Source organism: Apteryx mantelli, chromosome 3 (genome assembly GCF_036417845.1).
Source record: "Apteryx mantelli isolate bAptMan1 chromosome 3, bAptMan1.hap1, whole genome shotgun sequence".
Taxonomy (NCBI): domain Eukaryota; kingdom Metazoa; phylum Chordata; class Aves; order Apterygiformes; family Apterygidae; genus Apteryx; species Apteryx mantelli.
This window is the reverse complement of record NC_089980.1, coordinates 86,418,658-86,540,553: the sequence shown is the minus strand read 5'-3', so window position 1 is coordinate 86,540,553 and position 121,896 is coordinate 86,418,658. Positions and strand designations below refer to the sequence as shown.

Genomic DNA, 121,896 nt, shown 5'->3' with positions numbered 1-121,896 from the left:
AATTGTTGGCTTTCTGGGGAATAACCATCAGACCTTTAACTCTTTATCTTTCCTTTTCCTTTTCAGGCTATTGTTCATACTCTTGGTCTCTTATGAAGAAGAAGGATTCATCAGAACCTTCAACTATGAGAGATCTCTACAGGTCTTTAGAAATAAGAGGTACCTGAGCCAGAGATTCTAATTAAATGTATTCTGTTTTGAAGCAATATGGGTATTTCAACTTGAAGGTGGATTCTTTCTTGTGTAGTCTTGCAAGATGACAAATTCCAGTATATTCCATGATGTAATAACAGTGTAGTTGCAGCCCTAATTTAGATCATGGCTACAGTAACACTATTATCAAAACCCTGAAGGTGTCAGAGAAGAAGTATACTCTCCTTAAGGTCAGTGCTCATTTTGTCTTTTGTCTTTCTGCAGAATTGAGATAGTTATGAAAACTGAAAATATTAAAACTGCAAATGAACAATCTAACAATAAACCTTAGAATTTGGAGTTTTTTCCCAGATCTTTGTAAGGGGTTTTCTACTCTAGAGCTATGACTTTCAAGGTAGTTACAGAAGCCAAGTTGAATTCTGGGAAGATTTCTGCATAGGCAGTTGCCTTCTCTTAAACACCAGTAGCTTAGAAATGAATGCAGAGATGTAATGCTATGTATATAGACTGTCTTTGGTGCATATGGAATGGTAATTTCAAGGTCCATGTGGATACTGGGGGCAAGGAAACTTGCATTATTCTGTACTCTCTCCTGACTCTGCAAGTATCCTCTGGATCAGTAACGTTTTTCTTTGGAATCCCTTTCCTGCAGAGGCAAAACCTGCATCTCTGAGGCCTAGAAAGGAAACTTGAGGAAGATAATCCTCCACAAGCACTGCTATGTTTGATTAGCTTTAGGTATATATTAAAGAGAAGTAAACTGAATGGTATCATTTTATGAATTTTAATGCACGTTTTTATTCAGTACTGTTCAGTTTTCCATGTATAAAGTATAAGGACTGATTAATCAGGAAAGTCATTCTTACATATAAAGCCCACCAAAAAGAAATCTCACTTAAGTAAATATGTCTAAGAAAAATATTGTTTATTCCCAGAGCTTGGATATGGATATGAGAAGATATGTTTTAGCTTGAAGTAGATGTAAGATGGAAGAGCATCCTGAGTATGTATATACTAGTTAATGTACAATACTCCATTTAATACCAACATTCACTAAACTGTGCTCTTAGGGGGCACAAGCATATGCTATTCTTGGCTATCTCTGCTTAGCAGCTGCAGTCAACCTTGAGAGGAATTGCAGTAGTCCCTGTAACGAACCTACATAAGCAGGAAATCTGCTGTCTTTTCTCTCCAGCAATAGGGTACTGGAGACCGGGGCCTGAGGAAGGTTAGCTGAGACTGTGGTGACATGAGATGGAATGAGCCAATCTGACAGCTCACTGCCACTGAAAGGGGAGAAGCTTCTGCTCACTTCACCCCAGATCTCAGCTGCGCAGCCCTGACACCATGCATGAGCTCTGGTACCCACTGGGGGCCCACCTCACTGATCTGGGGAAAACCCCTCCCCGAAACCAAAAGCCCAAAGAGTTTTCTGCTGGGATAACGGGATAATGACTATGTGCTCCAGAGTCAGTATGCTGAAGGGGGCAAGACTGAACAGCCAGGAGCACGTCGGGAAGCAAGAAAAGGCAGGAGCTAAACCTCCTTCTGATGGCAGCAAGCTGTTACACGACTCAGCTGTTGGTGAAACCAGAGCCTCCCAGTCTGAGTAGTGATTGGGAGCAGGAAAGAATTGAAGAGGCATGTTTTCTTGGGTGTTTGAGGAAAACATGGCATTTGAAGGCAATTAGATTTGGGGATCCATGGTGTGCTTGATTCAGAGAAACTGCAGACGAGTACTTTTACTGCTTGCTTCTGAACAGTGGTCTGTGGAGTGCTGTATTGGAAAAGAGAGGGCTGTATACCACTCCCAGAAGTAGGGGGCCTCCCTACTGGGGTGGGAAAGGAATATCTTCTGGAGGCATGTTGCCTGAGAGTTGCTGGGAACAAAATGGGAGACGTATCCAGGAGAAGGCTGTTAAAACATGCATGGGGCTGAAAGATGGAACAGAACTGACAAGGCTGGTGGAAAGAGAGGCAATGACTGCTGGAATCCACACTATCTCCTCTCATCCATTCACCACTGTGATTTTCCCCCAACGCTGGGCTCTAGAGAAAAGTGGAGAGGCAGTGACAGGCTCCCACCTGCCAGAGTCCCTCTGCACCTATTCTCTGCTGTGCTGTGGCACTCAAAGAGCCTGTTGTCATCCCTGGGCTGGGTGGCGGTCTGTCCGGACCCTATGATTCTTTCACAGAGTGAGCCAAGACCACTTCAGTCTGTCAAAACACTTCTATTGAGAGAGTAGTAAGCAAGCTACTGATGATTGCTGACACATATATCTTATTCTGGTGGTCCCTCCAGCTGTCAATAGATTCAAGACTTCTGGATTCTAGTTGTCTCAGATTCTGTGCTTTACATGAGCTCCCATTAAGTTTTAGTTTGGGGGTTGTCCTTTATCCTCCCTTTCACCCTTTCCTGCTTTGCAGCCGGTCATATTTTGAATTGGTTCCAACAATAATTTGCCCAGCAATTATATACTTTCTGGCAACAACAGTTTATTCTTAAAAGAAAAGAATGGCTTTGATGCTTTGTAGCTTATCATTCAAGAGATCAAGTTTTGCAAGTGAGCTGTGCCTGTTTGATGTTCAGGCCTACTGTCAACTGAGGCTTGGTATTAACTTCCATCCATCATCTTCTGCTGTTTTAACACAGCTCAGATTTGCAGTCCTTTGCCTTTTGGTTGCATCTTCCTATTTCACTGCCAGCTTCTCCTCAGCCACACATCTTCCAGGATACGATCAACAGGAGTTTGTTCCCAATTTGAGGATTATTGCTGTAAACTGAAGCCCTACAGCACTCTTACAAGAAAATGATAGTTTATGTGATACATATTTGGCTGAAACTGTGACTTTAATTCGCCTTTCTACACTTGGTACTTACTTTGCTATATTAGTGCAAATGAGATCACAATCAGCTCCTGGATTTGGTGCTTTGATTTGTTTATATGATAAATATATTGATAAATTTAGAGAAAAAATATAATCAGTAACTTGAAATTTTGAAATTTAAAATTTTCTCTCTCCTACTCCTTCCTAAATTAGGCTGTTATTCTAAAATTGTCTAGTTTAGGTAAGTGGCCAGTTATATAATTAAAGTGTCTGTTTTAAAAATATACATCCTTTCTTCACATTGTGCTAGAATGCTAGAATGAAGTCTAGAAGTGCTAGAAGTGGAATTAAATGTGTTCTAATTTTTCATTGTTTATAAGCTTACATAATCAGTATCCTCTCTGCTCCCCATTTTAATTGAAGAATATATACATGAGTTGAATGGAAGATTGAAAAAGCCTTTTAACACAGTTAGTTGCAATGAAAATCTATTATCTAGCTTTATTCTTTAATGTGCATTAGCAAATCTTTTCATGGTAAACAAAGGATAGCCTACAGTATCAAATGAAATGATGTACAGGATCTATCTTGAAAGCAACATATTTAATACAATTTTCATTTCTTTTATAATCCAACATTTTCATGTAACAGTGTTGTAGGCCTGGCTGTGCGTATACTGTAAGAAATGGTAAAGCTCACTCTTGTGGTATAATAAGAGAACTGCAGAAACAACAGCTCTATTTGTCAGTGATTTTTGGTTGCATCTAAACATTAGAAGTGACCCTAAATGTATTGCTTTCTCTAGATGGATCCTTGATGAGATCTCTCTCTTTTTTTTTTTTTCCATATTGGTAAAGAAAAGAACATGTTTTTTTTGGTTTATTTTTCCTTCTGTGCTCTAGGGAATGTTGCAGTGTTGATGCAATGCAGTATCAAGCTGCTGGACATGTGTTGATGCTTACAGCACCACTAACCAAAGCTGCTTTACTAAAACTCACTGGTTTTTCATCAATCATGAAGTTACGAATGCAGCCAATGAAGGAATTGCGTGTAGTCAGGCTGGATGTTAGCAGAGACTCTGGAAGAAACAAATTAGAAAAAAAAAATTAGAGCTGATGATGACCAAAATAATCAGTTCAGTGGCAGAATTGGTAATGGCACCTGAGTCTCCTCTATTGCAGTTCAGTATTCTATTCAGGAGCCCATGCCATAATACATCCTACATGTGATTGGTTCATCAATAACATTGAAATAAGTTCAAATTGTATAAAAAAGTTTAGTCACTTTAGACACTGGAATAGTCAGCTTTTGGAAGAGGCAAAATATATGAAAGGCATTTTTGTTCCACCGAACAGCTTGCATGTATGAAAGGAAAGTTGGTGCCTGCATTCTAATATATATGTATGATAAGGATCTTCCATGGCTTTTTCTTTTTTTTCTATGAGCTACTGGGTGCAGCTCTGTTGCATCTTCTGTGAGTCTTTTTAAATGTCTGGACTACTGCTGGTGTCCTAGAGGCAATTAGAGTAAGCAGGGGAAGTCATCTACCTTTAAGTAAAATTCTTGATAACACACAGTCAGTAGAGGCTCAATCTTGCATTTTTGGACAGTACATTCTCTTTTAAATAATGGAGTAGATTAATCCGAGGCTGCGTATTTGTAATTTCTTTAAACATTAGATATATTGTCAGTTGTATCTGCTTTGTTAGGTTTTGTTTAGTCTACTGTATTTACGTGGTATTAGTTAGTATAATATCATTGTTGTTGTGAAGTTCGTTACAGGATTCTTCTGTGCCAGGGTGATAACAGTATTATGGAGCCAATGTATGGCATTGCTTTAGTATTCTATAATTAATGCAGAACCAGGAAGTTCTATTTCGAAGCAGAACAGCATTTGCAATTACCACTTTATATTACCTCTCTGGGAAGAGTTCTGTCCTAATAAAATTCCAATTTGGAATTAAAGAGTATACAGGCATGTGCACATAGTTTTTATGATTCCCTTTAGGCTCGTTTTTCCTCCTGGTAGTGTGGGATGGATGAGAACATCATGCACTCAAGCCACTAATCCAAGATAAGCAATATAATAAATTGGATTGTTAGAGCTATTCATGATTGGCATGCAAGGCACAGAGAAATAATGCTGCATGTTTTCAATGAGAAATGTGCAGGAGATGACTTAAAAAATGAATCACGTAGTGTTGATTACAGTTTGCATATGAACCCCCAACAGAGTAGCTCTGTCTGTTGAATAAGGGAAGTAAATGTAGTAATCTTGGCCCACGCTACACAGATGGTCTGTGAGTCACAAATTCACATTAGCAGACATCTGTGCGATAGAAATCACTAGTCAGAATAAGAATCTTCATGTTTTATATGGTGTTCAAAGAAACCATTGCTTGGAGCAGAGGAAAGCAGCCTGCCAGCAACAAAACCTTGAGACTTCAATTACAACTAACAGTGATTTTTCCAAACCCATTGAAAAAAAAAATGTTTCTTAAAAAAACAGTAAGCCTTTACTGGAAAGAAAAGTGGGGGAAAAAAAGTGAATTTTTCTAGCAAGCTGACTTCTCTACTAACTCCATGCCTGACCCTCCAGCAAATGTGAATGTTTTAATTTCAATGAAGCAGCACTTTTTTCTTGGAGAACTTGGGGTAGAACATTTCTGATCAGCTATTCCTGAGCCTTTGAATTATACCAGGTTGTACACATGAATAGTGTGCACGTTTCATTCTTTTTTGAAGTGAAAACAAAGCTTCTATGTTTCCTGTGAAAGCAGTGTTGAAATTTGGGAGCAATACCATAAAGCTGCCAAAACTTACCTGGCACACCTCCAATAAATACCGGCTCCCTGTGGTCAATTGCCTTTGGATTTAGTGGCCCTACCACATGGTTGACTTCAGAGTCCACATCCAGCTGCACCACATTAGCATCTCTTATAACTGTAACAAGAAGGACCAGGGATCAAAAAGATCTATAGTCATAAAAAGTAGCTTTTGAGGGTTTTATGACAGATGGGAGTGTCTGTTTGATCTGAGTGCCGGTATGTGGGCAGTCTGTCACAGAGCAAGGCCAATGCAAGATGAGGGTGTGGGAGCAAGGTCACTTCTGAGTGAGGCTCTTGATTGTTTGTGGCTGTGTCTAGGCTGTAGGGCAGGTGTGCTGCATAATCCTGTTCTCCAGGTCATTCCCAATAGGGGACCTACTAGAATGCAGTGAGGTTTCCTCCTTGCTTGTGTGCCTGGGTTTCCTTCAGAAAGAAACTAGAATGTATGAGGGAGTAATACACCTTGATGTCTCTTGTGGACATGGTGCTGGGAGGCATCCCAAGTGAGCTTCTAGAAAGGAAGTTAGAGGAGTTTCAAGTACCTGTGGTTTAGATATACTTTTTGACTTTGAAACCTAGGAATGAAGGATGGCTGTTGGGACAGGGACAAAATTCTGACTGTAGCTCAGTGTGAGGCAGGGACTCTCCAGACTTGGCCTGTTAGTTGACCTTTAAAGGCAGCATCTCCCTGCAGCTACTGTGTTCTATCAATATATTTAACCTCAAATTTGGGAAAGAAAAATATCATCTGGCTTATCAGTTAGGAAAGGTTGCCATCATTCCACCTAGGCTGTCCATGTTCTGTGAACAAGGAGCTTCCATCTTCATTTATGCTTGGCAGGAACTTGTGCTTGTCCTCCCAGGAAGCTCTACAGTCTCTATGTTTGGAGGAGGACAAGGACTGCCTCTTTCAAGGCACTACAAGACACAAACTTGCATCTTGACGGGTGAAAGGGAATAACTAAAAATATGACTCTATTCCCAGTCTCCCAGCCCATGGAGATGGATAGCTGAGGATGGAGAATTTGGCTCTGTTATCTTTCTTAAGGAAATGATTAAGTTTTACTGACCTGCAATTCGGTGCCATCTGCCGTCGCAGAGACTCTGTTTCAGTGTCACTGAAGTTGAAAAATCCCTGATTCCGTTATTCAGTTTCACAGTAACCTGGAGGAAAATAATGTAGTTGTCATTGTAAAACCCCTCCTGTTCTCTTTTTATCTACTGTTGTACTAATGTGATGTTCCCCACTCAGAACATGTCTAGTATGAAAATGACAGGAGAACATTGCTTCATGCAAATTCTCAAAAAAAGCATTAAAATAAAGCACCTTTCTAATTTGAAATTTTTTTAGATTCAACATTTCTGTAACATTTCTGATTGGAACTCAGGGAAGAGTGTTCAAGAAAAGATTCATTCAAAAAATAACAGCTAATTTCACTCAAATTTTCCAGAAGAGCAACTCTATAATTTCCTGTGTGTTAAATTAGTGTTTAGAGGCCTCAGATGATGTTTTGGCATCTTGCTAGCCTCTTAATAAGAAACAGCCATGAAAAACCTAAATCTAAACAAACAGGCAAGATGAGAGAAAGGAATAGATAGGGGATTTAGCAATGACTATTAAGTTACTTGTTCAAGCTTATGAGGAAATCTATGGCAGAGCTAGAAAATGAACCTAATTCTGAATTTTGCACCTCTGCATTAATTACATGGGCGAGTATCTTTCCAGATGGAAACTGCCACAGCACTGGCAGAGCAGCACTGTGCCCTGTTGCAGGGCACAGGATTCCTAGTGACAATTGTCAGAGGATTCCAAATCACTTTGTCCCTTACAGTGTTGACAGCTTGTTGACTGACAATGATGCAAGGAAACAGCTTATATTTGATTTTAGAAGATCTCTGTTTCAACATAGTAGTAGCTAAGGAATATTTTAACTTTTTGCACAAGGGCACCAAAAAACAAAAATGAAATGATCCTCATCTTCCTTTTCATCTACCCTTGGACAAGATCTATTGGAACAGTTAAAACAAATACAGAATCATGAGGGAAGGTGGCTCCTTAATAAATCCCTCAGACAAGCTGTATTGATAGAGATATAGGCATTTAAAAATGAATTGAAGATGCTGATCATTCTTATTTGTTCAGCAAAAGCTCTTTCACACAATAGGTCCTTGGTAATGCATTTGAAGAGAGCAGACAGTTAATGGTAAAAACATGGATGCTTACTAAGAGGCTAACTGGCAGGCCTGTTTTGGTGACAAGCAGGGAGATGTGCTTTTCCACGGTGAATTTTGTTTGTGACTCCCATATGCATTATGCTGGAAGTGATGTTTGAGAGAAAAAGGGTTATCTTTTATTAGACCAACTGATACAGTTGGAAAAAAATGACAAGCTTCTGGATATGCAAAGCTTTCTTCAGATCTTTATGTAAGAAGTACTATGCTGAATCAGTTGTATATAGATCACACAGAATCACAGAATGGTTGAGGTTGGAAGGGACCTCGGGAGATCATCTAGTCCAGCCCCCCTGCTCAAGCAGGGTCACCTAGAGCACGTTGCACAGGATCACGTCCAGGTGGGTTTTGAATATCTCCAGAGAAGGAGACTCCACAACCTCTCTGGGCAACCTGTTCCAGGGCTCTGTCACCCTCACAATGAAAGAAGTTTTTCCTCACATTCAGATGGAACTGTCTGTGTTTCAGTTTGTGTCTGTTGCCCCTTGTCCTGCCGCTGGGCACCACTGAAAATAGATGGAAGCTTTAAGTGTGCCATGACACAGAGATGCACTGTGGTTATAAGAAGTTCTCTGTTAATTTACCAAGGACTAGCTACAGCTGTAAGAATGGGATTTACAGAGCAATAGATTCTCCGAATGATAGTTCATCCCACCTATATCAGATGCTTGCTTTAGGATGGAATGAATCACTACTGTTAAAATGTCCATTCAGTGCTTCTACTGTAGGTTCTTGTTCCAATAGCAGAGGTGACAGGGTATCTCCAGGTTCTTTATTTCTAGCCCGGAACAGACAAGCTCACTGACAATTAGATGCTGGGTAGCGCACTGCAGTGGTTAAGAACACCCACACTGTCCATTCACTTGATTATGCCCTGAATTTTTTTTTCTGCAAAAAGGAGAAAAAGATTTTTTTTCCTACTCCAAACCTTTGCTTGTTCTGTCTTTTAAGACTACAGCTTCTTACTGTGTGTATATAATGCCTGCCGTGAAGAGACGCAGATTTTAGCAGTGAACATAAGATAGCAGCAGCAACAACAACAATCTGAAAAGTTCATTTCAAACCTCTCTCATTCAATTCACAGCCTTACAGAAATCCAGAGGCTTTAGTAATCATATGAACAGACAATCAGAACTTTCCTTCTCCTTCACTTTCTCCATCACACACGTGTGTTAAAACAAGAAGACAATGAGCGCAACTGAGATTTTGCTTTTAACATGCAAGAAATAAAAATTCATCAGGCAGAAATGAAATCACCTTATTTGTAACTGTTATACATTTTTAATGTGTGGATGAAACAGCAGCACCAAAGTGTTAGTGCTCGTGCTTCTTTTCACCTACACATTAAATATTTATTGTTAGTACCAGTCAAGTGATTTGGTTTTATGCTAGATCTTATTTTATGTATATTAAAAGAAGTATCTGGGTTGCCTAATCTAAGCATTTAATATATTTAGGAGAGAAATAAGAATCAAGTAATATCAAATTTGTAAGACAAAAGATGCATGTAGCACAGAGTCCAAGTAGATAGAGGAACCAGTCAAATCAGTGGAAGGAATGTGGCCTTTATTATACCTGTCCATTTTTCATGTGCATATTCAAGTACTCCCCATTCACGCTGTGACCATGCATTAGAATTCCTGAGCTGCTTCGGGGACGTATTTCAAAAATGACTTCAAATTTCATGCCTAAACTGAAGGATTCATCTGTGAGGGAAAAAGAATAATATTCTTTTTTTATACTGAGTTAATGATGAAATTGGACTTCTATTCAAAGTCAAAATGGAAATTCCAAGTCCCTGGGTGGAACCTATTTGTCCTGTTGTAACTATTGGAACATGTGCCAGTAGACATACTTGAAGAGATAGTATGGTGTATCATCATACATGACCCACTTCCACTTTTGTTTATTCTGCTTCCTTGAAGTATTAATAATAGCTTCTTTATTTTTCTCATTATTTAAAAAGTATGTATTTTGTTTAAAAATACTTCTTAGCAATGTGATGGAAAGCAGAAAATAATTTCTGTGTATTTTTTAGGCAGTTTCATATTGTGCAGTTTGCTTGATGTTCAGCAGTCTTTACACAATGAGTGGGAGTTCACTTGAGATTTGATGATTCAGTAGTAGAAACCCCCTTTTTCTGTCTGGTGGCAGGCCAGGGAGCAAATTAGAAACAGCGTGTAGTTCCTCTTGGTGTTGCCAATGGATAGGGTTGCTCTGTTTCCTTTCCTATTCAGATCAGAGCCTATGTGACCAAAAAAAACCTCATAAAAAAATTCCTGGAACACAGCAGGCTTAAATGACAGAAAAGATGTGTTCTGACATGTTGTTCATTGTCAATACATACAGAAAGTATTTCATTAGAATTTTTGAATCACATACTGTTTTCTTAATTAAAGACTAAGGGGTGACCATTTGTTGGTGTACATGGTCTTAGCCCCATTAACTTACATTTTCTATGATAATTTTTATCATATTATAATCTGTTTCTCTGTGAAATTATTCTAATTATTTTAAATATATACATCTGTAACCATTTATCTAGTTTCATGGTGACATTCTCACCTCTCAGCATCAGCTGCTTAGCACGATAATGATCTGTTTCTAATAGTCCTTACAGCTCACAGGCTCTGAAATTACCACATCCATCAGATACATGTGCCATTCTGAGGTACAGTAAATAAGACTAAGGTGTTATTATTGGATACATTTATTCAGTAGTATATTACCAAGGACGACATATCCTCCTTCTGATGAAAAGTATGTTCCTGTTTCTGATGGGCCTTCAAAGCAAGGTGTTACACTAAATGTCTGTGAAGCAGAAGTAATTGATCTTCCATTGAGCTGTAAATTGCTGAGACAACCACTAAAACTGTAGACTGAGTTAATCTGGGGAAACAAAAAGCATGATTAGTAGATAAATTGCTTATGGAAGGCAAGAAACTCTTTTCTCCCCAGTTTCTGCTTGTGTGTGATTTCTAATGCCATGATTCTCTGGTGTGTCGGTTTTGAATTAAATCCAAGAAAGAGAAGCAGGACAGGTGCTTTTCTTATGCTCTAATGTCTCTCAGATGACCTCGAGGTAAGTCTAGCTTGTACTGTTTCTCAAAGGATCCATACAGAACCATGAGAAACAAAGTGCAACTAGAGCAAGGCAGTACTACAGCAGTCATACCTCATACCCTCAAAGCAAGAAAGGACTCTGCTTTCTCTGAGTAGTGTGGCTATCTTGTTAGGCACATATCGCCAAAGATTACTTTGGAGGCATGTATAGTTGAACATCCAAAATGTGGAGCAGAATCCTGACCTCTAGGTATTGTCTCAAGAGAGAGATACTGAGACAGCACTAAAACCTCAACTAAATCCTGATACTCATCTATATCTCAGACCCGAGAGTGAAATTGATCTCACCTAATTTTACCTGTCTCATCTCAGCTTGAATGTTACCAGGATTTCTCTATTGCTCAGAGACCACTGGCTTTCCTGATTGCTGCTGCAAGTCTGCTGAAGTCTAGCCCAATACACTTCCACTATCCACTTGAACTGAGGTGGGTGCTCCTCAGCATGCTGAGGGTTGATATTATTACAGCTTTTGCTTCAGTTCACCCCTAGAGTCAACTTTTGTGTTAGCTATACATAGAGATATGTAGTGATGTAATGGGTGTCTACTTTACCTGGATATTTTTCACAGCTTTTCCTGGAGATACGCCTCCAATATACAGTGGTTCAGTGACTTGCCAAGTATTAGCACTAGCACTGAAAGATTCTTCCAATACTCGGAGACCATCAATTATCAAGCGGCCCATATTTTTTCCTCTTATAAATATCACCTAGAAAGGGAGGGAAAAAAATGCAGAAGATTACTTTCATGTGTCGTGGGAACACTACTGTGTAGTGGAAGAAGATAAGAAATCTGAGAAGAAAAGCTTATGAGTTATATGCTACAAACCTATTTTATTAGCTGCCGGTATTCTTTGCTGAACAACTCTTACTCTTCACATTCATAAAAAATATCTGGTAGTAGAACTTCTGTCTTACCATTTTGGCATATGAGACAGGTAGTTAAGATCTCCCACGGTCTACTGAGATCTTCCCATCTTATATTCACATGTATGATTCATTGCTACACTTTTACAATTCTCACAGTCTTCTCCAGTTATATGGTCTGGATTCATCCAACCTGCTTTAAAGCGTGTTTAAGTGCTTAAACACTTAAATGCCCAAGTTAGGAGCTTATAACTGGATTTCCTCTATAGTCAGTGAGGAGAGATAGGTATCTGCAGAGGGAAAATCACCTTGCCCCCTAAATTTGTCTTTTAATTTTCATGGACAACAGAGGGAACCTAAGACTGCTATGCCTCTTGCTTAGGCACTTCAAATGTGCCAAAAAAAAATTTTAGCCCTTCATTCCTAGCTGATTTGACTTTTTATTGCCTTATTGTTCTGCTTGCTTCTGCTATTTCTGATCGGCTGTTAGTGTGGGGAATTGCTAGATTTTTATAACTAATTTACAAAGTAAACTCTTCTATCCCCAGTTAATGACTTGGTAAAATTCTTCATGGAAGATTTAAAAATATTAGCAGAAGTTTCTCAACACAGGTGTGGTTATGAACACAGGAATGAAAACTCCCTGAGCTGTCAAATCAGCATCTTTACCACACCTTTTAAAGCATGTGTCTTCCCACTGATTGCTTTCTTCTACTTACATTGTGCCAAAGACCATCATTGTATTTCTCTTGGCTTTTAATTCTTATCTTCTGATGACCAGCATTAAACATAAAAATGAGCCGGCCATGAGCTACGAATAGGGCCATGAAGTTGGTCTCTTTTTGGTCGGAGACATAGAAAATCATGCCATGAGATGAGTGAGTTTTCAGACTGATAGAGAACTGAGCTCTGGCAAATAAAAACACAATAATAATATTAGAGCAGATATAATTGACAGAAATCAACCTGCAGAGAGGAAGATTGAGATTTTCCTCTCATCCCAAGGAAGATACATGTCCTTTATGGAAATGATGTTTCTGAGAAGCATTCCGTACTGATTTTCAAAGTAGAAGTCAAAGCTAGCGAAAAAGCCACCCTGCAAGGAACCAGTTTTCAAAAAACCAAAATCTCTGGAGTGAATAAAGTCAGTGCAGATAACCAGTAACTGACAGCAGGGACACTATGTATCCATTCCTATCAAATAGCGATGTTGGTGGACTTTTTAACATTTCCTTTGATGTAGTGGAAACCTGACAGTTCACAAATCTTTAGTGTTACTCTAGACTTGTTGTTAAGCCTCTGCTTTCTAGTTGTTTCTCATGAAGTTCAAGATGACATTGCCATTTACTTTGACTCCATTTGACATTGTGAACAGTGAAGAGTTGGTACTATTGCTTTGGGTCAAAAAAATGGCAAAGCTGTATTTGTGTGAGGCAGTGCCAGAAATGATTAGTCTTGCTTCTCAGGTTACCTAATTAGCTTAGCTTCTGTTCCTGGTATTATATGAACGATCTAGACATGCCCCATTGCAGTGTGTACCTTCCACATTCACATTTAGGCCCCTGCCAATAGAATTTGTTTTAAAACATCACAAGCCATTGTTTTTTAAAATAAACATTACAACAACAAAGCTGTAATAGCAGTTATAGCAAAAATATATCTTGTAGGGATGAACAGACATGTTAGAGTTTGAGTTTTCCTTCTTCTGTCTCAGATGGACACCGTTAGGACTGCCCCAAGTAAAACACTATTGAATTAAAACAAATGTAATGATTCTGTTGTTTAAGTCAGGAAATGGCACTTTTCTGAGTTAGTAGTCTGGTATGCTTCCAGAAAGTGCTATGTTGTTGAATTTGTAGTCTTTCATGGAAAGTATTAAACTAAGATCCATTGGTGGTCATAAGATACCATACAGCCTATTCTGTGGGAGCCTGAGGATTAAATATCCAATATAGCTGGACTCATAATTAATTGCTTGTATTTCCACTATGGCTTGAACTGGACATGGTTTTCATAGCTTTATGTCCTGCTGCACTAAGTAGATTCCCAAGCAGTTTTAAACAGCTGCCATGGTCCACTTAACACACAACTGTGCTTCATTTCTTGGTGAACTATCATGTTCATTTCCAGCTCTGCTCGAATGCCAGTACTTCTTGCATAAAGAGACCAATGGTGCACTACTTATATAGAACTAACATCCTTTAAACTTTCATACGAATGGGCAAAAAGACTCATTTTCTTAATATATAGTACAGATGAAGAGTCTACAAAAGGGAGGTAACTGGAAACATATTCAATTTATTACTCTGACTCAGCTGAAACACCTTCTAATATATCCTAAAAACATTCTGTATGTAAAAATTTGCCTTAGATATAACACATAAACAAAAAAAGCACCAGGCTAAGAGCAGAAATATGTCATTTTTTTCCTTTCAAATACTACTTTGTCCTCCCCAGTGTATTTCATTTTTATTTCTAAAGTTCCTTTACCTTTCACTGAAATCTTTTGGTATGTGATCAAACTCTTGCCGGCTGTTTGCTGTTCCCCCAAACTGATATGCGTGTTCGGTTGCCTTGGGATTCATAGGCAAGTGGCACTGAGGGTCTCTGTGCATATTCATTTCTTGATACAGTTTTCTGAGGCCAGTTGAAGCCTGCGAGATCTTGTCTTTATCTCTTCCCACCTTCATACAAAGAGAACCATGAACCAGAAATGTTGACTAAGATGGAACATACTAAAAATAGCAATATCATTTATATATAAACTAGCAATATATGCTTTCCTTAAAAAAAAAAGAATGGTTCCAAGAATTCCTACCTGTGTAGCTAACATAATTACAATTCAAATATGTTGCAGTTTTCCTATTTGAATATTTTCCCCTCTGCTTTCAGTGATGTAGGATATAGTACAGTCATAATAGGACATGCTTGGACCATAAGTTCTGCATGCTGGAAGAGGTTTTTTTTTCTCATTTATATTAATGCATGCTAATTGTACCCAATAGAGCCACATGGAAGTAGCTGAGAACAGAAGCAAGCTTATTGCCTTTAGGCTATAGAAGAAATCAAAGAAGGCTCTTTCTGCAGTGCTTTCTCGAAGATGTCAGAAAATGTATTTTACAGTTCTAGTAAGACAGAATGATGCAAGTGCAGATCAGGTCAGGGCAGATATTTGTAGTGATGAAATATTCAAAGGGATGAAGACCTTTGCTTATCTTAAAGCTGAAGTATTCTTCAAGTGGTATGTTTTGGAACCATGATTTGGAGAATTTACAATCATGACACAGTATGTATCAGTTTGGAAAATTCTAAGGTGGTACTGAAGCAATTTGTAGCAAACCTTTTTATTACGATTTCCTTTGGCTTTTGATGAGTTTTTTCCTTTCTTATGGAGAAGAGCAATTGGAGGGGATTCAACAGGGCATCCATAAAAAGAAGTCTGAACTTTCTCAGAGTACCTCTGGAAATCTTCCACCTCAACCTCTCGATCCAACCTGTGTTTCAAAGAGGGAATATGACTGACTGACTGAAAGGTGTCAAGAACAGCTTTTTGCAAGTATTGCAATAGTTTTCATAGAAATCACAGAATTTTACATTTGTATTTTAAATGATGTTTTGATGGGCTTTTTTCATCTTGGATCCTTGATTAAAAATATAGATTAATCAGGTGATGTTTGGATGATATGGGCAGCCTGGACTACTTCTGTCTGTTATATTAATGCTTGCATAAACACAGAGTCAGAATCTGCAGCATCAAATTTACTTTAAAATTTTCTATATAAGAGTATTTCGTAAAGTGATTAAGATCAACAAATTCTGACCACTTCCACATGACCAAACTCCTAACTTCAACAGCTTCTGTGAGACGCTGTAGTATCATTTTGTTTCAAAGGCAGAGCTGCAAGCTACATAATATAAATGTAAATTACAGCTATGCAAATTATACATTGCACCAAAGGCATTAGCAGGTGCAGTACTGAAAGCTGATTTACGTCAACAGTTATTCCCACTTCAACAATTTCTTAACCTAGGAAGTCTGCACCAACAGATTTCATGGCAAATAAGGTAAGAAAGGTATTCACATATACTGACTAGCCTCACAAAATGAGATAAATGTTTTTATTGTGCAAATAAATTCTCCTGAGTAGTTACTGTCTGAGCTGTCAGACACTGATTGCCTGATAATGTGTTTGGAAGGATGCTACATACCTAGTGAAGTAGGCATTGCTTATGCAGCCAGTGAAGTTGGCTTGCTGCATACTGAGGGGAGAGCCACCAAAATAGAACTTCTTGACACTGTCAGGGCTTTTCCCTGCTTTGTCCTTAGCTGGCTTCTTTTTGCTTTCTTTCTTGTCATCAACAGTCAGCTCATATCTGCAAGGACAAAGCATCCATTTTGTAAACTGGTTTTGTAAAAGTCCATGCTGGTTATTAGACAACATGTTATGTACACCCCAAATGCTGTGTTTAGTGTATAAATCACTGAATGGTAATGCTCACAGTCATGAGAACATCTTCTCATTTCCAGCTGTGCAATGAGCAATAGTGCAGTTAGCCCACTAGCAACCTAGAGTCCACAGGGCAACAGATGTCATGATGTGATATTCTGGGGTTAATCCTGAAGTCCAGAAAACTAAAGTCCACTCAGTGAAGATACATAAACAAAGAGATCATTAATAAATGGATGGAGCCACCATTTGGGAAAATGAGATACAAGCATGTGCTAATCCTTCTCCTTTATGTCCCCATCCCTTTTTCCTTCTCTTTTATCACAACACATTCCTGTTTTAGCTTATACAATGATCTTTACTTAATCTCATTTTGCAACAAACAAATCAATTGCTGCAGAAATCAGGAAGGATTCTACTGCCTTAATATGAAACTGACTATTGTCTGAAGCATCAGGCACTGATTTTTGGCAAATTCAGAATTCAAAACACTCAGGGAAATATGACAGTTCTCAACACTGTTCCAAGGCACTGTATCTCACTTGCAGCTTTTCAAACCATGCTTCTTGGATGTCAGAAGTCATATGTACAAGCTTCTGTTTCAGTCTGCAAACAGAATGACCTGTTTTATCTGCATAGTCAAGATTCTAAAAGAAAGATTTTTTGATTCTTTGACCTTTTAAGAAAATGTTTAACATAGAAAGCAATAGTAAAATGATTCAATGGTTAATTTGGGATTGTTTAAAAAAATCAAAAAAAAACCTGATGAAGAATGACCCTTATGCTAGTTTTTGGTTATATTAAACTGCTTTCATATATGAGGGCAAACAGGAGCTAAGCTTTGAAAAACACTGTTCTTTTCTTTTAGTTTTACTAAAAATTCCTGGCATCTTATCCTCAGGCCAAGCAGGCCAAATTTCAATCACGTTGATTTTGGCTTTGTATTTTTTTTAAACTGAATTAATCAGTTTAAAAAAAATCAGTGAAAAAAATGCCTAAACATCCCTTTGACAGAGAATATTAAATGATAACGAGTTCTTTACAAGAAATATTTATATTCTGAAGGTAGGGTATAAAAGATGCTGGACAGCTTTACCTTTCTGGTGTGACAGAAGTAATGATAAAATGGTTTTTTCCATCATTGTAATTTCGGTCTGATGATTGAACTTTAATTCCACTTGCATTTAAAACAACAGCACCTCTGTCCATAGAGATGGATAACACATCTGACTGAAATACAGAGAAAAGCATCTTCAGAAGCATGTGTAACACTGGAAAAGTTAACAGTCCAGTGCATTTTATTGTTGTATTTATTTTCCCTAACCAAACATATTTCCTCTTGCTGTTTTCCCCAGTTTTACTCTCTTTGCAGAGAGGTAGACTGAGAAGCAAAGGAGGAGATAATCACATTATAATTGATATTCTTGCTGTTCTTTAAGCATGAATTCTGCTGCAGACTGTCTCATGTATCTGTCACATGAGCTCCTTCCATCTAGCAGTTTATGATGTTTATATTTGATTTGTGTGTCTGGTACCCCTGTTATGGTACTGTATAGAGCAGCTGTTACTGTAAGATCCCTGCTCTCATAAGAACAATACTTTTTTTTTCTTTTCCTAATTCCCTCTGATCAGACTCATTTAGTCACTCAAAATGGTCTTAGAGACAGGATTTTCTATCTGGGTCAGGCATTTGGGATCACAGCCCCACATAACAGGAATATTATCTGTTCCATTAGAACAAGCGTTGTCACTGCACAGTCACAGGAATCATGCTCTCTGATTCTGTAAAGTGCTAAATAGCTGAATCTCCATTTGTTAAATAGGGCACTTGGCATTTCATAGGCTTAGAGCTTTTGAGTTGAAACCAGAAATGATGTGTAAGGTGATACAAGAAAACACTATTATACTTCAGGCTCTGCCTCATTTATGCAAGTAGCTTGGATAACTGACATGGTGACTTATTTCAATATATAGTAATACTCCAGGCTGTAAAATGTAAAAATTCAGGGGTGGATATAGGTCTCATGCAGCCTTTGTTGCTGCATTGCTGGTAATCTTCTGCAAGGATGGCAGAATAGACATTTGTGGGTGGTAACAGATGTTCCTGTCATCGGAGCTTACGCTTGCTGCAGATGTAAGTCTGAGCCTTTAGGTTCTTAGAATTCCTCATGCTCACTCACCATTTTGGGAGTGTGACTCCACATTCTGCCCATCTCTCCTCTGACAGGAGCAGTTAGGGCAGCCTGCTGCCTGTAACTGCAAGGAGCCATTCTAAAACACAGTTTTTCCCAGTCATCCATGGAGGTTTAAGTACCATCTGGGAATAGCTTTCTGACTGATTTCTGTCAACTCATCACTGCTGAGAATACCATCCCACTAATCCAAACAAGCTTTCTCTGGTTCATCTTTGCTTCCAGGGATTGTCTCTGGGAGGAAAATAACAGTCCCTTAATATTATTTATGCTCTAGTAGCACCTACAGGTCCAAATCGGGATTGCAGTGCTGCTGAGCACACTGCAAGATCCACTTTGCATTTCTACCCTGTGGATTGAGCACAAAGGGATACATGTTAATTCTAGGCATGTGATCAAATCCTCTTCTTGGCATCCAAACCATGTCTAGGCATAGCTGGATTTAATCTGTAGATCAAATGCAAACTGTAAAAATGTGGCCATCGCCAAATGCTTCTATATTCGAGACTGCTTTTTCCATTGTTAAAACATCAGGTGAAAAATTCCATTATTCCCCTAGTATTCTGGGAAACAATTCAAAGGTAAAATAAAACAATACAAACTCTAAAGAAAAGTATACTCACTCCTTCAGAATAATAGAATAGCAACCCATTGGGCTGCAATGTCCGGAAATTAAAGCCTCCTTCAAATTCACCAAAGAATGACACTTTTTGGCTTGATGCAATGAAGCTTTCTCCATTGAAATATGCTTTGCGGGACATCTGCAAATTAAATAAAATAAAGTTGCAAGTATGCTGTCGAAAACATTTTTAATAATAAAAAAGGAGACTTTCTTTTAAAGATGTAGTCAGTTCAGTTCTTTTATAAAACTTCAATATTTTCTTCTTGGCTTAACCTAATTTATATAGACTGCCCCTTGCATGCCATGAAAGTGTTAACAAAGTGTAGCCATTTAGACTGTGCAAGCCAAATGGTTCTCAATTTCCTTAGGGACTCCAGCGCTCATCCTACATCTGCTGATGTTAAGTGTGAAGACTAGAAACAGAGGGGGCTAAAGCCCCTCTCCAAACAGTGTGGCACAGTCACCATCACAACGTGAGATGTATTAGTTTGCATGCTACACTGAGTGCTTGTATCGGAGGATGGGGGGGAGGGGTGTCTATAGTTCTCAGCCTCAGAAGGAAAACCAGGCCTGAGGCAGGACAAATTGCAGCTAGCTTCCTCCTTTACAGAGGATGAAGTTGTGTGATGAATTCTACAAGTGGTGGGGCTCTTCATCTTCACAGGCAGCATGGCTTTGGATAGGCATGCCTGCAGGATAAAAACTGTGAACACAGTTTAGAATTACCGGCCTTGTATTGTAATGAGTAAATGATGAATGATGGAGGGGATCTGAAAAGAAAAGGCAGTTCCCTCAGTGTTGGTGCAGTTGTACTGTGTTTCACAGAGGTAGAACTGGACTGACTTAAGGAGAGAACTCATTTGGAAGGTCAATATCTTGCTGTCCTTTTCGTGTCATACATCTGTGTTAGGAAGTGTTTGAGGACAATTCTCTTTGTTGCATAAAGAAAAATTGAATTACTATGGAATATTTGCTTTCAGAATACAGCATACAGCCTATGTCAGATCCAGCCTTCACATTGCAATCTCAGATATAATAAGGATATCAAGTAAAACATCTAGTGCTGCAATTCAGGATGAAAACCGGATAGTATGTCAGCAGACTAAATAAAAAATCACAATCAATGCATTGTAGTTTCCTTGGTTGAAGACTTTTCCTTTCCATTATTTGGAGTAAATATTGAGCTTGTGGTCATATCCATTGCCAAAATTTTGTTGTTAGCTCACGCATGGTGTTCTGCTTACCAGTGAGTCCTCTGGGCACCCATAGCTGATTCCAAGGGTTCCTGGTTCTTCTAACAAGTTGAAATCCTTCTTTTGGAACTGGAAACCCTTCATGCAGCCTTTAAAGCCAACACTTCCTGCCAGATGTGAGCTGATGCTGTTGGAAAACAGTGTCAAACAGTCTGCAGTTAAATAGCTCTTGCCCTCCTGCATATACTTTTATGGCCAAAGTGTTCTAAAAAACTTGGAAGATCCTTAGTCATTTGCCTCACTAGAGCCCAGTTCCTACATCTTTATGTAAAGCAACTATTTAACCACATTATGTGTTATGAGGAGTCAAGATACTGAGAATATGAGAAATCAGAAAGGAGACCCATATAAAATAACTTTAACAAGGTAAAAATAGATATTGAAATTAAAGGGCATATTTTTAAGTGGATTTCTACCCACTTACGATGAAAATCTGTGGATTTTTGTCTCTAGTTTTTACTATTCTAGAAAAGTTATGTTTTAGTTTTCTTCTCTTGCTTCTATTGGCAATCTCCATTCTTGTCTCAGGAAGCGGATCTCTATTTTATAACAAATAATAGTAACAGAGGTCAAGGAAGTAAGAGTAAATTCTGACTGCTGATGAATGGGTTTATATAGTTGTAAATGAGAGCAGTAGATGGGCTTCCAGAATCCTTTTAATGTCAAGTTTGAGGTAGACAGCACAGCAGTGTATCCCAACTGCTCCTGCTCACTGCGTTTTTCTACTCAACAGCTCACCAAGATAGCACAACATTACAGCAGAGGGCAAACATCATGAAATTTATCCTCAGAATATTTATGCTGCACAATGAAAAAGAAGAAACTTGCCTATCCACAGAGGCTCTGTGGTAGAGTCAGAAAATGTCATGAGATCTGCTGGGTCCCAGTCCAGGAGATAACCAGGAAACAAATACACTGAAGGAGTGAATATGAAATAATCCTGAGTTTTGACCTGGCTAATGTGTAGACAGTCTTTGCACTTTCTGTAGCATGAACTGTAGCAGTGGGATTCTTCTCACCTCAATTGGGATGGTACTGACAGTGTTGACACCTACTTCTGTACTAGTGTTCTATGATATATCTCATTGTAAGGTAAACATTTGAAACATGTCAGATGAATCAGGCTCTGTAAGTGCCTTTTTTTCTACGTTGGCTAAAACTGACCGTCAGGTGGAATAGCACAGATGTACATATCTGAAATTAGGTGAGAGGAGGAGCACTGTAGGGGCCTAATCTGCTCCTCAGTGAAATCAGCAGGAAGGCTAAGTCAACAGGAAGGCTCCTCTCCAGTGGAATTTGGCTCAAGATGTGGGGTATCAGTCAATCAGTTTAAACTGTACTCTAACTGGCCATGTGTCTGGCTGGATACCACAAATACGCCTTTTTGTTAAATACCACCAGCTTAAGCAACAACATTTTCTAGGAGCAATGGAAACTAAAGAAGATATAGGTTTAAAAATAAAGAAAGGTTTCTTATGAATTTGTTCCCTACAGTTCCCAGCCCCCAGTGCTCCTAGCTCCCTTTAGCACTTTGCTTTATGCACTGAATGAGGTGGGAGAAAAATAATGTATAACAGTGGTTCCAGATTTGATTATTTGGGAAAAAGACAATTGACGAAGGCATGTACTGTTGAGGTGAGTGAAAATATATTGCTTTGAAAGAAAATTAAAGTCCTTCTCTATCACTACAGCTAATTCTTCCTTCTGCCCCCGCCCTCCAGTGTCAGTCAAATGTAAATCTCTCTAGAAAAAAGGAGTATAAATATGAGCAGAAGATGATTTAATTCTAATACAGACTTATTTTCCTGATGCAAATAGAATGTTGTCACCAGGTTTGGACCATTTTGTACCATTTGGACTTTTTGTTGTCTACGCTGAGACCATGAGAACCAAAGCTGAGTACAATATCTAAGGTAAGGGTGTAGCTATGCATAAGTAATTTCATTATACACTTTTAAGTACTATAATTGATCACCTTTTTAGAATGTCTGCAGATTTTTTCTGATATCACTTGTGCCTTGAGCGGCTATTTTTCCTGCTTTGAAAGTATCTTCCAGGTATTTTGCAGAATGACCACAATTCACTTAGAAAACTCCAGGCATAATTCACATGATTCATTGTGTATCTAATTTGTGAACAAGTTTAACCTGCCATTGATTGAGGCATGTACTGCACAGTTGCCTAATATTCTAGGTCCTTCTGGACTTTTTCAGTTTTCTCTAGGTTTGATTAACCAAGGCAGTTTTTACCATCCTTTGTTGTTTATAGATCATTACTGTATACATTCAGTACCAGCCTTAGCAGAGATCCTTTGGGCATGTGCTCTACATCCTTTATACTGAAAAACTGAAATGTGAAAACTGAAGAGTTATACTATGTTGTATTTTCTCTTTCCTAGCTGCTTTCTAATACACTTGAGCCTTTCCCTGCTCCATCCCAGTAGATTATTTAATAGCTCCTTGTGACAGACCTTTATAAAGAACTATTTGAAAGAGGTTAAATAAATTATATCACGCTTGCCACCATTTTGTTGGCGTGTTCAAAGAAGGCATCACTTTTCTTTATGGGAAGTTTGTCCTTATGATAAAAGCTTAATCCATGTTTTATATCTGTGACATTATGTATTTATAGATTCAGCCAGTTAACCTGACAACAAAATAAGTTTTCAGAAGATTTACCAGTAATACCTAGAAACTACCGTGCAGCATTTGCTGTCTTCCATTTTCTAACATAGAGGGTATTTCAAAGAGAGACTGTATTTTTGTTAAGAGTTGTGACACTTAAATTGGCATCTGGAGCCCTTCTGAAAATGATGGCTTAGCTGTCTGGCCCAGGGAATGCATATGGCATGTCAGAACAGCATACCCTTCCTTTAAGCATCTGGCCTGCTCTCCCAGGGTGTGACCCTAGTCCAGCGGGTTCCCATTTCAGGAAATGGGAGTTATACAGTCTACTGAGACTAAGCTTGGCTTCTGTCAAATGGTATGATGGAAAAATGAGAATTTTTCTATTCTTCCCACCCCCACACAAAGCCAGCTCACTTGAGTCTGGAGAGAAACTGACACTGATTAGAACTGAAGTGCATAGTAGGAAAAATACCATCTTTGGATTTGAAAATGCAATTGGTAAAGGGCTTTGATCCTTCAGCTAAGGCATTTCTCTTTTACAAAGATCACTTTTTGCAGAGTAAGGAGGAATAGGGCTTCTCTATAGTCATGTGTTCTTTGAAAGTGTCTATTTTAAGATAACAGCAGTTTCTGTTACCCTTACTGAAGCTAGACCGGCTTCATCAGAACTTAGCCATACTGCATCATGTCTAATCCTTGGTCCTTCAGAGCTCTGAGAAAATTAGAATGGTGTCTTAGGGGTTGTTTTTAAATAAGGTGTTGAGGCTGGGAAAATGTTTTATTGTGAGCCACTGGGCACAAGTCATAAAACATTACTTAAATGTGGTGATTACTTGACAACAGTGATTGAACACTAGTTGTAAACCAACCTGGACTGTAAGATCTCAGTAGGCGCTCCTCCGATGTAGATGTCTGTGAATGGCATTGCTGTTCTTTCGTTGTCCATGCTTTTTATATGTCGCCTGTCTACTACCAAGATCATCTTCTTAGAATTGTGATATATAATAGAAATCTGAAAAGAAAAACACGTATTTAAATTTTAAGTGTCCAAAATGTCATCTTTTGTAAATTGTCATGGTGATTTTACACGATTGTATCTTTATGTCTTTTAGCTTTAACAGTGATACCCATTTATCAAAAAGGTTGCTTGTAAATCAGAGGAGCTGACAAGAATTATTAGCAGGGAGCTTATTTTGACGTCCCAATTTCTCTAATGGCTGAAAAATTGGATATTTCACTTATGTCCAGACCTGCACAAAACTACTTACATCAAATTCTACACTGAGGCAAGCAGATCAACTCCATTAACTTCAGAGTGTTTTGTTGATTCATCCAATAGGAAGTTATGGGCATACTTTTATAAATACTTCTTTTATGGTCAAAGCATAAAAGGATTAATTCTGCTCTTCTTAAGCAGGTTTAACAGAACTGTAGCTTTGTAGATCAGACTTTGAATTTACACCAAGTCAATGGCAGGAGAGGCAAGCCACTATGGGGAGTTTTTTACTGCTGCTGCCACAGTTACACTGGCTTAAAGCAAATTCTCTTAAAACAAGGTGCAACTTGATTTTTTTGATCTGCAAAGTCCCCAAATTACTGTGCATATATTAAAGATTGATAGCTGAATAATCTCCCTTTGACTGAAATGTGAAATGCAGTACAGGCATACCTTGGAGATATTGTGGGTTCGGTTCCAGACCACCTCCTTAAAGTGAATATTGCAATAAAGCGAGTCACACAAATTTTTTGGTTTCCCAGTGCGTATAAAAGTTATGTTTACACTATATTATAGTCTATTAAACATGCAATAGAATTATATCTAAAAAAACAATGTACAAAATGTGGCACAGAGACATGAAGCGAGCACGTGCTGTTGGAAAAATGGCGCCCACAGACTTGCTCAACGCAGGGTTGCCACAAACCTTCAATTTGTAAAAAAAGCAATATCTGCAAAGCACAATAAAGTGAAGCACAATAAAACGAGGTGTGCCTGTGCTTCTTGTAACATGATGCATAACAGCTAAGGTGATCAAGTTAACAATGACATGTTTTTAATTGTGGAGAACGGAATGTTTGAAGGATACAGTTTTTCTGGGTGTAGTTTCATTTTTAACTGTAACACTTCTCCCACACTGAAGTGTCCTCTCCCTGTGCAGTCAATAACCTGGCTAGTAAAAAAAAAATCTGCCCACAAGTGCTGATTTACCAGGAAGTAGGGAGAGCTTTCCCCCTCCACCCAGCTGTGTTGGTGAGAGTGGCATGTGCTCTTTCACATGCAAGGCAGTTATGCAGTCTGCTGTTCTGCCCAGCGTACTGCACCTGCCACAGCCTGGCCTCTCATCTTTTTGTTCTTTTAATTGGCTTTGGAGCAAACTATTGCTTCCTTGGAGCTGTTGGAGTTAGTCAAATGACAGTGACTGTAATCCCATCTCTACCTCGTGAAATTTGGCATCGTTAATCTGAGCCTTTTTCATGGAATCCTCTAGCAGAACAGGGCCGGTACTGAAGCCGAAGTCATAGCGAAGGTACAAGAACCCATTGTGCATCTCTAGACTGAAGAACATACTCTGTATAAAACAAAACAGCAGTCAGGAAAGCACTATGAGTGTTGTAGTGATAGTGAAAAAAAAATAAACAGTGCAATCAGAGTGGCTGATACTCATTGTGAACAGTGTGCTACTTGGAAGAGGCCTTTTTATTTGCAAAACTAGAACACTGTTTTTTGGATTTATATATATGGTTATATATGTATTTGTAATATATGTATATATATGTATATACATACCCACACATAATTGTTTGACAAACAATGCTTATTTGGTGGCTTGGCGAACTGTCTATAGGAATAGTATTTGGTAGCACAGGTGTGTCAATATTCTTTACCAGCAAAGTATTCCTAATGTGAATACCTCTAGGTATGGGCAAAGTAAAACCACATGGCCTGAATGAAAGAAGTTATACTGGTAAAAACAGTATTTTGCTAGAATGACTATATCTGCAGTAAAAGCTTCTGCCAGCACTGCTATGATAGCTAGGGAGTGTATCTCCTCACAGCCCTGATCAGCACTGATATATTTGCCGAAGGCTGGGCAGTAGCTATGGTTTATTTGGTATCCTGAATTTGGTTTCAGCATTTCTAGACTGTTCTTGTCTCTTGGTTTGGCTTCTGTTCTGTGGCTAGGTGACCTAAACTTTAGAAACAGGAGCTCTATTTTAGGAGATCTTCATGGAGCTGAATCATCCTTGAGAAAGGAAGAGGAGAACTAGGCAATCAAATTATACTTAAAATCAAGATCTGTAGCATAGAGTTAGTCTCATTCCAAATCTGAACTTAAAGAAGCAGAAAGTACAGTTTACAGCAGCTGTGCATCTGGGTTAATGCTCTTAATGCTAATGTTTGCATTTTTTTCTGGTGTTCATACTGTAAATGTCTACTGGAGACATGGGAACAATAATTCTCAAAAAAATCTGCAAGCCAAGAATTGCTGTCTCTGACACTAATTACCCCACCCTCAGAAGTCATTACTTAAAGTAGTAAAAGTAGGTTTTAATGTAGTCCTTTTTAATGAAACTGCAGCTTGCATTTTTCTTGAACAGCTTAAACTTGAAAACAAAACAAGGGATACATTCAGAGTATTTATGAGCTGTCCTTGCAGAACTGAGTAATGGGGGGCTGCTTACACAGTCCATCTGAAGGCATCTGTCAACAGACATGGCCTTCCATGGCTGACATCCTCTTGATCACAGTTTCCAACCATAACATCCAAAGTGCATATATCACAGAAAAATTTCTGTGATCTTCTGCTTGGAAAAAAAAAGAATGATCTGCAATAGCACTGATATACTTAGCAGCAACTGTTTAGTGCAGAACTTCCTAAGAGCGAAAGTTAGTGGTGACATAGTATGCTGCAAAGCAAATTGCTCTCCAGAAATTTCTTTTGGAAGTTACCTTATGGCAAATGCTAGGGAGTAACTCTTCTAATGAGAGTAGAATTCATTCCCTTCTAAATGTCCAATGCAGTGGTATGTGTTGGTGTGTAGACGTGTGTGTCTGCAGACTGCATCTACACAGTAAATTGTTTTCTGTGGCTTTACTAGTTGTAATCCACACAGGACTCAGGAGTTTGATGTGGAGACATCCAAAGACAAAATATCTGAGTTTGTCTTCAAGCTGAGTTTACTCAAGCTCAAGGATGTTTGTATGTAGATTCTACTTTTTTCAGACCCTTACAGAGTCTGAGCCACCCTCAGATTTCAGAAAAGCTGGTGATATTTGGATCTCACCTTTTTATTTGGGCTACTGTCTATTTTCAGTAACTAAAATAAATGTCAAACTTTAATACTCCTCCAAGACACAGTTATAAGATGGTATCTACCACAAAGTGGCTGCTTTATGGGAACTACTTCACGAAATTTTTCTATAGCTTTGACTGTACATTCAAATTTAAATAAAGGTGCAAATATTGGGCTTCACTAGATTCTCTCTCAAAGTGTCATCAGAGTGGTATGACCGCTCTGAAGTTCTGACTGTCTCTGTATGGGAGCAGAGTCCAGCTCAGGGTCCCAGCTTCCCACAGCCATTGCAAGGTGTGTTCCATTACTCTCCCAACATATATATGCACCAGCTGAACACAAAATGTTTCCTCTTCCTTCAAGTGAAATCTGAGGACATAAACATTTTAGGTTTTCCATGACACTGCAAATATGGGAGAACATGTGGTGCTTATGAATAAAGGTTATCAGCGGAATTTGGTACTCACCCCATTAAACATCAGCAAGATCAGTCCATTGTCTGTAGGTGTTTGAACTTCTATGTCAAACCGAGTCACCTGGCTGAATCTTCCCCGTCTCTCAATGTTTCTTGCCACGGCATAGCCAGAACCATCAAAGAAATAGCTCACTGCCCGACTCTGAGTGAAAGCCAATTTATTTCTAGGAAAAACAAACAGAGAAGCAAAATTTGGCATAGCTTCAACACCAAGACTCCCCATTTTAATATGAGGAAATTTAAAAGGCTTTACAATTAAAATGCTTTCTTGAAATGTTCTGAACTGGTGGTTGCTCCTGGCAGCAGTGAGACTGTTGGCTTTTTCCTCTACTTCTTTTTTGGATTTTTTTTCTAAAAAATTATGTATAGCTTTGAGGGTGTATCTAACTCTGTCATTAGATCACACTTTTATCCTGTGGTGTATGTAGAGGACCACAGGGAAGTTCTTCTGTATATTCCCATGAAGTGGCAAGGCCACAACCCATCCTCAAGGAGAGGTTTTCATATTAAGAGCTTCTCTGGCTTCTGCAGAAATCCGTTTGAATCCTCTGTGGCCTTTAACTGAGGATGGGCTCTGCTGGGGAGCCCAGGAGAGGTGGCCCACAGGCACTCTTCTGGAGAGCAGCAGCTTGTGCTCTCAGGACTGCTCCTGTGAGAATGACATGAGAAATAATCCTTTGCTCTAATCGCTTTGCTCTGTCTCAATTCCTCCTCCCCAGTGAGAGCTGCAAGTTTCTTTCTCTCCTAGTTTATATAGATGCTTAAATGCAGTGTAATCCCACTGTAGGGGTAAATGTTCCCCTCTAAGGGCTGTATTTCCCAGTTTGCTTGTGAATGGCTTATCTGAGGAATGACTTGTGTATGGCAGAAAGGTGACATCTATACTGTCTTTGTTCACTGGGCATGGGAATGCACTCAAGTTTGCTGCACCCCCTAGAGCTAACTGACTGTGGCGATATTGCTTGCAGGGACTGGATAGAAGTCAGGAGCAGTCCCATCCTTGGGCTAGCAGTGTGGGTAATGAAGTCCAGGCTGTGCCCCAGCTAACATGCAGGGCAGACATGCTCCACATTTCTGTTTCGAAGGCATGAACAAGGTTGGGAGAGGTTTAATGTAGATAGGCAATAGCAAATAAGTAAGTTCAACTTGTTGATGGGACTAGGAGTTTAAAGTGGCAAAGTTCTTTCTGGACAAGTCAATATCATCTTCAGATTTGTATTCTGAAAAAAAGTGTGCAATATCAGGACTCGCACTTTCTAGAAACTCAAAAGGCTAACCGGAGCAGAGTAACTCTGAGACTGTCTCCTACCTGGCACAAGGTGGCGATGTGGTGGTGTTCATGTTATAGATGTGCTTGAAATTGTACAGGCTGATCACATCATCATTCAGGGTAGCCAGTTCCAAGCAGCCGATGAAGCCAGGTAGGTTTAAGCTAGGAGGGAGCTGTGCAGAGAACAAAGACAGGTAAAAGGAGAAAGGTTACATTCGTTATTTGGGTGTCACAAAAACATTTGTGCCTGGGGTCAGTTTTATCTCTGAGCTCTTCATATTTTAAAATGAATGGGATGATGCTACCTTCAAATAGTCTTTGCAGTCCTCATTAGCATATGGCCATTTTGTTGTACGTTAAAATGGGGCACAGTGAGAACAACAGTTTAGGTAAGGCAACTGCAAACAAGAACTTTTGTTGTAGTTTTAAAGGGAGCACGCTTGGTGGAGAAGGGGAAAATAATTAAGATCTTGCTGTTATATGACTAATCACAGATCTTATTTGATGTACATGACTCTCTCAAAAGATATTTCATGTTTAATGTACAGATATCCTCTTCTGCCTGAAAAATAATTTCACACCATGATGAAAGAGAGAGAAATGAGAGACCACTTAAAATACAGGGCACCTGGATTCAAAATCTGTACCAGTGGCTAATACTCAGTAGATATTATTTGAAACAGTTAGCAGGATATAGAAACTCATTCTTTTAACAAAGGTCACTGCAAATGGAATTTAAATAGCTGCATTAGTGAAGGGAAAATGTAAAAAAATAAAGCTGACAGAGCTAGTGTATCATTCTTTTATCATTAAAATACTCTGCCCTGTGGTACAGGTGTGATATTAAGACCTCTTGTACTTCAGACTCTGATCACTGCCAGTAACTTTTCCTTGGCTTCTTATTATTTCCATTTTGATTATAATATAATAATAATAGTAATACAGAAATACAGAATATATATATGCAGCTGTAAGAGAAAATACATCTGCAGCATATTGCCTGTGCTTTGGAAACTGATCATGTTTGCTTTTTTCTTTTGTTTCCTTTACTATTCTGTTAAATTTTTTTAAGTATGAAACTTCTAATGGTTGAGTGGTACATTTCATATTTACAAAATATATAATGGCAAAGCAAAAACATTTAGCTTTTAGGAAAAAAAAAGTATGTTAATAAATGAAAATGAGGTATCTATTCCTACAGGAGAAGAGACCTCTATGCTTAAAGTCATGAAGCCTTCTGCTTCCGCCTTCTCCCTTCCCTTTCCCCTTCTCCTTCTCCTTCTTCTTCTCCTTTCTCCTTTTCCTTCTCCTTCTCCTTCCTCCTTCCTCCTTCTCCTTCTCTTTTCCTACTTTTTTCTCTGCTCTGGACCAGACCTGGATGGCTCATTTGCTGGATTATTTGCTTTTTTTGTGCAACTATTGTTCAGTCCTCTGTCCCATCCCCAGGCAACCTGCACTGTATTCCCAGGGCTCAGTAATCTAAAATTTGAACCATGGTGTATATCTGGTGGGCATGGCAATGCAAAAGCTCAGGTATACATAAGCACATGGAGTTAATCTTTGTTCTTATATTGTTAGGAGGGCTGCTTGCGGAACAGTTGTTCAGCTTTTTAGCACAGTTTGAAGAAGGTAGCATTCTCTAAAGTCTTACGCAACCATGTCAATCTTTGGAGCAGAGATCATTCATAACAATTTCTAAATCCTGAAAGAGGACCTGATATGTTTACAGAAGCAGGTAACTGAGGTGCTAATTCATGCTGACTGAATTGATATGGATGTTCACTAGGAACTAGACTGAAGCAACTGTCTCACACAGGTCTTCAGACATATTTTGCATGGGCAAGTCTTCATGCCATCATAAGGCTGAATTTTAACCAATGATAATTCAAATTCAAATGGATCACTGTATTACTATTTTGCCACACTGTCCTAATATTAGCAGTACATTATTTTTGCTTTTTTGTGACAATTGTAGAAGAAAAATTGTAAAGATATAGGACTTATTAGCACTGCAAAAAACTGGTAGCCTGCAAACTTTGTTAAGCTGGGCTAATAATAAGGTTAATAAGGCCTTAGTTTCTGGCTATTACTTAATAGCCAACAAGCTTTTTCCCTTTTACTACCTTTCAGAAAACCTTAATGGCAGCTAATGTGAATCTGATCATCTTACTGTATGACATGATGTGCTAGAGAAAGCAGTAGTTTTGGCCATGGCTAGGAGATGGAGTCCTAGGATGATAAATGGCCAAATAGGGACATCTTATTTATTAGCCATTTTTCCATGTTGTAAGGGAAGTCCCAGCAAGATAGGTTTATGTTATTTAAGTCTGAATATAGGGTATTTGTCTGACCAACCTTGAAGTCTGGAGGCACTCCACCAACATAGAACACAGTATTTTCAGGTTCCAAATTCAGGAGAGAGCCAGGACCGAGAACCTCTCCCTTTTTGATGAATTTTTCTTCAGCTGTGCTGCTAAGACTGGGCACAGTTAGAAACATTTTGCCATGTCTTCCAATCCTGTAGAGAGGAATTGGAGGAGAAGAAATTTTCATGTTGTTCATGTTTTCATTTTCATGTTAGACTTCAAAAAAAACAAAAAACCATCAAACCAGGAAAAAAGTTCCCAATTCCAAGAAAGGTTTTTATTTCCACAATTAGAAGACTGGTAGTCTGGGAGGAAAGAAAGAGAAACTATAGACACTTTCTCTTCCTCCTTATGGCCTCTTGTGTCTTGGCTCTTTATAATCACTGGGAATTTCCATTTACTTCAACAAAAGTAGGACCAGACACTTAGACTACTGATGGACAGTTCTTTCTGTTTGATTTTTTCTATTAACTATATGATTTTGGTGAAATGTACATTAGCACTTTACCTCTCAGTTTTGATGATGCTGAAGTAAGAAGGCCAGGTGCTGACTGGCTTGGAGTCCAGAGGTATCTCCACGTCTTGGCCTCCCAAATTATACGCGTACACAAGATTATCATTCTTAATTGCAAGACCAATATAATTTTTTGCCTAAAACACCAATGGAGAAGGATGTCAGAGCTATAATATTGAAAGAGATTTAATGCAGAATGTTAGTAAAGGACAGGCTATGTTAGACAAAATGACACCTTAATATATAACTAACAAGCAAAAGCTTCATTCTCTAATTACTTTGCTTCACCAGACAGAACTGCACAGAACAAATCTGTCCTCTGAAATTTTATCTCATATCCATTTTGACTGAGGTAAATACAAGATCATAAGGTGTTTTCTAACTGAAATTTGTCATGTTTAATTGGAAGCTGTTCATCAGTATTTAGTGTGCAGTGCCATATGTAGGGTATAGTAAGAAACATTTGTCTAAAGCCTAGGTATTATGCACTCTAATTAAATTTTCTGCCAAGAGGGGTTTCTTTTTAGAAAAGCTTAAAAAGAAAAGCCTGCCTCTTTACCCTTCTTGATTAATGGCTTGCCAGGGTTATACCTGGCTTGTGAGAGATGTGATTTTTCTTCTTTCAGGAACCAAAGTTTAAAGAATAGTTGTCTCACAGCACTTACAGGTGGTGAGAGCATATGCTCTTTCTACATGTTTCAAAGCAGTGATGTACAGAGAATACAACAGCAGCACAAGCCACAGGCAAAGAAACCTTCTTATCTTGTGGACCTCTGAACTTAGAGATTTGGAATCTACATTGTCAACAGCATAAATCTGATTAAAATGTGACCCACAAAAGCCAGACAGGCACCAGGAACTGCTTCAGAGCAGCTCAGTACTGACAGTGCGGATGACAAGTATAGATTGCACCAGTGACAGTCTCAGCAGCACACTGCACAGGCAAGCTAATTTTGCTTCTTAGAGAGAATCCTTCATTGTTTGGGGTGAGAAGTCTCAAGGATGGGAGTCTGAGAAACTCTTGCTCTTAGCATGTCACTAAATCAATGACCAGCATGAGTAAGACATATAGTAGGCACCTCTTATTTTGAGACACGGAGAAAAGGTGAGAGGAAAAACCAAGAACAAATAATCTTCACACTGATTTCCACTTTTTTTTTTTTTTTTTGGTATAAAAATTAACTGGATTCTTCTCTTACATTTTTGTTTCCAAGGTACAAAACAAATCTGTCTGGAGATGCTGCCAGTTGTGGGTTGTCTTTCTGAAGCTTTATGTACAAGCTCATGGAAGTGAAAGATTTCAGTTCTTCCAGGTTGATCTTCGGATTGACTTCAACAGCTGACTGGCCTCCAAATGTCATAGAGACTTGGACCTGCAGTTGCAAGTGTGCTAAGTGAGACACATTATTGCTGACTGGAGACATTACTTAACATAAATGTGCAAGAATATGTAGCCAGCAACCTCCCTTATCACAAGAGTGAAATTGGCAACTACTACTGGCACTACCAGTCTTGTTCAACTTATTCATCAATGACCTGGATGAAGGGACAGAGTGCACCCTCAGCAAGTTTGCCGACGATACAAAACTGGGAGGAGTGGCCGATACACCAGAGGGCTGTGCTGCCATTCAGAGAGACCTGGAGAGGCTGGAGAGGTGGGCGGAGAGGAACCTCATGAAGTTCAACAAAGGCAAGTGCAGGGTCCTGCACCTGGGGAGGAATAACCCCCTGCACCAGTACAGGTTGGGGGCTGACCTGCTGGAAAGCAGCTCTGCGGAGAAGGACCTGGGAGTGCTGGTGGACACCAAGTTAAGTATGAGGCAGCAATGTGCCCTTGTGGCCAAGAAGGCCAATGGTATCCTGGGGTGCATCAGGAAGAGTGTTGCCAGCAGGTGGAGGGAGGTGATTCTCCCCCTCTACTCAGCCCTGGTGAGGCCACATCTGGAGTACTGCGTCCAGTTCTGGGCTCCCCAGTACAAGAGGGATGTGGCACTACTGGAGCAAGTCCAGCGAAGGGCTACACAGATGATTAGGGGACTGGAGCATCTCTCTTATGAGGAAAGACTGAGAGAGCTTGGCCTGTTTAGCCTAGAGAAGAGAAGGCTAAGAGGAGATAACGTGTACAGGTATCTGAAGGGAGGGTGTAAAGAGGATGGGGTCAGACTCTTTTCAGTGGTGCCCAGCGACAGGATGCGAGGCAACGGGCACAAACTGAAACACAGACACTTCCATCTTAACATGAGGAAAAACTTCTTCACTGTGAGGGTGACAGAGCACTGGAACAGGTTGCCCAGAGAGGTTGTGGAGTCTCCTTCTCCGGAGATATTCAAAACCCGCTTGGACGCAATCCTGTGCAACGTGCTCTAGGTGACCCTGCTTGAGCAGGGGGGTTGGACTAGATGATCTCCAGAGGTCCCTTCCAACCTCAACCATTCTGTGATTCTATATGTTTATTACAATCACTTATGGAAGACATGCTAAAGAAGATGAAGGGAATTCATTTTAAAATTAATTAAAGCTCCTAATTAACTGTACTTAAGCATATTCTTAATGTAAATTAAATTTCAATGTTTATAGACACGTGCTTAGTTGAATCAGAGATACATCATTATGTATGGCACATAAAAATCTTACATAGCTATAAAACATCTACTCATAATTTATTTCTTTGCTTTGGAAGTAGCATGGCCAATTTTCTGTTCACGATTAATCCTGTTTTATTACTGAAGTTACAGTGAAATATGTGAGACACCAATCAAATTTTTAAAAATGTTCATTTTAATTCAAAATGCTTGAACATAACTAAAGCAATGTTTTCAAATTTTAAGCACTATACGCTTGAATGCTGAAGTATGTTTAAAGAAAAATCAAGCACTGTGCGTGTACTGACTGAACTTTGCTTTTTTTGAAGTGATGTATGTGGGCAGCATATTCCAGCACTGGGAACATGTAATAGTAAACTGAATTTTTGGTTTCTCTGAATGATCTCAAATACATTGTTTTCATTTTCAACATCAATGTTATTGTTATGAAAATAGCCTTCATAATTTGTCAGTATGGTAATGAAAGTATTTTTCTCTATTAAATGTGTATGAGCCAAAGATTCTCCTATCCTTCAGAAAATTAAAAGAAAAAAAAAGGAAATACTGTCAACTAACAAAGGCTTGTATTAAATTGCCATAATTACTACTGCTTGTAAGTGATGTTGCCAGTTGAATAGTGCATTAGTTTTAGCTTTAAATGATTCTGTTACTGTGGCCATCATTAATATGGTGCCAATTACTTAATTAAAGTTGCTACCACAGTAGCAATAGTCTACCATGAATACCATGGCAATGTCAATTGCTTGCAAATAGCAACTGTAAAGTTTTTATTAACTTTCATAGTACTATGTTTATCCAGTTGTTGGGAGGAGATAATGTCAAGATTTGGGTTTCTAACATAGCCCAAGAAAATGCAGCTCCTAATAAGATGCATTATATTATTACTTCTAGCAACTGAACGTCCCATCCAAAAGTTTTACCTTGCTTGCTACGCTCCTGGTTTGAGCAATTAACTCTCTAATCCGCTGAATGCTGGCAGAAATGTTGTTTGCTGGTGCCTTCTGTTCTACTCTGCGCAGTTTGTCCAGGAGTTGAGGGAAGACTTCTGTAAGTTTCTTCACTGCAATTAGGAAATAAGTGACAGTATGTAGGAGGCAATGATTTCAGACAGGGTGGTGATTTGTCAAGATCTAGTATTAGGGAAGTTTTTTGAAAGAAGTTATTTTCGCGCAAAAGGAACTCCACATGCAACTTCTAAGTGCTACTGTGTTGTCGCATCTCTAATACTTTCCTCAAGGAGCTTTGCAAATATTAATCAATTTAACCTTTTCATCTTTCTTCAAGGTAGATAAATGTTAAACCCCATTTTACAGATATGGTAACTGGAGCAGAAAGATTATTTGTTCAGCATCTCACTAGATACCTGTGGCTGACCTGGGGATTGCATCTAGGAGCTTTGGTTCATGAGCTCTTCAGATTCATTTTAGGGGTGTTGAAGAGGTTACTTCCCTCAGCTCTCAACTGGGCTTCTCTCCCAGACAGCAGCAAAGGCTGAACAGGTGATATGTCTGTGCATGGTTCACAGCCCAATGTATTAACAAAAAAACTGCTGTTTTCAGATTGTGGTAATAGGCAGGCCTGTGCTCTACAGTGGTAGGGCACCTTAGCTGATGATGCCTTTGAGCTTAAAATGTACTTACTGCCTGCCCCAACACTTGTGAGCAGTAAACTCAGCTACCATACCTGCATCTGCCAGAGGTCATAAATCAGAGTCCTAGACCTCCAGTCTTTCACTGCTGTGTCTTTTGGCACATATGTGAGAGGGATTGTTGTCAAAAGGAAGTGAGGGTGCTTTGTTGTGTTCCAAAGGAGAGAAGTCCACTCCCAGAAAGATACGCGGACAGAAAAATTACAGAGAAAGAGAAATAGCCACCCCTAATTATAATCTGATATCATCACATCAGATTCCACTGACATGCTGCCCTTTGAAGGATACTTACAGATCACTTCATTTTTCATCTTTAATTAAATGGAGGTACAACTAGTTGAGTATAATTAGATGTGATTTTAGCCAAAAGCTGCATGTATATAAGAAAGAACTAATATTAATAGCTAATTTTTAATAACATGGCTCCCTATAAATGCTAAGACCAGATTTGTAGGGTTTTCATTTCTGTTTTAGGGATTGTAAACTTGTGTTCACCTGCTCTTATGTTCCTCCCCTCATATTTTTACTATTGTCTGAAAAAACAGAAGAGAAACAGGTAGAGGAGCTAATCCTGAGTAGTACTGAGGTTATAAAGAAGGGAAAGAAGAAAGGAAGAGTCATCTCCGATCACCTTTCCGTGCTTCAAGTTCTGTGTTGACTAGAGACTGAAGCAGCCTCATTTAGAGCAACACAGAGTGAGAAAATCCCATGAAGTCCTTCCTACAAGGCCTGCTTCTTTTTGAATAGTGTGAAATGCTGTATTGCCAAAGTCCTGCCCTCTGCTTCGCTCTCTTCTTTTGTGTTTTACTCTCCAAGTCCAGTGGAGGAGTGGGCCACGCAGAACTTTGCACTATCCAGTTATTCCCTTAAGTCCTGAAAGATCTTACATGTTGGGGGTCAGTAATCAGATATTCCATGTAAAGCTTACTATATATACATTTGCTTGGCTGTACATTAAAGTGATATTGATTTAGCAAATTCTGAAAGAGATGCAATGAGTTCTTTGTAATATATTAATTCCAGAAGGCATTAAAAATTCTACATTTTAAAACTAACAGTATAATAGTCACCTTGCAGAAAGTCTTCTCTGCCTTTTGAAATGAATGTTCCATGTCACCATGATCAATTGGAAAAAAACCCACATTATTCTTAAAGTAAAAAATCGCAAAATCTGAAAGTAACTTAGCAAATTTCAACAGTCTTTTTTTAATAATTGGCAGCAGAGTAGGAAATGTATATGCTCTGATATCTTAAAAAACTGTTTTTTCATCTATTTGAAATTTGGGTTATTAAACGTAAAATACAGCTGTATCATAAAAATACCAAACTAGCATGTATTAGAACTAGTACTATGATAAAAACCTCCCCATAAATCTCTTCCTCTTCTCCTTTATAATGACATTCTTCAACATAGAAAAATATTGATTTTTTATTTTAGTCTTTGGGATAAAGGTGAGGATGAGAGAAGATAAGGAGTCTTATCCAGTAATACGAAAAAGAATACATGGGGAGCTGTCAAGAAGGAAATTCCTTGACTGTAACCTTCCATACACTTTTTTCCTTTTCTTGTTTTCCTCCCTAAACTGTCCTTCATATTCTTTGTCCTGAAGCCCATCAGCTCTCTATGCAGTGGCAACAGAGGGAGTGTTCTCAGACAAACTGTGCAGCCAAGGCATCTTACCCTTACAAGGGATCTTACCCTTAAAAAAGTCAGGTGCAAGTTTTATTCAAAGGCAGTTCAGAGGCTTTTGCTGCCATGATAGCATCATTAGCAGGATGGTAAGGTACTTCATGCACCTAGCTTAACATTTTTTATGGCTTTCTCTTGGACTTTGATGGACATTTCTCCTGCCAGATCAACCATCTCCTGACAACATACACAGCTGATGTGAGAGCACCCCACTGTCCCCAGGCATGTCTACATCTGTCTTCCCAGGCTGTGAATCACAGTCACATCAAATTGGAGCATTTCCCATGCCAGCCCCCTCTGTAGCACTGATGACTGCCTTCTCAGCTATTCCCCATCTGACTTTATTGGCAAAAAACACTGTGCCTTAAAGCAAAAAACAGAAACATTCAAACAAAAAATGCATTGGAAATTCTGGCTCCACAAATGTAGTAGGCCGTGCATTGCTATAATTTGCACATTACCACCTTTTAAACAGTTACTTTGCTGTCAGCAGACACTGCAGTGCACTCTGATATGATCAGAATACTTTCAAGGTGACCCCCTACCTGCAAACCCAATTATCACAGGTAAGACATATGTGCCAGACACATCACATAAAATCTGAACTGTAATTTACAGCAGGTGTTGCACATACCCTTTTGTGAACAAAACCATCTAGGAAAACTGGGCCAGCTTAGGTCTGTCTGCTCTTCTGAGTCCTCCGAAATGATACTGGAAATATTTCTTCCAGTATAACAGCTAGTATGAGCAAACTGTTGGAATTCTGAGTGTCTGCTGACAATTTGGATGTGGAGAGCCAAATGCAGGAAAGGTGTAAATTGTAGCTGTATCTACTACACTGGCACTGGCAAATATTAAATGTAAATTTAAGCATAAAGTTGAATAAAACCAATAACATTCATGTGTAATATATAGCAGAATGTTCCTCTTAGATACTTTTCCTCATACCATTCCTCCTTGGATGCCAATCATAACCTCATTTACATCACCTTAAATGGGACTTAGAGTCCATAGCCCACAGCCTAAACTGTGCTCGATGGTGATCAAAAAGAGTTATATGGCAATCAGTACAACTACTGCTGTATTAACTGCACCCTGGGAGCTCCTCTTATGGAGGAGCTCTGTGCAGTGACTGGCAGTGAGATTATCATTCCCAAGGGAGAAGCTCAGTGTTTTCCACTGAAGGAAAGCTCAAAGAAACATTGAGTAACATCCAGTTCTGGGAAGTTCCTACAGGAGAAAAGCCAGTAGTCTGGATGTTGAATAGTACTGAATTTCTTTTAGTGGAGGGAGCCACTTTTATACCAGTGCTTGGGAGGACTCACATAACCAAAATCAACTGGATCGGTTCAGTGGGGTCTTATTGTTACAGAATTCTGGAAGTAACATGACCTTTGGGTTTCCCTAGTCTGGAGGGAAGAGTCTTGCTCTGGGGCACTGGAAGCAACATCAGGTGTGGTACTAATAAGACCATTTGCTTTAAAAGGCACTCAAGCTGCAAAGCTCCTGACAGAAAGAGAAGGGATTTGGAGCAGTACAATTGAGATTCAGACTTTCTAGAAATAGAACGAAAGGAGTTATGGACCTTCTCTGAGGCACTTTCAGGAGGCAAAACATCACAGGGCTGCAGATGATGATACACAGCTATACCATCAAACCTATGCAGGAAATTTCTTGTTCTGGAATTCCAGCTCCCATAGCACTGAATAACTTGGGAGCAGCGAGACTCTTGAAGCAGTACATTGAACAATAAATGTTGGTAGCTGTAAGCAATTTTTATTCTGGATATTTTCTCTTCTAGGTTGATTCTTTTCTCTCCTAATTATTCTTTTCCTTCTTTCATCACAGTCACTTCACTTCTGTTTAACTCTCCCTGTTTCTTTTTCCATTCTTTCCTATCCTCTTCATTTAAGTTCTGTAGTCTTCTTTAGTTTCTTTTTTGTCTTTTTATTTACCTTAAATTTTCCATAACAACCCCTCCCATTTTTCATCTACCCTTCCTCCTTCCCCCCAGTAATAAAAGTGGAATTAATGTGATACTTACAAGCCTTTCCAGTAATCACCCTGCTTGAATGTTATACTTCCTCCCTAATCCTTTTTGCCCCCTTTGTTTAGACTACAAGCTCATCAAGTCAGGGACGATTTCTTCTCTGTGTTTGTGTTACTGAGGACAAAAGGGCCCTGTTTTCAAATGCCTCCCCATATTACAAAAAGAATGATATTAACTGAAGAGTCAATCATAACAGCAAGATGTATTTAAACAAGCTATCTACCCTTCAGTGTGGTTTGGTACCCTGATAAAAATGACTTAGAAGCCAATAAGACTTCAGCCCCTAAGTGTTTAAATCGCTTTTGGAAATGCCCAAGTATCCAGAAGTTTTAGAGTAAAGTCAAGTCTCTGTTTAGGCAGCTGCTACTTTTTGAGATGTTTTCCAGTACTTAAAATGCTATAAGATAATATGCAATGTATGTGTTATATAAATGATACCTACAACATGATGTTGTGATGATTTCCTGCCCTGATGGTACTAAGGAATAGTAAAACTCAGGTCACAATACCTGCATCCCCAGCTGAGTGCACAGCTCTGTCATATGCAGATGAACTGTGTTTAAAGTCTTGCAGGTTCTCAGACCACATCCTCACGTTCTCATCCATGGGCGTTGTAGCCTGTGTTATTGTCATGGTAGCACTTACTGCCTCTGCAGTCTTCAGCTTAGCTTGCTCCAAACGTTGTCTGGCATCCACTGCAAAATACATAGGGAATGAGAAGAGGTGAACTCTGCCAAAGAAGCAGGCAAGCTATAGCCAGTACTTAGAAAGTGAGAAAACTAAAGGGATTTTACCTTCTGCAGGATGGGAACCCACCCAACCCTGGAAGTTTGGTTTTCTTTTTAATTCCACAGGGAATGCTCCTATGGTCTACTGTTAAATTAATTCTTAAAATTTACCAAAACCTCATTTTCTCATCATTCGAGATTGTTACAATTTAGTCTTTTCAATACTCTTGGATTCTGATGTATGTTGTAGATCCAATGCCTTTGGAACAGAGATGAAGAAATCCATTGTTTTCCATGAATTTTTTAAAAGAAAATGAACATTTTTGTTGATATTTTCTAATGAAAGGCTTTTTTTTCAAGGAGAGAAGCCCAAGAAACTGAAAAGGTTTTGTTTTTTCATAAAAACATTTTGTTTTTATTTTTTGAAATTACCAATTGCAGTATTTGTAAAACTGTGGCATTTTGTACATGATAATGTATTGGAAGTAAACCCCAGCCATTCTTAGTTGAAGTTAATAAAAATTCTTGACTGTGTCTACTATGGACATCCATATACCTTAGGGCATACTTGTTGCATGCCCTGCTATGTCTGTTTTTGAAAAATTATGGTGAAATCTTGTAAATCAAGATTGACATTAATTAACTCCCAAATACTCTACTTGCCAGGTGTGATGTATATGATGTATATGTGAATTAGATTTTGTCTGTCAATGCAATAAATCCACAGACCTGTGGATTCTCCAAGTCTGTAAAAAGACTGAGAATAACATGAAAGAGGACAACTATAGTAAGGAGGGGTCAAGAATGCAAATAATTTCAGATGGCGAAGTATACAATTTCATCATGAATGTGTTAAAGCTGAAAGTTTTCTGACTAGGTCTCATAGTTTCAGTCAAATTCCTTAAGGCCTCCCCAGGGTTGAAATCGTAATACTGACTTCATAGGCCATTTGCAAAGACAAAAAATGCTCTTAAGCATATTAAGCTAAAGCATCATAAAGATAAAGTTCTTCTTACAACCTGGCTCTGCTGATTGCATTTTTGTGATGGCTCTCATCAGTTGGCTTCGTAGAGCCTTCGTTCTGGCCAAAGTTCCGTTAATGTGCTGGCTAGCGTCTGCAATGGTTAAATCATTACCTGTGGGGGAGGAATAAGAGGTATAATTGAATGGCATCAAAGTGACATTTAAAAAAGGTAAATTTTACCTTGTAAAGTTATCTTATTATGGATTTAATACACTGTAGACAGTATACTATGGTCTCTTTTAATATAGGGCATACTAACACTGTTGACTGACTTCACATAATCTAAATTGAAAAGCAACCTTTGCAGCTTATGGCCATTATTCACCTGCCACAGAGCATCTCAGAAAAATCTGGAGATCTGTGTCTCGGTCAGCACCATTGCTCTTTGCACCAGAACTGCTGAGAATAGCTGCAACAGGTATACAGGAGAAGTTTTAAGGAACTCATAAGGTCCTGAAAAATCGAAGTGGACATTTCTAGAATTATAGATCTTTCATTCATTTTCAGTGAAAAAAATGTCAAGATCCTTTAACATTTATTATTATCCTTCACTGATAAATCCATCTTTCTGAGCACTTAGATTCTTGTGAATTGATTTTAAACTAGTTGATTGAGTTTATTTACCTGTGAACAACTGTTTACAGGATCAGGTATTTAAATAGTCATTATAACTGACCAGTCATTATATCTGAAATGGTCCTTTTGTAAATGAAATAAACTTTCAGCAGCTGGCAGGATGACAACACATGAACTACTCAAACTATGTCCTTGGCCTATTCAAATACTTTGTATGCTAACTTTGATCAGTACACTATTTTGTTACAATAGTAGTTCTGCCTTAGTGATGTGCTTTTGAAATCTCCCTTAACATGACTTATAAACTGACTGGAAAAGCAGAAAGAATGTATATTTACTGGCATCTGCTGCCTTCTGTAGCTCCATGGCTTGACTGAGAAGTTTTTCACTTTTACCTTTGTGGTAAATGACCTGAGTATCAATTCCAGCTTCAGCCTACAAGTGTGTTTCGAAAAAGAAAGTCAGAATAATGCTTATCAAAATGTTGTTCTTTGTTAGGTTTATTTGTAAACAACATATTATTTCACATAAATGTAAGTACAAAGTCACTGCAGTTTCATTTTCTTTGTCAACATGGAAGATTGGCAACTGGATTAGAAAAAAAATGTCTAAAAAGCAAATATTCTTGCAATTAAAGTTTAAGGAAACGTATGCTTTCCAGACGGCTAAACTGAATAACAAAGATGCAGAAAGCACAAAAGTCTTCTTTATTATGCAACTCCAGTGTGGCCAAACTGATATTCATGCTACACCTTAGGCACTGTGACTGTTCATTTTTACTGGCGCCTCGGAGGGGTGATGAACGTGCATTAAGTAGGGAACTGGCTGGCAGTCCCAGGAGCACACTGTAAGCAGTGGGCTGGACAGGACATCCTTAGGGCTCAGGCCCCTGTGCTTGGCTATAGGAAAGCTCTTGTATGCGCTTGGGATATCGAGACCAGAATCACCTCCTGAGGAAATGCAGTTCTGATGTGTGGGGCAGGCCTTTTTCCACTCTGCTTCTATGTCTGTGTGAAAATCAACCCTCTTTTAAGCCACTGACCATCATCTCTGAGTTAAAATAGGATAAAACACAGTATATTTGTGTCTAGACCTGACATTTTGTCATATTTTAAACCCATACCGACTGCAGGTAATAATCTAGTCCATATAATAAGATAATCCTGTAATCTAAGCAATTCTTCTTTCTGTCCCTTCCATAAACTAAACTGTAGTTTTGAAAAAAAAACTATATAGATATGAAAACAGATATGAAGTATTTTAGAACAGCAAGGCCATAGAAAAAAATTAGCGTCCATATCACCGCACTGAGCATGCAAGTGTGCTGTTTGCCTCACTTTAACTTTCTATGAGAAACAGTGATGGTTCTGTTAGGTGTCATGACCTTTCCCGCCACATCGTGCAGTGTGGAGTATGAGGACTAGAGCACTAAAATGCCAACTCAGTGTTCCTAAAGGGCCAGAGATTTGTTGGGGCATTCCCAGAAATGCCTCAATTTGAGTGACAGCACAGAGCAGCAGCATCACCCTGCTGACAGTTAATCTAGATCTTGTTTTTTCTTCACATTTAGGCATCTGAAGCCCCTAAAGCATTGCAAAGTAAAAGCTGATATGAAAATTACTTACATCATTGACCCGGTTTGTTGTGTTTAGTGCTAACAATGCAGCTTTATTTGCTTCTTCAATATAACTGGCAATGTTTTTATAGACATTTGAGGCATTTATTGCTCTTTGTACCAACCCATTTGTATCAACACCATACAAATTCCTGTTAAAAAGAGAATAAAAAGAGGACAAAACCAAACCAAATTAATCAATTTGAAACTGATTTAATTTTCTTAATTTTCTGTGACTTCTGATTACGTTATCACATGCACGCATAAATATAGTTGGCTTAAGCAGTACTCTCATAATTGTGTATGGCCATTTATGTCTATCTGAAGCAGGAGAAAACTGGATAGAAAGTACTTCCCAGTGGTTTAACTCTGGGAATTTTACAATTAACTTTTATGTGAACAGCAACAGGTGTGTACTGAGCTTTTATTCTTTTTAAATCTAGATTAGATATTCCATAAATTCAGAGAATAACACATCTATCAGTTGTCCTTCTGTAGGGATCACCCTTGGATGTGATGAAAAGGCCTGTGTGTGTCAGTAACCATGAGAATTGTATCACTGGGCTGTTTATAGTAACTAGGCAGGGGGAAGGGAAGGACCAGATGAAAAACTGCCCATTGGTCAGAAAACTTAGCAAAAAGTTAGGTTAAAAAAATGCAAGATAGCTGTGCTGGGATGGTAGAGCCTGGTTTTTACCTTAAGCAAGAGCAGGTATTCAGGAGGGATTCAAAATAGTTATTGGTTTAGAGCTCAGCCTTCAGCTATTAGTAACTTTAAGTTGGGTTTCATATTTAGTGATAAACAGAATTCAGAGTATATATTAGGTATCTAAGTATGTGTGTGTATTCACCTCAAAGTGTTTGCACTCCGAGGCCTTATTAAGTTTCCAGATTCAGTTCTCTTGCAAGAATTTTCCAAGCTTCCTGCTATATTCCTCCCAAGACAAAAAAAGAAACTGTACTAAATAAAAGCCTAACAGGCTTATAAAGCAAAGCCATAAAACAAAAATGATTTGAAGAAAGGTTAAACATTTTAAAGGATTAAAGTTTCACCGCAGGACAATCACTTCAACAAATACAGGGTCAACACATTTCCATCTGTATACTTCACAATTATTTCTGTTTGCTTTCTATTAAATTCCTAATGTGTTGGATTTAGTAGTCATTTTTAAATTATTTCAGTGAGAGATGAAGGCTAGCCATATGTTTTTTTTTCTTTCAAATGATCCCACCTCCCACATTTAGCTGATCTCAGACTGAACATACTGCCTGTTTTTAAGCTGTCTGTAGTTTGTGTAGTGTTATAGAACAGTTTCAAATGTTAACTTTATACAATTTTATATAAGAAAACCATCTGTTATTTTTTTCTCTGTTTTAATTGCCCATCTAGAGCACACTAATACTAAGAAAAAATGGTATTTAGATGAGATAATTGATGAGTAGTTAAAAATTTATCTTACAAAAACATATGCCCATGAATAACTTTAATGTAACTTATTTTAGAATTTGGTGAATGGTTTTCTTTAAGAAATCATTTACAGCAGTCTTTTCTCCATGTGTAATCACAGTTGCAAATAAAGTCATACTTCAAACCTGTCTAGAGGTGAGTTTATAGTAAATTGAGGAAAGTTCATGTATTTATTATCTTCTAGCAGAATAGGAAGACTTACAGTAGCTTTTTGGTATTACAGTGGGCTAGTTTTACTGGGTCATGATCCACTGAGTATCTGAACTACTTCTGCTGTAAAATAGTTCTTGAACAAAAATGATCACAAAGCTCATTTTTTGGCCCATACTGCTGAACATTTTTAATGTGAATGAACTTACTCATATGAGCTGTTCCTGCAAACCCCATTTACATTTGTCAGTATTATATTACTTCTCAGTAATCTACCTTTTCTACTCTTTTGTTATGGGAAGAGGAGAATGTGTCAAATTAGAAAGTAGAGAAAATCACAGAAGATATATGTTTGTTTATTCTTTGAAAAGATTCATAGATTTTTGTTTAGCTGAAGTTCAGCTATTTCCTCTGGACCATGACAGTTCCTCCCATACATCACTTCACAGTGATTTGTTTAACACCTATTTACAGACAGCATATCTAATGTCACTGTGTTTCTGCTTGTCTTTGTGTTCATCCAGCTGCTCAACCAGTAGCACTTGTATGAACAGAGTTATCTGAAGTTAAATTTTACCGGTCCAGCTCATCAGCCAGTCTTCTTAGGTTGTGGGCATGATGCATAGCCTTTTCTACCAAATCATCATCAAACAGAGACAGATTGGCTAGTTTTTCTTGCAATTCCTTTTTTGCTCCATCTATTTCTGCGTAGAACCCTGACGCATTCTGAACGAAACATGGAAGGAAGGAAAGAAGATGAAAATTGTAAGAAACAAGTCTATATTTTAATTATTATTTTTTATTTTACCTGTTATATTATTATAATGTTATTTTATGCTTTATTTTTAACACATAAAAAAGAGGAAAGGTTGAAAAGAGCCTGTCTTATGAATGTGAATGGGGCAAGACAAGTGCAGGAAGATAAATCAGTCAAAATTCCAGAAATTACATAAAGAGATATTAAAGAGATGTGAAAAAATACAAAAGACAGACAGTTGAGAGCCATATTAGCATTCTTTATGTTTGCTCCAGAATGATGGCAATGCATATGCTTTGTAGTCAAGTGCTAATAGGTAGAATAATTAAACCAGGTCTTTTCAAAATCCCCTTGCTGTGGCTCATATTAAATTAGGAGATGGAAACCATGATTTTTTTTTTGACCTGTTCTTTGTGAAGACTGTAGGCCAGAAATTAGCTTTTGAGCCTTCTAAACTATATCAATGCAAGTAAATGAATACTGCTGGGATGGGTGGGCTTACACAGTGTCCAGTGATTGACCTTGTTAGTGCATGGTCCCTGGCGCTGTTTTAGCTCTGGCCAGCCAGCACTCTCTCAAACCTGCCTCTCTGGAAAGCTTCCTGGGGCAGTGCCTGTGCCCCATGGGCAATTCGGAAGAGACCTGTTGCTGGAGAGGGGCAGAGGGTTTAGCTGTATGGCTTTGAGCTGTGCCATGCCATGAAGAACTGGCCCTGGCCCTGTTTCTGTCTCCCTGTGTAGAGAGAGCCCTGATGCTAAGACTTCTTGGATTAATCTGATTTATAAGAGTTTGCCTGAATACTACCTCAGTGTATGTATAGGCGAGAAGATGTAGTATTCCTTTGCCATAGTCATGCTTCTTTATATAAAATTCTTGTGGAGAAGACCAGATAGGCCTGCATTCATCTCCTCTCTGATACACAACCTTCCTGATAAGTCTGAGGACTATAATAGTGGCCTCAATATACGGGATAAAAGGATGAAATGGAGAAAGAGAAAAAGATGGAGTAAAGTGTGAAGATACTCATTGCTGATGAGGATGTAAGATGTTCCCAAACTACTTCCTTCCTTGCAGTGTATTGTTTGTAAACTTATCGATGGGAAGGGGGAACCCCAATCAATAAACTGTAGCAATTTGTTTTGCACAAAACACAAGAGAAAAAAAATCATATGGCTCAATCACACGGGAATGATTATGCTTGAAGACAGTTATCTTCTTTTTGTTTTCTCAAATGACTTCTTCAAAGAAAAAAGAATAGTTTTTGGTATTTGTTCTTATACTAAAAATAGGAGTGAACAACTATGGCTGAAATGAGTGCATTTGGACAATTTTCATTTGTGTTAAACTACCTCAAAATTTTAATATAAAAGAAAAAATTTGATAAAACAGCAAAAGTTTTGGTTGACAAAATCCCAGTTTTATTTGCTTCATTTTTTTTCATAGAAAGTTCAAAAAATTATGGGAATGATTAATCTTTTAAAAGTTTCCTACAAAACCTTGTCTCATTTAAAAAGCTGGATCCCTAATCTACAGTCCCAGAGGAGGATTTTTATAAGACAATGTGCTTATGTTTAAGTTTTACACTCCAACCATCACTGGTTATACAACTGAGATCTGGGCTCTTTAACCTTCTCCTATGCTCACTTGCAGGCATAAACAACAGCATATAGTAGAGTCTGTTATCAGTGCATCTTTTGGCCTTTTGGCAGCCCCTTCTAATGAAATAACTGAGAAGTCCACAGCAAAATCCTTCATTCAGCTGTGCCTACAGTAATGTGTCTTTAAAACACATTATTTTTCTGAGGCAGTAAAATGTAATTGCAAAGCTTTTCAGCCAGGAAGACTTAAACTTTTTGGGGGGAATATTTTTCAGTATTTCAGTGAAGCAGTTAAAAAAAAAAAAAAAGGAGGCTTGTGTTTAATGGTCTAAACATATGACTTTTTAAAAGTTAAAAAAATCAGGACGGATCATTTAAACAAGTCACTAAGGCACCTACCTTTATTATCTTGCTTAATTCTGAGTTGATCTTTTGTGGTCCTGCCAAAATAGCTGTGGCACTTAGCAGAATGCTGTTCACTTCATTTGCTTGCTCTTTTATTTTCTCATGTTGTTTCTGCAAAAAAAATAAACCCACATCCAAAAATGTCTGTGAATTGCTAAAATACAGTGTTACCATTTTTGTCATGTTATTAAAGTTAATTCAAAACATAAACTGATAAACTAAATACATTTTAGACAAATTGGAAGCCCAAGTTTTTTTCCAGACGTCTCTAATAGCTGCATATTATAATGGGACTCTTTGCATTTTCTTGTCATTGGGAAAGAAAATTTTTTTATTTATATGAATTAATTTCCTTTTATAATACAGATTGAGCAATTATTGGAATAAAGCATCATTCAGTGCACTGCCAATAGAGACAAATTAAACATGGACTTTTCATGGTGGCCTGCAGACTAGTTTGTTCTGGAGGTTTTTTAAATTTGCAGCGTGAAGATGTCTTTTTCTTGACGATAATAAAGCTAATGTGAACATTCTCTTTGGTACAGCATCTGCCTTCATTGTGAGGAATAATGAAAAATCCAACTGGTTAAAAACAGTGAACAATTATGACTACATCCAGCATACTTCAGGCTTCACTTCATAAATAGGAGACAAGCTGCAGCTCTGCACTGTAATTACAAAACAATGGAAAAACAGGAGACTGTACATAAGGATCTCAAGCTTCTTGTAGAGCAATTCACAAGAACAGTATGCCCAATTTCTGTATTGAATTACTAGACCTCCACATCAGCGTGAACTTCTAGTGCTGTAAATCCCCAAGAGCTCAAAATTCAGCCACTGACTCTATGAAACTGAGTGGTTAGCGTGAATTTGCAAGGTCGTTCTAGTAATCATAAGACTGTTCCCTAAATCTCTCCCCTCCAGAATCCGAATGATTTCAGCCATTGAAATGAAACAGTCAGTTTGAAATGGTCCCAAAAGTTCTTCATTTTTTCCTTACTGAAAAAATAAATGAAAAAAACAATTTTGAGTGTGACATTCTGGTTTTGCAGCGCTGAAATAAAACTGAAGAAAACAGAGTAAGGATCACAGAACTGCTGGAAAGAGAAAGAAATAATCTTTTTATATGATTGATGAATTGGGTACTTTTCCAGGATAAGAGACCTTAAAGTTCAATTTCCTCATCAGCCAGACAGGATTTGAACCTAATCCTTCCCTCAGGCAAATGTGCACCCCTTCCATGCTGTAGGGGACAGATCTCTGAGCTCTCCTCTTCCATGATTACTTTGTACAAAATACTGAAACTATTCATTTGAATAAAAGGTTAAGGGAAGATTACTCTAGTCCTATAGCTAAGCTGTTCACCCAACAAGTAGGAAACCCAGTTTCAAGATATCTGTTGTGAAGCAGCTAGAGAATGGATTTGAGCTTAATGATGGAAGGGCAATCATTTTTTCCTAAACGAATGCAGAGAGGGAGTTTGGAAGAGGCATCATGAAGACAGTCATAGCCCAGGTCTTGAATGCAGTGCAGAATCTTTATAAATAATGATTTTAATAGAATATAATTTTGTGAGCATGAAGTCCTTCCATATTATAAATGAGTACATAATATGTGAAATGATCCCACCACAATATATATAGCAGCTGTGCTACTTGGAATTTTGAGCTTCTTGGGTTTTGTTGTAATACATCCTCCTATGTTTAAGCATTCATATCCACCTCTCCCATGGCCCACTGAGTCATGCCATGCCAAAATTTGCTGTTAATTGTCACTCCATCAAGAAATAATAGCACTTTGTATTTCCACAACTTAGAACTCCAGTGTCGAACTTATCCTGCTGAGTGGTCCAAATAACTTTTTATCATACTGGTGATTCCTGTATCTAAATTGTTTGCAGTCCACTATATTAAACACCAGTAAAAATGGTTGATTCACAGACAATGCTTTTGATAAATGTACTGCATAATACCTCACGCTCTTGAAGATTGGCTGTGTTTTCCTTATTTATGTCCTCAGTTTGCATAACGTAGTCAAGTGCCTGGTCTAACGCCTCCTCCAGGTCTGACAGTTTCATATTGTGTTCACTGAGCTGCTCCAACACATCAGAAACCAGAGATCTGGTGTCATTGTACCTTTCATGAAACTCTTCAACTTGCTGTAGCACTGAGAGAAAAGTCAGAGGCCAAATTAATTCAAAACCTGGATTTCTGACAAAACATACCTATGCAGCAATTTCTGTTGCTGTTTATCAGGGGATCAGTAAAACAAGTTTGTTAACAGCCCACTTGAGAGTTTACTTACTTCACATACCTAGATTTTAATTTCCCTCCTCTTTTGAATAGGAATGCTCTGTTTCATTTTAGTATCTCACTTTAACCCCATGAATCCCCTCTCTCAAATTACAAGCAGCTTTTTCTAAATAAGACTGGTTTTGGCTTTACTTGCTTTTTCATTTTTTTTCATTGTCACAGCTAACCAGTCTACTCTGTCCTTACTGTGTTAGGGCTCAGACTCATGTTCACTGAACAAACAGCTGTGAAAATTAAGTCACCACTCTTTCCCATCCCAGTAGTTTTTACCTCTCTCCTGGAGATTAGTGTTTCCATCGCAGGGCTGGCAGAACAGAATGGACGCATTCACATGAGCAGTTCCAGCCCGGGCACAGACCTGCCTTCCTCAGCAGCTATTGCTAAGGCGCTGCAGTGTGCAGACATGCACACACACACATTTTTCTGCCCACTCTGCCGTGGGGGCAGCAAGTGCCAGTGGAGAGTTGGGGTAGACAGTTGGAAACAGCAACACCTGCTGCTGCTGCTGCAGCAAGGCTCAGTGAGTTTGTCCCTCAGAGCCGTGCCACTGCAGGCCTCTTTTCCCCAAGCTCTGTTAGTGAAGTTAGGAAAGGCAGGGAGCCAACAATAGCCCTGAAGTTTGTTTAATGCTTGACAGTCTCCTGAAATCAGCAGAATTACAGTGGTTTAAGTTAGGGACTCATCATGGTGAACCAGACTCAGGAACTGAGCCCAGTATTACTTTCACGCTGGCAGATAATAGTTTTCTTCAGACTACACTTTCTTATTCTTTCCCAGATTTGCTCTCTCACTTTTTTCTTTTTTTTTAAACCAGTAGGAGTAGGAATTATTTAATCTCTTCTGCTTTTTGTTAAAGTAATTAATGACAAAAGGCTGTTAATAGACGCACACATTTCATATACTGTCTTACATTCTTTTGAACTGTGAATGTTGCAGCTGCCCAGCACAATAGTCAGTACTTGCTGAGCACTTGCTGATCCTCCCCACGGTTCAGAAGCACACCCAGAACTGCTCAGCCTGTGCCAGGTCTGCATAGATGTGTGGATGAATGGAAAAGAGATTTAAAACTCACACTCTTCTGCTGCATTTTCCTCCTCATCTGCAAGTTGCCTCTGATTAGTGAAAGGCTTGCAGTGTTTGATCTCCTTCAGCATCTCCTCAGCCACAGTCAGCTTGTGGGCAATTTCTTCAGGGCTCAGCTCTTGTTGAATTGCATAGTATTTCATCTTGCTGCTGATTTCTGAGGGAAAAAGGAACAGATGGTTAATCCAATGTGGCTACAGTGAAGTAAATATTTTGGAGTACTTTTACTTTTTTTGAATCCAGATCATGTTGACAGCAAAAGAAAGTTTTAATTATCTTATAACTCTATAGTAGATAGTTATTAAGGTTAATCCAGTCTTACCATTAAACCTGTAAATAAACCACACTTTCTGGCATATGTGGGGTATCATTAGAAGAGGATGAAATCAAACAGGCATCATTTGTGTGCATTATTTGGCTTGGCAGTTCTTACAGACAGGGATCATCATTTTATTCTGAGTGCTGTGGCATGTAGTGGACTGGGGCCCTGGTCCAGGATTGTAGTTTCTAAATGTTGCCACAAAAATGTGATGTTTATTAAATAGCAACAACAACAGCAAGGATACTGAAATAACCTCTTTATCCATCTGAAAAAGTTTGAGGGACCCTAAAGAGGAAACATATTGCTTCTGGCCTGATATTGCCTAGCTGGTTTGGAGTGGGGTAATATTTCAAAGTTTTGGTCTTGATTCAAAACACACTGTTGGGTCCTTGCAGTGATGCATCTAAAACTGAGTTTACCCACTCCTAATATAGACATTACAAAGCTTATCCTCTTCTCACTCCCTGATCTGGAAGACCAGTCACCTTTGCTTTTATTTCCTATGATGTGAGTAGCTTTGGCTTGTGTTCACTTGTTCTGTGGATAAACCAGAGCTGGCAAAGCCAGCACTATGCATCTGTAAGATATTTATAAAAAATAGATGTGCAGTTGTGGCAATGCCACAACAGATTGTCTGGCAGACTTTTTGTGTAGTTTCTGGATGGCTCCTGAGCTCGTTAGCGAAGTTTTTCTTATACTGAGCAACAGCTGATCACCAGCAGTGGTTTCATGGATTTCTTTTTCCTTCTCATCCTGGAGTCCACATGTGCACACGTGCACTTTCCCTTCAGTAGAGGGAGTAGAAGTGGCTTGCCTTCTACAACAACAATCCAGGGGAATAATTTTGACAATGGTGGAGTTCATTTTCACCCACCTCTCTGTAACTGCTTTCTGGATGAACAAGCACTCTTTTTATTCACAGTCTGGATGTTGCTTCTTTGGTGATAGCTCAGCCTGACTTGTGCTACTTGGGCCCCAAAGAAGACGTGTTTCTGCCTTCTGTAGTTCCTCTCCTGTAGTTCCCCTCCCTGAAATATTAACAGTCCAAAAGCACTATCCACACAGGTCAGCCAATGCCTGCTGGTGACATATAGCGAGGCTCATGCTGACACTTGTGCTCAGTAATTGTAGAAACAATATTTAATGGATGGGCAGAACATCAAATGTGATCTAGCATCATAGGTGTAAGGAGGTGGTAAAAGTGTAACTTTTTGTGTGCGTGGTCTCAGCCTGCTCCCACTGTGTGACAGGAGGTGTTAACCAATGTTTGTTGACATTGAAGTAATGGTTGAAGTATGCATGGAGATCATGATCAGCTAGGATAATGCAATTAATATGTAACAACTCTTCATTGCAAAAGTTGCCACAGAGCTTGCAATAATTGCTCTAAGTCAGAACTGCTCAGGTCTCATGTGGAAAAAGACACTTTCAACCTTTTAATACCAAACAGGATCACTGTCACCTCTTTGGTAATGATGTAGAAATGTCATGGTGAGATCCCTGGGACTGCAGGCAAGCATGTAAAAGGTGAAAACTTCACTAATTCTGAATGTCACAGACCCCTAGCACCTCACACCTCATGACTGACTGAAGACCTTTAATACAAATGACTTAAAGCTGCAAAATCTACGGTGAAGAAAGGAAGAGAGAAGGCCATCAGCAGTGACTGGGCCTGAGAAGGAAGAGTGTGATCTAATACATCATCTACACTCGTTCGTATAGTAAAACAAGGTTTATTTTAAGGGTCTCCTAGTTAATCAAGGATTTTTATTAATTGAAAAAGAGCTGTTTAGCCTCAACTGCCAGTGAATCTTTCTATTCTGATGCCATGTACAGCCTTTACTGTTGGTTTTGTAAAGGACTAGGTGATGTCAGGAGGCTCTATGGCAGAACAGAGGCTTTTGTGGTGCAGGTGCACAGGGAAATTTCTGAGTGCATTCCCTTTGGGATTTTATTACTTTCTGTAGATACAGAACAAGAGGCTGCAATAGGCTTAATTAGTTTAATTAGTTTTATATAGCAGTGTGATAATGATATGTCATCAATACTCCAGATGGAGATGATCATCTCTGATTATGAAACCTTTTTTAAGTGCAGTTGTGCTCAGGAAGGTGTTCACTGTGGTCATTTATTTTTTGATATAGAGTATACTAAAAATTCTTGAAGATGCAAGCAGTCTCTCAGGCTCTAAATGAAAATAAAAATCCTTCATCTGGGATGGTATAAAATGCATACATTTACAGTCAGGAGAGAAACTATGTTTTGATATTTGTGTTAGCTCTGGAGATGCTTTTATTGCTCTTGTGTGCTGCCCAAAGATGGACTTTATAAGTTTTGTTTGCATCCCCTCACATCATGTGCACCAATAAGTGGGACACTGAGGCAACAGATGACACAGCATTTTATGCTGTTGTCACAGCATTTTATCATGAAGGAGCCCTTGGTTTCATTCGTTTCTTAATTTGGGGAGATCTTCAGTGTGTTGTTTGCCCTTCCTACTGTGAAACAGCAACACTATAACTATTTATGACAGCCTGCACTAGCCGCGCAGTTTACAATGCTGCAGTTTACAATACTTCTGTATTTCAAAAAAAAAAAAAAAAAAAGGATGAGAGGACAACAGCTAATCTCTAATGCTCTCTAGATGTGACTAGACCTAAACTCAAATGGAAATTCTAGTCAGATGAGGCAATAAATAACTTGGGGAGAAAGCTGCCACCAGCAGTGATGGGGAAGCAGTATGTTCACTGAATTAATTACCACTTGGTATCCTGCTCTTTTTAGAAGCATCTGGATGAAGTTATATGAATCAGCACAATCCTACCCAGCAACAATTTGCTAAAAGATAAAAAATGGGGTTAAAATAAAACTCACCAGTGGGATCACCAGAGTTAGTCGGAGCTAACAGTGACTGTGACGGGTTCAAAAAGGGAAACCTCTTATTTTTTTTGTCTGTCTAGCTTATTTATATAGCCTCCATTAATTATCAGCAGGATGGGAAAAGTGCACTTGCATCAATCTGCTGACAAAGAAGACAGTGAGCAGTCTCATGTCCCATCCTATGCTCATGTTTGTGACTGCATCCAGCCCCAATCTGATACCAACTCTTTTTTTTTTTTTTTTAAACACAAGTGAATGTGAGTTCCTTGAGCAGCTAGTCAAATAATCAGAGGCTACAAGCTGAATTAGCTTGAAGTATTGCATGTAAATCTATTTATTATTATTTTTTCTCTTTTGAAGAGAGAAAAAAGAAAGAGCAGCCCTTGTTCTGGGGCCCATGTCAGCCCATGGTGTCAACTTTTCATCATGGCATTGCAGTTTGTAAAAACCTAATGTGCGGGTTGCTTTGTGAGTGAGCCCAGGTGCTATGACATTTCTGCACTGGAGGTTTCTTTAATATATGCTTGACATTGAGCTGAACCATAAAGAAATCTATTTACCTTGGATGTTATCCCTCATATTACTGAGCTGTTGCACAAGCTGAGTAGCATGGTTGTTGGTCGCTATGGTTTCCTTCTGTACCAGTAGGCCTTTGCTGGATGCCTTATTTCCCTATGAATAAACCATGTGAGGTAGAGATTAGATTTCTTTTCAGATCCATATGCATGTGTGGGAATGAGCAGTGTAAACACACATTTTGCTTTCTCCTGATGAGCATGTGAAAGTCCATTTATCATATAAAATACTATTTACAAAGGTGTTTGAAGTGAAGGACTGTCTTGTTGGTATTTTCAGAATTGCAGAGTGAGAGATTAAAATCTGTCCCATATTTATCCATCATTTGCTGCAATCAAATTGCCATAAATTATGTGCACTTGTAAAACTCCCATCTGCTGAGTCCCCTAGGCGTTCAGCAGGGCTGACTGATTTTGCTGGGTATTGCATTTCCTGAGTAAGCATATAGACTGAAGAATAAAGTGTGAAGCTCACAACCATTTTTAGATCAGTGTCTCCCTCATGTGAGGTCCCCACCCTTGTAACTTCTTAGAATTCAGAAAAAGCATGAGGAGCCAAAATGCTCAGAAGAGCTGAGCCGCACTCTTATCCTATATTGCATCTGAGGCTGTACTCTAAGCTGAATTCCCTCATATGGACACAAGGTTATTTGGTCCCCAAACAGGTTGTATGGTGAGGCATCAGTTGAGGCTGTAAGGGGATGAAAATTTACCACGTCATAGTTACCATGTTTCCTAAAAGGCCATTGACATCAGCAATCCTTATATGTAATTTCCACTTCCATTTCTTAGGAAAGGGAAAAAAGATGACTGCTGTGCTGTCAATGTTTCCTGTGTTGTGTGTGAGTGTGTGTGCGTATGTCTGCATCACATGCTTGCCAGTGGTAAAGTGTTTGATTCAAAGTCCTTGTTTGGGTTGCAGCAGAGAAAATACCCACTGGAAAATCAGTTTTGAATTTTGGGGTGCCCTGACACCAATTAATCCTGAAGATATTTGATTGTTGGCATACTCACTTAATGCTTGCTTAATCCTGCGCTTGGCTGAGAAATCTGTTTTCATCTTTCAGCCCTGTAGCTCTTAGCAGTGTTTTAGCCACAGACTGTAGCTGTTGTAGCAGCTGCGGTAACCCAGAAATATCCCATTTAAACGTGGTTTGAAATTGCAGAAGCACCAGGTGGCGCTTGAAACCAATGAGAGAGCTGAAAATCCGTGGTCCAGGTGCTCTGCAGCTTGCCTGGCCCCGCCAGACGGTGGGAAGGGGCCTGACTTTACTGGGGGATACAAATGCGACAGAAATACAATTGTACCTGAATAAAATAAATATAGGAGTTTGTTGAAAGACTTTAATTTTATTTCTGTTTGCTTACCGGTTTTTAGTCTTTGAAGGGCAAGCAATATATTTTCTGTTCATATTCCTTTATTGCTATCGCAGTTTCTTGTGTTTGCTTTGTTGCTTGTCATTGTTATTTGTTGCTTATTTTAAGCAACTTGTTGCTGGTTTTTACACACATTTGCCTTTAAATATCATTCTTTCCTTACCAAATTCTTCTTTAACTATTGAACACACAGGGAATTACCGAGACAGGTTTGGTGATTACCATGAGGTTGATGGGAAACATGACAGTGTGAGTGAGGAGTGCTCTTACTGACCCTCAGATTCCCACTGATGTTTGGAGACTTTACCTGGAATTTGCAAAGAGCCTATGAAGGGAAGGTGTTTGGCTCCCCCAAATTTCTGACAAATTTTCAGGATAGAGCTAAATGCTGTTTTACTCTAAGCCCATCCCAAGCAGACTCGGGGATTTACAGATCACATTTATTATTCTCATTTACTAGAAAGAATCGCTTACAATCTGTGCATTCATTCTGTTTTCATGGTTTAAATCAGAATCTCCAGTGAACCATCAGGCATGGCAAAGGGCACTTGAAATGCTCTGAATGGAAGAAACAGCATAAATCTGCAAAATCCATTCAAAGCTCCAGCACCCAGTTTCCATGAAATTACCTTGAAAAGAGCAAAAAGGGGTATATTCAAAGTTATTACTGTGGTCTTACCTCCACTGTGAGAGTCTGGGGCTTTTATTTTCCTGCCTTACAAGCAATCATAGATATTCCTGTGGAACAAGCTTTATAAATAACTAGGGAGAAAAGACCACAGGAAATGCTGAATTCATTGGTTCAGGGAAGGTCGAACCATGGAATGAGCTAAAACATACACAGCATAATAGTGAAGATGACAAAAACTTTATTATCCAAATTCACTAAATATCTCTAGAAAACCTAATGCCTTAACCATCCTACCTACAAATGACAGAGTGGGACCCACAGGCCATGTAAACACTGCCAGATTTTCACGAGTACAGGCTGGGGGGAGCTGATTTAATCAAACCTCTCTTTTGAAGCCAGATATAGTATGTGTAATTCTGCAGTGCCTTTCCATTAAGTAAGTGTTGATTAAACCCACCAAAACTCAGATTTTCTCTTCCACCTCTCTATATAGTCCTTTCTTCTCTTTGTTTTTGTTTTTTTTTCCCTCCTTGCCCCTGTATTTGAGTTTTTAGTCTAAGGTATAATTTTAATTTGTCTTGCGAAGGAATTGGTAAGTGAATATAAGGTCTGGCATTTTGCAATAAACATGAAATATACTCCAGTCCTAGTGAAACTGTAGTTATCTCTGACTGGTACTAATATAGCTTGATGTATCTCACTAATACACATAATACGTCTCAGCAATAGAACGATGTTTAATATCTGTTTAAAATAGAGGAGCAGCAATTTTGAACCTTATTTCTTCTCTTAACATATTTCATTACACTATTCTTCTAGGGTGCAGTGAAAGTGTTATGTACACTGAGAGCAGATAACCTTAGTTTTATAGCCTGGCAATTGAATGTGGGATGTAACATTTATGATTATAATTGTGTTAAAACATATCTTGAGTGCTGATCAGGCTCCCAACTCAGTAGGTACCTGAAAAACCATTTGAACTGGCAGTTTTGTAACATATTTTGAAGTGTCTAATCAGGGTTAATTTAAACTTTATGAGAGCATACATGTAAAATAGATACAGTGCAAACATTCCCAAAATCAATCTGAATTACTTTAATCTTGGTTACTTTACTTAATTAGAAATCAGAATTTGAAATGCAGCATGTCTATCTCAGATCAAATGTACGTATGGTGTAGGGAGTAAGGTAGGAATGCAGATCCTGAGGGAAGGCTTATTGTGATCAGTGGCAAACCTCTGACTGCATTTAATGGACTTTGGCTCTACATCCTTCCCTTTCTGGGAAAGGGACTGATAGATCATTTACAGTTTTAATTCAGAGCTCAGTGAGCCCCCCTCCCACACAAAATAGAAAGTTTTCCCAAGCATCTTTTGGGGCACTCACACCCTTACATGGCGAACCTCTTATGCCATAAAGTGAATATGACAAACCGGAAACCCTCAGTACTCTGTCAAAAGGCTATACACAAACCTGTTCGTCGAGTACTTCTGCGTCTGTCAGGAGATCATTCATTTCCGCAGCAACATCATCGACCTGGATGGTCCAAAGTATGGAATGATTCTTTTTTTTGGACATTGCGACCTGTGTAGGGCAAAAAAAACTCAAAACCAAAACCAGTGAAACTGACAGCAAATTCTTTCTCTAATGAATATAGTGCGAGTGACACAAGAATTCAGTAATCCTGGGCAGGGACTGAAATATATGTGAGTGGAGTGGCAATTCATAGATTAAAATTACATTAAAAAAAAAAAATTCGCCAGTGCTTGTACCTGGAGATGAGTGGCAGTGAGGTTGAGGTCATTCAAGCGTTTGTGAGCTGCAACTCCTGTAGAAATGCTCAGGAAAGTCGATTTGCTTTCATCAATAGCCAGAACTGCTAATCGGATGTCATCAGTCAAATCCCAAATACATTTATCACAGCCTGATAAGAAGATAAAAGAGTGACACTTTTCTTTTAGCATTTGTGTCAGTTAAACAGCAAATATTCTTTTCCTTCTTAAATTCGCTCTATCCTTCTCTTGCCCCATGGGGTTCCCTCTCTTTGTTATTGATGGATATTGATGGATACCCGTTTTTCTTTCACTTTCATCTGTCCACTTGCCAGGTCCCCCAGTACAGTCATGATGCTTCCAGCTGAAAAGCACCAGATGGGACTAGTCTAAGAGCCTGTCGAGGCAGCTTCATAATTAGTAGGGAGAGAGATATGAGGCATTTCCTGGCTATTCCCTAAAGGCTCTGTATGTTTGTGGCCCCCAAAACAGCAGATTGGGGTCAAAAAACAAGTTAATTTTGTTACAACCCGAAACTGTGTATTAAAAATTTGGTGGTATGAGAAGTCAGGATGTACAGCAGCCAGACTCTTGGCTAGCTATTCAGTTTGGGAGCCAACTTTTAAAAGCACAATCATAACATGTTTAGATTATGCTTTCATAGAACTATATCCCTGTACCTACTGAATGCTTGTACTACCATCTAATTTTTAGTGACATTTGTGCCACTACTAAATACAAAGAGTCTTAGATGAACATGAAATGCAGATTCCTACATAAACTTTTGCTTAGTGTTGCATAGCCTGTATTCTTTATTGCAGCAGCTCCCAAATGTTTTCCTTTGTTTGTGCCCCTGGGCACATGAGCCCTCTTCACTGCCATGGTTGTTTCTTGGGAACTGGTTTAGAAACCCATGCTACATGGTATGCATTATACCACAGACATAATTATACTAGCATTTAAAAAAAAAATCCATGTTTACACATAGTTACAACATAGTGCTATTGGAAACTCCCCAGGCTTCCCATAGTTAATATAGGGGAGATGATAGTGGAAAAGCAACTGATTGATTTATGTATGTCAGATTGGCAGCAGTGACAATTTATACTGAGGTGTGCATGCAAGTAGAAGAGCAGAACCGACATGCAAGATAGCCCAGATAATGTTGTGGTTGGCAACTTTTAGGGCCAGAATATTTTTTTGCAGGCACTGAGCCTCCAAGTCTAGAGGAGTGCCTTTGTGTACCTAATGCTCCACAGTTTATACCTAAGTGTTCAGTCCCTAATACAAAGTGGAATGTCTTAATGTACTCATTCAAGCAAGCAAACACAATTTTAAATACACAGTCAGTGAGGCATTGCACATGTTCACATGTATAAGTGCCCTGCAGGAACAAGCTTCAAGTGCTGAGTCCACACAAGAATTGAGCTCTTAAGGTCATATTTGTAGGCATCTAAATAAAAGAGCGATATTCATTTTTGAGGTTCTCTTGATAATATTCTTACTGATGGTTGGGCAGTCTGTGCCAGTAGAAACTTCAGGACTATCTGCTAGACATTCTCCCGTTTGGCTGTCGCACATTTTTCCTCCACAGTTACATTCTGTAGGAAAAAGAAAGGATTTTTAAAACAGTAATCTTCAAAATGTACAATGAACCTTTCCCCACCAACACTTACGAAATGATTACATGTAGGATTGTGCCAATATGCTCACACCAAAGTCAGGGGCTTCTGAGCCTGATTTTTCCTTATGTGCATAGAAAAAGGTATTCTTTGAACTGAAGAGCTTAGAGGCAGATTAGACCAAATAAATATGAGATGGGAAACAGTATGTGCTGAAGTGACTTCTGCTGTTGCTATTCAGAGGGACGTTGACAGGCTGGAGAGATGGGCAGAGAGGAACTCATGAAATTCAATAAAGGGAAGTGCAGAGTCTTGCACCTAGGGAGGAATAACCCCATGCACCAGTACAGGCTGGAAGCTGACCTGCTGGAAAGCAGCTCTGCAGAGAAGGACCTGGGAGTGCTGGTGGACAACAGGTTGACCATGAGCCAGCAATGTGCCCTTGTGGCCAAGAAGGCCAATGGTATCCTGGGCTGCATTAGGAAGAGCGTTGCCAGCAGGTCGAGGGAGGTGATCCTTCCCCTCTACTCAGCCCTGGTGAAGCCACAGTTGGAGTGCTGCGTCCAGTGCTGGGCTTCCCAATACAAGAGAGACATGGAGCTACTGGAGAGAGTCCAGTGAAGGGCTGCTAAGATGATGAAGGGACTGGAGCATTTCTTATATGAGCAGAGGCTGAGAGAGCTGGGACTGTTCAGCCTGGAGAAGAGAAGACTGAGGGGTATAAGTATCTGAAGGGAGGGTGTAAAGAGGATGGGGTCAGACTCTTTTCAGTGGTGCCCAGTGACAGAATGAGAGGCAATGGGCACAAACAGAAATACAGAAAGTTCCATCTGAACATAAGGAGAAGCTTCTTTACCGTGAGGGTGACAGAGCCCTGGAACAGGTTGCCCAGAGAGGTTGTGGAGTCTCCTTCCTTGGAGATATTCAAAAACCATCTGGACGCAATCCTGTGCAACATGCTCTAGGTGACCTTGCTGGAGCAGGGGGGTTGGACTAAATGATCTCCAGAGGTCTATTCCAACCTCAACTGTTCTGTGATTCTGTGATTCTTCTAGGCTTCCCAGCTGGTCAAAAGCAGAAGCAGAGAGACCAGAGTTGTCCAGCTGGGTCATTGTGCATTACTGTCTAGAGAAAGTGATGTTTAGGTGATGGGCTAAGGAAAACAGTACAACTAAAGTTAGTTATTAGTTATATATCTCTGCACAGGCCTATGGAATTTTTCAATGCCACATCAGGCTGCCACTAAATAAGCTTTCCAACTTATCAAGGATTGATAGTGGGCTCCAATTCCATCATCAGCTTGAGCATATCAAAAAGTAAATATCTCCTGCCACTTACAGTGAAGAATAAACAAGGTTTTACATTGTTTTAACTTGAATAAGCTACATTTTTATTGCCAGCACAAGTGGCTTTTAAAAAAGTATAATTTCTAATCTGAAGTGTCTCTTTAAAGTTTTAATTGGCCTTTTAAGATATATTATTTAAAGATTAAAATATTCCAGGAACACTTTGATGGAATAACAAAAACTCAAGCAGCACATAAGAACATCAGAGATTTATCTGGAATTCATTTTGCTCTTGTGATTCATGGTTTCATCAGAATCTCATGTAACAAAATTGTTCACTGCCATTTTATTGTAGCCCATTCATTCTTTTCTATGAATTATCCCTATATTTACATTACACATTGCACATTCAAGGAATTTTTAGGGAAAATGTGTAATACAGCTTCAAAGTAACCATGATGCACTAACATTGGAATAATTTTGTATAACTGAACCAGTGCCAGTAGAATTACTCAGTTTTTGTATTAGTGTGAAAACAGAATTTGGGTATGACTTTTATGGGTAACAGATATTTTGACCTCTCCACAACCTGTATGACCTGGGTGTCTCCCAACTCCTGGATCTACAGTGTTTTAGTTTATTATTTCTTTTGTTAAGAAATAAAAGTCTCAGTTGAAAGCAGAGATCTGCCTTTACCTACATCACAGGATCCAGGCTATTTCAAAAACCATTGGCAAGATTACAGGAATAAGATTAAAATTTGGATTAGGTTAGTGTTCAAGAAAACCAAACTGCATTTTCTTATTAAACAGGGTAAGTGTTACTTTGTCACAAAAATGCTTATAATAAATTCATTTCAAAAGCAGTCCTGATAATTTTTCATCTAATTTTTTAGAAGGTACCGTATTTTTAATGGACAATTCAGACCTTCAGTGATATTCTGGTTTACTCTTGAAGACATCTTCTAAATTTACCTTTATTTCTGAGGGACATTTGTAAAAAGCTTTGAAGTGTGGTTTTGGACACATGGTTAAGGGATTTATTGAAAAGAGGCTGAAAACTACTATCCACCTCTGCACAGATTTTCTCTTTTGCTTGAAAGAAGAAAAGATTATCTTAGCTGGATAGAGTTCATTTCACTCTCTTAAAATTTTTTGTTGTCTATACCCTGTGAGGTGCTTTATGAAACTCATGTACACAAACCCTCAGTTTCTTACGCTATTTTCTTTTTTGTATTTTTACATTTTAAAGAAGATATTTGTCTTATTTCAGAATCAATATTTTTCTAAATTAGAGTTTCCAATTGTTCCAAAATGCCGAAGTATAAGCTAGCCTTGTTAAGTACTAGAATGTTTTGGATATCATGGATATTCTGATTGGTGCAGGCAATTTTGTGTTTAAATAAACATTCTATGTGGTAGATAGACCAAGCATGTACATTTTTATGCAGCGTTTCTGTTCAGGCTGTGTGCAGCTACCATTTATGAAATATCCATATTTTGAATTTTAGCAGAAGTGAAGAGGAAATTAGAACTGTGTAACTCTGAAACATAACATATCAAAATCAGGATTTACTAGAGTCAACAACAGGATCAAATTCACTCCTAAAGAAAGAAAAGATGCACCTTTCATAACATACTCAATTTCTCAGGTACTTTTTATATTTAGCAAAGATCAAATACTACAAGAAAATCTGCTAATGAAGAGAATTACCAAGCTGATTTATAGTCTGCATGAAAAACCTTTATAGAGAAGTCTGGTGTACTGTGAAATCCCACTTAAACTCTACCTCAGAAGTATAAATAATACCTAAGCTTTCTTCCTCTAATTCCTGCAACTCCTTAATGGCATAAACCAAAACTATACTGAGGTGATGAAAGTGTGACTTAAGTTTAGATACCCTACATTCAGAAATGCTTTCCAAATATGCATCTTGTGTAGTTCGTTTAGACACTTAAAATGCTCTATAATCCTCAGACTTCTGGCAAAACTACTCTTAGCTGTTTGAAGTTCCACTATTGCACATGGCCAGAGCACCATTGCTGTGGCTGAGTTAAAGTGCTGGGTGCATATCTCTTGCCTGATGGCATTCAGGATCCAGAAACTAGATCCTGTTATTCTTTATGGGAGAACTGCAATTAAATCATCTCCAGTAAAACGAGTAAGGCAGTGAGTTGCATGAACAAGACTTGTTTTGAAACCTTAATATCACAGAGATGTTGAATTGCAGGCCTGTGTTGGGGCCCAAAACCATGCAAGAGCTGAGTTTGGGGCACACTAGTCCCTACAGCCTTTGACTTTTTGGCTGGTCTGCACGCCTAGGCACAGTGCACTGGCATTTGGGATTGCTGTCTGTAGGCAACAGCTCTCCCATTTCAGCATAAATGGAATTTAGGCACATGACTTAGCAGTTTGAATTACATCTCAGAGACAGACACTTGACTTCTAGCTGTCACAGTATAGGAAAATAAAACTGGAAGGGACCATTAGCACCATCATATCCAGTCCACTGCATAAGGCAGCAGCACAAAAGACACTTGAGTCCAAAGCATCCCCAGAACCTCCATCCTACAGGTCCCCAAACACTCCTAGCACCTTATAAGAAATTAGTAGAAAACAAAATCCCATTACACAGTGAGTCACAAGAAGAAAGTATGTTTGGTCAAGACATACACCTTAAGGCCCAACACCTTAAGACTCCAGCACTTGCAATCTCCAGGCTGGGTGCCTGCTTTGGCTCTATCTTACCCTCAAGCCATGCTGAGAGCTAGGAGTGAGCCATCTCCTCCATTTTGTGATCTGGTCCCTAAGGGAAGGACCCCCAGCAAAGCGGCTGGGAGGAAGCCTGGAGGTCTGAGCACCTGCATTCTGCCTTTAGCTGTGGCTATTCCTCGGTGCTTTGAAAGAAGGTGAAATCTCTGCTTCCAGAAGCCAAAGCAATGACAAAGGGCACAAGGTTTAAGTTCTTTTTGGATCTAACACCTTGTAAATTAGAAGAATAAGTGTCTTTGAGGATGTAGATCTTTGTGACCCCTCTATGTTGGTCTGTATAGGTAACTGTCCTCTGGGTAGCATCTTACCAACCACTGGGACTCCAGTCATTGCAGAAGTGGAAATACGGTAACAAAAAAGATGACCCAGCTGCATGGAGAATACACAACATATTATCAGCTGAAAACGAGGAAAAACTGAGCTAGGATCCGATCAGAACTGTTCCCCTAAAAAATTCCTTCAGATCCTCAAGTGCCATCAGTTTGGGTGGATGTGTTCTACAGCGTGGGGTACCAACAAATACAAAGGTGAAGTCTCTGCCCCAAAGAAAGTTTGGAGTCCTCATTTAAAACAAGATACAGGCCTACATTCATCCTGCCTAGGTGTTTGATTGAGATGTTGGAGTTTGGGGTTGGAGACTTCCTCACAGGCAATGGAAAGAGCGAAAAAGTGCCAGGAAATGATTCGGCTGAACAGGCATCTAAATGATCCCGCCAGGGAGGCGGTTGGGAGCGCGCTGTAATTCCCAGTGCTGCAGGAGTCCTCCTGATGGTTGATCTTATCATCTCTACTAAGTAGTGCATATACTGTGATGTGCTGAGTTCTACTGTGCTCAAACCAAATTACCAAACTATAGGCAATACCTGTACAGTTTTTAGCGAATCTGGCATCTCCATAGTAACCTGGAGCACATCGTTCACACTTGAACCCAGTGGTGTTGCGCAGGCAGTTGCGGCACTGGCCAGTCACTTCGTCGCAGTCTTCAAAAATCAGGTTTGGGTCTGAGTTGCTGCTGCAGTCACATTTTTTACAAGTGCTTCCAATTAGCAAGGGGTTTCCATAGTAACCAGGAGCACACCTGGAAGGAAAAGCAAGCCCAGAGGTGACTAACAATGACATTCCCATCTGTGCTACTATTTTTTCTCTGGCTTTATTTATGTCATCATGAATTGATGGCAATCTGCAACTACTAAGGGACAGAGGACAAATCAGGAACTGTAATCCTGCAGAGGCTGTTTTGTGAACTAGTCTCATTCTGTATAGTTATTTATTTTTCCCTTCTTGAACACTCCTGGTATCTCAATCACATCAGTCGGTATTTTTTTATTTGTATCTTTAGTGATGAAATGATTTGTTCCCCATTGTTTTAAACTGCATGACAGAATGACCTTGGTGGAGAGGCTCCCTGCAATTCTAGTGTTTATTTTGGTCTCTATCAGCTTTGGATCTCACCAACTATATTGTGCTATATAGGAAATGGGAGAAAGAGACTGCATTTCATGATTCGGAAACTCAGAGTAAGTTCAGGCTCCATTTTCATTATAATGCACATAACAAAGTTCTGACCAGAAGAGATCTATATAAATATTTCTGTGATGAGACATGGGATAGTTTCTGTTTTTTGCAAAACAAAACAGACACTGAAACAACCTCCCTTTTACATCTCCACTATTTTTCAGATATGGTCTATGATAGCCTGTTGGCTGAGGCCAAAAGGCTAAGAGCAGCCACAAAGCCAGAAGGGGAGGATTCTTCTATTGGTTTCTGGTAGGAAAGGCAAGCACCACAGGGAAAGCCTGAAATGAGCCTGTTTTGCTTTTCATGTTTTATCACTTTTGGGAAGCATTTCTGTTGAAAACTTGCTACATAATAGTATGGAAGAAATGTTAAAACTGCAGTGATTTTTGAAAGTCTAGACAAACCAACTGTACCTAATGTTCCTGGGCAGATGGTGACCCTAAGCTAAGACAATAGTGAATAGATTTGGTATCATTGTTTGGAAAGAAAGGACAGGCACTCTGTTATAGGAGTCCCTGCTGATAGCAAGGAGTGGACTTAATCCTACATGCTACAGGTACTTTTGCAAAAGAGCAGAAATAGCTGATGAACGGCAGTTGCTGGCAGCACTGCAGTGGTTAGCCACAGCAGCTGGCAGAGGACAGACATAGCCAGAGTGGCGAGCAGAGCTGGCACAGGAGCAGGTAAGGAGCAGCTCATGGGAGCATGTCCTCAACCAAGAGCATCACTGGAGGAGCTGGCAGCCAGAGCAGCAGTGAGCCAACCAGCGGGGTTAGCTGGCAGGATGGAGGGCAGCCTGTGCCACTGGTGGTGTCACCGAGGGGTGAAGAGGGGACTTGCCATCCGGCACCTTGCGCTGCAGAGCTTGGGGACTCATACCCACAAACTGGGAATGAAGAATTACTCCTTGGGGATAGAGGCTGCTAGCTGGCCTAGCTTAATGAAGAAATCAGTGGATTAAATAATTGTGGCAATAGTTTAGTAAGGAGTAGTCATTGTATTTTATTCTATTTTATCTCCCTGTTGTCCTTTGCTTTTCTCTCATCCATGAACACCTGTTTTGAGATGCTGTTTGTGCTGCTGTTTGTGGGTGGGGAGGGTGAGCTCTCAGGCAGTTTAGTTTAATTTTCCCAAGTTTCTGGCTAGTGACTTGAGCTGGGGTCTGGTGTCTCTTAAAATGTGAACATAGTCAAATCCAGGTTCTGCTATATCTGAACGATAAAAATGTAGGAGATCTTATAAGAGCTTCCAGTTTTGATCTCTTCCTATGTTTGCTGAAGGTTTTTTTAATAAAGAAAGTAATTTCCTCAACATTGCTTTGTTCATGTTCCAGGCTAGAACCCCCACAGTAAAAGCATGTATAAAATTTTAAGCATCTTAATATAAACCACTTGGCTGCCTCAGTTATTGCCTTTGTCAATGACAAAGACTCTAGCTGTCTCTTTGCAACACTGTCTGAATCTTTGCTGCAGATCTTATCATTTGACCCAGATGTAAAGAATAAAAGTATGATCTGGAGTTCTGTGCATCCTTTGAAAAATGTGAATACAACAGTGAGCATGAAGAATGTGATTTAACTGATTTTGGTGGAGTCACTCCCCATTTACATGGGAGTTAGGGCAGCCACTGATGGAAATGCTCCAAAAGGCTTACTATAATTTTCTAATATTCTAAAGCCTATATGAGATAGTCATATTTTTCCAAATTTCAAAATTTCAGTACCTTTATGAAGTTTGAAAAAGAAAAGAAATACTCCATGATTAAAAAAAAGATCTGTCTAACCATTTGATTTATTTTGAGCTTTCAAAATCTTTCATCCTTTTAAAAAATTTTCTGTAGTTAGATGTTTTCCAAACGATTGTCCATCTGTTTTGGCCACCAATTCATGTCACAGAGGCCACTGAACAGTGCTGAGGTGATAACTGTGTTTTGCTTACCTCTAATCAGGTGTAGTTTTCAATCACTGTCTACCAAAGACTGTATACTATTCCCTTCATGCCCACAGTATATGTTCTCTCATAAGAACAAGGTGATTTTTTTTTCTTTTCTGAAAGATACCATTCTGTTCACTTGCCAGAAGTGTAGTGGACAGTGCTCACATCTTCACAGATATATTTCTGGGCCTGGAATTAAGTGCTGTTTTGTATGATCATCTGACTCACTTTCATTAGCCATATCTCATCATCTGGAGTAGCTGTCTAAAACAAATAGAAACCTTTACAGCTGAAAATAAATGTGTCATCTTCACTTTCCCTTTCCCTTTACCACTCAGTACATCTCATAGATTAGGACTGTGCTTGGCCTCTTTGAGAGTAGACTCTGAGTGAGAAGAGCGAAGACAGCTGGATGGAAACATACCACTCCATCTCTGCACTTTATGGTCCAAAAAAGTAGAGGCCTGTGGTAAATGCCTTTTCCTCCCTTGTATCAATAAATGGCTCTTTGTTGCTAACAAAAAATATTTCCTCTCCCACGCGATTTTTCAACATTGTGGAAATAATAAAGCTGCTGAGTTATCTTTGTTGTGTTTCACAGCCATGTTTGCTTCCTGTAATTATTGGTGAGTAAGAAATTAACTTCCCCTTCACTGACAATGCCAAAAGAACTCTTTTCCTGTGTTCACTTTGGAGGATAAAGTATCATTTGTTCAGTTATCTTTTTTAACATTTGGGCATTAATAAAACCTGGATTTCATCTGTCACCACCTTAATGCCTTGTTGTTGGAGTCAATGAACAAAACGATTCATTCCTAAGTTTCAAACTGGGAGGTTGGTTTTCCCAGTTCTCAGCAAAGGCCTCCATGATTTTACAACTTTATTTGTGGGCAAACGTAAAAGAAACTGGATAGATTTGTGCCAAGTCTCTGGAGCAGCACAAGAAAACTTCCTACATGAATGCCAGAGGATATGGAGCTGATTGCCTCCTGGCCTGCTGAGAGATACCACGCGCTGCCCATGGCGGGGTGCCCGCAGCTCACTGCCCCACGGCACCAGTCACTGATCGCCTCAGAGAGCTGGTAGAGAGGGGGCAGGGGGACAGAGCGGGGAGGTTGATGGGCAGGATGCGGCCTTCCTCTCCCTTTACTAGGTTGCCTTCAGGCAAATGAAATTAAGCAGGACGTGGTAATGATGCCCTCTGAAGACACAAGCCACTATTTGGGTTGCGGGAAGGATGGGGGCAATGTCCCTTTTTGCTAGCATTCAGGATTGCTGATGGAGGGGAGGCTGGGAAACACAGTGCTCCTGCTGGTGTATTGACAGCACAGTGGCTGACAGTACTCTCAGTGAATGGTGGAGGGGCGCAGCAGGAGCATATGTAAGGCTCTTTAGCAAGTGGACAGGGACCAGCAATGCATATCTCATTTGTCTTTGAAACCCTTTTCATCATTTCTGACACAAATGGGAGTAGGACCAGGAGCTGACCAGAAAGAAAGTCTTATTTGTTACTGCTCGCCACTTAACCTAACAGTCAAGGACTTAACCTAGTGACCCAGACAAGCTGATTTCTTTCTGTAGCTTTTTCTAACCCATCTACTCAGCTTTGCCTTCTTTGAGACAGATGCACTGTGTAAGGCTGGTTAGTGGCTATTAGAAAACAAAGCTGTATTATTCTCCCCTGCTATTATAATCTGCTATTCACTTTGTAGGATTTGATTTGCTTGTAGTCTAGGATGACATTTTAATAGCCATTAAGTTCCTTAATGGAACTTCACTGACCTTTTAATTGTCTGCATTTTCCTCTGTGTATATATCTGACATTTCAGAAGAATGGAAGGATATAGCCAAAGGACTGGAAATAAGCTCTTTTTTTTCATTTTTGTGCCTGCTGTGTAGAGAGGGCTTTCACTATTGCTGTCACCACATTGGTAACACAGAGTTAATATGCTGATGTTCTGAGCCATTTATAAGGGCAAAAGCCTTCACTCTTTCTGTTTTTCATCTTACCTTTTTCACATTGATTTCTCTTTTGCATCTTGAGCATCACTTTTCCCCCTTCTCTGGTAGTTCTGTTAAGTATTATATTCATATATATTCAAGACTTGCCCATTAATGACAGTGAACTGAGTTCTTTAATAGACTGAGTTCTTCAGGGACTTGAAGGAATACTAAAATGGGTGCTGAGGAAGCCAGCTGGCTGAGCCATCCTGTACCCCTCAGTCTGTGTTAGGGCTGTTTAAACTTAGTGGCTGCCCAAGGAGAAATTCTGAATTAGAATCAAGCCTCTGGCATTCACTGAAATGCCATTCATGTGTATTCATAGAGAGTAAGATGACCCTTTAAAAGATAGGATAGTAAGCTAAATTTCTACTATGTAGCTCCATTTATTTGTGTACTTAGTAATTTAGAACATTTTTAGTGGAAATTGCTTATGGGCATCAGGATAAATTGAAAAGCAAAACTGACCCACAGCTGCTTTGTTGACTTGATTGAATTACGTTTGTGAAGTACATCTGGGAAGCTGTATCTGATCATTAAGAATTTGATCACATAATTCATTTTTCTCCCTGGCTTCTGAAACGTTTAATTGGTCGAACCCTGTCATGTTTTTAGATTGGGGAATTGCAAGAGGCATCTATGTGGTGGTGATTTTTCACTTCAGCAGCTGTTTCCAATTTGTATTTCATATTTCAGTCTGTAAATTGTATTCATTTTAGGAAGATAATTACACGAAGGTACCAGAAGTGCGAGAACTGGACCAAAATATATCAGATGTAAATGTCTGTCTTGCGCAGCCCTGTGTCTACAGCAATTTCTTGCTGCTTTTTTGTAGGAACTGAGTGAGATCCTTAAACAGTCATGATTCAACCTAGTGAATACACATGCACAAGATTTCTCCTCAGTATGGGGAAGTTCCCTTGAAGGCTTCTGAACTTTAGTATTGTTGACAGTAAGTCATTCTTTTAGTTTCTTACCTTTCACAGTTGGGTCCTGCGTAGTTTTCTTTACAGACACAGCGTACACTTCCACTTTTTCTGTTACAGGACACTGCAAAGCTGGAATTTTATTAGAATAGATAGAGTAATGAGCAATGGCAAACACTTGGGAATATTTGTTTGCTACATTATGGACATTTGCTGTCAATGTGGGCTCTGGCTCTTGGTTACTCGTGGCTGAATGTTCTTTCACTGGTATCACTAGGTTCCTAAGCTCTCTCTGTTATCCATGTTATACCCAGTGTCTGTCTGTTTAATTAGTGTAGAAAGCACTGTGTTGCGCTATGGAGGTATATAAGCCCCAGATACATGCAGATTCCTATCTTGCAGTGTAGATCAGACACGCTTGCAGGTTTTCATAGATATATTTTAGATAAGGAACTTAGGATAAATGTGTATGGCATATGAATCTAATTGCTTCCTGTCTTTTAGTCTAAGGGGAAAAGTATTGCTTATGAAACACACTGCACTGAGCACTTCTGGAATTTAGACTCTGGAATAGGCACAGCAGTTTCCTATACAATTCCCAGTTTTTCTCAAACCTGATCCAGAGGTATGGAGTGGTGTAAACTGAACTCAGTGATGCTATCCTCATTTACGGTAACTGGAGTCTATCATCTCACTGAGTAAGCCGGAAAGAGCCTGGGGCCTGTTCTGAGACCAGCATGCCAATTAGTGATACTGATGGCAGTAGCGCTTTGTGGTGTAATTTTCACTGGAGTGATTCTAAAACATGGATTCCTTTGCTTTCTTATGTTTCAGGTTTTAACCAATGTATAACAGAATACAAGGAACTGCAGCAGCTTGATTTGGGTAGTGCAAAATTCTATACACTTCAAATACAGAGATCTATATGACTTAAATACATTTACAGTAAAAAAGCATACAGTCTTAAAGATGTTTTCAGTTAGATCCCGATATACACTGGAATGCAGTCAAAATACTGAGTGGCAGCAGTTGCTGGCTGCAGGCCCATGGCTCTTAAAATGCAGGTCCTTGGTCCCACTGCTAACCTGATCCTGACTGGTATCAGCTATGGTTCTTGAAGGACTGCATGCCCCTTGAGAACTGGCAGAGCAAAAGTCACTATATGTCTTTTTTCCTCTTGCACATCTTCTGTTATAGTATTATACCAAGCTGTGCTGGGCAGCTGTGGCCAGATTGCATTCCTTTTGCACAAAAGTACAAAATGCTCAGAATAATGGGAAAGAGCATGATCCACACAATGTTCCAGGAATGAGCAACATTAAAAGGTGACAAGAATTCCTGTAAAGCTTCAGTTCCCACCAGCATCTCTCAGCTGGTGGGACAACCAGGGTCAAATAAATAGATGTCTGTGTTGTCTCAAAACATTTCATACAGCCAGAAAGAACACAGAATGAGCTTCTTCTCACACAATTCACAAATTAACTTCAGTAAAAGCTTTTATGAGAACATATCTAGAAATTCATAACAGTTTGGCAGCCTTCCTCTTCTTTTATTGAGGTTAGTTCCTTCACACAGTTGAACAAACCACATTGTGGATTTAAGTTATGAAAAAAGACTGAAGCCTTCCTGAGTTTTTATATTTTTTGTGGTCTTTTAGAGAAAAAAAGTTCATAAAATTCCCTCAGGTTTAAAAAGAAGTAACATCTGCTGGAATCTGAAGCAATCCCTTTTTTTATTCCAAAGAGATGACATTACGCTTCATTTGGATTATTCCAAAAGTTCCCAGGATAGCAGATATGAAGATAGTTTGGCCAGAAAAAATTCTAGAAGCACACAGATGATTCCCAAGAACAAATATGTATCTGATGATTCTGTCAGTTTTCAGATTTGGTCAGTTTGTCTAACTGTTATGAATTCACTAGCTATTTCCAATTTAAAGCAGATTACTAAACTGTGCTTTGCATGCTCTGTATTTAAGGTGTTTAATGCTTTTCTGCTTTCTGATAGAGTTACTGTTTTGCCTTAGTATAAATTGACTAGGAATAATGGAGGAATAATAAAAAACATAGGAGCGGATGTTTGTTCTTTGAATTTAATTATGCAAGGCTCAATGTTGCTCAATCATTATTATTTGCTTGTGTTCCAGCCCCAGCTGAAGGCTATCGTGTGGTCAGGTCTCTCTCATACAGGAAGCTGTACAGACAATTTCTGCACATGATTTATATAGGGATATAAAAGAAATTGGGATAGATATTCCTTTAAATATTGCCTTCAGGACTTGAATATAAGGGGAAAGCCTGTAAAATTGAACTGTATCTTTACATGAGATGATTTTAAAGAGGTGACACATTGCTCCTAATATGTAAGCATATGCATACAGGCTCTTTGCTAGGTTTGTTCTCCCTTCCTGATCCCACACTGCTGTCCTTTTGGGTTTGGGGCTTCCTTATCTCTAGTGGTCCGAAATAGGAGAGGAGTATGTCCCTAGCAGCATGGGCTAAGAAGCATGGGATAAAGCAGGGAATGCTCCTTGGCCTGTGCTCTAATCCCCCATAGTACTGTCCAGAGAATCCCTACAGCTTTGGTGCCTATAGATCCCATAATGTCAGAAGCACCTAGCACTGAGACCTGCTGTGCTGGTGGACTGATCGGCTCCCTGTTTTTAGGGAGCATTGCCTAAAAGCCAGATGGCCTGTATGATTGGGCATGGGGTGGGATGAATACGGCCACACTCAGCCAAATTGCACTGTAGGAAGGGCAGTCCAGATGTTTGCTCAACTTGCCGTGCTTGATCCAGACTGGGTCTTGTGCAGTGCTGCCTCATTCGTCTGCAGTCCCTGTTTTTGAGAGGACTGCTCCTTACAAGTCAAAGTGGCTGCTCTGTGCCCAACAAGTTAAAAAAAAAAAATCACTTTCTTTTGCTAAGCAAAGGCACTGCTTCTGACTATTGTATTTCTGCTATACTTTTCTGGCATTACTGCTACTGCTGAAACTGAAAGAAGCAGTATGCTTCGTCTGTGGACTCACTCACTCTAAGCCTTTTATATAAAAACAAAACCAGGTTCTTCCCCTCTCTCTTGAGGATTTTCTCTCCAATTCTGTCAAAGCTGCAGTTTTTCAACAATAGCTGTTCTGCACCCCACAGTCCTCCTCATGTGTCTGCAGCTCATTGCAAAAGCCAAGAAGTGATCTGTGGGAGTCTGGCAGAAAGGATTTTGCTCAGTTGCCATTTTGAGCCTGTGCCACTGAGCAGCTGAGCAAAATGCAGATCGTCCCACCTTAAAGCTGTGTGAATAATCCTGTAGCAACCATAAACAAATACAATTATCCTTGAACACAAGTGAGAAAACTTCCCTTTTGAGAAGCCCAGCTGAAATTAGAAAGGGAAACAACCTAAGGGAAGTAGATAACTCACTAAAAGATAGCCTAAACCCATTGGGAAATATTTACTAGCATTTCCTCTGTGCATTCAGTGGGATTTGCATAGATGCCACTCTGATGGAGTATGGACCTCAGGTAAGAGCAGGCTGATTATTTCTTTCAGCTGCATTACTGATGTACCACTAAAAGTTTCTAATAGTCACCATTTGTAGTTATTTGTTTCCTCTGGAGGCATAAAGTGGATAACAGCTGGAGCTCTTTGGCTCAGTCTCTGTTTTCTGACAGGCTTCAGAATTTCTTAGCCAAAGGTAGCTGTTCATCAGCTGAAGTGGCACTGTACCTGTTGCAGAGTCCTCCAGCCCTTTCCTCTTAACTGTGCTTGTATTAACCAGATCCAGCCACTGATTGCTTAAGAGTCTGTCAGGCAGTGCTTTTTCCTGATCGGTTTTACACTCCAGAGGCCACTGATCTATCTTTCTGTCTGTCTCAAGCACATACATCCCTGATGCTGCCTTCTGAGTGAATTTATCCTTTAGGGATTCTTTAAAATAACTAGACAGTTGAACAATCTCTCCCATGTGGAAGAAGGAGAATGTGAAGCTGTCCAAATATTTCCTCCTCTCTCTTGGTAAGAGTTGATATGAGTGCTTAAAGATATTTTCACCTTCTAAATGAAATGCTGTTTTCCTGTGGTTATAAATGTCAGCAGCTGACAGCACTCTTGGTTTTCTTTGCTGGGAAGCATAGCAGCCCTTGTCTCCTGCATCCAGGACCAGGGGATGATGACCCCACCTGATAAAGCACCAAACAGGACAAATCAAAGAAAAGCAAAGACTCTTTACATACTTGGCAACTACTGGCAGAGGGCAAGGGCAAGGGTGGCAGAATGTGGGCGGTCCTCTGACGACATCCCCAATGAAGCCATCTGGACATTGCTCGCAGTGCTGTCCTGTTGTGTTTCTCTGGCAGTCCTTCAGTTAAAAGAGAGAGAGTGAGGATCATTAAATGAAGGTGCTGCTTAATTCAGAGCAGAAATCATTTGGCTGAAGAACTAGCCAAGCAGAATAACGGCTGGGGCCAGACCCCAGCCCTTCGAGGCATTGACAGATGAAGCCAAACCTGTTTGTAAGCAGCACTGCTACAAAAAAAAATGCTTTGAATGATTACATTGGATGGCCAGCAAGTATTGGCAAGGTGCAGTACAGGACAAAACAGACATATGCATGTGCTGGGTGCTGGAGCACAAGCAGCACTGCCTGTCATTAGAGTTGTCATGAGCATTCAGGTGTAGCGGTCAGCTCTGCTTGAAGTTGCATGTGCTAGTGGGCATGATCCCTTTGACTGGAACCAAAATACAATGAAAAATAGCTGCTGGTAAATGCTATCAACAGATTTGAGTCTAGATACAGGTTTCAATGAAGCTGCTCCTTGGACTTGATGACTGGAAATGAACATAAAGGAATCTGCAGGAGAACAGTGGCTAATACATCAGTGGCTCTGATGTTTTTCTCCTGAGATGAAATGCGTTACAGTGTTAGGGGATGTTTTATCACAACACCTTGTTCCCAGCCTTAGAGGAGGTCTGTTTAATGGATGCAAGAGGCAGGAGCCTGATGTCTTTCTCATGCAAAACTGCGTTTCCAGCAGTCTTTCTATGAAATACAGAGCAACTGCGCAAAACCTCACTTAATAAACAAATTTCATCTCCACTGTTTACTCTTTATGAGGAAATATCCTTACTCATGCAGAGGCAAATCAGCCACTACTTTATATTGTCAGGGTTCCATGGAAATCAGTCAAGCTATGATAATTTATACTGAATATTTGTTCTGAAATATTTCATGATGTTGAGTACAAAATTGTGCCTCTCACATAATATTTTCTGTCAGCAAACTATATCATGCTTCACTGTAAACAATTCTAAATTGAATTCAGAAGTCCTGCAAGCTGAAATAAGTGTTGTTATATCATTCTTTTTAGAAGTGGACACACTGAGATGCAACAGGTTACATGGGCTTTCCCCTATGCACATGGCAAGGCTGTGGATGACTGCTGTAGGGTGCATGAACAGCGGCAAAAAGACTCCAGCCTCTGTTTCCACTGCAGCAAAATACCTGGAGGTTATCATCAGAAAAACACAAAGCCCCAAATTCTGGCTGTCTTGATGAGTTACTTTTCAAAGAGTAGGAAGGGTGTAGAAGTGCTTTTCTTTTTTCTGCAATGACTTTTGCAATGTCCCTGATTCAGAACTCTCCAATTACACCTCTTAGTACTGATACAGTACAGATGCAAATAGCAATGAAAGGCTTGAGGCAGCAAGGAGTCAGCTCCATGGTAGAAATATGTGAACTACTCTGTGTGGTGCATATTTGTTCTGCATACTTAATTTTTTTCCTCTTCGGACCTACAAACAGGACCATGGGTGCTATGGGCTCATGAATCTGATTTCCATCCCTGGTAGGATGACATGGTCTGTAATAAAGAACAAGAACTCTGAGTACATGAATAAGCATTGTCCAAGTCTGGGACTTCTATTTCATTAACCTGCTGTTAGAGGATGCAAATAATCAAGTATAAAAGGGGATTCACAGAATCACAGAATCACAGAATCACAGAATCACTGAGGTTGGAAGGGACCTCTGGAGATCATCTAGTCCAACCCCCCTGCTCAAGCAGGGTCACCTAGAGCACATTGCACAGGATTGCATCCAGGCGCATTTTGAATATCTCCAGAGAAGGAGACTCCACCACCTCTCGGGGCAACCTGTTCCAGTGCTCTGTCACCCTCACAGTGAAGAAGTTTTTCCTCATGTTAAGATGGAAGTGTCTGTGTTTCAGTTTGTGCCCATTGCCTCGCATCCTGTCGCTCGGCACCACTGAAAAGAGTCTGGCCCCATCCTCTCGACACCCTCCCTTCAGATACTTGTACACATTGATAAGATCTCCTCTCAGCCTTCTCTTCTCCAGGCTAAACAGGCCAAGCTCTCTCAGCCTTTCCTCATAAGAGAGATGCTCCAGTCCCCTAATCATCTTTGTGGCCCTTCGCTGGACTTGCTCCAGTAGTGCCACATCCCTCTTGTACTGGGGAGCCCAGAACTGGACGCAGTACTCCAGATGTGGCCTCACCAGGGCTGAGTAGAGGGGGAGAATCACCTCCCTTGACCTGCTGGCAACACTCTTCCTGATGCACCCCAGGATACCATTGGCCTTCTTGGCCACAAGGGCACATTGCTGCCTCATACTTAACTTGGTGTCCACCAGCACTCCCAGGTCCTTCTCAGCAGAGCTGCTTTCCAGCAGGTCAACCCCCAACCTGTACTGCTGCATGGGGTTATCCCTCCCCAGGTGCAGGACCCTGCACTTCCCTTTGTTGAATTTCATGAGGTTCCTCTCTGCCCACCTCTCCAGCCTGTCCAAGTCTCTCTGAATGGCAGCACAGCCCTCTGGCGTATCGGCCACTCCTCCCAGTTTTGTATCGTCAGCAAACTTGCTGAGGGTGCACTCTGTGCCTTCATCCAGGTCATTGATGAAGAAGTTGAACAAGACTGGACCCAGTACTGACCCCTGGGGGACACCGCTAGCTACAGGCCTCCAACTAGACTCTGTGCCACTGAGCACAACTCTCTGAGCTCTGCCATTCAGCCAGTTCTCAATCCACCTCACTGTCCACTCATCTAACCCACACTTCCTGAGCTTGTCTATGAGGATGCTATGGGAGACAGTGTCAAAAGCCTTTCTGAAGTCTAGGTAGACAACATCCACTGCTCTCCCCTCATCTACCCAGCCAGTCATTCCATCATAGAAGGCTATCAGATTGGTTAGGCATGATTTCCCCTTGGTGAAGCCATGCTGACTACTCCTGATCACCTTCTTTTCCTCCACATGCGTGGAGATGGCTTCCAGGATGAGCTGCTCCATCACCTTTCCAGGGATGGAGGTGAGGCTGACTGGCCTGTAGTTGCCTGGGTCCTCCTTCTTGCCCTTTTTGAAGACTGGGGTGACATTGGCTTTCTTCCAGTCCTCGGGCACCTCTCCTGTTCTCCATGACCTTTCAAAGATGATGGAGAGTGGCTTAGCAATAATGTCCGCCAGCTCCCTCAGCACTCGTGGGTGCATCCCATCAGGGCCCATGGATTTGTGGGTGTCAAGTTTGCTTAAATGATCTCTAACCCACTCCTCCTCCACCAAGGGAAAGTCTTCCTCTCTCCAGACTTTCTCTCTTGCCTCCAGGGTCTGGGGTTCCTGAGGGCTGGCCTGAGCAGTAAAGACTGAAGCAAAGGCGGCATTCAGTAACTCTGCCTTCTCTGCATCCTTCGTCACCAGGGCACCCACCCCATTCAGCAAAGGGCCCACATTTTCCCTAGTCTTCCTCTTGCTACTGATGTATTTGAAGAAGCCCTTCTTGTTGTCCTTGACATCTCTAGCCAGATTTAATTCCAAACGGGCCTTAGCCTTCCTCGTCGCATCCCTGCATACTCTGACAACATTCCTATATTCATCCCAAGTGGCCTGTCCCCCTTTCCACTTTCTGTAGACTTCCTTCTTCTGGTTGAGTTTTGCCAGGAGCTCCTTGCTCATCCATGCAGGTCTCCTACCTCCTTTGCTTGACTTCCTACTCATAGGGATGCACCGCTCTTGAGCCTGGAGGAAGTGATATTTGAATATTAACCAACTCTCTTGAACACTCCTTCCTTCCAGGGCCCTCACCCATGGGATTCCTCCAAGTAGGTCCCTGAAGAGGCCAAAGTTTGCTCTCCTGAAGTCCAGGGTTGCGATCCTACTTGGTGCCCTGCTGCCTCCTCGCAGGATCCTGAACTCCACCATCTCATGGTCACTGCAGCCAAGGCAGCCCCCAACCTTCACATCTTCCACCAGTCCTTCTTTGTTTGTTAGTACGAGGTCCAGCAGCACACCTCTCCTTGTTGGCTCCTCCACCACCTGGGTCAAGAAGTTGTCACCAATGCTCTGCAGGAATCTCCAGGACTGTTTGTGCCTAGCTGTGTTGTCTTTCCAGCAGATATCGGGGTGGTTGAAGTCCCCCATGAGAACCAGGGCCTGGGATCGTGAGGCTACTTCCAGCTGTCTGTAGAAGGCCTCATCAACTTCCTCATCCTGATCAGGTGGCCTGTAGTAAACACCCACAACAGTGTCACCTCTATTAGCCTGCCCTTTGATCCTTACCCATAAGCTCTCGACTCGCTCTTCATCCACCCCTAGGCACAGCTCAATACATTCCAGTTGCTCTCTCACATAAAGAGCAACTCCACCACCTCGCTTTCCTGGCCTGTCTTTCCTAAAAAGCACGTAGCCATCCATGACAGCACTCCAGTCATGCGAGCTATCCCACCATGTCTCTGTAATGGCAATGAGATCATGGCCCTGCAACCGCACAGATATCTCTAGTTCTTCCTGTTTGTTCCCCAAGCTGCGTGCATTGGTGTACAGGCATTTCAGGGAGGTGATCGAGCATGCAGGTTTCCCAGGAGGGCTAAAAGAGGGTCCTCCATAGCCACATCCCATGCGCACTTCCCTGGCTGCATTCACCTGTTGGATTCAGTGAACATAACATATGCAGATTTTCAAAAAAGCCAACTAAATTGTCAGAGAACTGAAAGAAAGTCTCTTTTATGAATTGAAAGCTGATAAAGGCTAGGTAGCAAAGGGTAGGATGTAATGGTCACTTTTCAGAATGGGGAGGAATCACTAGTGGGATCACCTAGGCTTTGGTGCTGAGACTGGTTTTGTTCAATATTCACCAGTGCCTTACAAATAGAGACCAAAAAGGCTAGGGCTGTTCAGCTGAGAGACAGAAAGGCTGACAGATGTGTGACTGAGGTGTATAAAATCACAAAGGTGATAAATAAACCGAATGCAGAACAGTTGTTCACCCAAATCCTGCAGTACAAGAACTGAGGAGCACTCAGCGAAACTAGGAGGGGGCTGATTTAAACTGACTTTAAAAGGTAACCTCTTTACACAGAAGGTAGAGAACTTCTGCAACTTGTTGCCAGGAGGTTGAGAGATGACAGTATTTGCAGATTCAAAAAGGGATTTCCAAGAGAAATTCATGGCCAATGGGTCCATAAGTGGGTACTAAAAGGCCTCAGCAGGTATGTAACCTCTAACAGTCCCTAATACAACAGTTGTAGTTGCTGAGGAAGTGTGAAGCAAATAGACTTCAAAAACTCTACAGGTTCAGGTGCTGTCCCCAAATAGCATGTCCTATTGCCACCACCGAGACTGAATATTAGGCTACAGAGATCTTTTGCCAGGCTGTGCAGGGCACATCTTGTGTTCCTATGTTCAGAGTTGGCGCAGGTATTAGGATACCTTGGTGCCCCAGCATATTCTCTAGTAAACATTTAATCACATCACAGAAATCACTATGCTGTTAGCAGTTGGCAGTCTCTGGAATAACAGGGAAGTTGTGTGTCAGATTTCAGGTGCATTAGTAGTGCTTCAAGAGGGAGCTTCCACAGTGCTTGCCAGCAGCAAGTTTGACTGTGGTCAGAGCAAATGGCATTCTTCTCTCAGTAGCACCAGACTCGGGGTAGGTGAACTTAGCTTATCAATTATTTTTCAACTAAGCCAAACCCTACAGATTGGAAACTTACTTTCTCTTCCAGTTATGGTGTGCTCTCTGAAGAAAAGCGTGTCAGGAAAGAGGAATGAGAGTGGGGAAGACAAATTAGTAGGGTTTCGCTTGCACAGGCATTGCTAAATGAGTTTTGTATCAAGATATCATAACCTTGATTTAGTGGCAGAATTTTGTCCTGGCAACACTGATGGGTTGTTTTCATAAATTTGTGACCAAATACCATCAATCTCTATTGAAAAGCTTCATTTTAATAAAGGGCACTCACCCTTGTGAAAGTGCATAGAATCACAGAATCACAGAATGGCTGTGGTTGGCAGGTACCACTGGAGACTGTCTGGTTCAAACCCCCTGCTCAAGCAGCATCAGCTACAGCAGGTTGCACAGGACCATGTCCAGTTGGGTTTTGCGTATCTCCAAGGATGGAGACTCCATAACCTCTCTGGGCAACCTGTGCCAGTGCTCAGTCACCCTCACAGTGAAGACGTTTTTTCTTGTGTTCAAGTGGAATTTCCTGTGTTTCAGTTTGTGCCCATCGCCTCTTGTCCTGTCACAGGGCACCACTGAGAATAGTCTGGCCTTACCCTCTTGACACTGTCCCATCAGGTGTTTATACACATTGATAAGATCCCCCCTGACTGTTCTCTTCTTTGGAATAAACAGTCCCAGCTCTCTCAGCCTCTGCTCATATGAGAGATGCTCCAGGCCTTTAATCATCTTTGTGGCCACTTGCTGGTCTCACTCCAGGAGATCCATGTCTTTGTTGTCCTGGCAAGCCCAGCACAGGACCCAGCACTCCAGATGTGGCCTCACCAGTGCTGAGTATCATCTCTCTCAACCTTCTGGCAATGGTCTTCCTAATGTAGCTCAGGAGGCTGTTGGCTTACTTTGCCACAAAAGTGCATTGCTGGCTCAAGTCCAACCTGATGTCCACCAGGACCTCCACTTCTGTCTCTGCAAAGCTGCTCTCCAGCTGTTCGGCTCCCAGCCTGTACTGGTGCCTGGGGATATTCCTCCTCTGGTGCAGGATTTTGCACTTCCCTTGGTTGAACTTCATGAGGTTCCTCTCTGCCCATTTCTCCAGGGGTTGGGGTTCCTCTGAATGGCAGCACAACCATCTGGTGTATTAGCCATTTCTCCCAGTTTTGTATCTGGTTGTCTTTTAAACAGTCTTCCTCATCTGAATCCCATTAAAGCTCTCCATTAGGACTGATTCATTTAGTTCAGACTCTTTGATTATAGGAGACTGCTTGTGTTGCTGCGTGTTTTATAACCATACTGAAGAGTATCTTACTGCACAACAATTATTTATTTCTACAAATTATTTATTTTTACAAAAAAAAAAAAGTGATTTGACTGGAGAACTCTACAGCAAGTAGAATGACAAGGAAAAGAAAAACAGAAAATCTTTATCTCCATGAGTCTTTAAATAGATTATATGCCAAGAGTTGCAGGGTTAAACTTTCTCAGGCAGTTTTTTCGTAGTAAGACTTGTCATAGAGAAGAGAGTACTTAGTATGCACAAAATAGAAGGTTCTTTTAACTAAAAGGCCCTAAAATGAAAGAAGACACAAAACTTGGCTAGGAGGAGGAGAAGGAAGAGCAGAGAAACTCAGAAGAGTAATTAAGGGCAGAGTTATAGGCAGCAGCTGGGGAGATGTCCTAACCTTGAACTCTTCTCTTGCAAGAGTACACAAACAACACTGCTACTGAGGCACACAATGTGAGGCACAAGACAGTGGAAGGCTCATACAGTTTTAAAAATAGATCGCATTTGTCTTTATTCAATGAAAATGTGATTTTCATGTACTGCAAGAGAAATATGAGAGCATTGGCAGTGAGAGCTCAAAGAGAAAGGATGATCTTCTACCTAAAGCATGAGTAGGCTTCAGGTGGTCTACATTCAATTGTAGCCTTTGTCATACACATCCTTTTTGCTCCAGGCAATTCACTTCACCTCTCTTGTCCTCAGTTCCTCAAACAACACATGAGTATTATCAGAATAAATCCATTACTGGTTTCCAAGCTGAGATTCCTATTGTGAGGAACACAGCAGGGTAGCAGGGGAGCTGATGTTGCTCCTTGTATCTGCAGTATTTTTCATCTTCTAAACTGAAGGGAAGTGCTAAATGGCCCTTTTACCCCAAAGACCCCATTAGCCAAGTACCTGAAGCACTTTTGTAGTTTTTCTCTGGTTAGTGATTATGTAAAAGTGATTTTATCTTATTTAACGAATCAGAACTCCTGTGGGTACTTAGAATCATATTTTTATAGTAATGGCAAAAAAAAGTGTTATTATATTTTATGTTCCATTAGCTTGCATCTCCAACAAAACTTTGACTATGATAAGCCTATGAGACACCTTTAAAGGCAGGGAGGACACTGCAGCTCTTAAGTGATTCTGAGACCCAAGTGGCACTGGTTTGGTAGTTTGAAAAAAATGTTTTGTTTCTGATCTAGTCATTTTTTACAGAGAAATAATCATGAGGAAAAAAAAACCCATAATTCCATTTTCAGCATTTTTGTGAAGTCGGATTTTAAAGAAGTGCTCTGCTGTAAGAGTTACAAGTGAGGGGTACACTTGGTCCCAGTGTTCATACACATTTTAGAATGAAAGCCATCATTTACAGTTGGTGGCATAAGTTTGACTGTGTGTGTGAGTGTTCACAGCCTTTCCTGTCTCAGTGGTTCATTCAGATGTATTCACAAAATTGTTGAAACGTGTTTACTGATATTGGTGTCTACTTTTTCAAACACAGAAACCCAGTAGACAATTTTTGTTGTTATATTTTGTTTTGTTTTGAAAAACGGAACACTGAAGTAAAAATCCCCCCAAAATAGTCAGCGATATATCTCTTAGGACATCAAGCACTGAAGCTAGCAGAAAATTTCTGCCTGGCTTTGCAGACAACAGAGTGAAACATGGTACAGTTCATGAAAGACAGATACTCAACAACTGTGCAGTTAAAACTACTGCAACTGGGCTTTATAATACACTGTTTTTTGTAAACAGTGTTTTAAATTACATAAGTTAAAATTCTAAGCTAAACTCTTTCCATATGCCCATGTTAATACGACCTTTATTTTCACTAAACAAAATTCAAGGCAGAAGTGTCCTTCATTCATGGACACTTCAGCTTCAGGGAAAGTAATCAAATGTAATAGCAGCCTGATTTCTAAAAGCTTCTAAATGAGGGTGCAGTATATAATCATTCATCCACCACTACATCATCATCAGCTTGTCAGATGACAGAGTGGCTGGGGTGCATTTTCCTGTGTTAGAAAATGCTTTAGCTGGTCTAACTACTCTGATCTAATACAGTATCATCAATCAGGGTGAGCACTTCTATATGTCCCTTACTGTAACCATCTATACTTTACACATATGCAGATGAAAAAGTGCTATGGGAGGTTATGTGGCAATGGTCATGATAACTGAGCTGCACACATTTGCTTGGAAAGTAAAGCTGGAACTACTGTTCTCAGACTGCAGAGCACTTTGTGTGATGCAGCTCTGGTCTGTAAATGTGCTTCTCTGGTCTGTAAATATGCTTATGCACAAATAATAATGAAAAGTTTGTTAATTCTTTTCAGGCAATGGTAGTAGAACAAGTTTCCTAGCAAAAGACAAACATCTTTCTTTTTCTATAAATATGACTAAAAGTCAAAGGGGTGGGAATCTGCCCACCTTCCTTAGATACTTAAAAGTAATTGAGAAAAGCTCCTTCTAATGGCCTGCAAAGGCACCAGCTTCACTAAATGCAGTGAATAGGCACTTACTTTAGGGGGATTATTTCATTAGATGGCTAACACTTAAGTGCAGGCTAAGTGGGCTGAACCTCCTCCATAGGAACCTAGGATAGCAGGCCAGTTTTCTGCGTACCCTCTAGGTGAAAGACAGGACCTTCCACAGAGTGATGTGGAGCATTTGCGTTACACACCTAACACAGGATGGCAGGGAGACTCTCTAGAGCACAGAAGTTAATACTCAGCTGTGCTTTTAGTGAAGTTAATAAAGTTAACAAAAAACAAACAAACAAACAAAATTGTGTGGTCTGAAGTATTATCTGTGAAATCTGGAAGTGTCCTCAAACAACTGTTAGGAATTCTGGTCATTACTTTGCAGTTGAAAACAGTCTTTGTTACCATAAAACAGGAATTGTTTTTTTTTTTCCCTCTCTTATTTCTTTTGTTTGCTAAGAGGCAGTCTTGTAGCAATTGCTAATGCAGAAAAATGGCATGAGAACGAATAAACTGTATAGCTGGAGTGATGCAAATGGTTTGCATTTCTGTGCAGTGTGTCTGTATTGATTGCTGAGCCAGTAGTGATGAGCTTGAGGCATAATATTTGAATGTGGATTCAGACATCCCCAAATTTGTGATATGCTCTCCTATCTGAGGTTACAGAACTGGTCAGTATTGTCCACCCTGGAATGCCCAAATTCATGGCTGTCCCAAAATAATAATAGTAAAATAAATACTTCAGCAGAATTACTTGAAAGCCATGACATTTACATTTGTAAATTTTTTTCATCTTTCAGGCTGGTGGTTTCAAACCTTCTCTCTCCAACCACTGGGACTGAGGTGCAGTGTTAGCTTTTAGAAGTTCTTACGGAAGAAGGAGATGAGGCTCTAAAGAGATCATTAAATATTGTGCAACTTTTACTAAAGTAAAGCAAACTGACAACCTAAAACAATGAGAACTGCAACAAAATTCAGGCTCCTGACCCAGTCTGGGTCAACCTACCCCTGAATGTCAAAGTTTTGGTTCGTAGGACTTGCATTAACAAATGAAGTGAAAGCTTCATATTATTCATATTACCGATAAAACACCTGGCCTTGTACTTTCCCATTTTGTGACTTGTCCTAGCACAGTGCAGGAACTGCTGCTGAGAGCAGGCAGGGGTGCAATGGCACCCCTTGCAGTCATGACCTGACTTCCTACATGTCTCTTCTACAGGCTACATGGGGAAAGGAAAGGAAGTGGTCTCTTGTTGGGGTCACTAGTATGCGTTTTTAGTAGAAAAGCAGGGCAACAAATACTAAGGTAAAAAACACACCTAAGAGGGAAGGAAATAGCTACGTCTGAGGCACTAAGACTATTAACGCTAACACTCTTGACAACTAGTGCGTACCAAAATATTTGGGAGGATGGCTGCATTTCAGCACCAGACTGATAGCTCTGGTTACCTTTCCAAACATAGATCACCACAGTCACCCACACTGTAGGCAGACGTAGTCCATCTTTGTAGAAAGAATCAATGAGTTGTAAGCTGCAAGGCTCGTTTTGAAGCCAGAAGTATTTAATAAGCAGGAGAATTTTGCTAGCTTGCTGCTGCTTTCTGCTTGTGCTTGATGGATGGTTGTAGATCCACTGGCAATTCTCCAGACCTGCCTTGGCAATCATGTGGAACATATTATCCTCTCGGGCAGAACTGACAAATCCATTCCAACCTTTCCACTCAGCTGTAAACCCAAACACTTAAAAACAAATCACTTACATGGCAATATGCTCTATTGTTAAAAATTCCATAAAAGGCTGGAAAGGATTGCAGCAAATTTATCCTCTCCACCATTGTGACCCTTTGGTCTTTCTTGTTCTCAAAAAAGTTTTGATTTTTCTTTTTTTTAAGTAGTCTTTGGACACCCTGTATACATACTGATCAAATATCCAGGACAGAGATAATAAAAATTCACTCTGAGATTCCTAGATAGACACCGGTAAGTCTACCTTTCACCTTCTGCTGTAGTGCTCTCTCCAGACTTGCTCTTTCTGCTCTATGTGGTTCCATGCATTTATGAAGATCTAACCACAGAATAATAATATTTACCCTCCATTAATAATAGTAACCTCAGAAAGGACAGTGGTAACTCAGTCCAACAAAATTTTTACCTAGATATCCAGCTTTGTAATTTCTTAATTCTTTCATCCTTTCAATCTGTTTTACTTGAGCTTCTGAAGTCACTGCCACAGTACTTTTCAGTCACCTCAGGTGACCTTCCTTCCCTTGAATATGCAATTAAATGTTTTAATATGGTAGATAAAGTCCTGGCCATTATAGTACCCACATATGGTATGAGAATTCATTGCTTTAGACAAGCTGTTTCAGCTCTATATGCCACTCATTTCAGAGTTGAGAGTCATGACCTCCATGAAGTTCTGCTCAGTTGCTGAGTCATTTTGAAGCCCATTCTCATGTCTGAATTTTCAAATGTTCCTCAACAGAGACTCTCTAAAGAAATAGCTCAGCTGTGGGTTGCTGGTGGGGTAGGATCTGGGAGTGGTGAAAGAGGCAAAACATTCCCCTATGTCTTTGTATCTTACTAGCAATAAAACCTGACTGTTTAGGCTTTATGCAGGAAAAATGCACATCACTCCATCTGCAGACTGCCATTTGTAGCTGTTACAATTTAATCTGGTTAACATCACATATATGCTTGTTTCCAAATTCAAAAGCTACTGGGCCCTACAACAAATGACTTCCTTTTCTTTTCCTAGTTAGGCTTGAGAATGTTACATTAAAAAGTCCAAAGTCTAAAATCAATACAAAGAATTAATGTTTCTTCCTCTGTTAGCCTTCCATGCATCACCAAGGTGTGTGATACAGTCAGCTAATAACTTTGAAACGAAGCATTATTTGACATCTGTATTGTATTATGTCATAAATGGAGTTTATACTGTGCTGACTGCTCTCTTTTCTTCTAATACTTGGGTGCTTTTCTATATTAAAAAATGGATTGAGTGGCTGTTTAGTTTTAATCACAGGATTACGTGATTGATCTCTGTACCAGTTTTATATGGACATCTATGCAAGAAAGGCTCTATGTGCAATAATTTCTTCTGTCTGGTTATCTGATGAGAGCTTTGATTCATTGATTGTGTCATTCAATAAGCTTTTAGAGACACATGGGGTTGATTTATACCCTATGAATAAAGCTGAGAGAAGATTTAAGAACAGAATGCTAACCCATACTTATGTCAGCAGAAATTAAAGCTGTGAATACTTTACCCTAAGGCATCATTAATATGGGTTTAATTTTATTTGATTTCAAATTCAGGGCAGAGGCCAATGAAAATTTCATTAATTTGTATGTGGGACCTACAATCACCAAATTGATTTGGGGGATTTGCATAACATGAAGGTCTTAGAGCATTATATTGAATCTGACCCTTATATTTCATCCCTTTCGGAGTAATGTACTTTTTCTTTTTCATACTGCCCTAGACTTGTTCATTTATTCAGTTCCTATATCTTAGTTATTATTTCAACTACAAAAAATAATTATCCATCAACTGAATAGAGAGTTATTGTTACTTTCATGATGTCTTCCACCATTCTTAGCAGAGTTAACTTTAAAAAATGATTTTTTCATATTTTAATCATTCCATTGTATGAATACATATGCAAACATAGAAACTTCTAACTTTGCTGAACATCAGTCCTTATAAAAGTCTGCTAAGGACATTTAGTAACATCTATGACTCATGGTTAAGGTAACATGGGATTCTGTGGAGAGTCCATAAGTGATAAAATTTAAGAACATTTGTTTTTTAGGAGCAGGGAGATATCAGGCTTGTATGGATATAAACAGGAGGTGATAAGAGCAATAATACAGGCCCATCAATACATACAGAATCTCTTTGTTTTTTATCTGCCTTTCAAACACTAACTGAATGCAGAAAGTCTTATGACTCACTGCCAGGTGTGAGTTTTAACATTGCAAGAGTTATTGGAATAATTTGCCTAAAAATTTGAGGAGGGAGAAAACAGTGAACTCTCAATACCACGTGGTCCTATCTGTTCCCAGGAACTCCCAGCCATGCAGGTACCTACTTCTCCTTGGCCCCAAATGCAACCCTGAGTGGGTCTTTAGCCAGCTCCATTGCTGTGCTTCTCCAGGCTTTCCAGGAGAAGTGGTCCTTAGGGAAGGGCTTCTTTGTCCACTTATTCTAGTGCAAAGCAGATTATTAACCTTCAAGTCTCCTCTTCCCAAATTACTCCCATTCTTTCATCTAACATGCTTATTCCTGCTCTAATCCAGATGCCATCATTCTTTACTTCTCTAAGCATTGCTTCTCCCAGGCTTTCCCAGGCAAATTTCACTAGTCTTCAGAATTTCCCTGGAGATTTCCACATGGCCAGGAAAGCCCTGTTATTGCAGTCTCCATTGGTATCTCTGTTCTGTTTTATGATATCATACCTTCATAAACTCTTTCATTCTGCTGTTTCCTTACACCACGCTCTTTTCCTCTCCCCTTCACTCTTTTTCCTTTAAGCTTTTTCTCTATTCATCTTTATTCAGAAGTAAATGGCCTGAGCAGGGGCTTATTTGAACTCAAGAAATAAACTGGGGTTTATCTCTTAGTTTTGTCCTTTACTAGCAATCAGTTCAGACAGTCTAGTGTCCCAGATAAATGCAGCATCTGAAATATATATATACATTCAGATTACTTTCTGCTGATATCAGCAACTTTCTTTGTCCCCAACTCCTGACATTGGCCTTCTTTTTATAGAAGACAGGAAACAAGTCTTCTTTTGTGTTTGTAAACTGAGGATATAATCACTTTCCTCTCTCATATATTCTACTCTAGACAATCTCTGATGGAGTCATCAGAAGCAGACATTTGTCAAACTCTCTCTCTTGTTCTTAAGTCTTCCATCAGAAGTTTCCTCTTGTCATAGTCCCATGAGGAAAAGCCATGTGCATGTGAAATGAAAATAGCTTGGAATGCCTGGCAGTGTGGAGCCATTTTTTAAAATTTAGTATTAAAACACTAAGCCAATATGCATTTTACAGACACTAGCCAAACCCAAGCACACAGCAGCAGCCAAGCCATACTAATTGTCCCTGAGTTGAACAGTTGCACTGTCTTACTCCCATGGGAATAAAAATGGTAAGAAATATGCCATGGAACATGGCATTATGTAGGTGTATAACTGCAAACTTGATATAGGCTGCAGCAATGCAAAGTATGTGAAAATTAGCAGGCCATTTTATGAAGAGACAAACTGAGGGCAAAGGTTTATGACTTGTCAAAAGTAACACAATAAATTGATGGTAGAACTAGGAGCTCTGGGCTCTACTCCTGCTTTATAGGCCTATAAAGAATACACTAATGCCTAGCTCTTCTATGTGTTTCAGATATATTACAAGTATTAACTTCCATCCTTTTTTAGCGTATTATTGCTCTGATTGCCCACTAGTAATTGGGTTAGTTTCATTGCACTAAATTTTGTTCAGGAACTACAAGTGATTGACTTCTAATACTAACCCACAGCTTTTTGTATTAGCTGATAATCAGTGAGAACGAACATATGGCAAATTGTAATACTACCTTGGAGTTCAACACACTCTTCCCTTGGTGCATTATTTCAACCTCCTCATGTCGTTACTTCACAGCAGGAGGCTGCCATGCAGAATTACTATGGATAACACATGTATATACACTCACAGGGGTCACTCACCATCGTAAATTATTTATATGATATACAGCACTATGTTCATAAAGGGGAGAATGAAATGTGTTTGAATTTATACATTTTTCTTCAGGGGAATACAAAACCATTTTCATATATTTGATAGACTAAAAACTCTCCCCAGCTCTCACAAATACTACATGAATATTTTAAATCTGCAGAGGTAATTTAGGTAAGTGAGAATGAAATTTGGTTAGGATAATCTTGTTAATGTTTTGATCTTGGCTCTGCTTATGATTGTCCTTCAGCAAAAAGCTTCTGTGAGGTAGACACTTTTTTTGCTGTATATTGAAATTCAGCATTGGAGTTAATAGAAGAGTCAGACCACGGCCTGCAGTTGCTTGGATTTTCCTGGAAAATACTTCCTTCATGTGAAGCCTCATGTGTGAAAAGGTTCATGTTATCATTAAAATAAAAAGTCATATCATTCAGTGAGGGACCGGCAGAGAAGATAGGAATTCCTTACCACACATATTCCAGATACATCAAGGCATCTGTTTGCATTACCATTACAGCTGCAAGGAGAACATTCTCCTGAGTTGGTACGGTAAAATCCTTCTTGGCATCCCTGCAATGAGAAAATAAAAATAAAGTGTTTCCTATACATGTGTATTCTGAGAGTTTGGTTTGGCTAAGAGGCAGGGGAAGGCAAAAATTACAACTGTTGGGTCTCCCCAGAGAACACTACACAACCCCATCCTAGCAGACCACACACACACTGATGAACTTGAGTTTGTTCTTACAGTCTCTGCCCTGACACTTGCTTTTTTTCCTTACACTATTTAAGCTGTCAGCATTCCTCATGTGCCTCATTTCCTGCCCCCTGCCCTTCAGTGGGTGCCTGCATGACGGTGAGGAGCTTGCAGATTCTCACTGAATTTTGTACTAAAGAGGATGAGTTAACTAGAAATGATGGTCAGTCTTCAGTAAGGAAGGTATATTTGTAGGAAAGGAATAGTTTTTACTTAGAAAAAATATAGAAAGTTTACTAAGAGCAAACTTTGTTTTAGCTTTGATGAGCTTTGGATGAGGATCCTAGGGAAGACTGAAACATACCTTCTGAACGAAAGCCATCTGGCTGCTGTGAGATGTTCTCATAGCAAAGGCATATTCCTCACTTCACTTCACTGTCTGTCTGTCTGTCTGTAGAGCTGGCAAGATCTGCCAGCTAAAACCTGTTGTTATTCCAGAAAGTAATCAGTCCCTGAGAGGTACCACAGTTCTCCAGCCATTTTTCATGTGACATAATAAATAGAAGGGGCAGACTGTATGAAAAGTAAAATTTTCCCGTAAATTCTTGAATATGTGGATGTAATTGGTGTATATCATTTAGCATTTTTGATAACTATGCTTACTGAAATTAAACAGAAGATTGAAGATTGTAAATATCTAAATCACCTTCTTTTAAATACTAATTAGAACAGTAACATAACAAAGCTATTAAAATGTCCTTCTAAGATTGGAGAATAAAAACAAAATGAAAGAGGATTGCTTTAGTGATCTATCTCCTAAGTGTAACTTCTGCTTATCCACTGAGGAACTTCTACCTTGTTACACATTACATTGGTGAGATGTGCACAGGGAGATCCCAGGAGCAACCTCTGTTACTCAGGTGTAGCACTGCTCACTCTGTGTAGCAGTCTCTGCATTATATGTGATGTTAGATCCCTGCAGACCTACGTATTTTTGGACCCTAAAGCTCTTACCCTTGCACAATTTTTGCAATGTTGCTTGCAGAGCTAATGTGAAGGCCGTAGCATATCATTTAGATCTCCAGAAACTACTTTCCACATCCTCTTTTTGCTATCATTTAGAAAGCCTATCCTTGAGGTGATTGTCAGAGCCTGAAACATGCCAGGCTTTCCTGGAATATTTTTTATGGCTGACTCTCCAGTGCTTTGTGTCTTTTGTGGTTCTTGAGGTCCCTTATTCTTGTAAAAAGTGGGAAATTCTAGCAAATCAGAAGGGCGTGGTCTTACATACTTTGCATTTGTGTGAGGTATGAGGCTTCTAATTATATTGTACTGATCTAATTAGAGTTAGATTTCCTCTGCATCTCCTTCTCCCCCATTTTCCTGGGATGCCCTGAAAAAAAGGATGATTTCTATTCTGCGCTGGCCTATCCATTGCTTCTCATGTCCATTCTGAGCTATGACATGAACAGCAGGTCTACAGCACTGCATGTAGCACTGTGCAGTGACACTTCCACTAGCTGCAAAAACTAGCCTGGGAGTAGTATTGCTAACCAGCCCTGCTGGTGGCTGTAGCTAATTAACCCTGGTACAGTGCTATGGCTATATTGCTTCTGAGACTTGAGTTAGTATGTCTGCATGGTGCTGTAGATACAGTTGTGGTGAGCTGGGTAGCAAGAGGCAGCGATCCTGAGATTCATTTGTATGTTAGCTTCTGTTCTCAGGGGTGGATAGAGACTTTTATCCAGCCAGATCAGCTGCTTGTTTAGAAAATAATACATTTTATAAGATGACTAACAACAAGCTTTAAAAATGAGGCTTAAAAATGAATCATTAATCCAGTCTTATCCCAGAGAGCTCCAAGAAGCTGAGATGAACATAAATGGAAAACTCAGTTGCCTTTACCATTCTTACACACAATATTTTATCTGGTTTGCTTTGGAAACACTTTCTTAGATAATAGCTCCTGAGAGGAAAAGCTTTCATACCATAGCCACATTAGGACAGCAGAAATGCTATCCATTTGCCCTGCTCATTTCTTTCAGTTGTTTAGTCTTAACATAGAAGTGAGGGCTGGCTCCCAGCAGACTAAGTATTTCAGCTGAATGATTACACCCCACACTGTGGAAGGGAGACAATTAATTTCTAAATTGAAAACAGATTCTTATCCCAGTCTCTTTTTCGGCAATATTTCTCTCCACCCATACAGATCTAAGGCATGTTACGTTCTCTGATGCCCTTCAACTGGTGGGTGGTCCTAGCTGATCCGTTAATGTCTGCCCAAAAGCTTTCTTGCTTTTGCAAGTCTAAGCAGAATCATTTTTAACATATAGTGTTGAATGTTGACAATGAAAATGTACGAGTGTGTATAAAGGTGCTTATGTAAATTATTCAGTCAGCTATAAATATCATATCCTTTAAAGTTAAGCTAGAGGTATGGCTGCACTACAACCAAAAGTGTGATTTCAACACGTGAGCTTTCATGTAGTTAACTAACCTACCAGTAGCAAGTTAGGTCCAGTTCAGTGCAACTTCACTGGTGGCAGCTGTATGGGCAGGGCTATATGGCCTTCACTGAAGCCCACTGGGAGCCAGCATACCCCTGCTCTGACCACATACACTTCTAAGCCCCTTGAGATGTCTGTCTTAGGTTGAGGTGCCTTTGTTATTCTGGCTGTCAGAGCCCCTCTTGAAAATGAGATGCAGGCTCCTAAGTCACCTGGGTGCTTTTTGTAAACATTATCTCCCCATACTACCCAATTCATCACAACAGTTTGGAAAAGTACAGATACTCACTATTTTAATACACTACTTTAAACCATGGGTTGCATCAATTTAAATGAGAAATGAGGTATTGACAGTCAATGGTATGAGTGAAGTGGGAGTGAGAGGAAAACTGGATCCAGATTGCTTCCTTTGAGTTCAGAAGTTTTCTCAGGCATTCGCAATTATTCTGATATATTTTTGTTGCTCCTTACCCTACTAGTGATAATGGAGTGATCTGTTAGAAGTTCCAAGGCATGAGCCAACATTATATTTATAAAAAGAAGTGTCAGAGTGTTGAGATAATTGAGGGATTCAAATGGTTGAATGTTCTGGGAGCACAAAATAATTGCACGCAGAGCACAAACAGGTTTGGAACAAAATGGAAATACACTCCCTGAAAAATCATTATGTAGGTAATTGAGTGAGCAACATTTCCGTCCGCTGGCCTCTTCTGAATGGTGAGGACAATTAGTAGGCCAAAATGCTAGGTCTGCATTAGCAATTATGTCTTCATAATTGTTGGATACTAGGGTCACTCTTTTGCCTGAGGGACAATGTTTGTTCTAGTTCAATCCAAAAAGTCCAATCTAATGTTGCTAAGCCCTTTAAAATCTTTTACACTCTTGGTGAATTTTTTTTTTTTTTTGCATCTGACTTTAATTATTACATTTTTTAAAAACAGGAACCAACTGTAGGGCTGCTAGCGCTATGGAGCCTCTAGTCCTATTCTGTTGCTTTGGACCCTTCTGATGGCATGGGTGCAAGATAGGACTGAAGAGGGATGGCAATCCAGATGCACAGGTTATGAGTCTTCTCCCACTTATATTCAAGTAGTTCCCCTGATTTCATTGTAGCTGCTCATTGCAGCTGTAGCATTCATCTGCACCTGAATAACTGAGGGCAGAATCAGGTTCCCATTCCCTCCCTGCTAGCAATGGTGCAGCCATGCCATGGTAAGTTTGTTTGTTCTGTGCAAATCTCTGCTGATTTGCTCTTCCCAAAACAGAGTGCTGTGCTGGTAATATGCACAGGATGTTCTCTGTGGTTACATCTACATTAGCCAACTAGAGAAGGGCAAAGCATGGCTTCAGGCATTGGCTTAGATCATCCATGCTGATTAATGATTCATTTTCTGCCATGATTTTGTCCTTTGCCAAATTTTGCTCTTCGCAACAACACCAAGCTCAGAGCATGGCATTTGCTAGGGGATGTTCCCACAAGGCAGTATTTATGGGACTGCTCTTTTCTGGGCAAACAAGGAAAAAGTTTAAGCATATGGACATGAACTGTGTTATGCTACTTGACTGAATTTCCTAAGAGGTCTTCAACCTGTGTTATTCAGTAATGCAGATATAGCCATTAACTCTGTCATCTAATGCTTAGAAAATATGGGATGTTTCTTCAACTAGTATTGGAACTTGCGACTTTCCTGTGAATATATAAAAGCACAAAGGGACTCTTTCTTCTGCCCAAAAGGCTCCTTTGGATCTCCAGTACTCTTTGTTATTTCCAGAGCTTTCTCTTGAGTGCTGGGATACATGGAGAGATGTGGATCCAGGGTTAAATGATCTACAATAAACAATTTCTACCTTTTTATTTTCATCACACTCATGCCTGCCAGTCTTGGACCAGAGGTCCCATTGTGCTTGGTCCTGGACAAACTCAGAACAAAAAGATGGTGCTTGCCTCCAGGAGCATTGTAAAAGGACAGATAACTGGTGCACCTGGGGAACTGAAGCTGAAGAACAGCACTAGAAGTAGCAGCCGTGGTGTATCAGCTGCCAAGTCACTGATGAGTTTAGTCTCATCTGAGATGCAGTCGCAACTGCCCAACAGTGTCACACTCTCTGTTGTTAGAGAGAGAGGCAAAAAGTTTGCTTCCTTCCAGGTCTGAGAAAGATCCTTAGTGGGCTGCATGATGTTCAGGCACAAGGGCAAAGATCAAACATTAGGGTATTATCTAGTAGATTCTCACTTTAAAGGTCAATTCAGTGCAGTAAAAGCACATGCAGCTGGGTCATATTTGAATACTACAAACTCATGCACTTTTGATCAACTTAGAACTAATTTAATTAACCTAATATCCTAAGTCTACTTGAAAAAATACAAAGAAAGTTCTATCCTCAGTCATAAACACCAATATTTCATGTGGAAGGGTGATCTTAGACTCCAAGAGGCAAAAATTAACATTTTTTTTGGTTTCTGGCAACACATACACATGTTGATATATCTATAGGCTAGACAAATGGTTGTAGCATAACTTATGGTACTCTAGCCAAGCCATTGTAACTGTTCCTGAGCATGCTCTTAGCCCTTGGCAAATGAAAATTATTTTATTTTAACCCTAATGAAAGCGAGTTAAATCAAGTCTCATTACCTGTCCTCTGGCATTGGTCAAGAACATACATGGATAGTTACTATGGCTCAGCTGATATTATTTTATCTTGATAGTGCAGCAAGTTCATTGGACATATAGGTTCAACCTATGTAAAGACCTTTCATGCATTAGAGTTTACAATTTTTCTGCAGTTTGAGCTGTCCTGTAAAGGTGGTAAAAATACAGTCAGAATACATATACTTAAGAGAGTCTTAGTAATAAGAACTATGGGGTTTGATGTGATAAGCTCTCTCTCAATAGAAACATACCTATGGAGAATTGTGACGCATATTGTGAATTATTTGCATCTTAATATTTATCACTTGATTGATCAACAGTTTAACAACTGCAGGACCCTCAAAAGTCCCCCCTGTCCTTTTCCCCTTAACCCTTGAAGAAAAGAAGACAAACTCTACTTGACCATTATCAAAGCTTGGACTCAGAGCCCAGGGAGAAGAAAATAGAAAAATATTGCTTCTGTGATATAACAAGAAATAACATGTCAGCCATTGGTACGTGTCAAAGTCAGACGTGAGTAAATAAAACACAAGTTTTTAATGTGATGATGAAAACAATTGGACAAATTGCTGAGTGGAGCTATGGATTCTTCATTACTTGATAGCTTCAAATCAAGATGTAATGCTTCTCTGGAAGATATGTTTTAGCCAAGCAGAAGTTTAGGACTCAAAATAGTACTAATTCCCTGAAACTCTATCATTTGCTATACCAAAGTGAATAAATAATCTAAACATCCTCCACTGGTATTAAAATCTGTGGGTCTATAAAAGACACTGGTCTACTGGAAGTGCATGGTATTGCCATGGAAACAACAGCCATCTACTCCTTGGGGATATTTTCAAACCCAAACCAAACATGCTTGCCTTTGTTTATTTTTTTATGAGCAGTATTCGGAATTGGCAGCCCCAGTTCTGAGGCCTTTTGAAGATTGTTTGCTTAGGCCAACTGGAGATAAATAGCCTACTGCCCTTCCTAAAAATAAAAGATATTTTCCTCTTGAATATCTCTCAGTACTTCATGTAATTATTTATTGGAAATAAGGACGTTAGACAAACAAGTGCCACCTGGCCCATGCTGAAAAAGCTGTCCTCTACTGTACATTTGATGCTATTCCAAGTCTCTCTGGTTTCTTTAGAGTAGATAGGACTCTTTTCTGAAGAGATTCCTGGTCCTTATCACCTGCAATAGGGACTTCATGTTCAGAAGTACTCAATTCCCCATTAAGTGCTCACAGAAAGCATGCCAGATTTTCAGTGTTCAGCAGGTCCCACCTGGTATGTCTGTGTTGGCAATGAAGACACACCCAGGCTGGATCCCAGAGGACCTCCTTGCCTCAAGCGCAGTGCTGTGCTAACACAGCTGTGGCTGTGCTGGTGTAGGGGCACCCTGGCAAGCAGCCTTCACAGCTGAGCAGTGGAAGTGTGTGTGTAGGAAGCCCAAACCACAGCAAGGTGGGAGTCAGCAATGTGGAGACATCCACATGGGAAGAAGCCAGCTAGACTCCCTTGGTATGGTCTAATTCCTTTTATACTAAAATCTATCTAAGTCAGCTGTGCTTCTTGCTCTCTGTTGACTGTAAAGGGAGGCTTGGAGGGCTACCTCAATAGTAGGCTTCTGTACTGTAGAAGTGTGGACTCCATACGAAATCCAGGAGAGATGAATCCTATCCCATGTGTCAGGTGTGCTATGCTGTGTAGAAGTGTCCAGATCACAGCTGCTGTGCCAGAAGTCCAGCCAAACTGCCAGACATCCTGAAACTTTGGAGGAGTGCAAAGGCTCCTGATGGTCTGTGCCCCCAGACAGTATGTTTAGGTAGAGAAAGTGGATGCATCTAAAGGAAACCTGGGCATCCAACAGGCCCAGGCAATTCTGTTTCTAGGTTTGAGTTTGCTTGCTTCTGGCCAGTTCACAGTGTGATCATGGGAGGTTTCCCTTCATCTGGGTAGAATCTCCTCTAATACTTACAGCTAGATTTCCAAGGGAGTTGTATTATATTACCCTGCACTAGTGCCACCTTCCCCAAACAATACTTGTGCACTCAGACTCTGCAAGCAAAATCTTCTCAGCCCATCTCTGAGATCTATTTTTCTCCACTGGGGGGGGGGGGCAGAAGGCATAAATATACACTAATACCTTTAGACAAAATTATAATTCTTAGGGAGAGTTTTAAAATACCAGTGGACATTTGCTAGTTGAAAATAGATCTCATTGCTGACAGTAAATCAGTCCCACTTTAACTTGGTGGCTTTGGACAACATGGAAAAATATTTAGGAAAGAAGTCTGTAAACAATTATTATTAAGACTTTGTATTGTCATTTGATATACTTGGTGCTCACTGCAAACACAGTGACTTTAGTTCTAACCCATGCCTATGAGACACAAGATTATCCCATTTTACAGAGAGCAAAACTGACTTCTGCCATCATGTTAGTGCTGTCATGTTCATTTCTGGCTCAAGCTTGTAATTGAGCAATATAGATGCAAATGGGGAGAAGAGAATTGCTGTGAGTGACTTGAACAATCTGCAGAGCTGAATATGAATGGTAGACCCCATTCTAAGGACACTTTCTGGTTCCCTCCAAAAGGCATACTTTTTGCTGCCCTAGAAATTCTGCTTTTCCAATAAATAAAGTGTTAGGCTCCATGTACATCTTAGCTTAAAACCACTCTGAGTGGGCACAGATTGTATGGTTTATCATGCTTGGAAAGTGTTAACTAAGTGATAACAAAGCAATCTCCTTTACCTCAGACAGATACATGAGTCTACTTCTGGTATTTCATTCAGCAAGAAAGTACTGAGAGCACCCACATGCCTCCTACATCTGCTGTTCAGTTCATGGCATAACTGAATCTCGGTCCTTTTAAGCATGGGATCCCAGTTGCAGAGTGATGGACGTTTGACTGGTTTTCTTGCTCCCTGGGAGCAGAGTAACAGACGTTTCAAATTCCTCAGCCATTTGCCTAGTTCAAAGATACGTTATTCATAAGCACAGGCACAAAGATTTAGTTCTTCTTGAGTCTGCTGGGAAACTTTCTGCAAACAGAAAGAGCTGTAATAACACTGCGCCCCACTGTCCTGACCTTCCTGCCTTCTGTGACCTGCAGGAGAAACCCTTCCGCACTTGTCGCCAAAAAATAAAATCTGGCAGATACACAGTACATGCTGTGTGCAACTGCAGCTCAGTGCAGACATGTGCTACTGGTGAGCTAGAGCCCAGCACTCAAGAGCCCTGGGCTTTTTACCTTCTTACACAGTAGTGACCACAGGCAAGGTGCTTAACTGCTGGAGGTTAAATTCTGGCTCAAGCATTTGGCATGCGTTGTTTTTAGGAGTATCAAGGAGTAGTGAACTGCAGAGGGATCACAAAAGTATTTGTGTATCTGGGGATGGGCAAGGGTTATGTGGGGGAAAGAATATAGCTGTATTTGCTCTGCAGGGTCCTGGTGCTGACTCAGACATGCTGCTTGTTCCCTTGGTCCCCGAGCCACTGGATGGACTCACAAGTTCACAGGAAAACCTATGAACTGCACTTGCTGTGTGCGGTCAGTAGAGAGAAAAGCTTGCATGCATTCCCTTCTTTCCAAATGCACAGGCCAAATGCACTGGGGCCATCTGAGGTTGAGTTTACCAGACTAATAGGGTGTTTATTAATTAATGCTGTGGTTTGAATAGTCTACATGGACATGCCTTTAAGTTATGGAGATGGAGCTCTGCTTTTGGTATGGGATTAACTTCCACAAAGTTTTGTCCAAACCTCACGTCTATCCTGTGTTCTGCTGCTCCAGGCAGTATGTGATGGCCTCATGTACTATCTCACATCCCAGGCTTTTGAACTTTTCTGCCTGAGGAACTCACTGGGGCTAGCTCTCCAGTTATGGCTTTGGATGCTGGAAACATTTTTGTACCAAATATCCACTGCAGTTGAAGGACTCCAATAAGTACATTTTGGGATGAATTTGACTGTTAAAAGTTAGGACTATGCTGTTTTTGGCTATTCCCAGAGGACAGTGCATATTTTACAGCAGACCATGTAAGATGTCTGAGCAGTGTGCATCAGCAAATGATCTGCCTTTCCTATCTGGCCTAGTTTGCCATGAAAGACTGTCTTGCCACATTCTATAACTAGGAGATAAGAAATCAATTGAACCCAGCATCAGATGCTGCCAAACACCTCTATATGCTTAAACTCCTGATTCCTGTTTTCCAAAAGGGTAGAACAGTCACCATTAACGGCATGAAAACTGTGCTTCTAATATTATTTAGCATTGTTCCTCTTCCTCATAACTTTATCCTCTTCTGTTCCACACATGAACACTAGACTGTTCACAAGATTGCCAACAATGTGTAATCAAGCAGAGCAATGCTTGTAGACTTTTTCCTGTAATAGCTACTATGAGAGAAGCTTGAGAGTGTAGTCTTTGTTTTCCAACAGCTGAAATGACTGAGATTACAGATGACTTTATTTAAATATTTGATTTTTGTTACTTCTCCAAACCTGCCATTTCTACAACTACATCTGACTTGACTAGGCATAGTCAGTGTGAACAAAGGATCTGATGGATATGAATCCTATGCGAAGTGCAAGTCTTAGGCTAAAATTTTGTCTAATCAAATTCTGTCTGCATTGTTCTGTTTTGTTTTTTTGAGGTAGGAGAGAGAAAATATTTCCAGAGGGTGTCCTTGGTCTCTTTGTATACAAGCTTGTTGACAGTTCTGATATTATCCTAACTGTCGTTCATTTTCCAGCTGCTCTTTTCTAATTTGGACTATGAAGTTGTAAATCTTTTGTTCTTCCATTTCTTCTAGCTTTCATGTCACAAAAATTTGGATGGATTGGAATTTGCTAAGGAGAAAAAATAATCATATGGGTACAGATCTGTGTAGCTTTGAGTTTCCTCAAAAGCTTAGTGAGTACTTTTTACAGTGAGGGTTTTGCTGCAGACAGCATGCTCCCATAGGTCCAGTTATATATAGTGAGGCATTAATTAAATCCATGGCTCCTCAGTTTATATTTATAGCACACATTCACTCCAGATTTCATTTATAGGTTACCTTTTAGTCCTGTTTGTATTACATGTCTCTCTTGTTGATGACCAGGCTTGAATGTCATTTAAACTGTCTTACAGTAAATGCCAACCAGATGGGATGATTACTCATTGGCCTATCCTGGGGGAGGCCTCTGTAGTTCTCTTGGGCTGTTTCTATTAATGGCATATCCAAACATTACGCTGGCAGGTTTCCAATCTCCATTTGCCCCCCATCAGCTCCTGCAGTCCTTCTACTGCTTCCTTCTTCTCTGCTCATTCTTGTGTCCTCTCAGTCCTGCTTTTCACTCTTCCTCTTACTCCTGTCCTCTATTTTGCCTTTTCCGTGCACCTGGTTCTAGTCACTCATCCACTTCATGACATACCCTTCACCTCTAGTCTACTAATTTCTTCACAGCAATAGTTTCGTTATATTAAGCTTAAAATTAACATAAATTAAATTATTGCTTCTTACTGAACAGATGAGGAACTCGTCACCTTGTCTCTGTGCACTGGCACCTCTGCCCCTAACTATGGTCATAAGGATATTGGGATGCAGGAAACATGTTCTTCTCTCATCTCCTGCATGACCTTGAGCACCACTCTTTCCCTCAGTTTCTCCATCTGTAAAATGGCATAATGACCATAGCTCTCTTTTGGAAAGGGCTTTGGTACATCCTGATGGAAGTGGTACATAAAAGCACTTCAATCAATATTGACAATTATTTCAATATTAACAGTTATTACTATTTGTGGCCATGCTTTCAAGGCATTTTTGAATTATCTTCCCATTCAGTTATATCTGTTTTGTTGGAGCCAGGGAAGTTCTCCTGTTCTTGGACAATGTACACAATGGGCAGATCTGTTGCTTAGGGTTTTATGTTCCTCTGTGTTGGTGTCTAATCCAGGACAGTACATCCAGTGAAAATGGTCTGCATAACTTCCATTAGCTCTAGTGTTCACAAGACGAAGTCCCTCTGTGCACTGAGTGTGGTCCACAACTGTGAACAAGTCAACAACTTCATGTCTTTTGAGAGAACTAGTCAGATCCACTAGGAATATCCCCACAACGGCAGACATTTCTGGTAGTCATAATTAGCTCTTTTCAGATGCCTGCAGTGAATACAAAGCTGTTGCCACATCCAAGACTTCCAATCTTTTTAATCCTGTGCTGGAAGCACTTTTTTGGCTTCCAGCTAAACCACCAGCTTTTAGAGTCATTTGCGTACTTTCTTTGTGCTTGAACCTGTAAATCCCTATGAAGTGACATTTCAGTGGGATCTTTGTCTTTCTCTGCACAGCGACACACTCAGAATTTAGTAACTTACCAGTCAGCCAGCTATACTCTATCGTCAAACTCATTGCAAAGAGAGATGCTCTTTAGCTAAATTTATCTGGGCTTTGAAGCCTGACAAACCTAGAGAATTAAAGACAAACAAGCTTGCTCACCAGCTTTCCCTTAGCCTCCAATCTCTATTTATAATTTCTGTAAGCCTTCATTACCTCTGTTTTACAGCATCAAATTCTTCTGAACTAGAAAGGTCACAGTCTAACTATTATTACTGGAGAAATTAATTCTGTGTGTGACATCACAGTTAGACAGTTAATTAGCCTAGTTAATAGGACAGTACAGATGTTAGAGAGATGTCTGCATGCAGAAAGCCACCGCACTATATTTACCATTTCAAGGGCAGAAAACACATGCAAATTAGTCATGTGCAAATATAAATTTATTTTTAAATTTATTTTTAAATTTATAAACATTTCTGTGAGGAACACATTCTTTAGCTCAGTCTCCCAATCAATATTCATGATAGATTTTATAATAAGCACCCTGGTGTAGTACATTAAATTACTGTATTGTTCTCTTAATTTTCTGACATTGCTAGCTGTGGAGTATTTATTGCTTCCAGTGCTCTACTGATGTTCCAAATTAGGAATTAACCCAAAGTTGGTAAGGAGTTTTGGGCACAAGGCTGGTAATCTTTTTTTACCACTTATCTTGACAGGTATTTTAGTTCTAATTCCATTTAATGAGATTACGGACTAAAACAATTACATGAATTACACAATAACAACCTTTCTGGTTTTTTTTTGTACTTAGCTTGCAAGTATAAACTCAAATTCTTTGCTGCTTAAATAGTCATTCAGTGAAAAAAACAAAATATTGTTGCATACTCTTATTTTATAAATTAAATTCAGAGATGAGGTATGTTCAATGAAAATTAAAGCCTTCCTGCATGCATTTGCCATAGCTCTGGACAACTGAACCTAATAATGAGATTTTCTAGGTAAGTGATATTAAATTCTCATTAAAACTGAAATGCTCTCTTTTTATGAAGTTCAGCAATCTGGATCTCAAAACATTAAAAAAAATAAAGCAGTGACACTAGTTTTGAATCCATAATCTTTTTCAGTAAATGAACCGCTCAATGAGTGATGAAGCAAATGAAGCCTTATTTTCTCTTAGTAGTGTCTGTCTCTTGTCCACTGTGCACCAATCTCAATATTGTCCCTGTCTGTCTGTGTCCCCGGTGATGCCCCAACCTGAGAGAGCAGTGCTGTGGCTGTTCTGGAGCCACACAGTGTCTGGCCAGGCGACAACTGCTAAAGAAAATACCTAATGGCTGAACTCTGCCTGTTTTTTCAAGCAAGCAAGCAACAACAAAACACTATAAGGTCTCCATCATTTATATATATTGAGGGGTTGAGCTTTCCTCAGAATTTATTGAAAAAATTCCAGTTGCCTTAAAGGAGGCAAGACAAGGTCTTAACTTAATAACAGGCTCATTTGAAAACATCACTGGTTGACTTTCCTCTGACACTTAGGAATATTTTTGTATAATCTGAGGAGCTATCAACTCATCACCTTCTGCAAAATGCAAGTTTATTTTTATGATATAAAAAAAGGGATTATGATGGTGAGGTCTTCCTGAGGTTTGAGACAAAAAGCTTGGAGACCGCTAAGACTAAAACTAGCAGGACTGAAACCAGGTGCTCTGCTTCTAGATAAAATCCTCTGCTTGTGCATGCCTCTGTGTAATAGTGACAGAATAACTGTATCTCCTATAGAAAGAAGCAATAGCTGAAAGCCAGATGGCTTGATGCAGAGCAACATTATCTCTTACCTTAACTAAATAATTGTATTTAATTTTGAAAATTTTCCTGTGCTGAAAACATTTCCAGGCTGTTACCCCTTCCCCAGTCCAAGTGGAAAACAAAATGCCGTTCAGCAACAGGGCCTGTGATTTAGGGATGGGGTTGGATCCAACATAAACATTTCTCAGCTAGGCATTCTCCATAGAAGTGCATAGTCATTTTTTCCATATATAGTGGGAAAGACAAAGCCTCTGCTTAAAAGGCATTCTTCTCCAAAAAGGGGAAGGGCTAAAAGGTTTTAGCTGTCTGCAAAGCTGGCTAAAGATTAGAGATTAATTCCAGCCTCCACTTTAATGTATTTATTACTACAGCCACTAAGTAAAAATCTTACTGTTACAGATGCCCGCTGTTGCACATAGAAATTCTGCATTTGGAAAGGTAGTTATTTGAGTCTCCTCTTTCAAACAAAATGTCAAGTTTATTCAGGGAAAACAATTTACAGGAAAAGGGAAGATAATATTGTTTTGTTTCTTCATTAACCCCTCCACCCAGTCCCACAGAACATTCACATGAAATGCACGTGCTGAGTCATACTTTCATCACCTGAGTCACCCAGATAAGTGAGACATAATCAGCTGACAAACTACAGCAACCCAGAGATTTCCAGATAGGAAACCAAAATTTTCAAGGGATAAAAAATACAAGTGGCATTTAAAGCAGATGTTGCTCTGCTCATGGTAGAGCGTTAAAAACTGAGAGGATAAATCTGAGGTAGGTCATCATGGGTGACTGAACTTTCCTTTGATTTCCCTTGTGTAACCCCCCTAGCATTTGTAGTATTTCCTGGTTCAGTTTTGCAGCTCTGTGAAATTTTGGAATGACAGTAAAGACATACAGTGTTCTGCTTGACCAATAGCCTAGGCATAAGTTTAAAAGCCTGTAAGTATCAAACACAAGCCACAGTTTGAAAAACTAAAGACTAAGCAAAAGAGCTTTCGTCAGACTTTTCATCCCAAGGGTGGCCCATACTGTGGATAAATCAGACAGCTGCTGAAGATGGCTAATTTGAAGGTGCCATATTTCCAGGCTGTTCTCCCAGCATGGTTTCTCCCTTGATGTTGCCAGTGCTTTGTAAACATGTGGGAGGAAAGGGACACAGCTTGGCATAGTTAAATTTGTGCTACAAGCATTATACCCAGGAGTGGTGTCTGACTAGTATATGGAGGCAGGCAGAGGCTGTGCTCTGAAAGGAGAGAGGAAAGGTGTGTTTAAGTCAGATAGGGCTAGGGAGGAGGGATAACCTGTCCCCCTCGCTCATTGCCTCTCTGCCCATAGCTTGTTTCATCATGGACGTGGTCGGATAATGAGGAAATTAATTGTTGGCTCAAAGAAGGGGGAGACTAGATCAAGAGGAAAAAACCTACCAACCTCTTTCCTCATCTCTCACAAAGATCCCTTGCCTAAGCCCCTATTTCCAGCTGACTTAAAATTAATTATCTGGTGCCTTAGCGATGCTGTAGAGTCTCTCCAGAGAATCCTCTCCATTGACGGGAGAGTGGGGAGGCACAGAAAAGGCCATCGCAACTCTGTAAGAACTTGGGCACAGCACATAAATCTTCTCTGACTCTACACCATGCCTAGACCCTCAATACCTGCCCACTTCTCTGTGAACAAATCTGTGCTAAGTACTGGTGCTCCCAAGACCTTCCCAACCCTGTACTGCCCAGGCTGTGCTAGCTTTCAAGAGCACCTACGTGTGTAGGATTTAAATAGCTCTGGGGGGCTTTCCCATATTTTACCCAGCCTGCTCATTTCTTTTGGTGCTGGTGCAGATTTTCTCCGTAAAAGTGCTTGTTTCCACAGAGTGGTTTGGAGGAAGGATCCCTGGAGCCAGGAAAGGGAAGCACAGCTCCTCTTCTTTACAGTGGCAAAGACTTATGAACAGTAGGATCTTTGTGGGCCCTCATCCAGAGATGAAAATCTACAGTGGGCCACCCTTGGTCATATTGGCCTTGTGTTAGCCTTGACTGAAAATAAGTCTTCCCATCTCTTGCCACTTGGGAGTCCTTTCATGCAAAAGTAACAGGATGCATAGTAAGGTGGTAACATAGTACTACACTGTCTGGAAATGACCTGTTTTAGTTGCTAGTTCCATATGCTGTTTCCTCCATCTGATGTCAATGGTGAAAGGCTGAATAAGTTCGTTTTGTTTCATTTTTGTTAGGATGACAGAGTTAAGCAATGATTCACAGCCCTCCAATCTTAGTTAAAATGGCTATTTTTACAGATCATATTAAAAGTTGATCATGCAGATAGATTATTTTTATTCATTTTATTATTAAATTATGTTTAAAATTAACATTTTAAGTGTGGACGGTTCTCCCCATGCTGACTGGCTTATGTATGCAAGGACTTATAAAATAACATCTTAGTCCTGTTTAGAATCTTGTAAACTTAGAATAGTAGTTTCTAAAACATTTTTCACAAGCCTATGTTATTCTTGATCTCATATTTGGTATCTTAGTAACTCATGATTGCCAGACTTTTGGCACTGTTTCTTGATGGTTTGTCTTAAAAAAACGCCCAAATAGTAGTTCTGGTAGTTCTGGTGTATTTGTTTTAAGAAAATAACCATCTAAAGAATTGCACAATACACCTAGAAAAACAGGAACAACAAAGACAGACCATATTTACTTCATTTTTATCAATCTCTGCTTGCACTGACAAATGTATACTGTATGGATCCTGACTGGTAGAATGATTTCTTTGAGATCATTTAATGACAAAGAATCATAATTCAAAAACCATGGAGCTATAACAGCATTATATTCAGTATTATTCAGCAATTGTTGAATCTTACACTAGGATGTACAGTCCAAACATCCCTAGCCGATGGTGGTTTCTGAAAATGAACTGGGATCAGATCCAAATTTTCGAGAGAACCAATTAAAATATAACAACCAAATGTGTCTATATTTTGATGCTTGAAATCTAAGTCCAGAAGCAAATTGTAAATCATCAGTGACTGGTTACATATTACTCAGAAACTACACCAATTTTCCACAGCTCTTGAACACAACTTGTAGGTATTTCTTATCAGTTTAATCAGGGCAAGTTCTCTCTCCTTCAGAAAACAATTCTTTTATTGCTTTTCATGCCTCTCAGAAAAACTGGACTTCTAATTCTATCATTGCTTCCCATGTCATGAATAAGAGTGAGCATGAAATGCCTTTTATTGGTTTTCACAGCCCTGAATAAGCTGTGGGGCACTTTGTTGGTGCTTGCCCAAAACTTTGTGGGAACAAGCTACAGCGGAGTTTAACTTGCATTGTCCTGGTGGCTGTGCTTTATGCACCTTCTTGAAATGGAGAACATTTCCCACTATCCATCTGCTCTGTCCTTTGGTTCCATTCACTTCAGCTTCCTATGATTTAAAAGGTTCAGGGTCTGTTGACTCCTGTCCTAGCAGCTGATTTTCATTAAAACTTTGATGAGAAACTTAAGCTGGAATCACAAACATCTGCAGTTAAAACTTCCTCCCCACTAATAGACATTTCTCAGAACATAACCTTGTTACAACAGAAAGAAACAGCAGCTAGAAATCCAAATTGCCCATTATGGGAGTTAACCTAACATAACCTTAAGGAACTGAAATGAAATCATTTAAAGATCTGCTTTTTCCAAGGTGGATGCTGTCCCCTTTATTTTAAAAGAATATGAAGATTTCTGTCAAGCTAAAATCCTTTTTGGCTCACACCTCAGGATTAGGTTTTCTTGCTTCTTTTAGTACTGGTTTGTTTTGAACAGATTAATGCCACAAGTAAGGAGTAAATTGTGCTTTTTCTCTAAACAGTCTGCAAGACCTTTCAATCCATCTCTTATGGGCAAAAGGTGAAGGCAATTTGGTGATAGTTTGAGGTCTTTATTTACAAGAGACTAGGACTTTTGAGTGCTCTATCTTAGATATTTAACTTGAGCCATTCTAGAGAGGTGAGTTTGTCAGGGAATTTCTGCTAATTAGTGTTTATCACCTTAGAAAACCAGAAAGAAAGCACCTAAGATATCATTATTGCTTTTGAAAAGTTAGATCAGCAGCTGCTGGTAGAAGTCAGGTGGGAACAAATGATTGTCAACCATGTCATTTTGATGTGCAAGCTCCAACAGTTAACTTCTAGCTCCTACTGTTTCTTATAGTAAAATGACTAATTTTGCCTTGACTATGATAATTATTTCCTTTAAAGGACTTCTCTTCTTTTCCTCTCTGCCCTTCCCCTGAGATAAAAACACTGCTGCTGAAAACAGTTTTCCTCTTCCATCCATCCAACAATATCATGCCTTCCTTCACTCTGGGAATTGGCTTCCTGCCTTATCCCAACTATTTCAGTCTTTTCTTCACCCTTACCCTTAATCTCATTCTTGCTCTAATTTTTTCCTATCCTTTGTCTTCTTTCTGCTTTAGTTTGTTTTCTTTCCCATCATTTGCTTCATTTCCCAGAGAGGACATTTGAAATGATCTTTTCTTGCTTGGCAAGTGTCTTCATAGAATTTTTTCCCTTTCTTCTACTAAACCTTCCTACACTGACCTATACTGGACTCTCTTTGCTATCTTCTTGAACCTCCTGTAGTCATTTACATCAGAATGAAATGAATTTAGAACAGCCATCTTCTGGATATCACCCTATACTCATTTTGCATTAGTGAATGACTATACAGTGTGAATCACAGGGAATGATTTGCCATATTCTCTAATATTTGAGCTCTTGCCCCATTGTTTATTTTCACCTAGGACTTTACACTCTTCTAATGTTCATAAGGAACTGTGTTCCTATCTGTGAACAATCTTCAGCTATACAGTTAAAATCATCATATCAGTGGAATTTACAAACATTGAATGTTGACAGTAGAAGACTCCAGATCCAAATGATAATGTATGACCTACCTCTTTTTTAAAGCCATGTGTTTGACAACGGGATATAACTATTCTCAGAAGTTAGTTCTGTTTTTCAGCCTTGTCTCTGTGCCTTATCAAAAATAGAAATGTCTCACCACCACCCTTTCCTTCTGCCATGTTCAAGCTAATGAATGAAGCGTGAGCCTACACCTGACAAAGAATTCTGATGACTGCCACTCAGCTTCTTAGCTTTCATTTGAAATTTGGCTGTCAGTTTTAAATCCTCTTTGCTTCCATCTCTGATTATCTTCCTTGTAAAATATTCTAATCTTTTTGTATTTGGAAAAATCAGTCTCTAATGTAATGCTGCCAGTTGCATTTGGGTTATGCTGATGAGTTGGATCCAGCACTTCATGCTCATTTTCTTTCTCCCTCCCCATGTCTCCCCATACACATCACAATTTCGGTTCTGTAACATTTTCTTTCTTATTGCGTTTGTGAGCCAAAGAACTTAATCATCTTGAAACAGGATACAAGCAATGTGGGTACTTCATGGAGTGTTTTTAATACTGATCTGCCTCTTGATAGAGAATCTGACACAACTGGATAAATTGCTCAGTGCTTAATTACCTTAAAAGTTAAAATTTGTGAATAACTTCTATTTTAAACTTAGTCAGCTTCAGTTTCCAGGTGTTGCATATATTAGACCTTCATTTGTTAGAGTGGGGAACCTGTTGTTAAAGTTTTGTTGCTTGTGTAGGTACTTACACAACACATTCAAAGTTTTTTACTTAACTTCCTTCTGAGCTAAACAGATTTGAGTTCTGGAATCTCTCAGTTATCTTTAAACTCCTAACACTTTAATCCTTCTCATGATACTTTCTGAATCATTTTCATTAATTTACAAGCATTCTTCTTGAAACACAGACACAGAGACACATTAGTCCACGATGGTCATATCAGTGCTCATTTTGAATGTAAGGTGGCTGTTATTTTGTATGGAATGTAGTCCAATGAATTTAAACACCTACATTTTGTGCCTCAAGCTTTAGTTGATTAATAAAGTAGTCCTGAAGTGAGTACCTAACATAGTCTTTACAGAGGAAGAGGCTTCTTTGAGGGCCTCCAGAGGGAGGCCAGTAGGAATTAGAGGCTTTAAAAGTCTGGTGTCTCCATTGACTATACAGGGATTTTAGGCATATACTTGAATATGGGGCCCGATTAAGACTGCACATGATGATTAGGCACAGTTTATATGCTGAAATTAGGTGAACTGGATCCCACGCAAATACTGCTTTACAACCAGGGCACCAATGTACAAGATTACTCTGTATGTTAACTGACAGAGATCCAAGCACTCCCCTTGCAAGAATCTTCTAGGGCCCTCCTGGAAATGCATGCTCAATATGATCCTATGCTTTGAGACCAACCACTAAAACAGTTTTTAATCCACACAGAGTGCAATATTAATTTTGTATTCTTCCAAAATGTCCTCTGAGGTCCAACTCAATCCCATGCTCTGTTCTGTGAGTGGGTACAGCATATTAGCATAGTATTGAAAATGTAGTTAGTGCTCTTCTCTCTGCCATAAAGAGACTTTCATTCAAATCCAAGGCATAGGAAAGTGCCACATTTACATTAATTCTGAACTTTTTAAACCACATCTCCAAATTCTTCTGAGTTTAGGGTTGCCAAATATGGGAAAGAAAGAGGAGTGGGAAACCAAGAAATATTCACTAATATGTGTTTGTTTACATCAATTGGGGTCTCCTGTTCTTCTACAGGTTCATAATATCATACTCTCAATAGGATGTAAGAACATCCTACCAGGTATAGGTCAGAAACTCCCACCAACTCTGTTTTAGACCTTTGAGATTTCTGAAGACATTAAGTAGAGCAGAATGATATGTAGGGCAAATACTGTCCCCCACCTGCCCCACATGATGAAAAGTCATGATTTCTGACTTTCCTGATGTGTTCTCTGACTTTATGACAGCATGTTTAACTTTGTGGTTGACTGGCACCACAGTCCACTATGAAGCACTATGTACAGCGAGTCTGTGGTTCTGTAATTCTGCCTCACAAATCTGCTCCCTATATAATTTGGTACTATTCGATGTGACTAACAGCCTCTGTCTGCTTGGGAGAATTATAGGCCTGAGTCAATATTTAGACTAAGGAACTGAATCAAACAGTGCTGTGTAAGGGAGTTTATACTGCAGTTCACTGAGAGTTGTGGGTTAAGAACGCAAACTCAGAAAAAGGCTAATTTAAAACTGATATGATAAATCTTGTTCCCAGGGCTGAGTCCCAGGGTAGGTGGGCTGTGGGCAGGGGAAACTCTATAAGGGATGGAGGAAATGTTCCTTCCTCAGGTGAAAAACTATCAGGCTATCATTCTTCAGCAACTACATTAGCCTCTGGATTTAGAGCAGCCTTTCCCAGCTCTCCTTACCAACAATATACACAGATTCTCAGAGTTGTAGAGCCATCAGCCCTATACCAAAAAAGCATCCTCCTGGGCTTCTTTGGAAATTGCCACTGAGGTGGGTGGGCCCTGAAGCATGACAGAGAAGTGAATCTGTAGGTAGGGAAAGAGCCTAAAATTCTGGCTCCTCCCTCGTGAAACCCTAATATTTGCAGTCAGGGTCCTTGGTATGATTATAGCAGGCAGCATCCAGTTATAATATGGGATCTGAAGGCTGCCATTGCAGGGACTGAAGTAAACTGTTAGAGCAAACACTGGTTATTGAGTCTATTAAATCAGATTGTGCAAAAGAAAGTTTAGGGATGACTAAGGTGGGTGAAAGAGACTAAAATGTTACTCCTATGTAATGGCCAATACATCCCACAGCGCTTTCCTAAGATAAAGTCTAATATATTAAAGTGAAGCAATGTGCAGTGTGTCTTTGGGAAAACTGTACAACACAATCATATCCAGAAAGGCTATTAATTGCTCATGCCCATTGTCCTCCGAAATCCAGCTACAAAACCCATTTGGCTCTTAAATCAGGCATTTCATTGAGGGACTTTCCATTTTGTAAGCAACAGGTGGCAATGCAGCTTCCCAGGGGCTGATCCCAGGCCAGGGAAGAGACGTACGTCCCACATCATAGCGTCCATCCAAGCTCAGGCCAGCTCCTGAGAGCTTCTACATTAAGCAGAGCAGAGTTTTGGTTCCAACTTTCTCACACAGGTCATTTTTTGCACCAAGTCACTGACAGGGTGGGAAGGCGTTTTCTGAGATTGCGCAGCTGCTTGGAAGCACTACAGTGCGGGGAAGGTCTCTGTTCAGCCCTGTGGTAACCCCAGCTGTCTGAGAGGTTTTTTTATGCAACTCAGTACATTTATTTCCATGGCTGTTAGTTCTGGTAATTGGAGTAGAGGGGGAAAAATTAATCTTGTGATATAAAAGAATGTGATCTTGATATTGTCATGGTGACATGGCTATGCTAATCTCACCTCATTTTTAGATTATGCTAGAAGAACTGCTCTTTCCCTTCCCATGACCTTATGTAACTCAATTTGCCTCCTACTTCACATCTCCCACACATGAGACATTAATGTCTCCCCCTCTCAGTGTATGCTAGAGTAATTTATTGTTTACTCAAGCTGTATTTTTGAATAGTTCATTCCAGATGCAACCTTGTTAAAATCAGAAGTATCAACCAATCCCAAATCACAGGGATTGCACGAAAATTTTCCACAGCCAAGTCTCTTCTCAGATCTCTCTAATTTCATTTGTCACTAATCCCAACCTCATACTTTTTGGAAGGCTTAAAATCTCTGCAGGTGTTTTCGCTGCAGGCAGTTTCCTGTGCACATTTGATTTACTATCCTTGCTCCCATCAAAAAAAGGAACTTTAGATTTTGGAGGGAGATGGCATTAAGAGAAAAAAACACAAACTTCTACAGTACAGTGTTTGCCACCAAGAAAAAGACTCTTCCTGGAAATTTAAGTGAATTAAAATTCCAGGAACTACACAAGGTAAACAGAAAAGTGTTGTGACAATTAACCCTTGTAAAATAGCTCTGTTTGGACAGGCCTGTTTAGTTATGTTGGCAGGAAAATCAGAGACGTGCTAAGCTAGTCTCACTGTAAAGTACAGCAGCTGTCTGCTCACAGCAGGCAGGGCATGTGTATATTTTGAAGTTTGAACTGTATCTTTCTAGTCTTGAAACGCAATGTCTCTGACCCCCCACAAAAATCTCCGGTATCACTTTAAGGATCGAATGATTAAGCTAACATTAACCAGATGGGAACTTCAACACAGACAGATGAAAGCAGAAAAGTGCAGACACTAGAGAGAGAATGGAGTTACTGTACCTCGGCAAAAGGCACCCAACTTCCAGTAGCTGCTGACTGCTGCTGCCCTCTGATATCAGTGGCTTCTTGTGCGCTGACCGCTGAGCTACCTTCAATGTCAAAAGGAAAAACGCCTCCCTCACTTGAGGCTGTGCTGGAGGAGAAGCATCCCAAAAAGAATAATATAGGAAAAACAAGGGGCCAGGCGGAGATCAAAGCCATTTCCTCCCCTTACATCCAGCAGTGGTCTTCTAGCGTCTTAGTAATTGTTTACCCTCTTCTGCAATCAGCCCCCCTTGGTTTAGTGGTGCCTCAGTTATTTTAACTTTCAGCATGCAGTTTCCAGATGTGGCACTTCAAGGCAGTCTAACCAGATCCTTATTTAAAAGAAAAAAAAAAAAAAAAGGAAAAGAAGGGAAGAAAAGCGCTTTTGCGCTTTTGCTGCCTCCCTTGTTCACTCTCTGTGCCTGTGGCTTCTCTTTTTCCCCAGAGGCTCCAGCTCAATAACATACAGATGGGCAGTGCTTAAGCAGAGAGTGTCAAACACAGATTGTATTCCAGGAAAGCACCACTAGCTCCCCAGCCACCTTATCTCCCTCTGTCAGGATACAGACTGACGCTGTGCTCAGGGCTCTGGCTTCCTTCACATGTTCACATCATTCCCTTTTTACCTTTTGTGTCGAGACCCTCCCACTCAAACTTTGCTGTTCAGAAAGTGAGGTCACCCTTTCCTCCCCCTGCACCCCCCCCCCCAACTCAGTTTGGACATGATCTGACTGCTCCACACGAAGCGTTGACTCTTGTGACTGTTTTTCTAACATCTCCAGTGCATTCAGTGAAAGACAGAAAGGTGCCAAATTTATTAAAAAAGCACTAGACAATCCCTTTTTTTTGATATGGGGGAGGGGAGGCTGTGGGCGGGAGGAGGGAGAGACAGCCTGGCTGTGCCATGGGCTAATAAGGGTGAGTGGTTTCTCTAACAGGCTTCTTTCAAATCCTTTCCTTCAAGCCCACCTCTCAGCTTCTGGCCGGCTCGTGAAAAAAAATATTGTTCACTGCAATTTTGGAAAATGACTTCATTACTCAGACTCATGAACTTTTATTTACAAAAAGCATCTTGTATTCCTTTTTCAAGAGATGCTTTGTGAGGCCCTGGTAACAAGGCTCACAGTGTATGAAAGCAAGCTGAATATATTGCCCACAGCTGACCTAATTTTAAGACTGCAATCTCACAAAGACAACGCTGTAACCTTCCCTAGGTTTTGGGACAAAGTCGGGATATAATTACACCAATGTACACCATTTCAGCTAAGGGGTCAGCACCCTGTCCTTTATCTGTCCTCTTTTCAGGGGTTTGTAACACCATTGTACTAATTCACCCCAGGCAGAAATTGGCTTATCAGGCTTTATTCTGGAAGCTGATTCCTTCTTCCTCCCTCCTCCTCTTCCTATCTATCTGATTGAAAATATTATGAACCAAGGAAGCAATTAGTAGAGAAGTAAGGGTAAAATAAAGTGCTTTGGGGATCTGTGAACTTCTGCTCACCTACAGGTACAGATTCTGGCCCATAAATGCTGTATAAATGACATATGGGGACTATAAAGAAATTAACCACCAGGAAACTCTGCCGCTTTCAGAGATGGTGTAGTATGAGTGGACAAGGCCTGTGAAATATGAATTACTGGAATATGTGGGAGGCGATTTTTTTTGATACAGAAAGTGGAAAAACCAACTAGCAGAGAATCTGCTAGATCTGATCCCAGCTGTTAGGGAGGAGCTGTTGACAAAATGACAGGGGAAGGTAACTTGAGAAAGAGTTACCTAAAGTTCATCAACCCTTGGGTGGGAAGGAGGAAAAACAGGAAAATCAAATCTACATACTTCTGGCAGGCAGTCCTCAACAAATTGACAAAACTGTGAGGAAAGTGCTCTTGCCTAAAACAAAAAGGACCTGAAGAGAGTAGGTGGCCTGTAGAGAAATGATATGAAGTGGAAAGACAGGAAAGACAAGAAGATTTGACTAAATGGTGAGGTCTTCCTGGACCTGAAACTCGAGAAAGAAAGATGTGGAAAGTGAAAACTGAGTCTGCTTACTACATCCGGGTGCAGGAGGAACACACAGAGACCAAAGCTGAAGGGCAGAGGCAGAAAATGAGATGTAATTAGAAAGACAGTAATTGTAAGAGGAAGATTTAGGAGATCCTTGATTCAATATCCAATGAAGAGGGAAAGTGAAAGAGTTTAAGGTGGAGGAAAGGATTAGATGGCTTCTTAAGGATCTTCCTAGCGTTATGAGCTCTAATTTTCCTAGGAAGTCATTAGCTATTATGGTTTTTGCTCTGGAGATCAAGACTTTTAATTCCAGATGCACAAAACCAAGGTGTAACTCTGTTTTTCTACAATTGACTGACTGCGGCTACAGTTCTTTCAGGATTGCATTGCAACAAGAAGAAAAGATATTCCTTCAAGTTTTCATGATTTTGAAGTTATGCATTATTGATAACTACAACATTTTGCGATAGTTTCAGTAAGTAAAATTTCAGGATAAAAGACTGTAAAATGCTTCCTCTCAAAAGGTAATTTGGTGAGTGTATAAGGTTTCTTTGTGTCTTTCCATTGCCTAGTGAAATGCTATGGATACAGTTTAGGACTGGAAGTATGTCAAAAGAAGGATCACTATATGAGAGGTAGTGGAGACCAGTGGTAGGTACTAATCATTGTGCTGAGAGATTCATAGTTTTCTCTTGAATATTTAATTAATTTGATCAATTAAAGTAAATTGAATTAACTAAACTCCGACGATTTAATCAATTTCTTAAGTCTTTTTATCGCAGGGGTGGTGAAGCTGAACAGCATGTGCATGTATACTTAATTTAGGCCGAGATCCTGCAAGTATGCGTATCAGTCACATTCAGCCTGGGGCGCCTTTTAAGAGCTAAGTGCTTATGTGTTTGCATGACTGGGGTGTCACGATTTGCACGACTGGGTCATTGCATTGGCCGCAAAAGGCAGGGTTTTGGTAGCGGGGATCCCCAGGGGTGCCCTGTGTGGAGCAGGCCGGAACCGTCCTGTGCCGGTCTGAGCCGGTTCCAGGCAGCTCCCCAGGGGAGGAAGCGGCTGGGCCGCACCCAAACGGCCGCTTGCGCGGGCAGCGCCTGGCGCCTCTGGGCAGGCACAGCGAGGAAAGGGCAGTGGCCGCCCGGGGCAGGAGGCGCTGCAGGAGGCCTCTGGGGACGCCTGGGAGGACACACGAAAGGAAAGATGTGAGGATGCAAAAGGGGACCCATGAGGGGAAATGCAAAGAGACATGTTTGGAGAAACAAAATGGAGGGGGTGCGTGGAAGGGGATGTTGTTGGGGACGCGGCTGGAGGTGCTCCCTGCCAGGGAAGGTACCTCTTAGGGACTGCCTGTGGGGGACCCACGCCGGTGCAGGGACACCCCGAGGGGCTGTGGGTGACCCACGCTGGCGCAGGGACACCCTGCAGGACCGTGGCTGCGGGCAACCCATGCTGGGACAGGGACACCCCAAGGGACTGTGGCCATGGGCAGCCCATGGGGGCTTAGGGACACCCCCCAAGGGACTGAAGCTGCAGGTGATCCACAGGGGGATAGGGACACTCTGATAGACTGCGGTCATGGGTGACCCGTGCCCGGGCAGGGACACCCCAAGGGACTGCGGCTGTGGGTGACCCACACTGGGGCAGAGAAGCACTAAGAAGCCCGGAGCAGCAGAGGAAAAGCGTAAGAGGCAAGGAGCATTAGAAAGAAACCACCATGACCCGACCCCGACCTCCTGCGCTGCCTGTCATCTCACTGAAGGGATTGGGTGGGACTGAGCGTAACGTGCGGCAAAAATGAGGGGAGTGGAGGCTAGGAAGTGGGGAGGAGAGGTGTTGGACTGAAGCTGAGCCTGGGGAATGGGGAGGTAAGGGGTTTCCCTAAGTGTTTGTTTAATTGTTTGTCTTTTTGTTTTTTCTCAATACCTGAATCAGTAATTAAAATGTTATGTTAATTGGCAATAAATTAAATTAAGTACCTCTTTGGCAAGACTTCCATATTCATGGGCAAAACAGTCTTGACTTGGGCAATTTCACTTATTGAAAAATATTCAACCAGAGCAACTAAGAGCTTCATTAGCCTTGCTCAGCTGAGTAAATTGATGATCTGCTCCCCTGCTCACTCCGTTATTGACTTTTTTTTCAAATATGTATCTGCTTTTACCAGCCCAAGAAACACCACTGGAAATACCATCAAGGATACTTGGATTACAAATTCTCTTAGTAGAGCCTGATATGTATTGTACCTACATGTATGTAGCAGGTAACGAAATGGACTTCAGTGCATGGTGAAGGCCTCCCAGCTTGTACAGTAGGACAGAGGTTATTAATAATGTAAAAATCCTGGGACACATTCCAGAAAGCAGAAGATGGCACTCTTAACACAGGTTGCCAAGTGTTACCCATCACATCATTTTATATAAAATTGAAGTAAAATATTCATCCCATATAATACAGTTCACAACCATAATTTATATCATTTTATTAGAAAGAGATAATACTGTGATTATCCTGAAGACTGAAGTCTCAAAAGGAGGAAAATCACTGCTTAATATCTTTGGAAAATTAGATCCTTTAAAAAAATCTCAGACTGACCCAAGGCATTCAAAATCCAAAATTACTGTGGAAAAATCTCAATTTATGAATCTATTTAGGGAAGGAAATAAAGATAACTTCAAATGGTAGAGCTATTACATAATAAATAATTTATTGTTATGAATTATCAAGAAATGCACACTTCATTGCAGCTCACAAGATCTAAATCTCTCCCCAAATAAATATTAGTCTCATACCAGAATAAATATAACCCAAATCTTTTGAGCATTAAATATTACTGTATTTGTTAATATCACTAAGTATTGTTGTACTTTGCATCAATGGAATAGATTGCTGAACTGGGTACAAAAGCAGTTGCGTGCATTTTGCTTTATAACTTTAAAATACTCTATTCCTTTTGTGAAATTGCAGTCTGTATAAATACAGAGCAATAAAAATGGTGCATAGGGAGCTTATACACATAGAAGCCTCTGAATGTAAAGTTGTGCTATGATGCACTGGCAGAGATTATGTGGGTGTGTTATGTGAATAGTCTCAGATATGGGATGGGACCTCTTCAAAATGGCATAGTATAGAAACAATATTTTCTCCTTCTATTTTCCCAGTATTCTATCCTTTTTGCCAGTTATTCTTTTTTTCCCTTTAACATTTGATTTTGATTCACTGTGATAGATGCTAACATTAGTGAAACAGGGAAGAATCCAGTGGAAGACTTATTACAAATAGCGTATTCTAAATTAACCAATCTCAGACTGTTGTGTGTGGGCCACTAGTGGTTTGTCAGGTCCCAGTGGGAGATCTGCAAGCAGTCTGTCAAGCTCTATTGCAAGTGTTACCAGTTAAACATTTGATAATGGTGCATGGTGGTCCAGTGAAAATGTTGACAGATGACTGATATTTGAGATTCAAAATTTTTTGGAACCAGTGCTCAAAATACCTTTACCTTGTAAAGGCTAGAACATATTGGCAGTATATCTATATATCAACAAATGAATAAGCAATTTACAATGTTTACTACAGGGCTATGTCAGTTGAGGGGCAGTGAGGAATAATTTGTGTCTGCCATAGTTTGTGCCAGCAAGAGATGCTAGTTAAATCTAAGTTACATAGACACAACTGCACTTTTCTTAACTTATTTAATGTGTTTTGGACTATGTCATAGTAGGAAAAGTCTAAATTTTCAGGTAGAAGATAGAATTTATGCTGTAGTGTGTAAGAAGAGCATATTCAAAAAAGTCCTGAAGCGTAAAGCCTTCTGGGTGTAGATCTGGTCCAAGGAAGCATAAGCATGTTCCCCTTTTCTCTGCTGTATTAGTTAAAGGCATCACCTAATGAATTTCCTGTATGACAACACTTTAAAGCCAGCAACTCTTCAACACTGGGATCTGGCTGATCTCCACTGCTTTCAACTGATCTGGTAGTGTTTCTTTTCTGCCTTGATACATTGTTACTGCACAGTTTTTTCCACTGAAGAACTCTTCATATTCAGTTAAGCAAGCCAGAGTCTCTTAAGTCTGACGAACATGCCATAGTTCTTTAGTACTAAAATATAAAAGGCAGATTTGTTTACTGAGGAAGATTTCTCAGGGTTTCCACTTCCAGAGTGCAATTGGGTGGGAAACAGCTGGCTGATGGACTTTCTTGCTAAAAGCATTGTCCTTGGGAACTGTATGGACCTTGTAAGAATACTAGAATGAATTACAGCATTGTGTAATACTGGATAACTTGCTTGAAAAAAATCTGACTTTCATTGGTTGCTAAAGGTTAATTAGATTCCAAATAATGATTTTCCCAATTCAATATAATCTCCCAGACAGTAATCAATAAGAAGTAACAATGTTTTCCTACTTTATTAATATTAAAGTCTTTCAGTACTTCTGGTCATTTTTGTTACCCCTAGCTAAACCGTGTTGCACTCCTGGTATGTCACTCTTGCAATAGGATGGTGTGAACTATAGATGCACTATACTATTATTAATAATGTTAACTACTTTCTTCCTTATGGATCCTATGATTGTCTAGTCTGAGAACTCTCTTCTTTGCAAATTACTGCCAACTTGAAATGAAGTAGGTGTTGTTAGCCCAACTCCTATTGTAGAAAGGTGCATGTGAAAAGAAAATGCCATTGTAAGTAGTGCTGCATAAATGGCAAAGACTCAGTAGTCTTAAAAAGAGTGAATTAGAGGTGGGGCTGGAGAGATAAGGGCGAATGACTATTTGCAGGGGTGGAGACTGCTCCTCCTGTGTTCTTTGGATGAGCTGCTTAATCTTTTCATTTCCTATCACAATTTCTATGCCATCTCAGCTGTGACAAGAGGACCAATGTAATATTCCAGTTCATTCAGCTTCCTGTGACCCAGTGTTTGGCTCTGACACCTTGGCTTGCATCTCCCTCATCTGATATTTCCAGATGGTCTCCTGTATAAATTTTGGGCATTTCTATGGCTGCTTATCTTTTAAGATCAAATAAGCCAAGACAAATCAATTCAGTCTGTTATAGCCAGGAATGTGGTATCTTTTGCTAGAACAAAATAAAATGTTAAATGAAAAAATTAAAAAAATAAACTGTAGATGTTATTTCTCCAATAGAAGTGTCCATAGTTTTATCAAATATAGTTTGTAGGTTTGTGTGAGTTTGGAGAGAATATGGTTAGGAGGGAACACAAAAGCTATATTTTGCTCATAGATGATATTGCTTAACGTCAGTAGCTAGAGTAATAAAAGAAAGACATGGAATTGTACAGCATAGGGAGTATGTGTTAGATCTTATTGTTACCAGTAACACATTATACAGAAAATAGTGGATGGCACCTGACTTTAAACAAAGCCTCAAAAACTTCTCTTGAAATCATTTGGAATAGGCTTCAAAATCAGACCCATAGGGTAGAGATTAATCTTTAGACAGACACAAATTCTGACCTTATGTATAGACAGATGTCTCTATATAAGTTGATGTCTCATTATAATTAGTGAAGTTGCGCTGCGTATTAATGAAGACAGAAATTGTCACTGCACACTCCAGCATAATGCAGCAAGTGTAAGCTGTGGATGGTGAATTTTTTGCTGCTGTTAACTGTGTACTCATTTACTTCTGAAAAGATTATGTAAGGAAAGACAAATCCTTCTTCACATTTTAACCATGTTCAAACTAATGACAGGTGAATAATGCTCCAGTTCAGGTAATTCCTTCCCCAAAAGTGGAGACCTATCCAAATCTCCAGTTTCCTTGTACTCTCCTTC

The 121,896-nt window shown here is 39.9% G+C and overlaps 1 protein-coding gene across 6 annotated transcripts; it reads right to left on the bottom strand.

Moving 5' to 3' along the window:
* Positions 1 to 921: 921 nt before the first annotated feature.
* Positions 922 to 114,380, bottom strand: LAMA4 (laminin subunit alpha 4). 6 transcript variants are annotated; one of them, XM_067293828.1, is made up of 38 exons: positions 114,063 to 114,380; positions 91,333 to 91,434; positions 75,639 to 75,763; positions 71,463 to 71,543; positions 65,896 to 66,110; positions 60,858 to 60,953; positions 59,353 to 59,504; positions 59,054 to 59,164; positions 55,559 to 55,670; positions 51,786 to 51,953; positions 50,374 to 50,567; positions 48,396 to 48,512; positions 46,219 to 46,367; positions 44,034 to 44,175; positions 42,747 to 42,843; positions 41,825 to 41,944; positions 40,590 to 40,775; positions 35,613 to 35,752; positions 33,289 to 33,462; positions 32,084 to 32,226; positions 31,565 to 31,727; positions 29,249 to 29,382; positions 27,932 to 28,103; positions 25,607 to 25,738; positions 24,041 to 24,183; positions 20,536 to 20,671; positions 19,293 to 19,430; positions 17,574 to 17,707; positions 16,239 to 16,403; positions 15,370 to 15,523; positions 14,520 to 14,713; positions 12,749 to 12,938; positions 11,717 to 11,872; positions 10,772 to 10,931; positions 9,618 to 9,748; positions 6,881 to 6,974; positions 5,806 to 5,925; positions 922 to 4,060 (listed from the first exon to the last, which is right to left on the bottom strand). In XM_067293828.1, the coding sequence occupies exons 1-38, from the start codon at positions 114,261 to 114,263 to the stop codon at positions 3,915 to 3,917; spliced, it is 5,487 nt and encodes a 1,828-aa protein (XP_067149929.1). In that variant the 5' UTR covers positions 114,264 to 114,380; the 3' UTR covers positions 922 to 3,914. The 6 variants fall into 6 exon arrangements, 5 of the variants coding, with proteins under 5 accessions (XP_067149929.1, XP_013804352.2, XP_067149930.1 ...); XM_013948898.2 differs by having other exon boundaries at positions 41,828 to 41,944; XM_067293829.1 differs by lacking the exon at positions 25,607 to 25,738.
* Between the last annotated feature and the right edge of the window lie 7,516 nt (positions 114,381 to 121,896).

What these genes read in the sequence shown, in the direction of transcription:
- LAMA4 (XM_067293828.1), bottom strand. Translation starts at nt 114,263, where the DNA reads ATGGCTTTGATCTCCGCCTGGCCCCTTGTTTTTCCTATATTATTCTTT. An exon ending in CTGGCTGATGAGCTGGACCG is followed by an intron (nt 44,176 to 46,218) that starts GTAAAATTTAAC and finishes TCTTTTTAACAG; the next exon opens with GAATTTGTATGGTGTTGATA. An exon ending in ATTTATTGGAGGTGTGCCAG is followed by an intron (nt 4,061 to 5,805) that starts GTAAGTTTTGGC and finishes TGTTTCTTCCAG; the next exon opens with AGTCTCTGCTAACATCCAGC.